The 135,850-nt window shown below is 46.2% G+C and overlaps 2 protein-coding genes across 2 annotated transcripts; both read right to left on the bottom strand.

Moving 5' to 3' along the window:
• Positions 1–30,343: 30,343 nt before the first annotated feature.
• Positions 30,344–35,171, bottom strand: PIM1 (Pim-1 proto-oncogene, serine/threonine kinase). The gene is made up of 6 exons (XM_030870864.2): positions 34,688–35,171; positions 34,474–34,580; positions 34,333–34,383; positions 33,873–34,239; positions 32,150–32,326; positions 30,344–31,386 (listed from the first exon to the last, which is right to left on the bottom strand). Exons 1-6 carry the CDS (start codon positions 34,767–34,769, stop codon positions 31,229–31,231), a joined length of 942 nt encoding a protein of 313 aa, XP_030726724.1. The 5' UTR covers positions 34,770–35,171; the 3' UTR covers positions 30,344–31,228.
• Positions 34,849–121,007, bottom strand: LOC115860865 (lupus La protein homolog). The gene is given in 5 exon segments (XM_060308662.2): positions 34,849–35,263; positions 101,432–101,774; positions 118,623–118,736; positions 119,746–119,885; positions 119,887–121,007. Coding segments are annotated over 5 exon segments (1,923 nt in total). The 5' UTR covers positions 120,798–121,007.
• Positions 121,008–135,850: the final 14,843 nt, after the last annotated feature.

Here is a 135,850-nt window from a genome sequence, read left to right as displayed (position 1 = left end):
ATAAATAAATAAATGTATAAATAAATAATAAAATTTTTAAAAAGTTCCAAGATTTCTCAACTCAAGCACTATTGACATTTTGGACTGGATAATTCTGTCTCATAGGGGGCTGTCCTGTGCATTGTAGGATGTCTAGCAGCATCCCTGGCCTCTACCCACTAGATGTCAGTAGCATCCCCAGCATTTTTTTTTTTTTTTTTTTTTTTAGCATCCCCCAGCCTTGTGACAAACAAAAATATCACCATGCATTGCCAGTTGTTCTCTGGGGGGCAAAATTACCCCCGGTTGAGAACCACTATTTTAAAGCAACACACCCCCAGTGCTTAGAGCTGGTATGCCACTACTATTAACTAATGGAGTGTACCTTTAATAAGAGCTCTTTACATTTACCACCTTGTATAGTTTTTGTTTTGTTTTGTTTGTTCGTTCGTTTTATTTTGCTTTTGGCTGCTCACGGGTTTTCTCTAGTTGCAGTGAGCAGGGGCTACTCTTCATTGCGGTGCATGGGCTTCTCATTGCGATGACTTCTCTCGTTGTGGAGCACGGGCTCTAGGCGCACGGGCTTCAATAGTTGCAGCACGCAGCCTCAGTAGTTTTGGCGCGCGGGCTTAGTTGCTCTGCAGCATGTGAGATCTTCCTGGACCAGTGATCAAACCCGTGACCCCTGCATTGGCAGGTGGATTCTTAACCACTGAGCCACCAGGGAAGTCCCACCTTGTATAGTTTTTAATTCTAATGTTCCCATTTTATGGTTTGATGAAACTTGAGACTCAGGCCGCTTAAGTGATACGATCAAGGTCCCATAGTATCAAAATCAGGATTTGGATCTACATCATCTAACTTCTTTTTTAATTAATTTATTTTTGGCTGCACTGGTTCTTCGTTGCTGAGCGCAGGCTTTCTCTAGTTGAAGTGAGCGGGGCTACTCTTCGTTGCAGTGCACGGGCTTCTCATTGCGGTGGTTTCTCTTGCTGCAGAGCAGGGGCTCTAGGCGTGCGGGCTTCAGTAGTTGTGGCACTCAGGCTCAGCAGTTGTGGCTTGTGGGCTCTAGAGCACAGGCTCAGTAGTTGTGGTACATGGGCTTAGTTGCTCCGCGGCATGTGGGATCTTCCTGGACCAGGGCTCGAACCCGTGTCCCCTGCGTTGGCAGGTGGATTCTTAACCACTGCACCACCAGGGAAGTCCCTAGATCATCTAACTTCTTATATGACTGTCCTACTTGGTTCCCTGAAGCACTCTTACTTTTACCAAGTTAAGAAGAGGGACCTCCTTTTAGAATAATTCCTTTTCCTTCAAAAAATGTTGGGAGTGAAGTCAGGGACACTGTTTTGACCATGCTCCTCCAAACCATGCGTACAATGACAGCAGCCCAGTTTTACTGAACACAATTTGTGCCAGGTGGCATTCTAACCATTCCCTCAATTCTTCCCACCACCCTGTGAGGGACAGATTTAGATCCAGGCCAGGTCCCAAAATGACCACCAGATGGCAGTCAGCAATCAGCTTTTGCTTAGTGCTGTTTGCCTTCTAACCCAGGTCCTCTAGGGGTGGCTGACTTTAGGATTTAGGGAACCTCAAGCTGATGACTGAGGATTAATAGCATGTGTCTCCACCCTAGTCTCATAATGTGTAACTTGGTACCAGAAACAAAAAACAAAACAGGCCAACTTCAGGGTTCTAATCCCCTGTCCCAGCTGGGGTAGCAGTGGGAAGGTCGTGTGTGGGGGTGGGGGTGGGTGTGTGGGTGTGGGGTGTGTGTGTGCAGAAGGGGTGGAGAGAGAAACAGAGTTCCAAGAATCAGCTCAGCTAAGAGTTACCTGCTGCCCTCAGATACAAGGCTGTGCGCACCTCGACACCAAGAGTCCTTGGAAAGTGCTGTGTCCACCTCCACTTCCCAGCCTCCCATTCTCTCTGGAACTCCTTCCACTCCACTGAGACAGCTCTTGTTAAGCTGATCTCCACGCTGCCCAATCCTGAGCTCAGCCTTCCCTTGCCAGACCTCTCCATGGCTTTTGATCAGCTGATCCCTCCCTGTCCTGCAAACAGGTTTCTCTTTTGGCCTACGGGACACCAGGGCCACCACTCTCCATTCACCACCTACATCACTGGTCCTCCTCCATCTCCTTTGCTGGTCCCTCTGCATGTCCCTGACCTCCAAACATTGACTAGCTCCCAGGCTCAGTCCTTGGTCCCCTTCTCTTCTCCGTCTGGGTCACTCCCAGCTGTCTTGGCTCAGGCCCGTCATGGGTAACCCCCATATGGACAGCTCCTGTCTGGACCTCTCCCTGAAATCTGTACTTGTTGGTCCAATTGCCTCCTTGCTGTGGCAGGTGCCTCTACATGGTTCCCAGAGGTCCCTGCCAATTGATATTCACACTCGTCACCTCCCCTTGAGTGCAGGCTGGGCTAGCAACCCTCTTCTAATAAATAAAACACAGCAGAAGTGATAGGATGTCATCTCTAAGATTAGGTTACAAAACCACGATGACCTCAGGGTTGCTCGCTCTCTCCACGGGAGGCCAGCTGCCACACTGGGAGCATCTCGATGGAGAGGTTGGCATGGTCAGGAAGGACGTTGCTAACCAACAGCCCCCAAGGACCTAAGTCCTACCAACAGCCTCCTAAGTGAGCTTGGAAGCAGATCCTCCCCAAGTCGAGTCTTGAGAGGGGCCACAGCCTCAGCTGGACACCTCCACTGCAGGTGAGAGCCCCTGAGTCAGAGGACCTGTGCCAGCTGCGCCAGGTTCCTGACCCACAGAAACTGACATAGATGCGTGTTCTCTTAAGCCGCTATGTTTGGGGGTAATGTGTTACAAAGCAATTGATAAGTAATACATGTGCCCAACAGCTATCTCAAAACCTGTTGCAATGCATACTTGTGGTGGTTTTCTCCCATAAAGCTGCCCTAACGCCCAGTCTTTCCCTCCTTCATCCTTCCAGTTGCTCAGGTCAAGGACCCAGGAATCATCCTTGGGTTCTCTTTCTCTCTCTCAGCCTTTACCCAACTCCTCAGAAAACTCTATCAGCCCCACCTTCAATGTGCATTTAGATCTCACCACTTCTCATCTCCCCCCCGCCCCCATCACTGCCCTGGCCCTGGCTGTCACTGCCTTTTGCCCCGGCTGTTGCAGTAGCAGCATCCTAACTGGTCTCCCTGACATCACCCTTGTGCCCTCTGCAGTCAGTCCTCCACCCAGCAGCTAGAGGGATCTTGTTGAAACCTAAGTCAGATCATGTTCCTCCCTCTACTCTGCTATTCACATCCTGCCAGGGCTCCCCACTACACTCAGAGGAAAAATCCCAAGTCCTCATCATAGAATGTTGGTGCTAAGTGATCCAGTTCCCTGTCATCCCTCCAATCTCCTCCCTAACCATTCTGTCCTTCCTCCCTCTGCTCCAGCTGCCCTGGCTGCCTTGCAGTTCCTCTTACACACCCAGCCTCAGGGCCTCCAGCCTCAGGGCCTTTGCACCTGTCTCTTCAGCCTGGGATGTTCTTACTCCAGGGGTCCACTGGCTTCCTCTCGTTTCCTTCAGGGGTCTGCTCAAAAGCCATCACAGAGCTCTTCCCGACCAACCTATGTGAAGCAGCTCCTCCCCCCACCCCTCTCTAACCCACTTACCCTGCTTTACTTTTTCCATAACACATATTATCACCTGACTTACTATATACAGTTATCTCCCCCCAAAATATAAGCACCATATTATCTTCATTGCTATTTTCCCAGCACCGAGAACAACACCCAACACGTAACAGGTGCTCGATAAATATTTGTGGAATGAACGGGCCTGTACCCTCAGCAGAACAGAATGGCCTGTTGTTGCTTGTTTTCGAAATGATGCTTACAGTAGCTGGGCTGGTGGCGGGCAAATTACTACTCTGCTCTTTTGGCCTCCTCTTTCTACTCCTTTTTTTCTCTCACTCACTTCTGGAGACTCTGGTGAAGACTGTAGGCAGTTACATGTGGGAAAATACCCACAAAGGATACAAGAATATCAGCTTCCTTGCCCCTTTCCTCCTTCCCTAATACTTTTCCCTGCACCAGCTGCTGACACTAGAAACACCACCTCATCTCCCAGCGCCACCTTACCAAGCCTAAAACAAGCCTTTCAAACAATGCAGGAGTCCCTGGGAAGGGCAATACTCTGAGAGCTGTCACCCACTCCTGTGAAGATCTCTGGCCTTCCATCCTCTGTTTCTTCACTAGGTTTGCTGAGTATCTACTGCATAGCGGGCTCTGAGCTAGGAACAGGGGGATACCCTGAAAAGTAAGACACAGCCCACATTTCAAGGGGCTCCCAACCTAGTGAGGGGTGGGGGTCATTCAGGGCCATTTGGACCCAGTATGATAGGTATTGAGGGAAGCACCGGGGGCCACAGAAGGAAGGAGGTTGGAGAGTCAGGGAAGTCTTCCTGGAGGAGGAGACCTTTAAGCTGAGTCCTAGAAGAAAGTTTCATTTAGCCCTGAGAAGGGAGGAAATGGAAAGGTGGGAGCCTGAGAAGGTGCAGATACCCCTGGGACAGTAGAGCTGTGCACTCGTATTCATCATTTCCACCTCAGGGTGAAGGAAGGGGCTCTGCACAGGGGAACGGTGGTGTCAAGAGGAAGCAAGCAGGTTCCAACTTCCCCAGAGAAAAGAGCGTCTCCCCTTTTCCCACGGCCTCTGCTGGCTGCTCCCGGAAGGTGCTTGCTCTTAAGCATATAACCCCCGAATATTTCTGAGCATCTTTCCCACCTCACTGCTGTCACCTATAAGTCCAATGTCCCACGAAGGACAGAGTTCGTTCCATGTTGACGTCTCCCCACTGGTTTCAAGGTGTGTAAACATTTCTGTAGGTCTTACTTCTTTTTTCCTCCTGGCCTTGGGTCTCCATTCCCCCTGCTTTCTTTCCCCCAGAAGTCCCCACATCGATTGCTACTATTCTCAGCCTTTGAAGCCCTCATTTTTCCTTTCTTCGGTCTCTTCTATCATCGATCTCTATGCACAGACTGATGCTATACTTTTCTTTTTCCAATCAAATTGCCCACCCAGCAAGTGGTTGATGAGGGTCCCTGAGAGTCGGCCCCTAGGTGAGGCTGCTGTGGTGTTGAAGGCTGAGCTCCTGACTTTTCAGGACAGCCTTTCACAGGGCGAGCTGCCTGGTGAAACCCTCCTAAGCTTCCTTCCTCTTCCCTCAGCCCCTCACCAGTTGTTAGTAAAATAGATTTTTTACCATTTTCAATGCTTAAAATTTTTTTTAAACGCAATAAATTATGATTTTCTTCCCTAGGAAACAGGTCTTACAAATATCTTTTGACTGTATTAATTTTGTTTTATAAACAAGGGCGTTGCTTTAGGTTTGTGTGTTCGTGCATGTGATTCTGTGTGTCTGTGTATCTGTGTTTGTAAATGTTTGTATGTATTTGTGTATGTTGTGTGTTTGCACGTTTGTGTATATGTAAAAGGCTGAGTTAAACAATTATTTGGTGATTGTCAGAAATAACTTACATATTAAAGATATAAAAAGATCAAAAACTTTTTAAGGCTTTATATCTTTCTAAAATTTTCTTTTGCCTCCTACGAAGGCTACCTTTTCCCTTCAGAAATCTATCCAATGAGGGGCAACACTGAAATGCAATTTGTTTTTTGGCCGCACCGCACAGCTTGCGGGATCTTAGTTCCCTGACCAGGGGTTGAACCTGGGCCGCAGCAGTGAAAGCACCGAGTCTTAACCACTGGACCGCCAGGAAATTCCCAGAATGCATCTTTTTTAAAAGGGGATGTTTGGTTTTTCTCTTGTCCCATAGCACAACCCTGACAAGATGTATTTTATGAATGATGTGGAGAATGGAACTCACGGCCCTCTCGCTTCTCAGAGTTTTAGGGGGACAAAAGGATCCCATCCAGAGGAATTGGGAAAAAGTAGTTGTAAAAAGTGTCCAAGAAATGAGAGATCCGTATCAAGTCTGCTAGTAGACACCTGGCAGCTTCTTTTCAAGGATTCTCAGCTCCTGGCATCTTCCTCTGCCCAGGCTGAGCCTCCTGTTAGCTACCTTGAACTCAACCTGACCCCATCTGCCTCTCACTCTGATCAGAGGATCTCTTGCATTTTCTGGCCTGATTGAGATGATTTTATTTAGCATTTAATCACTTTTCTGCAATAGCCACCCTCCTTCTCCACTTTATTACATCCTAAAACACACCCTTTCTTCCTTAACATGTGCATTCACGCCTTCTTTCTCATGTATCCATTCATCAAAATGCAGGGCTTGTCAACTATTTGCTGGGCATTACGCTAAGAAGTGAAGCAAAAATAAAAAAAACAAGATGCAGTCTTGGCTCTGAACCAAGAAGAGTGCCTGTGAGGGAGTAATTACAATATTATATGGTAAATCAGGTAACAGAGGTAAGTCCAAAGTGCTATGTTCTCTCTATTTTTCAGTGGTTTGTTCAACAAATGTTTATTGAGTGCATGCTATATATCAGGTATGTTAGACGTTGGTCACAGGGATGAAGAAAATAAAGTTCCTACTCTCATGAAACTTGCATTCTAAGGAGGGAAGACAAGTGATAAACAAGTGAACAGATAAGTATATATAATAATTTCTGTTAGTAATAGGTACTAGGAATAAAATAAAGCAAGGTGATATAATAGAGTTTTATCCCAGATAGTGAGACTTAGTCTAGTAATTCCATCCTCTTGCAATTCACTGTTTTAGAAACAGGCCCAAGCCAGTGGAGAGGGGCATCTAGGAGGTCTTTGTATGAGGAATGTCTCTCTGGGGAGGTGAGGCCATCTAGGAGGTCTTTGAATGAGGAATGACTCTGGGGAAGTGATGCTTAACAGGACTCGGAAGATCTCTGGGAAGGGCATTCCAAGCAGAGGGAACAGCAAATGCAAAGATCCAAGCATGGGGGAAAAGTTTGGTGTGTGCTGACAGCAGCCAGAAAGCCAGTGACTGGAGCACAGTGAATGAGGGCATGGGGGATATATTGATCAACTGGTCCAGCATCCCTCTCAATCCCTCTAGAGTACCTTCCTTAGTCTCAGAAGGGAAAGCTAAGACCAAATGCTCCAGCCTCCCTTGCAGCTGTGGTTCTACAGGCTAGACATGGATTGTGAACTTGAGAAGGCAGAAGTGAGGCAGAGGCCATCTTCCTGCCACCTTTGACTGCTTCTGACAAACAAGGTCGTAGAGTCAACCTTTTTCGCTGCAGCAATGTTCCAGTGATCGGTCACTAGCTTGTGGGCAGCTGTAGCCTCCTGATCCCTGGGTTGCTATTGTGGTGGTGTTTTCTGGAAATCAACAGTCCAAAGGTGGCCTCCTGATTCCTACCTCCCCAAGGGGGGTGATGGCAGCAGCTCTCCTAGCAGGCAGGTTCAGCAGTGTTATTCCAGGAGTCATCCCAGAGGCCTAGCACAAAGCCTCTTGTACTCTTCCAGAGATTTAGAAGGAAGCAATTCCTTATTCAATCCCTTTGTGCCTCAAATACCTGGAAAGGTCTCTGGTTTCCTGCAGCTACAAGGGGTGCTGAGTTATATGGGGGTTTGGGAAACCCGGCTCTCCACTTTGGGATACCCCACATTTAAACAGAGGAGTACCCATCTAACCCAACTTGCTGTTTCCCAGGGCAGAGCCAACTTCATATTCATAACAAAACATTTTTTCCTCACTCAGGGTAGTTCAAACTTGGTCAAACAATTGTTGACAATCTTAATAAACAAGTCCACAAGTTTCCTTTTGTCTGCCATGCTTGATGACTTGCTCAAAGAACTTGAATAGATGTGTCAGGCTTGGTTTCCTTTGGCTATGTCTTCCTGAGTAAGTTACACTTGGTTGGATGTTCACTGACCTGCCCTTTATTACTAGGCTAGCCAGATATGGAAATGATACTGGTATGGATATCCAGGTGACTTGCCAATTAAAGTCAGCATATTTATGGAGGGCTACTTTGAGCAAGTCTTGTACAAAAAGCACCAAGGGAAAGGTAAAGCTTCTCTTCAGGTGCTGACAATCTAGTAGAGAGAAATAGGTAGATAGACCATAATAACTTATGCTGATAGAGTGTTTAGGTACTGATTCAAATGAATGAACTCATTTAATTCTCACAACCAATGCTATGAAGTAAATTGTATTGTTTTCCCCATTTTACAGATGAGGAAACTGAGGCCCAGGAAGGTTATGTTATTTTTCTAGAGTCACACATAAAGTGGCACTGCTGGGACTTTAACCAGGCAGCCTGGCTCCAGATGCCCGCAGTTAATCACAACCACTGTGTGAGGCTCAAGGAAAGCATTACGGGAGCAAAGCAGAGGTAGAACTAATTCAGCCTAAGGGAATCAGAGCAGCCTTCCCCCTCCACCACCGAAAGAAATCTCCCATTTTTTGGTCAATTCAGCAAACATGCATTGGACCTGGACTTTGTGCTGGATATTGAGAAAGGTGCTGGTGGTATAAAGATGAATGAGACCTGTTTTCCTGCCCTTGAGGGGCTCACAAGGTAGGAGGAGAAGCTGACAGCTGAGAACATTAATTGTGAGAGACCTAGCCAAGATGGCAGAGTAGAAGACCCTGAGCTCACCTCCTCCCACAGGCACATCAAAATTACAACTATTTAACAGAGCAATTATCTATGAGAATAACCTGAAGACTAACAGAAAAGATCTTCTACAACTAAAGATATAAAGAAGAAACCACCATGAGATGGGTAGAAGAGGCAGAGATACTGTATAGCCAAGACCCACACCGTGGGTAGGTGACCCACAAATGGGAGGACAATCACGACAGCAGTGGTTCTCCCCGAGGAGCGAAGGGTTCAAGCCTCACATCAGGTTCCCCACTTTGGGGTTCCTGCACTGGGAAGATGAGCCTCCAGAACATCTGACTTTAAAGGTTAGCAGGGGGCTTCCCTGGTGGCGCAGTGGTTGAGAGTCCGCCTGCCGATGCAGGGGACACGGGTTCGTGCCCCGGTCTGGGAAGATCCCGCATGCCGCGGAGCGGCTGGGCCCGTGAGCCATGGCCGCTGAGCCTGCGCGTCCAGAGCCTGTGCTCCGCAACAGGAGAGGCCACAACAGTGAGAGGCCCGCGTACCACAAAAAAAATTAAAAGAATTTTAAAAAATTTAAAAAAAAAGGTTAGCAGGGCTTACTTTCAGGAGAGCTGGAGGGATGTAGGAAACAGAGACTCTGATCTTTTTTTTTTAATAATTTTATTTTTGATTGGCTGCACAGCTTATGGGATCTTAGTTCCCTGACCAGGGATCGAACCCTGGCCCCCAACAGTGGAAGCACGGAGTCCCAACCACTGGACCACCAGGGAATTCCCCAGAGACTGTGCTCTTCAAGGGCACATGTGAAATCTCACACACCCTGAGTTCCAGTTCACAGGCAGTAATATGAAAGGAGCTTGGGTCAGACCCACCTGCTGACCTTGAGAGCCTCTCAGAGAGGCAGGAGGCAACTGGGACTCCCCCTGGGGACATAGTCACTGGTGGAAGTCATTTTAGGGAGATTGTTCTACCACAAGGACACTGGTGCTTGGCAAGCACCATCTTGGAGTCCTCTCTGTAGTCTATTAGCACTGGGGATTGGGGGAGGGAAGCACCAACCCTGAGAACCCCCCCAGGCCATGCAGCCAGCTGCCCTGGGACCCACCCCTCCTCAACCAGGAGGCCAGCAGTCACAGCATGAGGCAGGGCCTGGCAGCCAACAAGGCCAGGGGCCAGCCCCACCTACCAGCATGCCCACAGTGCTCAGCCCCACCACAACAGAAGGACCCATGCAACCCACATAAGGGGCACCCCCAGAGCATATAGCTTTGGTGACCAGAGGGGAGTGTGCTGCTGGGGCCTATAGGACATCTCTAATATAAGGCAACTTATTCAAGATTAGGAAATGTAACTGACCTAACACATAGAAATAAACACAGATTTTTTTTAAAAAGAAAGAAAAATAAAATAAATAAATACAGAGAATTAGGCAAAATGAGGAGACAGAGGAATATGTTTAAACAGACAAAAACCTCAGAAAAAGAACTAAACAAAGTAGAGATAAGCAATCTACATGATCAAGGGTTCAAAGTAATGATCATAAAGATGCAGAGTGAACTCAGGAGAAGAATGGATGAACACAGTGAAAATTTTAACAAAGAATTAAAAATATAAAGAAGAACCAAAGAGAGCTGAAGAATACAATGAATGAAATTTAAAAAAACACTGGAAGGAATCAACAGTAGCTTAGATGATACAGAAGAATGGATCAGCAAACTGGAAGACAGAGAAATGGAAATCACCCAAGCTGAACAGAAAAAAAGAATTAAAAAAATAAAGGTAGCTTAAGAGACTTCTGAGACAACACCAAGCATACTAACATTTGAATTATAGGGATCCCAGAAGGAGAAGAGAGAAATGGGCTCAAAACTTATTTGAAGAGATAATAGATAAAAACTGTCCTAACCTGGGGAAAGAAACAGGCATCCAGGTCTAGGAAACATAGAGAGTCCTAAGCAAGATGAACCCAAAGAGGTCCATGCCAAAACACGTTGTAATTAATATGGCAAAAATTAAAGATAAGAGAGAATCTTAAAAGCAGCGAGAAAGAACAATTAGTTACATACAATGGAACTCCCATAAGACTATCAGCTGGCTTTTCAGAAGAAACTTTGCAGGCCAGAAAGGAGAGGTACAATATATTCAAAGTGATGAGAGGAAAAAACCTACAACAAGAATACTTCACCCAGCAAGGCGATCATTTGGATTTGAAGGACAGATAAAGTTTTACAGATAAGCTAAAAGAGTTCAGCACCACTAAACCGACTTCATAAAAAATGTTAAAGGGACTTCTCTAAGCAGAAAAGAAAAGACCCAACAAGAAATATGAAAATTATGATAGGAAAAGTTTCATTGGTAAAGGCAAACATAAAGGTAGTAGATCAACCACTGATGAAGATAGTAGAAAGGTTAAATGACAAAAGTAGTCAAATCCTCTTTATTCACAATAAGTAGTTAAGGGACACACAAAAAAATGATGTAAAATATGAGGTGAAAAAAAATTTAAAGTGAATAAGGAGGAATAAAAATGCAGCATTGTTAGAATGCATTTGAACTTAAGAGATCATCAACTTTAAATAATCATATATATATGTTGTTGTATACAAATCTCGTGGTAACCACAAACCAAAATAGATACACACACAAAAAAACAGAAAGGGAACCAAAAGTAACACTAAAGATAGTCATCAAATCACAACGGAAGACAGCAAAAGAAAAAGGAACCAAAAAGAGTTACAAAAACAACCAGAAAACACAAAACGACCATAAGTACATACCTATCAATAATTACTTTAAAGGTAAATGGACTAAATGCTCCAATCAAAAGACATAGAGTGGGGCTTCCCTGGTGGCGCAGTGGTTGAGAGTCCGCCTGCCAATGCAGGGGACGCGGGTTCGTGCCCCGGTCCGGGAAGATCCCACATGCCGCGGAGCGGCTGGGCCCGTGAGCCATGGCCGCTGAGCCTGTGTGTCCAGAGCCTGTGCTCCGCAATGGGAGAGGCCACAACAGTGAGAGGCCCGCGTACTGCAAAAAAAAAAAAAAAAAAAGACATAGAGTGGTTGAATGGACTAAAAGAAAAAGACCCATATATATGCTGCCTACAAGAGACTCACTTCAGATCTAATGACACACAAAGACTAAAAGTGAGAGTATGAAAAAAGGTATTCCATGCAAAAGGAAATGAAGAGAAAGCTGCAGTAGCGATACTTATATCAGACAAAATAGACTTTAGAACAAAGACCGTAGCAAGAGACAGAGAAAGACATTACATAATGATAAAGAGATCAATCCAACAAGAAGATATAACAATTATAAATATACATGAACCCAACATAGGAGCCCCTAAATACATAAAGCAAATATTAACAAAAATAAAGGGAGAGGGATTCCTTGGTGATGCAGTGGTTAAGGATCCACCTGCCAATGCAGGGGACAGGGGTTCAAGCCCTGGTCCAGGAAGATCCCACATGCTGCGGAGCAACTAAGCTCGTGCACCACAACTACTGAGCCTGTGCTCTTGAGCCTGTGTGCCACAACTACTGAAGCCTGTGCACCTAGAGCTCCGCAACAAGGGAAGCCACTGCAGTGAGAAGACTGCGCACCACAACGAAGAGTAGCCCCCGCTTGCTGCAACTAGAGAAAGACTGCACATAGCAATGAAGACCCAATGCAGCTAAAAATAAATAAATAAAAAGGGAGAAATTGACAGTAACACAATAATTGTAGGGGACTTTAGCAGCCCACTTATGTCAACAGATATATCATCTATACAAAAAATCAATAAGGAAACACAGGCCTTAACTGACACATTAGATTAGATGGACTTTATATATATATATATATATATATATATATATGTGTGTGTGTATATATATATATAGAGAGAGAGAGAGAAAGAGAGAGAGCATTCCATCCAAAAGCAGCAGAATACACATTCTTTTCCAGTGCACATGGAACATTCTCCAGGATAAAACACATACTGGGCCATGAAACAAGTCTCAATAAATGTATAAAGATTGAACTCATATCAAGCATCTTTTCCGACCACAGAGGTATGAGACTAGAAATCAACTACAAGAAAAGAATTGTGAAAAACACAAATGTGGAGGCTAACAATATGCTACTAAACAACCAATGGGTGACTGAAGAAATCAAAGAGGACATCAAAAAATACCTGAAGACAAATGAAAATGGAAACACAATGATCCAAAATCTATGGGATACAGCAAAAGCAGTTCTAAGAAGGAAGTTTATAGTGATACAAGCCCACCTCAGGAAACAAGAAAAATCTCAAAACAAACAAACAAAGCAATCTAACTTCACACCTAAAGGAACTAGAAAAAGAGGAGCAAACAAAACACAAAGTTAGTAGACGGAAAGGAATAATAATGATGAGAGCAGGCCAAAAGCCTGCCATAAGGCCCTGCCTCGGTGGATTTCTCTCTTCTAGAGGTCCTCAAAATATCAAGATTCCTGCACCTGCAAGAAGAGTCTTTCCCATTCACTTAATAAGCCTGCTCAGAACCCAAGAGTCTCCAATTTCTGGGGGGACCAGGCAGAGAGAAAACAAAAATATCTCCATTCTACCTACAGGTGTAGTTTACCAAATTGCTGTAAGTCATAACTAACTTGAGGAAAAGGCTTCCCTATATCTGGAAAACACAGATCAAAACCAGTAATATTCCAGACAAAAACCATAAAAATTATAACCCTATTCACCAGTTCACTCAGTAACCAATCCTTTTGTTAACTTTTTATGAAGCCATCAGGTCTTCCATTAGGATTCTTTAATTTCTTACCCAGTCCAGCCAAATGATCTAAAATTTATCAGAGACCTGTACTGGTCAAAAGGTCTTTCCTACGAATCTTCTTAAAGATGAAGCACTTTTCAAATGAAAACTACAATGAGGCACCAACTCACACCCGTCAGAATGGCCATCATTAAAAACACTACAAATAACAAATGCCGGAGAGGATGTGGAGAAAAGGGAATCATCCTATCCTGTTGGTGGGAATGTAAATTGATACAGCCACTATGGAAAACAGTATGGAGGTTCCTCAGAAAACTAAAAATATAGTTACCATATGAATCAGGCAATCCCATTCCTGTGCATATAGCCAGACAAAACTCTAATCCAAAAAGATACACGCACCCCTATGTTCACAGCAGCACTATCCACAGTAGCCAAAACACGGAAACAACCAAATGTCCATCGACAGATGAACAAGTAAAGAAGATGTGGTACATATATACAATGGAATACTACTCAGCCATAAAAAAAAAAACAAAATAATGCCATTTACAGCAACATGGATGCAACTAGAGATTATCATATTAAGTGAAGTGAGTCAGAAAGAGAAAGACAAATACCATATATCACTTATACATGGAATCTAAAATATGACACAAATGAACCTATCTACAAAGTGGAAACAGACTCACGGACATAGAGAACAGACTGGTGGTTGCCAAGGGGGAGGGGATTGGGGAAGGGATGGAATGGGAGGTTGGGGTTAGCAGATGTAAGCTTTTATATATAGAATGAATAAACAACAAGGTCCTACTGTAGAGCACAGAGAACTATATTCAATATCCTATGATAAACCATAATGGAAAAGAATATTTAAAAAAAAAAGAATGTAGGGACTTCCCTGGCGGTCCAGTGGTTAAGACTCCACACTTCCACTGCAGGGGGCACAGGTTCAATCCCTGGCTGGGGAGCTAAGATCCCACATGCCGCAGCATGGCCAAAAAAAAAAAGGTATATATATGTATAACTGAATCACTTTGCTGAACAGTAGAAATTAACACAACATTGTAAATCAACTATACTTCAAAGAAAAAAATTAAATTAAAAAAAGATGAAGCACTTTGCAATAGCATCATAGTACAATAACTGTCTATAAATGACAAAAGACTTAAAAAGGCACAGTTCAACAGCTGATTACCATGTAATCAATGAAAAAACTTGGTTACAATAACTAGAATTATGACTGATTATAATCTTAACCTTTAAAAACCTTAATCTCTAGCAAAAACCAAGAAGCAAATAATTGTGAACTCTGTCATATCAGCATTTCCTGACTGGAAAACTTATGCTTTAGTTTTCCTCTTGTAAGAAGGCAAAGACCCGACAGCAATTAACGTTCCAATATTTTATCCTATTTGAAATGACCCAGAGATTTCAGTTTTCCTGTTAGAGTTTAAAAAGGCCTTTTTTTTTTTTTTTCTTCACTCTTAGAGATCACAAATGATTAGATTAAAGTTCCTGAGAGCCCAGGTAGGTCATTTACATCTCAAAGGCACAGGAAGAGAAATATCCATTCCTTCTAGAAAGCTAACTTTCTCTAATGGCATATGCAAAAACCAGTTTTAGAACAGCAAAAGATTCCCATTTTGGCCATTTTCAGGGATTTTTTTTTTTCAGTTTCTAAATAGCCAATTCAGTTTAAACAAATAACAGTCATAGACAATAATACATATTCACTCACATTCACATGCCTCACTTTCAGAGGAACATGAATCAGCACTCAAGTCAACCTTCGCCTCAGCTGTTAGCTCAGCACCTGTGGCCTTTCTTAACACAAAAAGCAATGGCCAGCCCACAGCTGCGGCCACTGCCTTATTGTCTAACTTCTTTTTCCCCACTGTAATGGCAGCCAATGTCTCCACAACAGCCTTAGGGGTGTCTATGAGTTCTTTGTGCTCTCTTGGGGGCCCCCATTCATCAAGGACAGCCACCCCAGAAGTTCCCCTGCAACTTTGGGGATCACTCCTGCAACTTTCAGCCCCACATGTTAGTGGACAGCCCCCGCAAATTTCCATTCCCCATCCTTATGTCCCAACATCTCGTGCTCACAGGAGTTTCCTTGGTCTCCTGGCTGCTCCACCAATTGCTGGGCTGCACCCCACAGATCCGCAAAGCCTGTACTTGCCCAGATTCAAGACTGAAGAAAGAGCCCAGAGTCAGCGACAGAGCCATCAATGGTTTAATGCAGGGGTCCCTAGCCCCTGGGCTGCGGACCAGTACGGTCTGCGGCCTGTTAGGAACCGGGCTGCACAGCAGGACGTGAGCGTCAGGCGAGGGAGCGCAGCTTCATCTGCGGCTCCGCATCGCTCCCCGTGGCTGGCATTACCGCCTGAACCCTCCCCACACCCACCCAGAACGTGGAAAAATTGTCTTCCACGAAACCGGTCCCTGGTGCCAAAAAGGTTGGGGACCGCTGGTTTAGCGGATGGGGGAGCTTACACATCTGAAGCAAGGTCCTGGAGCAACTCCCCGCCATGTGCAGCAGACGGTGAGGGGGCAGGACATGGCGGCAGTCTTTGCTCCCCTGGAGAGGGGGAGGTTACCAGGTGTAGGGGAAATTGACATCACGTTGGCTCATCAGTTACCAGGGAAACTCTCAGAGGAGCACGCCCCTCACCGCCCCTTTGACAAGCTATCATGGTGGAGATGTTCTGATCTAAAGGTTAGAACAATCACTAGCTGGGGTAGGGGCAAGTATATAGGAAGGTCAGTCATGTGAGTAGGGTGTAATATATATATATATGTGTGTATATATATATATATGTATATATCTCAAATGGAATATTACTTAGCCATAAAAAGAGAATTATTGTCATTTGCAACAACATGGATGAATCTAGAGGGTATCATACTAAGTGAAATAAGTCAGAGTAAAACAAACACTATTGATACTTGATCTCACTTATATGTGGATTCTAAAAAAACAAAACAAACCCTTAGATGCAGAGAACAAACGGGTGGTTGTCAGAAAGTAGAGAGGTAGAGATGTGGGTGAAATAGGTGGAGATTAAGAGGTATAAATCTCCAGTTATATAATTACTAAGTCATGGGGATATAATATACAACATAGGGAATGTGGTCAGTAATATTGTAATAACTTTAGGGGCAGATGGTAACTAGACTAATTGTGGTGATCATTTCATAATGTATGTAAACGTCAAATCATTATGTAGTACACCTGAAACTATCATAATATTGTATGTCAACTATATTTCAATCAAAAAAAGAAAAAGAAAGCTATTAGAGCTAGTTACTCCTACCTCCTCCTACGAGTCCTAGTGCAGATAAGTAACGCAGATGTCCATTAGCACACCTGAAATCCCACACCAATGTGGCTTTCCACGGGCAGGGTGAGAAAACTAGAGGCCCACAATTAACTTCTTATAAGCGAATATCTATGTCCCTTTTTAAAGTGTAATTTTCCTAATATCATAATAAAATCCCCCCCCAAAAAAAGAACATTAATTACAATATGGGATAATAAGGAGTTCAGAGATATCACAGAGGGGTGGCTCAACTATGCAGGTGACTAATGGATAAGAAAAGACTTCTTGGGACTTCCCTGGTGAAGACTCTGTACTTCCACTTCAGAGGGCACAGGTTTGATCCCTGGTCAGGGAACTAAGATCCAGCATGACTCGCGGTGCTGCCAAAAAAAAAGGACTTCACACAAGTTAGGCTTTGAACAATAAAGATGATTTGCCATGCTGATAGTTTGGAGGGGGCGGTGAGGGAAGCAAGAGTGGGCAGAAGGCATCCCAAGACAAGGAGGTGGGGGACACAATGGTGTGTCCGAGGAGGTGGGAGCTCAGCTGGATTGCCACAGCCCTGGTGGGCAGCAGCCAGAAAGGAGGCTGCAGAGTGAGCGGCAGTCATGTCTTGAAGAGGCCACCATACTGTGCCCAGGAGTTTGCACTTTGCTCTGGGGATGTGTTTTTCAAAATGAGGGTTGTAATTCATTCAAGTACGGTGAAGTGAATGTAGTAGGACAAGACCAGTATTTTTAAAAATAAAAAGGAAATTAAATGTAGAATAAAATAGAGAAAAATGATACTCTCTGTATTAAGAGCAAGTACCAGGAATTTCCTGGCAACCCAGGGGTTATGTCTCTGCGCTCGCACTGCCGAGGGCCCTGGTTCAATCCCTGGTCAGGGAACTAAGATCTTGCAAGCCGTGCAGCGGGGCCAAAAAAAAAAAAAGTAAGCACCATTTTGTGAAGATGGTGTTTGAGTTTTATATATTATGGCAGATACTACAAGTTTTCCATCAATCCATGCTCTTCTTCATTTTAATATTCAGATCCCCAAGTGTTGGCACGTGGCCACCCAGCAGGAGTCTACATTGTCCAGCCTCTTTTGCCGTCAGATGTGGCCATGTGCCTAAGTGCTGGCCAGTGCAGTGTGAGCAGCCATGGTGTGTGCCACTTCTGGGTCCTGCTCCTGAAGGAATGGTATGCAGTCCTTTGTGTCTTTCCCTTTTCCACTGGCTGGGATACAGACTTGATGGTAGGAACTAGAACAGTCACTTTGGGCCCAGAGCTGAAAGCTGTGGTTTGAGTGTTAAAGCCTTGAAAAGCAGACTATAAAAGAGAAGTCAAGTTATGTAAAAGATAATTTCTGTCTTAGTTAAGGGACACTTAGGTTTCTGTTACAGTATCTCAAACCAATCCCTAATACACAGATGTATGTGTATGTGTGTATGTACATATGTGTTCATATATGGATATATGTTCACACACACACACATCAGGCCACATATAAATTATATAAGGATTGTGGTTTAAAAAAATAGAGAAACTGCCTGCCCTTAAAATATATTTGAAGCAAGTGAGCAATTTGATCAGATTTGTGTTCCCAAGCTGAAAGGAATCTTATGGATCACTTCGGCCAGTTAGTCCTTCTTCTTATGGATGGGAAACTGAGGTCCATACAGGTTAGGTAACTGACTCAGGGTCCTAAGCAGCAAGAGCTGGTCCTTGACCCCTGACCTCTGATTCAGGACTGGGCCCTTTCTGTGTCGCCAGGTGACAAAGATTTATCTTGCTCTCCCTTTCAATCCTCAAACGCTGTTCTGTGTCATATTGTTCCCCTAGATTTCTAATTAATTCGATTCAATTCAGCAAATATTTATTGTAAACCTAGTGCATACTAAGTTGCAAAGACATAGGAAGGACCTTCATAAAAAGTTCCTTAACTGGTATCATAAATAGATACATAAATAGATCTGCGTTTAGGCACGGATCAGTATCTGTACATACATTTCCTAACTCTGGGCCCTGAGATGGCATAGAAGCAGTGACACCCCAGGAGCAACTGAGCACATCTAGAACCCAGATTTGGTTTTTAAATACCATTCTTCCATAAAAGGAACCAAGGTTCCTTAGAGAAGTGGTTGATTCTGGGCTAGGGAGGCAAAACACAAGACGAGCATAGGGCATCTTGTTGTGACAGGAAGTAGGAGAGTGCTCAGAGAAAGTTGGGAGCTCTTCGAAAGGACACAGGAACCAACCTGAAAGCTCTTCCAATGGCCAAAGCTGGAATAGTTTGTGCAAGACAATAGGTAACCATAGTTTTGGATTTTCTAACCCATAGAATAAAATAAATAACCATGACTCCATACTGATATAAATAACTCATTGCATAAAAAAAAGACTTCTTTAGGGCTTCCCTGGTGGTGCAGTGGTTAAGTATCTTCCTGCCAATGTAGGGGACATGGGTTTGATCCCTGGTCTGGGAAGATCCCACATGCTGCGAAGCAACTAAGCTCATGCGCCACAACTACTGAGCCTGTGCTCTAGAGCCCGCGAACCACAACCACTGAGTCCCCAAGCCACAACTACTAAAGCCCACATGCCTAGAGCCCGTGCTCTGCAACAAGAGAAGCCACTGCAATGAGAAGACCGTGCACTGCAACAAAGAGTAGCCCCCGCTCACTGCAACTAGAGAAAAGCCCACACACAGCAACGAAGATCCAATGCAGCCAAAAATAAATAAATAAAATTAATTAATTAATTATTTTTAAAAAAGCCTTCCTTAACTGAGTATCTAGATGACTAGAAATTTGAAGATGTCAAAACTGAGTGGCAGTTGAGTAGGCTTGAATAATTACATTTTGTGGTAACTGAAACTAAAACCCACTTGGAGTGGACAGACAGAAGGTTAAAGACTTAGTTCTTGTCTTGTCTCTGCCACTCAACATCTATAAAATGAGGATAAGACCATCTACCTTGCTGACCTCATGATTCTCCAAAGAAATAAAGTATATGAAAGAAAGGTTAAATGCAAAAATAAATACATAAACAAATGAAAACAAAAACTCCTTAATCACCAAGGACTTCAACCATCCATATCATGATAAAATCAATCTTTATTATCTGTGGATCCTGTATTTGTCAATTTGCCTTCTCGCTAAAACTTATTTGTGATCCACAGATCAATATTCACAGTGCTTTCATGGTAATTTTAGATGTATGCAAATTGTCAAAACATTTGTCACCCACCATGCATGACTTGCCCAACACTGCCAGCTAAGGTGGGGTAAGGTGATACTGCCTTCATGTTTCAGCTATCATACTGTAAACAAGTGTCCTTTTGTGGTAAATTTAGTGCCATGCTTTTGGCATTTTTGTGCTTATTGTTGGTGACTCTGCTGTTTAAAACTGCCCCCATGTGCTAGATAAGCTTCCCTCAGGCATGAATTATAGGACTGTTGGCCATGAGTTTAATGTGAATGGATCAATAATATATATTAAATAACACGAAGCACACCTGAAATGTTTGTGCCCAAAGGCTCACAGGAACCTAACCCTGTATTTCCCCTAAGAGTAGTGATTCACTATTCACTAATTCAGTGTTTGCAGCAACTTTATAGAACACAGCTACTGTGAATGACAAAAACTGACAGTATTTAGTAGCACCTTCTATGTACCTGGCCCACCCTATACTTTCTTTTTTTTTTTAATTAATTAATTTATTTTTTGGCTGTGTTGGTTTGTCGTTGCTGCGTGCGGGCTTTCTCTAGTTGCGGCGAGCGGGGCTACTCTTCATTGCAGTGCGCAGTCTTCTCATTGTCGTGGCTTCTCTTGTTGTGGAGCATGGGCTCTAGGCACGCGGGCTTCAGTAGTTGTGGCACATGGGCTCAGTATTGTGGCTCGCGGGCTCTAGAGTGCAGGCTCAGTAGTTGTGGCACACGGGCTTAGTTGCTCCGTGGCATGTGGGATCTTCCCAGACCAGGGATCGAACCCATGTCCCCTGCATTGGCAGGCGGATTCTTAGCCACTGCGCCACCAGGGAAGTCCCGCCTCCCTATACTTTCTTTGACATAATCTCAAATATTCCTGACAGCATCCTAGAAAAAAGGTTTTTGTTTTAGGCTTCTGCCCGTCATCCAAGTGCTGAAGTTGGCTGGCTCTTCTGTTATTTTCTTACCCCTGACAGATGTCTAATTAGCTGGGTACTTTGTAGTCACATTTTTTTTTTCAAGTAGGCCAGTAATCTTTCTTGATTACTATATTCAGTCCTTGCCAATTGGAGAGAGAAAATATTTACTGAGGTGACAAACACTTGAATTTATTTTTTCAAAAATTTCCTGCAACTTCTTATTAAGAAAGACTTCAAACTGAAAGAAAGGTTGAAAAAAATAGTAAAACGAATACCCATAAACCTTTTGAAGACTTGTTAAATGGGAAAGTGATCAGTTTCATGTAGAGTTAGAGAGTGGAACTAGGACCAAGGAAGGAAAGGTAGCATAAGACAAACTTCAGCTTGAAACAAGGAAGAATTTTCTCTCTTGCAAGGAGGATGGACTCAGCTAAGGTAGAATGAATGCCTACAGACAGGGGTATGGTGGAGCTGATCGCTGTACTGGGTAGGAGGGAGGTCTAGACAACAGGTCAAGCTGTCTATGAGTCCACAATCCACTGCTTTTTCTGAGTTCTAGGATTGCCACAGTATTGTTTTCATAGTGGTTGTATAGTATTTCGGCTACCTCATGTGTTAACTCAGCATTTGAGGGCAGATCTGAGAGACCAACCTCCATTTGTAATGTGGTTTCTCTGAAAAGATGTGTTGAATTTCAAACAAGTGATAAACAAACTTTTGAAACATGACCCTATGGAAGCTGGAGAATTGTTGTTCTTCTTTTGACTTGTCCTTAAACTCCTTGAAGCATCCCAGCTGCCCTTCTAACGCTACTGTTCTGGGATTTGGGGACTCTTGTGTTTGCCTTATTAAATTATAATTTCCTAAACTTCAGATTCCAACATGGATTTGACCAGACAGGAAGGAAGAAGACCTGAGATCTGGCCCTGCTGAGTCAGATTCTCCTGGCTCAGCTCCATGATTTTGTCTGAAGTATATGCCTAGGGTGGCAGATAATCTTGCCCCACTAAGAACCTGCCATGACATCTTCAGCCAACATTCTCTTCTCTTCATTCTCTCCTTATGTGGCTATTTGTATCTGTACAACGTAGACAACATATTTTTGGTGTGTATTTTATTGTGTAACCACAATATATTTTGACATTTTATTATGTATCTTCTTGTCTGTTCTCCAGTTGTTCTGTGTGCCTTACTCTCACCTTTTCATAAGATTGTAAACTTTGACCTTACATCTGCCCCTAATATATTCATCTTTTAGGGTCTCTGTAAAACCAAGGGCAGCAGCAGTGTGGTGTGTAAGGTGGGACCATAAATTTGGAGTCAGATAAACTTAGGATTCTACTCTGCCATTTACAGTCAGCCCTCCGTCTCCACGGGTTTCACATCCGAGGATTCAACCAAATGCAGATAGAAAATATTCGGGAAGAAAATAAATTCCATAAAATTCCAAAAAGCAAAACTTGAATTTGCTGCACTGGTAACTATTTATATAGCATTTACATTGTATTTACAACTATTTACATAGCATTTGCATCATATTAAGTGTTAAAAGTAATCTAGAGATGATTTAAAGTATATGGGAGGATATGTGTAGGTTACATGCAAATACCATGCTGTTTTCTATAAGGGACTTGAGCATCTGACTATACTAGCCATGTGACCTTGGTAAATTATTTAACTTCCAAGTCTTGGTTTTCTTATCTCTAAAAGGGAAATGATTACGCACTTGTAAAGTGTCTGTCACATGCTAGGCACCCAATAAATGGTCATGCTCAAAAATGACATGCTGTATGACACCATTTAAATGAAATTCTAGAACAGGCAAAACTAATCTATAGTGACAGAAACTAGATCAGTGGTTGCCTAGGGCTGGTGGGGGTGGGTTGGGTAATCAAGGAAAAAGGCCAAGGGAACTTTTGTGGGGGTGGAAATATTCTATGTTGATTGTGGTAGTGTTTATATGGGCGTGTACGTTTGTCAAAACACATGGAACAGTGCACTTAAAATAGGTGCGAGTTAGTATATGTAAATGATCCCTGGATAAAGTTGGTTTCAAAAAGAATGTTCATTCCCTTCCTCTCTCCATCAATGAAAATGTGTTAGATTAAGGCATACATTCCAGGGCCAAATATACATTTTATCTTTTATTTTAGATTATTCATATTACCGTATAATTTCCCCCATGAATCGGTATAAGTAAATGAGACTCGGCTTGATAACAAATTTCACTTTTTAACTGACTTGTATTATAAAATTGGAGAGATGTGTCATGAGGGGCGTGAGAGGGCAGACACTGGTCTCCAAGATACAATGAAATATACTTAAAGACACCATACATTTACAAAAAATCACTCACTTAAGGGGAAAATATTTTTCTGGTGAAATAGTAAAAGCTTGTCATAAAATAAAATGATAGTGATGAGGGCTTGGATGAATGGAGTGGCATGAGGGAGCTCTTTACTTTTGCTTACTCTGCATGTATCCCCTCCCCACAACCACATGACCCTCTTCCCATAATAGCTCCTCCTTCCATCCAAAGGGGAAGGGTGCATACCAGATGTCTCTTAAGGAATTTCCTTGGAATCTGCTCCCAAAACTCTTTTGCTTCTTTTTCACTGGGCAGAACTTTGTCATGTGTCCACAGCTAGCTGCAAGGGAATCTGAGGGAGTTAGTCTTTATTCTTAAGAAAGGCCATATGACTAGCTAAAAAATCAGAGGTTCTATGACCAAGGAAAGAAAAGAGTAATAGATGTTGACATAGGCAACAATTCATCTTTGCCCAAAGCCATATCAGGTAACAGAATATTTCATATATAATGGCAGAAAATTACAAACTACCAAAATTAATAATGTACACCCATACTGTAGCCGTATCAAAATGGTTATGTTTGTCCATAGTTCTTGAAATGGAAGCACTTCGATAGTACATTGTTAAGTGGGGGAATAACAGGTTACCAAAAATATGAGCTCTGTTCTATAAAATTATATATAGATAATATGTGTGTACATATAAATATATACATATTTAAATATAAATATGGATGTATTTCTCTCTGGAGTGGTAGAATTACATCATATAGCTTTAATTCACTTCATACCATTATTTTTACTAAAAAGCTTGTATCATTTTTATAAGCAAAAAAAATTCTTTTCACTTACAAAATATGTGGGCATTTGTGTCTCCAAGGAACTTCATGAGCGGAGCTGAGAGGTGAGCAGTGGCAGGGTGGAATTCAGGGGTTGGGAAGGTCTCCATCATTTTCCTGCAGGCACTCAAGTGATATTCAGTTCCTGGGTTCCTGGGAGCCCCTGGGCAGTGGTATCTAGGAGGCTATTGATCCCCAGGCCTGAAATCAGGAGACAGGTCTATGCAGGAGTTGTGGCAATCACCATGAAGAAGACGGTCCGTGAAGCCAGGGGAGGAAGCACAATACAGCGGCGACCATGCTGGGCGTTTTCCCTTGGCCTCCAGAGCTATTCCCCACCCTTCTCCAGCTTGCTCTGTGCCTGGAAAGGCTGACCTATGTGGACTGCCTCACACCTGACTCCCTGCCTTCTGGCTTTCAGCTGGGTTCAGTCCATGGGAGGCCCTGGTAGGAGATCAGAGGATGGGAAGAGAGAAGCACGGGTATTTCTGTCTCACTCCCTCCATGCAGCGTTAGCACAGGGTGACTGCTTCTCTCGAATGAAGGTTACAGCTCACATCAGGCAGGGTTCCTCCTCCAGCCCTCAGGCCTGAGCGAGGAAGTGCTCCCACTGCTGCTAGCCCCAGGGTACAGCACTGCCCCATGTGGTTTCCCAGCACCTGCCCCACACCTTTGTAAATAGTTCTTTTTCACACTCTTCCCTGCATTACCCAATCTGAGTGTGCCATCTGTTTCCTGCCAGGATCCTGGCCAACACAGAGGGCTTGGGGGTGAGGAAGGGAAAGAACACCCAAGTTTAAAGGGCAAGGAGAGGGAGAGGAAATGGGGCCTAATCGACAGAGGAGTGAAAGGCAAATCAGGAGTTATGAAACCAGTGGGCGGCCAACAGTTTTATGAAGATTGCAAGGTTAAATAAGGATGAGATCTCAAAGGTATATTGGGATTGGCCATCTGGAGGAGGAGCTGGGAAGAGGAAGAAAGAGAATTGGGTGGGTGGTTCTGGGAAGAGGGATCTGAGTTGAAGATCGAGAAGAAGGTAAGAGGTGAAGAGAGGTGAGAGAAGGGAGTGGGGCAGAGGAGAGAACCAGGGCAAAGGTAGGAAAAGAGGCAGCAGGCCATGGGGTGAAGAAATGTGACTCTTTAGTCCAGGTGGGGAAGCAGGTAGTACCTCCAAGAATGAGTGTGGGGACTTCCCTGGTGGCGCAGTGGATAAGAATCCGCCTGCCAATGCAGGGGACACGGGTTCGAGCCCTGGTCCGGGAAGATCCCACATGCCGTGGAGCAACTAAGCCCGTGAGCCACAACTACTGAGCCTGCGCTCTAGAGCCCGTGAGCCACAACTACTGAAGCCCACGCGCCGCATCTGCTGAAGCCTGCGTGCCTAGAGCCTGTGCTCCGCAACAAGAGAAGCCACAGCAGTGAGAAGCCCATGCACTGCAATGAAGAGTAGGCCCCACTCGCTGTAACTAGAGAAAGCCCGCGTGCAGCAGGGAAGACCCAGCACAGCCAAAAATAAAAAAATAAGAAAATAAAAAAATTTTAATTAAAATAAAGAATGAGTGTGTATGTACCGAGGCACAACACATACTTACACATATACAACACCCACACCTGCACGTGCTATACTCTACATTCACATGAACACACACACACGCAAATACGTATACACCACCATGCTTCACCACGCACACCAAAGATACACATAGTTGCACACATACACACACCTCACCATATCATCATCCCTGCACCATTCACAACAGTCACAGCTGTAACTGCCAGATCCATAGATCCCACTGGACCCCAGGCAACGTCGGATCTTTGCTTTGCTGTGACATTTGTCTATTTGCTGGCATCACGTTAAACCCCGAGAAAAGCCTGATTCTGCCCACTCACGCATGAAAAAGGAGTTCTCAGCGTTTACAGCGTGGTGCCCGGTGTACCGTAGATGCTGCGTGGATAAATCTGGAATGGCTCCACAGTCCCTGGCTCTTACCCTGGGGTATGGGGCAAGGGCTATGCCTGGCTGTATGTGCTGACCTCCTAAGTAACTTACTCAGGGGGACCCTAAAGACTGGCCTCCAACGACCACAACCCAAATGCCTGTCCATACGATGGAATATTCTAGAGTGAAAATGAAACACGTGCTAAAACATGCATGAATCCTTATAACATAATGTTGAGTAAAAAGAGCAAGTTGCAGATCACTACATACCTGCCTGATAATCTTTTTATAAAGTTCAAGAACAACGGAAACGAAACACTACATAATTTAGGAACACATGGCTATGAAATAAAAACTTTTTTTAAGAAATGTAAAAGAATGCTAAGCACAACATTCAGGACAGCAGGTTATGTCTGGGAGAGGCAAGGAATGGACTAAGAAAGGATCATATAGGTAGATGGATGTTATTGCTGATGTCTGCTTCTTGAATGGGATTCACCACCCAGTATAATATAACAGCAGGCCAGGCTCGAACCAAGGATGAGACTATATCATGAACCAAGGATTATGATTAACCCAGTTCTGTACATCAGATGTCTTGTTACAGTAAATAAAAATAAAGACTGTCCTCTCAGCTTGACCCTAGTTCTGCTTATTTTTGCACTTCCTCCCACAGCGATGCTGAGGGGTCACTGCAACCTTGCTCTTGGCAATCGGAGTTACTAGTGCAAGGCTGGGCAGGAAATGAACTGGGGATGAGGCCATATCTGCTTTAACACTGTTCTCGATGGGTCCTTTGTGGTAAGGGTTTCCAAGAACCAGCAGAGCAGTTGAAGGAGCTGAGTAACATTTACAAGAAATGTGTGCCTGCCCCACCCCCTAACCACCCCGCCCCATCCCCTCTCTCCTCCCTTTACCGCCTCCAACTCTTCCTCCCCACCGAGGCCCAAGTGAAGGGTAGCTCACAAGAGCCAGTAATGAATATTTCCATGGAACAAAACTGTTTACCTGACTCTCTGGAGTCTGGGGAAGAACTGCCCTGACGTCCACCCAGATTCTGGGCCCTGAAGGAAACTTGAGATGACTAATCTACACAAACATTTATTAAATAGCAGTATAGCAGAGTGGTAGTGAGCATGGACCACCTGGGTCCAAATTCTAACCTGGCCACTTCTTAGGTATGTGACTTTTGACACAGTACTTACTGCTCTGCACCTCAGTTTTCCCCACCTGCAAAATGGGGATAAATAATAGTATCTCCCTCATGGAGAGTTGTTGTAAGACTAAGACATGCAAAGCATGCAGAACAGTGCTGGGCACATGGTAGGTACTGAATGAGTGTTAGCTATTATCGCCAAGTGTTATAAAAGGTGCAGATGAATCAATGAGACCATGCTCTAGTGCAGGAATTTGCAAACTTTTTTCTGTAAAGGGCCAGATAGTAAATATTTTTGGCTTTGCTGGCCATAAGGTCTTTGTCACAACTACTCAACTCTGCCATTGCAGTACGAAAGCAGTCATAAACAATTCGTAAACAGATGCGCTTTATTTATTAATGCTGACAATTAAATTTCACATAATCTTTACCTCTTATGAAATATTATTCCTCACTCAGTCTGTTTTCAACCATTTAAAATGTTAAACCAAGTCTTAGCTTACAGGCCGTGCAAAACCAGGAAGCGTGCCAGACTCGGTCAGCAGATTGTGGTTTGCCCCTCCCTGGTCTAATGGGGGGAAAAACATTAGCCCCTCTGGATTTCTTTGCTTTACCTGTATGTTCTGTGCCTCACTTCACAGGTGAACAAACTGACATTCCCTCTTCAAAGTCCAGTTGAAATGCTGCCTCCTCTTTGAAGCCTTCCCAGATCACCTCAGCCAAGGGCAGTCATAACTCCATCTGCTGCCTCCTTTGTGATAAGCACACATTTATTCATTACTTTTAAAATTTTATCATGAAATATTTAAGACAAACCAAAAGCTATAAAGTATAATGCAGACACTCCCCTGGCTGTCCAGTGGTTAAGACTCCACGCTTCCACTGCAGGGGGCACGAGTTCGATCCCTGGTGGGGGAACTAAGATCCCACATGCAGCGAGGCGTGGACCAAAATAAAAAAAAAGTATAATGCAAAAACCTTAGTCCTCACCATCTGGTTTATGAAATAAAGCATTGCCCAAACAGTTGAAGGCCCCTATGCAGATACCCCTCCCTAAATCACAACCTCCCTTCCTCTTCCCCAGAGGAAACAGTCACCATCCTGACTCTGGGAATTTATTGCCGTGTACTTCTTTCTTAGTACTTTTACTACATATAGAAGCATCCCTAAGCAGGAGGTAATATTTGTTTGCATGTATGTACAGCCATTATTTAACTGGATTTTCTTAATAATCCACTCAATGAATATCTCTATTTAGAGATTCGTCTCAGAGGGTGTTATAAGGCCCAAGGGATCCAGTTAAGTAATGGTGGTAAAATCCAAGGCTGATTCCCAAGTCACGCTCTTAACCATTGCTCCCCTCTATATTCCTGTGGCCACACAGTCATGTTTGTTATCTGACCCCCTTTCCACACTAGATTTTAAACTGCCCAATAGAAGAGACTGTGACCTTTCACCCCTCCTATACAACCCCTAATATCTGGCACCCAGTATCTTGGCACTTACTATCTTGCACTCTTCTTCAAAGAGACACCATCTTCTATCATCCCTAGCAGTCTCAATAGAGGATGGGGAAACTGCCAGAAACTCACTTCAAGGGAAAGAAGAGTGGGGCTTTGATAGATTTCAACACATTTAGAGCAACTTTTAAGCCAACTGTCAACTTTACTGTAAAGGATGAGGCATGCAATCCTCATACTCCAAGAGATTGGGAAGAGCAAGGAGGATAGAGAAAAGGGGAACTGAGAAAATCAGCCCCCCAGAACCGAGAAATTCTTCCTTCCTCTCCTACCGCCACATGGGAGCCGAGCTAGGGTTTGGGATCTAGTCCAAGCTTAAGGAGTGAGGAGTGACAATGAGTGAGCGGTATTGTGGCCTGGACCCTCAAACAACCTGACAAGACAGCATCTGGGCCAGTGTCCAAAGGGTGTGTGCATGCACTGAGGGGAGGGAGCAAGATGATGAGGAAGGAAGAATGTTGTAGGCTGCTATTGATGCTTCTAAAGAAACCAGAAACGAATATTTACGAATACTTGACATGCATTGACAGTGGTACTCACTCCACTGTTCTTTCAGGACGTAGTCAGGCCACGTGCACTAAGTGGATTCATGGGTTCTACCATCTAGTTTAAACTGAACTCTCACAAAATGAACAAGAGGCTTAAACAGATCCCTGCAAAGAAACCACGGACTAAAAATGCTAATTATCCCAGCACAAGCAGTAAGAAAATGGCCGGGCTAACATTTCACCTACTCCCAGTATAAGCTTTCTGTCAGGCACATTGGAGAGGAAAACTGCGTAAGTCAAAACAACGAATGCATTTCCACACGTCTGTTATCAATGACTAAACTCCACACTAAAGATGAAGGGAAATTTACACAGGTATATAGTTTCCCAGTAAACACTTATTAAGGGTACGTGCTCAAAATGTTTTACTAGTGGGAGAGACAATTGAAAAAATCCTCAACTGGTAGTTTAACAAAATTTTGGTATCTTCTACGTCAGCCTTGTCCAGTGGAACTTTCTGCAATGATGGAAATGCTCTATTGTTCCACAGCTATTAGTCACCAGTGGCCATTTCATGAATCTGACTAGCACTGGGAAATAGCCACATATGCCATATTAGCCCAGCTCTACTAGAATTTGCATTGGGAATAGAGGTTGGGATCGCATTGGGCCCCTCCAGCCAAATCTTGTCCACACAAGATTGGTTCATCTACCCTTTGGCCATACATTCATTTCAGAAAGGTGACTATCCCAGACGTCCTACTGAAGGAAACCAGATTCAGGCTGAAAATTCCCTTTTTCCTCCCAGGATAGATTTTGGCATTTACCAAGCGTTCAATTAACGCGCATTAGCATGCCTCTGCATGGACAACACTTAAGCCACAAATTAAGACAAAAGGTATTTTATTCAAAAAACGCCAAGTATAAAAAAAAAAAATAAGATCTCTTTTATTCCCCTGTACAGTATTTCACTCAGATAAAACCAGCAGGCTACATGCTGCTCAAAACACAGCCCCAGAGAGGATCCGGAAGGCACACCATCCAGAACTGCTTTTCATAAATCTATGCTATATACACAAGTCAGCAATGCCCCTCCCCCATCACCCACAGACCCCATGCCCACTCGGGTAAGCAGGCGAGGGGGCCCGCAGCAGTCAGGGAGCTGCAGCAGCTGTCCCGCCTGAGTCCCGTCACCCTATGAACAAACAGAGCAAGCGTTGCAGCCTTCCCCAAAAGGTCCCCAAGTCAGAGGAGGAAAGGAGAAAAGAAAACTATGGCGGCAGCTGTGGAAGCTTGGAGCAGGAAGGGAACCAAATAAATAAATAAATAAATAACATTGAACTCCAGGTTAGAATGCGCGTCTTTCCAAGAAAAAAAAAAACCCAAAACAAAACAAAAAAAAAACAGGTAAAATAATTTAAAGGCAAAATTAAAAAAGAATTAGATCAACTACAACCCTTTTGTACACTACCATGCCAACTGTACACACATTTACAGTTTTTCTGTTGATTTGCATTGTTTGTGCATTTGTGTGTGTGTGTGTGTGTGTGAGGTCTTGGCTTAGAAACAGTTAAGTAAAAACCAAAAAGGAAGACCAGTTCACTTGGGAGTTTTACTAAAGGAGGTGGAAAAAGGGCAGGTGGCTCAGCATTTGGCCCTGTAGCCTCTTCCATGGCACCTTTCATATGAAGGATGGGGGGAAGGGGTGGGGGAGAAAGAGAGGGAACCAAACCCAGGCAGATTTTTGGAGAAGCAGCAGGTAAAAGAGGCAAGTTCAAGTATTTCTCCCAGCACAGCCGGAGTCCCCACAGAAGGCACTCAGAAGAGTCGGAAGAGGTGACAGGGACTTAAAATGGTGCTAGTCCTATCCCACCCCAACCCGATTTCCCCCTACCCGACCCATCACGGCATTCAGCAGAACTCTTGATGAAGGGAACAGTTCCATGGCTGGATTCTGATCCACTCCCACCCCACCCGCCACCCCTGGGATTTTGCAAAGTCCAGCAATGCTGGACACCGATGAGAAGGAGAGCTTCTATGGGAGGAGTTGAAGCCTAGGACGGCTGGAGTGGAGTCTCTTCCTCCCTTTGGGAGGCAGCCTCCAGGGCCTGGGGTCTGGAATGAGTTGTAAATGTTGTTCCTGTATCAAGCACTGTCCTGCTCGGAGAGAAGTGTCACTGGTACTTGGGAAGCTGGAAACAGACACTTCCCCTCCCTTGAGCATCTGACAGAGAGGGGAGAACCTGCCCGAGAAGCTATTTGCTGGGCCCTGGCAACAGGCTGTGGAGATGGATCTCAGCAGTTTCCTGGGGCAGGAGGACATCTTGCATCCATGGATGGTTCTGGATTTCTTCAAAGGATGGCCGATCTGATGGTCTCAGGGCCAAGCACCATCTAATGAGATGTTGACACTCTAGAGAAAGCAAGATAGAGGTTATGAATGACTCAACTTGTTTTTGCAGTTCAAAGGTCTTCCCACTTTGCTTCCCAGGGGCCCACAAGTCAGGGATCCAACAGAGAGCCTGCCCTTTCTAGAATGCCTATTCTTCAATGAGAAGGTATTAACTAACACCTAGATGCTCCAGTATGCTTTCAGCTAAAAAACAGCTCCTCTCTTAAACCTGTAGTTTTCAAACTTCAATAGCTAGGGCCTTTCCCACGACGCCCACTCAACAGAAATAGGAAAGACGATGACAAAAGATTTTGATGAGACATCACTAAGTACGATGAGGTGATTCAATTCACCTACCGACTTACAAATATGAACACCACCCACGATGAGGTCACTGGAACCACAGTATTTAAGAGAGCCTGCCTGCCTTAAGGGAGAAGGTTCAAAGAGCCCTCAATTTTTCACTCCCTGGCAAAACAGCCAGGAGTTGAGGGATCAGGATCCTTTGGTACTTAAAAAAAAAACCTTTCAGTGAAACTAAATGGTCTTTTCTTAATATTCTCACACACGCTCTTCCTCTGACCCCCCACCAAGGCACCCTCAAATGCAAACCATTTGATTCCTGCAGACCAGCTCTCAAGTGTGAATCATCTGCCTAGAATTCTAAGGCGAGGGCCATGGTATCTCCTGGAGACTGAAGCTCTCCAAACTCAAAGACCATCCCTGAGGACTAACAGCCTCGTGATTCCTGCCTCTCCTCAATAAAGGGCTTCGCAGAAGTTACCTGAAGAGACCCTCTGCCTGAAGAAAACTTGGCCCCTGATGATCTCCTCATCGTGCTCAAAGGGAATATCTCCACAGACCATATCGTACAGCAGGATCCCCAGAGACCAGACGGCTGCCGACCTGCCATGGTAGCGATGGTAGCGGATCCACTCTGGAGGACTATACACTCGGGTCCCTGCAAGCCAGGAGAATAGGAAGGAAAACATACTTTTAGCAAAGATAAAACACAAAGCAACTGAGAGGTATGCTGAGTAACTCTTAAAAAAAAAAAAAAGCACCACCCTACTTCTCTCGGCAGCTGGGTGAACTCCATTCCCCCCGCCAGGACTAAAAGGAGTGGATGAGAAGCTTATGGCAGCTCTCCAACCCAAAGCATTACCCACTTCTCTACCAGCTCAGACCATGAACAGCTCCAAGAAACAAACAGGGCTGGCCGCAGACCCAAAGCCTGAGGCCTGTATGTGGTAGGACCACCCTCAATGAGAGGAGGGGATGAACATCTGCAAAATCAAGGGAGGTATCCCACAGACTATCCTTAAACTGCATTAAATGTCCTTGCCCAGGAGCTGGGTGAGAGTCTCATTTCAGATATGACCCAGGCAAGGACACTTGTACAGTATCCTAAGTCAGAGTGCCCTTTGAAAGGCCTTCCTCCCCACCCTCTGGATGTATGGGTAGACACCCACACCCCTTCCTCCCCACACTGGAAAGGTAGAGAGGCAGGGCTGGCTTCAGACCACGTGATTCCTGTTTACAAACTTTGAGTTGTAAAAAAAAAAAAAAAAAAAAGTGGGGCCATCCCGCTGGTGCTCACCAGGGGGCAGCAAAGACTGGAAGGAAAAAACATGGGAGGACCCGGCCAGCCATTAACTGTTAAATACAAAAAAATGCAGCCCAACCCAGCGTCCTCCAAGGGCAAATAAACACAAACCACAAGCCCCAGTCACAAGTTTTGAAAGGCTGTCGTTTGTTAGGTTAAGCCGCTCAGATGATGACCCACCCTCCCGTGCTTTGATCTCAAGCTCTCCCTTCTTTTCTGAAAGAACCCTCTCCAAGCCCCTCCCTAGGATAGGTTTTCATCCTCTCTGCGGAGACACCCAACTAATTTTCAAACCAGCAAGAGATCTTATTTCACAACATTCATTCCCGACTCCCTCACCCCACAACACCAAAAAAAAAAAAAAAACCCCAACAACAACAATGAATTATTTAGCGAAACTACTGTTTCTATTCCTTATTCGTCCCTAAATCAAAGGGGAGAAGAAAACCTGCAGCTCTAAAAACTACCTTACCGAAAACTAACTCCCTTATAAAAACAAAACAAAAATGACAAAACCGGCGTCAATTTTCATCTCTCCCGCTCTCTCCTCCCCCTTCCCCCCTCCCATCCTTTTACTGGCGGGGAAACTGGGTCAGACTTCAGAAATCTGGGCTACGGCCGGTTGCCCGCAACCTCTTATTCATCGGGAAAGCTTGGAACCCACTGAATTCCACTTAAAAAATAAAATCATGCCAGAAACATTACAGGTTCAGCTGGCTTGAAATCCCCGGCTTTCCTACGCTGGGAAGCTCTCCTTCGCCCCACCCCTGCTAGCATAGAGCCAAGCGGCCCGATGACCTTTACAAAGGGCCGGAGAGGAAAGCCTACCCAGGCCTCCAGGCCAGGCCGAGTCACCTGGGCAGTTCCCTCCCGGGCAACTCCGCCCCCAGGCCTGGCTCACCATCGAAGTCCGTGTAGACGGTGTCCTTGAGCAGCGCCCCCGACCCGAAGTCGATGAGCTTGAGCTCGCCGCGACTGAGGTCGATAAGGATGTTCTCGTCCTTGATGTCGCGGTGAAGCACCCCGCAGTTGTGGCAGTGCCGCACGGCCTCCAGCACCTGCCAGAAGAAGCTGCGGGCCAGCTCCTCCTGCAGGGCCCCCCTTTCCGTGATAAAGTCGAAGAGGTCTTGCACCGGCTCGGGCCTCTCCAGGATCAGGACGAAACTGTCGGGCCTCTCGAACCAGTCCAGGAGCCTAATGACGCCGGAGAAGCCCGAGCTCACCTTCTTCAGCAGAACCACTTCCATGGGCACTCGGGTGCCATTAGGCTGCAGAGGGGTGAGGGGGCTGCGTTAGGGCGGGAGTCGGAGGGTGCCCCTCACCCCACCCATCCTGGGGGTCGCCCCCTCCAGGGTACTCACCAGCTCTCCCCAGTCTGAAATGCGGTCCTTCTCCACGTGCTTGATGGCCACCTGGAAAGCCCCCCAGAGAGCGTTAGGTTCCCTCGCCCGGGCCAAACACACCCGTGCGCCCCCCGTCCGGACGGCGGGCCGCCCACTCACCGGCAAGTTGTCGGCGACACGGATGCCTGAGTAGACCGAGCCGAAGCCGCCGCTGCCCAGGAGCGGGCCCACCTGGTACTGTGACTCCAGGGGCTCCTTCTCCTTGCCTAGAAAAGAGGGAGTCACAGGGGACTCAGTGCCGGCCCGCGAGCCCCCAGCTCCTACCCTGGAGGTCCAGCCGCCACTCCATCCTCGGGTTGGGGGGGGCGCTCACCGGGCGCCAGCTTGGTGGCGTGCAGGTCGTTGCAGGGCGCGGCGCGCAGGTGGGCAAGAGAGTTGATTTTGGACAAGAGCATCCCAACCTCCAGGATGTCGGCGTAGGGACGGTGTCTGGAGGAGCTGCAGCAGGAGCTGGGGTTGTGCCGGTGGCTGTGCCTACGGCTGGGGCTGAGGCTGCGGGTGGCGTTGCGGCTGCGGCTGACGCGGAAGGCCGAGGGCGAGTCGGAGGACGACTGGGGGCGCTGCCGGGGGCTGGCGGCTGACGGACACGCCGGCGGGGTCAGGCAGCACTGAGGGCGGAGGGGTGGGCGGCTCGTGGGGCTTGTGCCGCAGCGCCGCGGCACAGGGAGCTTGTAGCTGCTGCTGCTGCTGCCGGTCCCGCCGCCGCCGCCACCGCCGCTGCCGCCAAGTCCTCTCGGGCCTCCTCCGCCACCGCGGCCGCTGCAGCAGACACCCGGCTCGCCCTGCCGCCAGGAGTAAAGGGGCGGAGCGCGCCGGCGGGTGGGGGGCGCGCGGGCGGGCGGGGATGGGGCGGGGCCTCTCCGGGAGGCCTAGGCGGGGAGCTGGGCTGCTGGACCGGAGGAGGGAGGAGAGGGGGTGGGGAAGCGGCGGGACAGGGCGACTCCCCTCCACCCCCGCCCCTCGCGCTCAGTCGCCGCGCCCCGGCCCCGCCCCCGCCGCCGCATCTCCAGCCAACCAGAAGCCGATTGATCTGCATAGCACGGCGCGCGACGCCCACGCCCCCGCCCAGCTCTTGCGGTCAGAATGGTCTCTACGCCGCCACGACGTGGCGGGAAGGAAAAGGCGCCAAAATGGAGGGGGAGGGGCGCGGGGCGTGCGGGTAGGCGGGAGCTGGGTGTCGAGCCGCTAGGGAGGAAGGATGGGGAGGGGCGTATCGATTCAAACCCAAACAATAACAAAGCCATCAAAGGCCGCCCGAGGCCGGCTCTGTAGCTCTCCATTTCTCGGGGTTTTTGGGTCAAGGGCTCGAGCTGGAGCATAACAAGTTGCGCAGAGACGACGGGCGTTGGTGTCTCAGGCCGGGCGGCCGGCGCGCCGGGGTGTGAGGGACTGTGTGTGTGGGGGGATGCCGACGAGGGTGGTCTTTATGTGTGACTCAGACGCAAGACCTCCAAGTCGGCTTGGGCGGGTTGACCACGCGCTGTGGGCTCGGGTTGGATCTCCCGGGGGTTGTGTGTTGGGAGCGCGTAGGGGGCGAAAGATCTGCAAGATATGAGTCACGGCGGCTTCACGGAGGGAGTGGAGGTGTCACAGGCCTGGAATAAAACGGGGAGAGCTCCGCTCACTCGGGGGAGGGGTCCAGATCGCGGTTGTCACAGCCGGTGAAAAGATCAGCCCCCAGATTCCCTAGCAGATTTTTATTTTTAAAATGCTGAAAGGTTCCAGTGAATCCTGATGCCTAAGAAGTGATGTGTGTCAGAGTGCCCTGTAAAGAGGAAATCACGAAGCAAATGTTAGTATTGTGATGCCAGATGCTGTCTCAGCCCCTTCTGTGAGGGCGGGAGAGAGAAGAAAATTCCTCATCTAAAGCGAGGGTGGGAGGGCGCGCTTGATTTAATCAGAGTTTTCACGTTGTATTCACCTTTTCATCAGCCTGTTATTACCAGTCAGGCAATACTAGCAATTATTGGCTGCCCCCGAGTCTTGACTCAAAGGAAATCCGCCCCCCTACCCCGCTTGGAAATAACATGGAAACTGACCAATTCGACTTTCATCCTTTGTCCTTTTAAACTTCTTGTAGAGTTGATAACGACGTGTGAAATGAGTAAATTAAAATTCTATGTAATCCATAAATTGAATTGTCAGGGCCTAAGTAATTGAAAGCTAACTACATCCTATTTTAATTTTTTTCAAGTTCCTGCCACTTAAAGGAAAAATGAGGAGATCCAAGGATCTGAATAGCTGCAGTCATTAATGAATTTAAATGTTTCATTAAAAGTTTTCTACAGCACTTGTTATATAAAAATGCCCAGATATTTCACAACTTAATTTATCTCATGAAATATTACATATTTTCTTTTTGTTTGTGTACTGTGGCCTAATTCATTCATTTTTGATGACTAGGAGAAAACCCAAGGGAACAAAAATTATTCCTTCTTTTACAGATAGGAAAATGAAACATAAATAGGATGATACAGGGTCATACGACAGCTAAGAGAGGAAGAGATGAAATGACCCAAATTCAACTCCTGAGTATTCAAAGTTTTCCTCTTATTGGGGTCTAAAACTGTCCTTAGCACTGAGTAAGACATCAAGTATCAATGTACGTGACCCCCACCTCTGTCCCCTCTACCACTCCTTTCCTTTCATAAGCCCTACTGGACTGTTCTCACTTGTTCCCACTCACCTAGCACTTTCCACACTTTCTGCCTTTGTAGAGGCAGTCAACCTGTTCTGAGAATATCGTCTCCTCTTCACTTTTATTTAGTCTTTCCAGACTTCAGGACACAATTGTAGTTCCACCCCAGATTGCTAAAGAAACACCAAGCATTCTTTCACTGTCTATTCCACTTATCTGACAATCATGTGTTTCTTTTTTTTGGTTTTTAAAAAAAACTATTAACTTTTCAGTTATTTATATCTTGTCTTCCCATTCCTTGAATGAATACTTTATCCAACATTTGTTAATGAAGGGGAAGATCAAAATGGGTCTCAATGAAAAGGTCATGATTAAAGTCAATTTATACCAAATTTAAGTGAATTAAGTGGGCTTAGGCAAAATAAAATAAAGGTTAAGAACAACATTTAACCTGAGTTAGCCTGCTTTCAGACCTGGGATCTGGCACCTACTAGTTATGTGACATTCGTCAAGTTACTTAACCTTTCTAAGCTTTAGACTTTGAATGGAGATAATAATAGCGCCTACAACATAGGGCTGTTGTAAGGTGCAAATAAAATTCTGCACATAGGGCTTCCCTGGTGGCGCAGTGGTTGAGAATCCGCCTGCCAGTGCAGGGGACACGAGTTCAAGCCCTGGTCCAGGAAGATCCCACATTTCGCGGAGCAACTAAGCCCGTGTGCCACAACTACTGAACCCCACGCCTAGAGCCCATGCTCCACAACAAGAGAAGCCACCTCAATGAGAAGCCCGCACACTGCAACGAAGAGCAGCCGCCGCTCGCCGCCAAGTAGAGAAAGCCTGCGCGCACAGCAACGAACACCCAACGCAGCCAAAAATAAATAAATAAATTTATATTAAAAAAAAATTCTGCACATAAAGCATGTAGACTAACAGAGTAAACTAATAAATATTAGCTATGACGGCAATGATGCTGATTGTGATTATGACAATCATGATGAAAAGGAAGAATTTTGGAATGGTCCTGCACCTTGGAGGTTTCAAAGATAAAATGCTAGCTAGTTTGATTTTAATCATCTTGGGAGAGAATGTGATTCAAAATAGTTCTATAGGGACTTCCCTGGTGGCACAGTGGTTAAGAATCCACCTGCCAATGCAGGGGACACGCGCGTTCGATCCCTAGCTCTGGAAGTTCCCACATGCTGCGGAGCAACTAAGCTCATGCACCACAACTATTGAGCCTGTGCTCTAGAGCCCTCGATCCACAACTTCTGAGCTCGCGTGGTGCAGCTACTGAAATCCACGCACCTGAGCCCGTGCTCCGCAACAAGAGAAGCCACCCCAATCAATGAGAAGCCCACGTACCGCAACGAAGAGTAGCCCCTGCTCACTGCAACTAGAGAAAGCCCGCATGCAGCAACGAAGACCCAACGCAGCCAAAAAAAAAAAAGTTGTCTACATTAAATCAAGTTCAATCCTTTTCACTTTCTCTAGATCTTTGTAGGGCTAAATACTTAATTAGTTTTAGCTGAAGTGATTAACATTTAATATGGTGGGTTCTTCACAGCTGGAAGTTACAAAACATGGACCTTGCTTGGCAAAGAGCTTTTATTTACTTAAAACTGCTTTTAAAGATAATTATTAAACATTCAAGTATGTTTTGAGTTAAAAGTTACTCTTTGAAGGTAGGGAACTTGATGTTTTGATTCATTAAACTATAGTTGTAATAATAAAAACAAGCACAACTGGTGCTGTCTCAAAGATTCTAACAAAGAATCAGAAAAATCACACTAATAATTAAATGACAAGTGCTTTTGGAAATATAAAGGCCATAATTATGCTAACAGTTCTCTGGAAAGGGGAGAATTTGTTCATGTTAATTTGAACAATAGCCAAATTAATCCTTAGGTGGTTTCCATATTCTACCTGATATGGATTTAATCAAGTCATTGTCAAAGGAATGACTTCAGCAATTTCTGTAATTACAGTTTGAAGAGGTTTGAAAGGGGGATGCCTGTTCGCTGTCTTTTAAAGTACCTCTGAGTCTAGTTGATGCACTTATATAACTAGGTCTGTATGGCTCTTACTCTATAAGCTATTTGCAATTAATTGGATAGAAATAATTTGGGTCTGCATCTCATTTCTCTCCTAAAATAAGAATTACTGCATTTTAAAATTTTATGTTTAATTTTGAAAAATTTACCATTATTTTTTATTTTACTCTCTACTTGTTTGATGAAATAAATAGAAAGAGGAAAATTTGGAGAAGGTCAACTGCAGTACACTTCTTTTTGTATCTTAAAATATGTCCAATTACCTCAACATTTATAGAATTATTTAGAAAAATTTCAATTTCACATGTATTTCGTATGTGTGGAATATATGTGAAAATCCGCTACAAACTGACATGAAACAGTCTAAATTTAAAAAGACTGAAGCCTCTGGGAATTCCCTGGTGGTCTAGTGGTTAGAACACTGCGCTTCCACTGCCAGGGACCCAGGTTCGATTGCTCATCAGGGAACTAAGATCCTGCAAGCCGCATGGCCAAAAACAAACAAACAAAAGACTGAAGCCTCGATGGCCAATAGGCACATGAAATGATGCTCATCATCTCTAATTATTAGAGAAATGCAAGTCAAAATTGCAATGAGGTACCACCTCACACTGGTCAGAATGGCCATCATTAAAAAGTCTGCAAATAAAAAATGCTAGAGAGGGTGTGGAGAGAAGGGAACCCTCCTACACTGTTGGTGGAAATGTAAATTGGTGCAGCCACTATGGAGAACAGTATGGATGTTCCTCAAAAAGCTAAAAATAGAGTTGCCATATGATCCAGCAATCCCACTCCTGGGCATATATAGGTACAAAACTATAATTCAAAAAGATACATGCACCCCTATATTCATAGCAGCACTATTTACAATAGCGAAGACATGGAAATAACCTAAATATGGCCATCGACAGATGAATGGATAAAGATGTGCCATATATATATATATATATATATGACTGAGCCATAAAAGAGAATGAAATAATGCCATTTGCAGCAACATGGATGGACCTAGAGATTATCATACTAAGTGAAGTAAGTCAGAAAGAGAAAGACAAATACCATATGATATCACTTACATGTGGAATCTAAAATATGACACAAATGAACTTATCTACGAAACAGAAACAGACTCACAGACTAGAGAACAGACTTGTGGTTGCTAAGGGGGAGGGGGGTGGGGGAGGGATGGAATGGGAGTTTGGGATTAACATATGCAAACTATTATGTATAGAATGGATAAACAACAAGGTCCTACTGTATAGCACAGGGAACTATATTCAATATCCTGTGGTAAACCATAATGGAAAAGAATATGAAAAAGAATGTATATATATATATGTATAACTGAATTACTTTGCTGTACAGCAGAAATTAACACAACACTGTAAATCAACTACACTTCAATAAAATAAATTTTAAGATAAATAAATAAATAAAAATAAAAAGACTAAAGCTTCCTTTTTAAGTTGTAATAATTGTGGTAGTGGTGGACAGCTAAGAAATCCAGAATGTTCCAGCTTCAGAATAGTCAGGAAATCTATGTAGTCAAGTTTGAACTGGTTCTTGTCCTTGATAAGATGTGACATTTGCTTCAAGTTTATAAATCTCCTTTAGTCAGCTTCCAATTTTCTCAGCAAGGTTGGAGAAAGGGTTTTTATTATTCAGTAAAGTATATTTAAATTCATTACCAATTCATTTGGTGTTTTTTGGCTGCGTTGGGTCTTCGTTGCTGCACGTGAGCTTTCTCTCTAGTTGCGGCGAGAGGGGGCTACTCTTCGTTGTGGTGCACAGGATTGCGGTGGCTTCTCTTGTTGCGGAGCACGGGCTCTAGGCGTGTGGGCTTCAGTAGTTGCGGCGCCTGGGCTCAGTAGTTGTGGCTCGTGGGCTTAGTTGCTCCATGGCATGTGGGATCTTCCTGGACCAGGGATCAAACCCAGTCCCCTGCATTGGCAGGCAGATTCTTAGCCACTGCACCACCAGGGAAGTCCCTTTTTTTTTTTAAAGAATAAAAATAACCTAGATTTATTTTTGGATTTTTACACATTTAGTACTGACAATTTCAGTAAAAATAATCAATATTTATCAAAAGCACTGTACCCAAAGATTTTATAGTTCCTGAGTATTACTGGATAGATTTTAAAAAAAAATGGAGTAGCTTAGAATGTATAAAGGCTACAGGAAGCCTGGAGACTGCTATAAAATACCTTATTAGAAGACGAGGAAAATGTATGCCGTAGATCAAAAAGACAGGCACATGCACAAAAACCCTGCATGCTTAACTGATAAAGAATAGGGGCTGTATATGTGCATGACAGAGACAGAGACAGAGAAAGAGACAGAAAGAGAGAATTCATATGTTTGAAAGCTGATGAGGGGACTGTCTGCCATCTTCTAAAAAGTAGAATAAAATTGTTGATGCAAGACTTGGAAAAGTCACAAAGCGCACCTAAAGAAAAGGAAAAAAAAAAAAATTGCTCAAAAAGATTTCATGGAATATCTTGCTAGACACTAAAAAGATGGTAATGAAAACATTTGTTTATTGTATATCTCATTTGTCTTTTAATAGTATACAGCTTTACTTTCCTGTATTTGTTTAGTCTCTATAACTAGATCATAAACGTACTGAGGGCAGAAACCATCCTTTCATTGAATGTTAAGGCTAAGTGTCGACAGTGGGTCAAGTGAAAGCAGCAAAAGTGACACTGTGATAGCAGCCAAAATTAAGCATCAGAGATGTACTGGCCATTTTTCTAAGCACTTTACATGGATCCTCATATGAATCCTGTGACATGGGCAGTTTTACTATCTTCACTGGTTTACAGATAAGTAAACAGAAACAGAGAGAAGTAATTTGCCCAAAGTAACATAGCTGAGTGGCGCAGACATCTCCCCCACCATGCCAGTCTGCTTTCCCAAGGAACACAAGATGAGTTTAAGGGATTTAACAAGGTAAGCTATGATTAAGTTCTAACTGAGGGTATCATCCACAAAAGCAGCATTCAGAGGAGGCTGAAGAAGTCAGGGAAGGCTCCATGGAGGATGTAGAACTTACTGTGGATCTTAAAGGATGAGTAAGATATGAATAGGTGGTAAGGACAGACAGAATGCGGGGAGCAACCTCAGGAGTTTTGCAAAAGATGCTTTGTGTGATGTTCTTTGTATTCCCCAATGCATGGAAAATGAATGAATAATAGTTTCTTTAAATAAATTGAAAGCAGAAAGCCAGAGAGAAAAATCAGTAGGACCTCCTGATGTCATGAGGCAAAATGTGAAAGAGATGAAAAAGATGATAGATTTTATTTCAGTCTTTATTGAAGAAGAAACTAGGAAGATTCTCTATTCAAATCATCTCTTGAAACTTACGGTTTGGGAATAGTAGCTTACACTGTAGTTAACACACAGGGTGCTCAAGATTCAAATGACAAAGAAGACATTCATTAACATGATTGGATGAAATCCACTCAATAATTTAGAGAAACTTACATTTTCAACATATACTTCCTCTTTTCCAATTCTGTTTTAGCTCTTTTTTTAGGTTGGGTGCTGCTAAAACAAACATGGACAGCTCACCACAGCTAGAACTAGAACAACTGTACTACAGATATGGAACCATTTTTTATGGCCTTCAATGTATAATTTTATTTATTTATTTTTTGCGGTATGCGGGCCTCTCACTGTTGTGGCCTCTCCCGCTCCGGACGCGCAGGCTCAGCGGCCATGGCCCACGGGCCCAGCCACTCCACGGCATGTGGGATCTTCCCGGACCGGGGCACGAACCCGTGTCCCCTGCATCGGCAGGCAGATGCTCAACCACTGCACCACCAGGGAAGCCCTCAATGTATAATTTTGTCAACCTTTCTTTGAATACCTAAGTATGATCTTGCTCACTCTGGAGAACTAGTGAACTGTTCTATCCTCTTTATAGAAATAGTGCTACTTTTCCCTGGATAGATTAAGCTTGTTTCTGTGTTCAGTAATGCTGCATTATTAGAGAGACACCCACTCACTAGATGAGAAACAAACTTATCATTGGCAGTCATCAGAATTACCTCTGAAGTCACTCTTATGAATGGGAGGTATGTTGGCAAAGAGCCAGTCATCTTGTGCAGGGCTGTAAAGACAACACAGATTCCATACTTTAGCCCAAATTACATATATATCCCTGAGTTCAGTCTATCTTTACAGACCAACACAAGGCCATTTGGACTTCTTGCAGCTTTCTCTGATCATTTCAGCCAATAGCTTTTATTTTTTATTTATTTATTTTTTTCTCCCTCCCTCCCACCCTCCCTATCCCACCCCTCCAGGCGGTCACAAAGCACCGAGCTGATCTCCCCGTGCTATGCGTCAGCCAATAGCTTTTAAACTCACAGCAATTATTGTACTAGTAATCTGACACAATCATATTCTTCTGTTATCTGTTCACTGTCTTCATAGCATCATCTTTAAGAGCAGCAAGCATTAACTGAGTGTCCACCATGAAAGGATCCATGTTTCTCCAATGAGACCATAAGCTCTTCAAGCGTAGAGACTATATTGTAAACTTTTTAAAACCACATAATTTGTTTATTTATTTATTTATTTTTTACTGTGTTGGGTCTTTGTTGCTACATATGGGGCTTTCTCTAGTTGTGGTGAGTGGGGGCTACTTTTCGTTGCGGTGCACGGGCTTCTCATTGCGGTGGCTTCTCTTGTTGTGTAGCACAGGCTCTAGGCGTGCAGGCTTCAGTAGTTGTGGCTCGTGGGTTCAGTAGTTGTGGCTCATGGGCTCAGTAGTTGTGGCACGTGGGCTCAGTAGTTGTGGCACACAGACTCAGTTGTTGTGGCTTGCGGGCTTAGTTGCTCTGCAGAATGTGGGATCTTCCTGGACCAGGGATTGAACATGTGTCCCCTGCATTGGCAGGCGGATTCTTAACCACTGTGCCACCAGGGAAGTCCCAGACAATTTTTTAAAAAACTGAATTGAATTAAACCCAGAAGAGAACACATTTAAGATTCTGTGAATTTCCCTGACTCAGTCTTTGCCCCTGCTATTCTTATTATATATATATCATAATGAAAAGACAAGTGGTTGTTGCGCTTTCAAAAATAAAGAGTTCAGAGCAAATTTTTGCCTTTCTCAGAAAAGCGCTTTAATAAATTAAGATTGTCAGGTTCCTAAGCCAAAAGCTTAGAGAATTAGGTACAGTCTAATTTATAGGGATAATATCTAATATTAATTGAGCATTTACTGTGTGCTAAGCACTAGTCTAATTAATCGCTTTATGTGCCATATATACTGCACATACATATTAATATATATGATATTCATATGGCACATGTACATATATTTTTTCTTTAATCCTCTTGATTATTATTATACCCAGGAAGGTAAAAAAACTTGCCCAAGGTCCACAGGGGAGAGAGGCACAAGCCCTAGTACATGGATATATGCTGATTAAAACATAGACAATGTATGGGGTAGCTCTTTGTGTGTTAAAGGTCACACTCAGAGCACAGAGGGCCACGAGCCAGGTTAAATAAAATCAGGAAGCAAGGTAATGAATGGAAAGACAATAGAGTCAATGGATAATTTCCTTCAATATTGTGCCCAAGAGAAATGAATGGGGACTGGAACAATGTTAAAAGTTAACGGTGTGAGTGAGTGGTGACAAAGAGGAATGGCTGCTGAAAATGAGATCTTCTGGCAGCTAAGCATGTGGGATTAAGTGTTAGCCTTAGGGTGAGGGGAAGCTATAATCTATGGCTGTGAGACAAGAATCTTTTGTGTTTTGCAGTGGTATTGACTAATTCAGTCAGTTAATCAATAAACATTTGCTGAACAGCTACTATGTCCAAGGTACTGTGCCACAGTTCTAGTTCCTGCTTATGAGTCTTTCTGTCCTGATAAGGCAAGATATATAGAATCATGAAGATTGAGCTGGAAGGAAACATAAAGATCTTCTCATCTAATCTTTTTAGTTTTATAGATGACCAAAACCAAATCTCAGAGGTAGGAAGTGACTTGCCAAAGTTCCCATAGCCTTTTTAGAGCAAGGATAGAATCCAGACTTGATTACCACCCCAGGCTCTTTCTGTTTTCTTATATAGATGTAATTAGTAATGAAAGGTAATATTTGCCAAGTAGCAAATTAATGGTATAAGCAATGCATCGCTTCTTACCATAATATGTTTACAATTAAATGCTAAAATTTTTTCTGGGGAATTTTCAGGTGCAGAGGGACTTTCCCAGTTGTCTCCTCAGCTGCTTTAGCATGAAAACAGAAAATGGCCCCTCCTGTGTGCTCTCCAAGCACCTGTGCCACCTCAGTGATACATATCACATGTGATCTTGGTACATCTAGCCCAGTAGTTCTGAAAGTGTGTGGTCTTCAGACCAGCACCACCTGGAAACTTGTTAGAAATGCAAATTCTTAGGCCCACTCCAGATCCACTGAATCAGAAACTCTGGGGGTTGGGCTCAGTGATTTATGGTTTAACAAGCCCTCCAGATGACACTGATGTGCTTTTGAGCTTGAGAACCTTTGGTCTCTCTAAATGGCTCTCCAGAGAGATTGCGAGCTCCTTGAAGGCAGGAACCATGTCTTCCATAGTTTTTATGTTCCTAGCTTAGTACCAAGCCTTGAACATAGCGGATGTTCATAAATATTTCTGGAAAATAAATAAATATTTCTGAAACAACTCTAGGAGTGAACACGGTAAGGCAAAGTATCCTGTTATCCAACTTACTTTGTGTACTGAACACCTTTAGATTCACTTTATGTTATGGGCTGATTAGTGTCTCCCCAGTCCCAAAATTTGTATGTTCAAGTCTTAATCACCCCCCTCTGTACCTCAGAATGTGTATTTGGAGATAAGACCTTTAAAGAGGTAATGAAGGTAAAATCAGGTCAAATGTGTGGGCTGTAATCCAATATGACTGGTGTACTTAAGGGAAGATGAGGACACAGAAGGGATGCACGGAGGAGGGAAGACCATGTGAAGACAAATAAGACAGTTATCTATAAGCCAAGAAGAGAGGCTTCAGAAGAAACCAACCCTGTCAACACCTTGATCTCAGACTTCTAGTCTCCAGAATTGTGAGAAAAATTGACTTCCAGGAATTCCCTGGCGGTCCAGTGTTTAGGACTCAGCGCTTCCGCTGCCAGGGGCCTGGGTTCAATCTCTGGTCGGGAAACTAAGATGCCGCAAACCACAAGCCTCGGCCAAAAAAAAAAAAAAAAAATTGATTTCCGTTGCTTAGTCCACCAGACTGTGATATTTTGTTATGACCACCCTAGCAAAGTGAATACACTTTGTAAAAACTTCTACAAAAACACTGGCTTTGAAATCCAAGAACTCCCATCCAAGCCTATGACAAGACAATCTTATTTTTAGATGACTCTATAACCATCTTTAGACGTTAACCATTAAAGTGTTTGTTTAAGAAATTACTCTTTTATGCTCAATATGAACACAGATTTTGGAGTCAGACAGAGGTGGTTGGGTTTGAATCCTGACTCAGCCACTTGGAAGTTGTGTAATCTTAACCTCTAAAGACTCAGTTTCCTTGTCTATAATTTGGGGCTAATAATAGCTCCCTCCTAGACATAACTCAATAATTGGCAAGTATATCGTAGGCACTTAGTACATGGTGACTTAAAAATGATAACTAACCGAATTATTCATACTGGTCTTCTCCGGGAGATGGAATTACAGCAAAATTTTACTGTAATGTTTGAATCAGTTCAACAAACATAGTACTATGGTGATTTTTAAAAGCCTCTATGAAATGACAGATTAAGTATTTTTCAGGAGAAATGAAGAGTCAAGGAGAATAAAAGAATGAGAATGTCAGGGACGCAGTAGAAAGATGTAACACCCAAGAATAGTTGAATTGTCTCAAACTGATGAGTAATTAGACTGGAAGAAGGTAGGAATTGCTGATTTTGTCTTGTGTCCCCAGAGCTTAACATGATACCTGGCACTTACTATAAGCTCGACAACTTTCAGTTAAATGAAAGAACGGCTTTCTGCAAGGACAGCTGTACAAATTTTACAAAGATATTTCGACCCAAGTATATTTACACTGAACTGGTGGCTCTACAGCATTTTGGTGTCATAGAATCAAAACTTTAATTTTAACCTGGGAATTCCACTTTGGGTTAAATAACCTAAGAAAATAACCCCAGGACTTCCCTGGTGGTGCAGTGGCTAAGAATCCGCCTGCCAATGCAGGGGACACGGGTTTGATCCCTGGTCTGGGAAGATTCCACATGCCGTGGAGCAACTAAACCCGTGCACCACAACTACTGAGCCCACAAGCCACAACTACTGAAGCCCGCACGCCTAGAGCCCATGCTCTGCAACAAAAGAAGCCACTGAAATGAGAAGCCCACGCACCACAACAAAGTGTAGCCCCTGCTGGCCACGACGAGAGAAAGCCTGCACACAGCAACAAAGACCCTACGCAGCCAAAAAGAAAAAAGAAAAAGAAAAGAAAAAGAAAGAAGATAACTCCAAAGGGGAGAAAAGTGTTATTATTTTAAAATGTCTACAATTGTGGTAATATTAGTAATATTGTAGTAATATTCAAAATCCCTGCTTCCCCCAAACTGTTCTGACCATCTTCACCTGAGTGGCCCAGTGCCCCATACTTCTGGCCCTTTGGGATCAGTTTCCCTCTTTAAACCGTATTTGTCTTGTGCCTGCTTATCTTTGGGACTCTACTCAACCAACTAATCTGATAAATTGATTTAAACTGAGGTGCTAATGAATGATAATGGCTGAATGTGAGTCCACTCCTGGATAACAATTGCATTTCAGCAGCACCTTACGCTGAAGAATAAGTAATACATTTCAGGCATGTGTCCCGGCCATTCGGGGAAGATATTTTAAGCAGGGGGATTTCCTCAACTCCCTCAAATTACACCATGTAGACAGCTGCCTATCCCACATGATCTGGCCAACTCCTTGGCATCCAGTTATCAGCACTCAGGGGACACTAGAGGAAACACGTCTGTTCCTCTTCTTAACAGCGCTTGGAAACAGTGACTGGACTATTTATGTCACTTAAAGGAAAAGGGCATTTACTCTGGAAACTATCCAGAAGGTACACATTCCCTGGGTTTAGAGGTAGACTCTTCTCTACCTAATCTCTGGGGATGGCTGAGAGACTGGTGCCTAGATTAACCAAAATGAGTGAGCTCCGACATGGAAACACTGAGAAGGGACGGTAACATAGCGTTAAGCTTCACAGGTGAAAAGATCCTAGACATCGATAAGAATTTACATGAGCACACACGTGAGAAAACATTGAACCTGATAACAAAAAGAGCTGCCTTTTATCAGGTGTTAACTATATTAACTGTGCGAAAGTATTTATATATTTTGAAAGATTTAACCCTCTGATGTTGAGGAAAATTGGGTTGCTATCCCCATTTCAGATAAAGAAACTGAGGCAAAGATAGGTTAAGTGGCTATCCCACAATCAAATGGCAAATCTGGGATCTGAAGCCAAGTCTTTGAATGCCCAAGTTCATGGCTGCAGTAGAAGCTTAACAGCCTTTCATATTTCAAAATCAAGAATCTTAAAGCTGGGCTTCCCTGGTGGCGCAGTGGTTGAGAGTCTGCCTGCCGATGCAGGGGACACGGATTCGTGCCCCGGTCCGGGAAGATCCCACAAGCTGCAGAGCGGCTGGGCCCGTGAGCCATGGCCGCTGAGCCTGTGCGTCCGGAGCCTGTGCTCCGCAGCAGGAGAGGCCACAACAGTGAGAGACCCGCGTACCGCAAAAAAAAAAAAAAAAAAAAAAGCATCTTAAAGCTGAGGTTCCTAGAACATCATTCTTGATTATCTAGACCCTGATTACTGCTACTAAAAAGCAGTTTGCTGCCTCAAGAGTCAGCCTGTTCAATACAACTGTACTTGTTTGGAAGCTTTTAAATGTTAAAATTAAATTCTGTTTCTCTGTAACTTCCCTTCTTTTGATCTAAATCTGTGCACTGTTGGAGAACTCAAGACAAAGCTACTTCTCTCCAAGAAGCCCTTTTGATACGGAGACAGATCATGCACTCCCCCCACCCCCATCTTTGAGGTAGACTCAGACCCAGGAGATCTCACTCAGAACTGCTCAGCTGTTCAGCTGTTAGACTCATCAGTAACACAGAAAAGCTCCAAAGTGCCACCTTTATCTCTCAGAGATCTTAGGTCTAAATTTGGGTAATAAGTTTGATGCCAGTTACTTACTCAGGTGCCTGTGAAACATTACCTTGGTCAGCCATGTGACTCCTCCATAAAAGCATGGAATTAATCTAATAGAGCAAATAATAGCTAACATTTATGGAGCCCTTTCTATGTGCCAAGAACAGGGCTAAGTGCCTTATATAACACTTTCCCTGGGACCACTCCATGAGGCAGGTACTGACATTATCCCAGTTTTACAGATGAGGAAACTAAGGCTTAGCTATTCTGAGGTCTTCTGCTCATAACTGCATGTCCTTCTTTCCATTTAAGTGAGAGGGAAGGATCAGGGCAGGATAGAACTTGCTGTCCCTGGAGTGAGACTTGTATTTTCCCATCTCTCTCTGCTTATACATTGCTGGCCCCTTTCTTCACAAGCGTTTAATGAGCACCTCACACGGTTCAACACTTGTCCTATAGTGATTACAGTCAGGACAACGTATGCAAAGAAAGTCATGATACCTTCTAAATCTGACCTTCACGGTCAAGGAAAGCTTTAGAGAGGAGGTAGCAACTGAGTGTCTCGAAACATAAATAGGAAGAGAGGAATCAACCAGTCAAAGGACAGGATGCGGAAATTCAAATTTCAGCAAGAAGGAACAGCATGTGTCAACACTCAGAGGCACGCATTTGCATGGACAGGAAAAACACATCATATCGTAGTAAGCAGGGTCCAAAAATGTTGTAAGTGTAAAATCGAGGGAAAGTTTGCATTATTGTGAGGTTAAAGAAAATTGGTTGTTTTTCAGTTTGATCTGTGCTGCCACAAAAAGCACACACAGTAAGGACAGTGAAACTCGTTATGTACACAACTGACTGCTCAGTGAAGTAAAGTTCAACAGATCATGAGGCAGTCACTTCCCAGCCGCCACCACACAACACACCCCTTGAAAGAGATGTGCAGCCTGCCCCTCTATGAGAAAAGGGAAGGGTGCTCTTGGTAGAGGATTGATCGGCAATTGCAGTTGCATCTGAAATTCACATTATCACAGATTTTACCTTGTTGCTGAGTATGGCCCCTGGGGTGAAAAAGGAATGGAGAGAAATCCCACTGGACAGGTAACAATCGGTGATCATAAAGAGCTGTGTATGCCATTCTGTGGGATATAAATTTTGTCAGAAGGGTGTTAGGAAGCCATGGAAGGATTTTGAATGGATCCAGCTCAAGTGCCACCTTCTGTAAAAGCATTGCCTGACCACCACATTTGGTGGGGAATTCCTTTAACTCAGGTCGTTTGTATTTTTCGGTCTCATCTCCCCTTAGATTCAATACCCTGTCTTATATTTGTGTGTTTGTGTGTGTGTGCTATCCATATATACAATGTGTGCTCCAAATATATTTCTCCTTTGAAGGAAAGAAGCAAAGGGAAAGGAGTTGGGGCTTCCCTGGTGGCGCAGTGATTAGGAGTCCACCTGCCAATGCAGGGAACACAGGTTCGAGCCCTGGTCCGGGAAGATCCCACATGCTGCGTAGCGGCTAGACCCTGTGTGCCACAGCTACTGAAACCCACGCACCTAGAGCCCATGCTCCGCAACAAGCCACCGCAATGAGAAGCCCGTGTGCTGCAATGAAGACCCAACGCAGCCAAAAATAAACAAATAAACAAATAATTAATTAATTTAAAAAAAGGGAAAGGAGTCATTTGGGTTTCTCATAATTCACGATTCTGTTAGAATTGAATTCACAATGTGGATGAACTAATGAGGTTGTATAGAGCTGAAACAAACTTTTTAATGTGTTTATAAATATGAATGTGAGTTATACAAACATATTTATTCAAATGAAACCTTAACTTTTTTTTTTTGGCCTTGCCACCCGCGACTTGCGGAATCTTAGTTCCTTCCCGACCAGGGATTGAACCTTTGGCAGTGAAAGCGCAAACGTGGAGTCCTAACCACTGGACTGCCAGGGAATTCCCAGAAACCTTTACTTTTTTATTTGCTTAATTCTATTGAACTCAGAAGTACATGGGACTGTGGGGGACGCAAAGCAAGTGCATGCGCTCTAAGCGTAAAGTTAACCTTGGATGGAACTGATTTATCAAGTTAAGATGTTTTGTAAAATAGGTGAAAGTGCTGAGATTCATTTCTAGGGCTAATTCCACTTAAAAAAATACATTTATTTATTTACTTTTGGCTGCATTGGTGCGTGCAGGCTTTCTCTAGTTGCGGCGCTCAGGCTTCTCAGTGCGGTGGCTTCTCTTGTTGCGGAGCACAGGCTCCAGGTGCGCGGGCTTCAGTAGTTGTGGCCCGCGGGCTCAGTAGTTGTGGCTCCCGGGCTCTAGAGCACAGCCTCAGTAGTTGTGGCTTAGTTGCTCCGCGGCATGTGGGATCTTCCTGGATCAGGGCTTGAACCCGTGTCCTTTGCATTGGCAGGCAGATTCTTAATCGCTGTGCCACCAGGGAAGTCCTAATTCCATTTTCAAAATCCCAGTCATAGCACTTAAACCTCTCAATCTCCATACCTCATCCCAAGGGAGGATGCTTAAATTCTACAGAAACCAAACCAAATTGTAAAAAGACCCCACCCTCCAGGCCAATGTTTCTTACAGTGTGGTCCCTGAACCAGCAACAAGCAGCATCTGGGATCTTGTTCAAAATGCAGAAATGCACATTATCAGGCCCCACCCCCTCAATCCTACACAATCAGAAATTCTGGGGGTGAGGCCCAGCAATCTGAGTTTTAACAAGCCCTCCGAGTGATTCTGATGCGGAAAGCTAGGGTTTCAGAAAGGCTGCTTCCGGTTACTCTGGCTGGCTGCCCTTTGCCAAGGAACAGTGGAGATGGGGAGTGCGGGAACCTATTCCCAACTCTTCAGGGATTTTATTATCTATTGGTTTCCTTTGCCATTACCCTAATACAGATGGAACGTAAGACCCATTAGACAAAACACGAACCAGACCTGTACCACAGAACTGTGAAGTCAGTTTTCCTTGGCTTTGCCCGCGGTCATTTTAAAAAAAAATTATTGCTTCATGAGCCACTCTGGTCTCTGAACTTTTCCCTTTTCTAGTAAAAGTACAAATTCCAGCTGGAGTTCTTGACCAACAACATCTTTCTACAGAAGTTGCTGCCTTCGATGCTTTGCTGAGTTCCAGAGATAAGATAAATAATTTACTAAATGTAGGTTTCTGATTACTCACTCTATTAGCATTTAGAGCAGAGAGCTGTGGCCCCTGGGGAGTTTGATTCGTTCAGATGCAGCCCATCTGCTTTTGTTTTTTTGTGGGGAGTTTTGGGGGGTGGGGTTGCCTGGAAAAGCCAGGGAGCTCCCAGCATCCCACACATACTTTAGGGATGAACTGCCTCAATCTTACGGGTTTTACTGGAAATTCTGGGGAATGCAATTTTCTTATTATTTTAAAAAATACACAGCTGCTAAGACTCTTTTTTTCTCTCCCTCTCTCCTCGTTTTATTTTTTTTATGCTGAGTAAAAACTAAACTCCACAATTCATTTTCAAATATTATACAAAATACGATAGCTGAAAGGGTATTTTCAATCTTGTGCAATTTATTTATCCTAAATTCATACCGTACACTGCAAGAGTAATTTCAGGAAATTTTATAGACGGGATTAAGTAGAGTTTCTCCTAAATCAAGTGAAACTGTTTGGGGGGAAAAAAAGGAACGGCCTATTATATCAAGGCATCATTCTTTACTCATACCATTTCTGAAGTATAGTAGCAATATCAGTAGGGATAGACGCAAGAGAAGGTTTGCATCTGTAGTTATTCCATGGGCTCTTTCCTTTATGGTAAATACATTTCATTATCATTTCATACAGGTCTTAAGAGTCAACTAGAGAAACAGAAGAAATCACAGCAAAAATAGCCGAGTCTGTGGATGGTCCATTACAGATGTAGAGGAAAAGCTTGAGATAAACTCAAGAAGTGATGTGTTGGATATATAATAAAATGCTCTTTTAATTCCTTCAACATAACTTGATCAACAACTTACTTTATCCCTTTTGAAAAGAAATACTGAACCATGTGTCTGGATGGTACTGGGTCTTATTTTGGTAATCTCTATGAAATAGAGATTGCATTTCATATCCCAGGTAAGATGTTCGCATTTTCATGGACGGTCTTAATACAAAATCAAGATTGCACATCCTACTTCCTATGGTGAGCACCCTGTGAATAAGTAAAACGATGACATGATGACATCTGACTACAAACCTACTGTTTGCCTGCCAGCGATTTAGTAAGAAGTTGATCGGCTCCCAATACCAAGCTGTACCGAAAGTCCCTTGTGTAAAATGAAAGTTGTTGGTTGGTTTGGGCAGGGCACCTAGCTGAGCAATTAGCTTGGATACAAAAACAATGTATTAGAACAGGGGATACCCCTAAGAGGTTGCGAGAGGTAAGGTAAGGACACAAAAGGAATTCCTTGTGTTTCACAGCTCTGGGTTTGAAGCAATTAAAGAGTGAAAGGTGTAAAAATGCAACTTGCTACCTCTTTTGTGTTTCTCTGGGAGATTAACCTACTTTCTTAGCTCATTTTCTTTTTCTTCCTACATCAGTGGTATAAAAGCTGTGGTAGCTGGCAGCCTCAGATGACTCCATCTGCATCTGTTATCGTAGTTCTGGGCCTCTCAGGGACCCATAGAGTAATTTACCTCTATTTCCTTTGCTTTCTCCCCACAGCAGGTAAAAAGGCTATCCTCAGCTTGGATACATTCTCCCTTGTCATAAGAATCTGCTTAGCCAAGGATGGTGAGGTAATAGTCGGAGCGTGTGCTGCTTCTCTCTTTTCCTGTCTTCTGACAAATCCAAGAGGCTGAAGCGGTAAATGTGAGAAAAGTGGCATGTATGTACACACACACACACAAACTACACAAGGAGAACTCTCACCCAGCCACTCCCTCTCCTCTTCAGCTTGCCGTATGCTGCATTTTAGAAGGTTTCATGTTGCTCCTGCAACATTTTTTTGGTTGGTTGGATGGCTGAATGAAACACAACCTTCCCTGCAGACATCAAAGCCTGTCTCCAGCATAGCAAACTCTCCATCCAGTCTTTCGTCTCTCCGGCTACATTCCAGTTTAACCGGGGCTGCCTTGCATGATAATCAGGCCTAATTACCGCTTCATCCCCTGATTGTTGTGCTGAGTTTTGGAACTGCGGAGTTCTTGTCTCAGTTTGGTCCTACCTTCCCTTACTCTTCCTCCCTGTCTTTAGCACACCCCTTCAAGTTCTCAGCTTTAGCCTTTACAATTAGCAAATAGGTGAAAAGAAGGACTGTGCCTTTGGGATTCAGCGCTCCATCCACTTAGTAAACTTGAATTCCTTTCACAACTGTGGGAAGACCTTGCCGTGTCCAGGATATTCTGAATACCACAGGAGCTTTAAGAGATTTATTACTAGGTTAAAGAGTAAAACAAAGGCCGTGAGACAATATCCTGGTTCCCTAGAGGTATTTACCTACCTTCTCTCTTACCATGCACACACACACAGACACAAAATGTTTTTTAAAGTATTGAGACCAGAAGGAAAGTGATATGAACCAGGACTTCTGGAAACTTTTTCCTGATTCTTTCACTTGGTAGGATGCATTTTGATGCCGTCATTTCTCTAAATGAAAAAGGAATCACAGGCGAAGAACTGAAAAAATGAGAGATCAGATAATCCCGTTTATCTCCAGTTTAAACCGTCCAGCTTATGTTTTACTTTAAAGTTCTTTTTAATATATGACTGCATCCATTTACTGAGTGTCTGCATGTACCAGGCACAGTGTTAGGTCCTGAAGATTCACAGACAATCTGGCACAACACTTGCCCTTAAGGAAAACAAACTGAGACTTAAAAGACTGGAAGTAGCTAGGTGAAGGGAATGGAGAAGACTGGGAAAGTCTAGACGCCAAACTTTTTCAAATATAATCTAAGTGAAACAAAGATCTTTGTTGAAGTTGGGTATTGAAACACGACTGTCCTTATTACCATTTTGTCTATTTATATGGTTTAAATTTGCCATAAGAAAATTTTTAAATATTTAAATATCTGGGGACCATAAGCTGTAGAACTACTGCGGGGAAGCTGGCTGGAATGCACAGCCTCTGGCCCCACTGCAGTCGTACTCAGTGCATTTTTTGATGGGTTCAGGAATCTGCATTTTAAACAAGCACGTCAAGCAAATCTGATGCCTACTGAAACTTGATTTCCTTGGCAGGGGAGGCAGTAAGTGCCAAGAGTGGAGGCGTAAGAAAGGGGGAAAACCATTTATCAGGGAAGAAAAACTTCCCTGGAAACCACTTAATGAGATCAGATAATTTCAGGCTAGAAAGAGGACCTTAGAGATCCTGAGTCTAGGCCAGAGCATCTCAAATTGTAATGTGCACCGGGATCACCTGGGGATCCTGTTCAAATGCAGCCGGTTTCAGGATGGGGCCTGAAATCCTGCATTTCTAGCTAGCTCCCAGGTTAGACTGTGCTGCCAGTCTCAGGACCACACTTTGATTAGCAAGGATTAGTATTTTATAGACAAGGAAACTGAGGCTCAGGTGTCGAGTGCATCACTTTGTGCTGCTGTTGTCTTGGGAGGCTGAGCCCGTGTAGGAGCCTGTTACCGGTTGGATATCGGGATTGCAAACATGGGCCAGTCCTGGAGCTGAGCTACAGTACAGATTTCTCCTCAGCACCATAGGGATGATCTGAGGAGCTGCCATGTGGCTGTTCTGCCACAGTTTGTTATTTCTTATCATCCTCACTGCATCTTCCAGGTCTAGCTGCTCGAATGAATTCTTCTGGGAATTCCAGGAGACTTCCTGGGCAAGCAAGCATTAGACCTGTTGAATGCATGACCCAATGCACTCACATGGGCCCAGCCATTACCATAGTTTTGGTCCAATGCTAGTGCATTGAGTAAGTTAGATAACTATCCTGTGAATTGCAAAGATAGGGATTAATAAGCTATTTAATATACTCCCTACTATCAGGACTGGGGAGCACTCCTTGATATAGGAAATCCTGTTTCACACAAGTGATTAGTAAATTCAGGGAACTGATTATCCCAGAGCTGGTACAGATTCAAAACAGCTTTTGCACCCTCCCTAAAGGATGGATAAGAGAGTTTATCATCCTTAATGAAAGGGGATGCTCGGCGGGGGTGGGGTATGGGGGGTACTTCCTAACCTTTGAGGTTGAGGTCAGAGAAGCTGTCCCTGCCTTCCTTTCCCTGTCAGTGACAGAACTTTGGACACAACAACTAAAGAACTGAGTCGGGGGTGGGGGCATGGTTTGTAATCGCTAATTTCAAGGTAGTGAGAAACTATAATAGGATATTGCAACTCAAGAAATTTATTGACAAAAATGTTACCAGAACCTCCCTCCACAGACAGATACACCCACCTACCCACCCACCCATTCTTTGCCTATCCCCTCAAATAAAGCATCTTTTTTTTTCTTTTCTGGCCGCACCGCGAGGCATGCGGGATCCTATTTCTCCGACCAGGGATCGGGATCGAACCCAGGCCCTTGGCAGTGAGAGCGGCGTGGAGTCCTAATCACTGGACTGCCAGGGAATTCCCCAAATAAAGCATCCTTTCCTCTGGCCTTGAAACAGTTTCTGTCGAAAGGAATGTCTCTGGGTTAGAACACTCTGTGATCTTTCCCAAAGACATGAACAATGTATCCTTGAAACATCACATGTTAACATTTATATCTTTTTCCCCTGATCCAATGATACATTTTCCCTGAGCCCTCTTATCTAGAAATGCCTAAGAGGGCACGGAATAATGGTAGACAGAATCTCCTAGCGCTTGCAGTCCCAATCAGAGTGAAGTCTGAAAGCTTTCCTTAGGATCAGAGTCCAGGGAAAAGTTGATTTTTGGTTCTAGGCCTGTGGACTTAGGCTTTTGGGCCCATGAGGAGTAAGGATGTGGACTGAGTAAACTCTTTGGAGGCCGGGGGTGGGGAGGGGAGTAGGGCCTCCCTGGAGCCTCAGGCCATTAGTAATCTGCTTTGTGAATGGAGTTAAAGGGGGAGGGGGATGCACATACTTGGAATTCCTTTATCTGGGTGGGCTCCTTCTCCACAGACTTTCAGGATGTGGGAAATGGAAGATGAAAGAAGCTGAATTTCCAGCCTATCAGGTTACAGTGTGTAAAATGGAGAGGGAAGAGGGGGTAGGGGGGAGAGGGGGATGGAGAAGGCTGCTTCGAGAGGGACCAGGGAAACCCAGTTTGGGAACTGGCTTGGGAGAGTGAGAAAGAAAGAGTGCTGGGCGTGCAGATCATGTTTCACATCACATCAGAGCTATGGAATTTCCTCTTTTCTGGGGGGAGGCCTGTGAAGAGAAGTTGGTTTAAGGTTAGCCTGTGATGAATAATAGCCCAAAGGCGACTGATTGAGGGTGTTACTAAGTGACTGGTGTTTACAAGCAAAGATTTTGTGGTGGGGAAGGGAGGTGGGAGCCAGGGCCATCTTCAGTTTGAGTTGTTAACCAAATTCTGTGACCCGAGAATGGAGTCCATGTACGGATTTTTTATTTGTGTCTGACCCCTGTGGTATGCAGAGCCCTGAGCTGCGGGCTCAGAAGGGGAGAGAAAGGAATGGGACGGTAATTAGAAAAGGCCGGAGAACCTCCCAAGTGGGTAAGGGATCTGGGGACCTGCAGGCACCCTCTGAGTTCTGCTCTGTGTCTCAGGGAGTTCCCGGGGCGGTCCTGGCAGGATCTGTTTCTGTTCAAATTAAGTCACGTGCTCCACACCACTCAGCTGTCGTGGTCCCACTCTCTGAGGACCCTACCTCCCAAGACATGTGTCTATTTTTAACAGTTAACACCCAGGCACTGTCCTTTCTTGTTGTCTGTTATGAGAAAGAGAGCACCCACCTCAGAACATCCATCCAGAGTGTGAAACTTATTCGAGTGAGGGTAAGTGGTTCCTAAGGCCAGGGACACCCTCTTTTTTAGGGAAGAATAAAAATAGTAGAAGACCATCGGGTCAAGTCTGGACCTAAACCAAAATCCTGTTGTGGCAGAAACAAGGCATAAAGGGTAGGGGGTGGGAACAGGGAAGGAAAGTATGTTTAGGGAAAGGAATACATATTAAACCCTGATACCCACCATCCTCAGGCGATGTGTCATTCTAACAGCATGATGTGTAGAAAGTTACTAGATGGCGCATAAATCACCACATACTTCAGATGACAAAAATATTGCTTGTTTTGGAAAAATTAGAATACGATAAAGTACACTCGTCACAAACCATACCACGCTTCATTTAATCTTTTTTCTCTTGTTTCAGAAAACTGTTTAGGGTTTTTCAGTCTATCAGGGTCATCATTTTCAAACATCTATTAGTGCCATACTGTAGTCACCGCAGAGGTTCAGTTAATAATGATTTCTGGTTGATAGAGAGCTGGAGCAGACTTTTGCACTCTCTTCTTTGAATGCTACTCAACTATAACTGCACTACTCAACTATAACTACACTGCATTTTAAAAAATAAATAAATAAACTTATTTATTTATTTTTGGCTGCGTTGGGTCTTCGTTGCTGCACGCGGGCTTTCTCTAGTTGCGGCGAGCAGGGGCTACTCTTCGTTGCGTGCCCGGGCTTCTCGTTGCGGTGGCTCCTCTTGTTGAGGAGCACGGGCTCTAGGTGTGCGTGCTTCAGTGGTTGCGGCACGCAGGCTCTGTAGTTGTGGTGCACGGGCTTAGTTGCTCTGCATTATGTGGGATCCTCCTGGAGCAGGGATCGTGTCCCCTGCGTTGGCAGGCAGATTCTTAACCACTGCGCCACCAGGGACGTCCCTTCCGTTTTTTTTCTTTAAATCATTTTACAAACCATACAGTCACATTTTCCGTCTCCTTTCCAAACACCCTCCCCCCAACTGTTTTAATAAAAAGAAATATAATACTATTTCCTCCTCTTTGCATTATCTGCTCTCAGCTACATTTCCAACAGGAGCTGCAGCCTTAACCTCGCCACACTGAGCTTCCCTAATTCATGCTGTTCCTTTTTGATGTCCACAGTCATTTTCTAAGTCTATCTTTTTTTTTCCGCAAGGTCTATTAAATTTGGGATAGGCACTATTATTTGAACTGGTCCTTCTGAATTTCTTAGTGGTTTCCTAAGAACAGGTAAGGGTAGTCACTCAAGTGATATTTCCTGTGTGCCCAAGTAAAATAAGCCAAGAGCATGTTCTTCTATTTTCAGGTGAAATGAAAATTAATTTTCGAAAGTCCTGTAGTCAGCTTAGTCCATCATAACCTGCTGTTGACCTTAGGTCGTGGAGGATCTAAGCGCTCGAATGTTAAAATTAGAACTGACTTTGAATACTGGCCTTATTTACCATCTGGGCACCTTATTTTTATTTAACTAACACTTATACAGCATTTATTATGTGCCAAGCACTGTTGTAAGCGTTTTACAAATATTTGCTCGGCTAATCCTCATAGTAGTGTTATTATTACATAACACTATTATGAAGTAGTGTTATTATTATCCTTAGTTTATAGATGAGGACTCTGAGACACAGAGATGTGAAGCAATCTGCCAAACTATGAGCATGAGTGTAAGCTCACCCCCGGAGCACGTCCCCTATTAGGCGGAAGATGTAGCTCTTTTTCTACATCCACCACCTTGCAACCTAGGACAAGTCACTCAGCAGTGCTGGGGGCATGTGAAGGGTGTGAAACTGTGGGCAGCAGAGAAGACAGGGCATCACACACACATGAAAAACCAAACAGCAAAGACAGAGGGAAGGGAGAGTTGGAGGGCTGCTCCTCCCATCCCATCCCCGTGTAGAACAGTGGAGCAGGTCTCCAATACCTTCTTATAATTCACTTCACAGCCTCAGTCCTGTACCATTTCCGTTTCCTTGAACTGCATCTAGACATGATTCTGGTCCCCACCAGCTTCTGACCTCATTACTCATTCTGTTTACAGCTTGGCCTCACCCTTCAGACTGCCCTGATTTCCCAGATAGGAATTTGGCTGCCCTCACTGACTACGATTCAGATTTTTCACCCCAGTCACATTGCACCGGCCCTCCTGTGTACACAGCCCCTCTGGTCAGACTGGTACCCTGACATCCCCCTCCTGCTTCCCTCCCTAAAACCCCCGTCATGGGTAAGGCAGGGCTCTACGAATATATCCACTCCAGAGAGTTAGGGCAGGGTTATGAGGACCTCGAATGAAATTTGGGGGGAACCATTGAAGGATTGGAGTTGGGGGGTTAATGTGATGAAGGGGGCTTCTGAGGAAGACGAAGCAGCTGTGCAGGACAGAAGACGTTAAGGCTAAAGGCAGGGGCATCCGTGAATAGACAGGGTGACAGACAAGGAAGGGCTGAGGTGACGTGCCCAGTGGATATGGGAGACACACGATCTCACAACACTTGGTTATTGCCTGGATTTGAAGGGCAGGAGGGCGGGGAGAGTCATGCACTGTGATTCTCCCAGGTTTCTCATCAGAATCATCTGGGAAGCTGATGCCTCAACCCGCAGTAGAAGGGTAGCTGTGAGAAAGTGGAAGAGCCGAGAATATTTCCTGGTAATTTTTTTTTGGCCTCGCCACACAACACGCGGGATCTCTGTTCCCTGACCAGGGATCGAACACTTGCAGTGGAAGTGCAGAGCCCTAACCACTGGGCCACCAGGGAACTCCCAGTGCCTGGTTATTGACTATAGGCTCAAGAAATGTTTATAGAATATATTTGTGTCTAATCTCTAGATACTGTCATTAAAATATTAATGTCCCATGGAGATAAAACCGAGAGCCTTGAACATCTTTGTCATAAGGGAAAGAGGAAAAACTGGTGTGAAGAGGCTAAGGAGGGATAAAGGCAGGGAGTGAGGTGTTTACTGCCCGAGTGCACCTGTTTGGGCCACTGTGAGAGGAGCCTAGAAGAAAGGCTCACATTTACCTTTATCACAGTTCATCGAGGACTTCCCTGTGCCAGGCGAGGCGAGGATGGGGGATGACAGGGAGGAGGGAGAGGCAGGATTGACAGCCGACTGCATCTAGGGGACAGCCTTCAGTCAATCACTGATGCAGGAGTCTGTTTCGGGGGCGCTGAGGGGGCCCCAGAGGGAGACCCACAGGCAGCATGGCTGGGCACAGTGAGCCAGGCTGAGCAGGTCGTGGCTGTGGTTGCCATTGTCTTTGCAGGTCTGTCCCTTACATTTGAAGTAGAGAGCTAGCCTGTCGTCCCTCCCAACTCTAGAGAAATCCACTGCTATCTTATTACTCAGTTATTTCAGCCTCCTCCTACTGCGTCATTTCATTTTCCATCGACTGTCTCCTTGCCATCCCCCAGTTAATCCTATCTCTCTTATCGATGTAACTTTTCCTTTTCATCTCTCTCTTCTCCTAGAAACTTTGGCTGGAATTGAAAACGGTCCTCCAAAGAGGGAAAAACTCAAACTCATTTTTAAAAAATTGGCTTTTGTCCATGTTTGATCACATACGTGGTTTTCATATGTCTCGTCTTTTAACACTGGAGTATGAACTGTTGGGAGATGAGGACTGTGTCAGGCTCCTAGAAAGTGTTTTATAATGAATACTTTGAGCCTTCCCTACAGATCACAGTTTGATTGATGGAGATAATAGTCCCAAGCGGTCACCATTTATTTGTTCCATGCTAGGTGCTGTGTTAATTGTTTTCTATTCGTTCTCACTGAATCCTCACAGCGACCCTGTCAGTCACAGACCAGCCTGTCTCCGTTGGACAAATGAGGAAACTAAGACTTGGAGATTAAGTGACGTGTCCAGTTAGAGCTGTGAGTGTTGGTTCCAAGCTGACATTTATTGAGAACTCACTACACGCCAGGCTGTGTACCAGTGCTTCGCACTGAATCCTCAAACTATACCATGAGGTTAAGTATTCTTACGATCCTCATCTTCCAGGTCAGGAAGCTGGCTCAGACAGGTTAAATAACTTACAAATATCACACTGCTAGGAAGCAGTGGAACCAAGGTGTCACTGTAGGCCGTGGGACTCCTAGTCTTTGCTCTTTGACCACTGCATTTAGTTATTAAAATACCAAAAGAACCTCCATGCAGTTTGGTTTTACCCCTGAAGTGATCCAAGGGAAGTACCCTCAGGACAGCATTGTATCAAGGTTCCAAGGTGCACCGTCTACAGAAAAGAGCGGTGGCAGGAGAGGGGCGGGAGGATGAAGTGGTTAATGTCTGAGAAGGGAAGTAGAGAAGCAGCTAGTGGAGTTAGAACTGCCTCTGTGCGTGCCCTGGAAATGCAAACAGCCCTGGGCTTGGCTTCCCTGGGGCTGGCCCGGGTGACCTGGCGGGAAGCCTGCTGGAAGGGAAGCCCCATCTGAGGGAGCAGCCGCGGGACCCTGGAGCAGTGGCTTCCCCCTCTCTGACCTTTAGCTTGCGCTGATGAATTGGCAGCAACTGTGTGACATCAGGGAGACATTTTCTTCTTTGTGAGCTCAGAGCTTCCATTTAAAAATTCTTCAGTCACAAGACGGAGGCTGCAGAAGCCCAGGCACACTTGTGGGGGGCAGCAGGTGATGTGCACTTGCTCCAAATCTTCCAGAAGTCTGCGTAATCCCAGGGATTCCGGGCGGCCTTGGGGATGGCCATGTAAGGTGCGATCGCTGGCCTTATTTATCCCGTCATGCTGCCAGCTCTTAGGAGCCCTGCAGGGATGAGATTACAGGGGCTGGCCACCCCAGGCAGGCGTCCGGGAGCCACTGGCCTCCTCTGGCAGTTTCTTCTGTGTGACCAATCTCTTCTTGTTCTTACCCCTACTGAAAACTAGCACTGGGTTAAAATTAAGTGAGCTCAAGTGCTATCCAAACATGTTTTTTCTTGACTCTTGTGTGTGAGACAGGGTGTGCGTGTTGAGGGGGAGGGGAGTAATCTAATGTCTAAACTTAGAGTGATAGAGGGAACCATTATTTTAATATAGCGAAGATTGGAGTTGAAGGGAACTTAGAAATTGAAATACTGCAAGCCCCCATTTTACAGAGGAGGAAACTGCAGGCTCAGAGAGAGAAAGTGACTTGCCCAAGGCTTCACAGCACATTAGTGGCAGAGGTAGGACTAGAACAGTGTCCTTGGGCAAGTTAGTCTTTCTCTCTGGGCCTCAGTTCCCTCACTGATAAAACGACACTGTGACACTGTGAGTTTTTTTTTTTTTTGCGGTACGCGGGCCTCTCACTGTTGTGGCCTCTCCCGTTGTGGAGCACAGGCTCCGGACGCGCAGGCCATGGCTTACGGGCCCACCCGCTCCACCGCATGTGGGATCTTCCCGGACCGGGGCACGAACCCGTGTCCCCTGCATCGGCAGGCAGACCCTCAACCACTGCGCCACCAGGGAAGCCCGACACTGTGGGATTTAACGACGTTCAAGATTTCCCTCCAGATCTTAAAATAAAACCGTAATTGGGTGACTCTCCCCGGCTCCCTGTGGGCTCCTAGTGGATCTAGTGGAGCAGGGCCCTGAACAAGGCAGGATCATGGCTAGGAAGGTGTGGGTGGTCAAATGCACAGATAACTCCTGGACTTTGGGATAGATGATTGCAACACCTCCAACAGCCACCTCTCACTTCAGTCCCTCCCCTTGCCCTTGCCTTTGGAGACCAACATTCATCCTAGAGCAGCCATCCTCCCTTTCCCTCTCCCTTCCCAACTCACAGACATACATATTCCCTAATTTCTGCTTATTTACTGGACCACTGTTATTCCAGCTTATGTATCTGTAGCTTTCCACTACTTTTTATTGAGGAATCACTCACTGCACAGAGGACTCCCTATTTTATGTTATCACATTTAATCCTCCTTCTTCCATCCTCTGATTTAGGTTATCTCATTATGTTGATGATGAAACCAAGGCTCAGAGATTTACATACTTGCATATTCCAACAGCTAGTAAGTGGTGAATTCCTACAGTGACTCAACCTGACCGGAGACCAAGCTTCATTTCTTACATTACCTCTTGCGCGTTGTCCCCCTGCACTACCCCCTTCAGCAGCCCTGAAGCTCTGGCTGTGGCCCATAAATTGACTTGGATGTAACGGGTGCTAACAAGACTAAGGTCAATTGGCTTTATTCCTGTGAGGACCCAATATCTTTGTCCTATTTCAAGACCACAGACTGTATGTACCCTTGAATTTGACCCCTTATCTCACAATGAATACTTGGGATTGGGACTCAGCGTAGGCAGAAGAACCAGGATTCTTTGTGTCTTTCATGACTACTGGACAAAAAATTCCAAGTAATCAGTTATCATTTTGTTCCTCAAAATAGAACAAAATGGAGCTAAAGAGCCTGTAAGCCCACCAAGTCGTTCTTACTGATAACCTATGTTAATATGGATTGATTTGCAGACATTTCCTAGAGTGGCGGCTTGGGCACTAGTCTATAACTGAATTCTGTAGTTTGGGTACTAAACTATCTTCTGGCCTCGCTGAGTCATGTTCCTTGTGGCATCTCCAGCTGGCCAGTAGGTCACACAAGGTGGGGTGGAGGCAGCAGCTGAAAATGCAATAATACCCTGTTAGGCTCCAGGGATCCTCCAGGAGTGGTGATTCTTCTCAAACAGGTGTTGGCAAGAGTCTGAGGGCTGAGAGGCTAGGTGGGTGGGATTGGGTGTGAAGCCATGCAGGTACCCTCAGGGACAAGCCATTCCTTTGTACATTCTTTGTTCATTCCTTCCATAAACACTTACTGAGCACCCGTATGGGTGGGTTAGATCGCATTGGACCCTGAGAATTCCAAAGCTGATAATCAAGAAGTTAACATTCTAACTGGAGGCCAACATATACACAAGCATTATTATACAATGTGAGAAATGTCATCATAGAGCTGTGGTCCCTTAATGGAGGGAGGAATTAGTTCTGCTGGGCTGGGGGGTGGGGGTCGGGCCTGAGGTGGGGAGGCCACACCGGGAAGGTGTCCTCTAAGGAGTCTTGAGATATGAGGAGAGGAGAGTACATTCCAGACCCAGAGAGGAGCTGGAGCAAAGGTACAATGGCATGAGTGAGCACAGCGAGATCAGGGGGCTTGGAGCATGTTCCACAGAGAGCAAGGTCATCTGTTTATGCAAAGAACAGCTTTTGCAGGTGTCAGCCTATCTCATCACCATCATCAAAGCTAACATGTATAGAACTATGTGCCAGGCAGTCTGCTAAGTGCTTTCCTCACATCTCCTTTTTAAATACAAGAACCCTAAGAGATAGGTGTTATTAAATTAACACAATTTTCCTGGTGAGGAAACTGAGGTTTAGAGAGAAGTTAGGATACTAGCCCAGGTTAGGAAGCATCTGTGTTCTTAATCACGGCACTCCATTCCCAGCTTGTTCTTTTCCCTTTTTTTTTTTTTTGTAAATTTTTTTTTTGCAGTAGTGCGCTTTTTTCTCAAGTGTATGTCCGTATGTGCACGTCCAGACCCCCTCCTGTCCAAGGGGGGCACTCTTGGTGTTAGCGCAAGTTTGTGTGCCCAGAGCACAGTGAGGCCAAACAAACCAAGACGTTAGCGTTTGGAGCAGAGAAAGGTTTATCACAGGGCCATGCAAAGAGACAGGTGGCCCATGCCCTAAAAAGCCCCGGAGCTCCCTGAAAAAATGCTTTTGGCAAAGCATCTTCAAAACCCAGGTGAGAGGGAGGGGTGTCACAGGGTGTGTGATCAGCTCGTGCACAGTTCTCTGATTGGCTGATGGTGAGGTAACTGGGTGGTGTCACAGGGGTTAACATTATCAGTCCTTAGGCTCCAGGAGGCCTGGGGCTATGTGCTCATGGTCATCAAGTAGTTAACATGTTCCATTTGGTGGGGGGTTTTCACATCTGTAAAACAACTCAGGAAATGTGCATCAAATACTCTTATCTAGGTACTTCAGAGAGGAGCTAAAGCAGAAGATATGAGGGAAGGCCTGTCCCTGGGAAGGCCCCATAGGGTCCTGCTCGGTTACATTGGGAGGTCACCCATTTGGCCTTGACCTTCTCTCTGTCCCCATAGTGTTCCAGCAAGTCATTTCTGCATAAACTGAAACAAGCCTGAAATTTCGTTTGCTTTTTTTCCATGAGAAATTGAAACCCAAAGAAGAACCAAAACATACCCAGAAGAGTCTATTGTGCTCCTGCTACTGCTCAAGGCATTTGTTTTGAGACCATGTTAGCAAAGTTGGGGTTATTATTGGAAAGTGGTCTTTTAAATACGTGTTGGGGGGAGGCGCAATAAGGGGGGTGTTACAGATTGAATGTTAATTAGGTTCAGATTTTGGAGAGCTTTAATGCCATCTAGAGAGTTTGGATTTCATTTTGTGGTGATATAAAGGAAAAGGGGAGGGAGAGGGTGCCTACCCTAACCAGGCTCTGTGCTAGCACACACCTCTCCACACCCCACCGCACTGAGCAGTGAAAGGTTTTGAGTAGAGCTTGGATACATTCTGTTTAAGAAGATGAACCTGTATTGGATGCAGGAAGAATTGGGAGGGAAAGGGTTTAGCAGTGGAGATTCCATTGCAAAGCAATGATAAAATCTGGGGATGAGGAGTGGGGAGTTAGTACCTGAATTATGGTGACGGTGATGCTAACGGAAAGGGGACATTTTATAAAGACGCTAACACATGAGAAACATTTCTAGAAATAAATTCTGGTTCATCAGTTTTCCATATTTGATTTTTAGGTATTAGGGTTTTTATTTATTTATGGTTGTATTGGGTCTTCGTTGCTGCGCACCGGCTTTTCTCTAGTTGTGGCCAGTGGGGGCTGGGCTACTCTTTGTTGAGGAGCACGGGCTCTAGGCACACGGGCTTCAGTAGTTGTGGCTCACGGGCTTTAGAGCACAGGCTCAGTAGGTGTGGCACACAGGCCTAGTTGCTCCGCAGCTTGTGGGATCTTCCCGGACCAGGGCTCGAACCTGTGTCCCTTGCATTGGCAGGCGGATTCTCGACCTCTGCATCACCTGGGAAATCCCTAGGGGTTTTTTGTTTTTTTATTTTACTGTGGACCCCACTTGTATCACTATAATACATTCTCTTGCAAATCTTTTTTTGAGTCCACTTGTAGCCTGTACCTGAAATTCAGACTGTATCTAAACTTAGCCCCTGCCGACTTGGAGAAGAATCTAAACTTGGCAAAATGCCTCCATCTCTCTTGGAGCAGCAGTCTTAAAAAGTAGTTCTCTACCTCCCTCCCCAACCCCCCAACTAATGAACTATATCTAATAGCCTCTCTTTAGAGAGTCCTTTGAGAAAGAAATGGCGTTTGTTTTTGACCTCATTATCCATTTCAGCCTGTCCTTGATGAAAATAATCGCCCCTTAGGCAGGTACATTCCTCACATGCCACTCTCCGCTGTCGGCTGAGACGTTGTTAACCCCGGTGACCATGGGAAAATGCTGCTGTCGGCTTCAGAGAGTCTAAAGGGAGTTGGCGCAAGATAACAAGGGGTGAAGAGGTCAGAGTGGAAGCCCCTTTCATCTTTTCAGGCTGTTTCCAACCCAGACAAAGGATCCTGTCCAGGGGTGCAAGGCCCACGCGGCTTTATTTTATGGTCTGGCCCTGAAAGGGGGTTGGGAGGGCTGTGTCGTATCTGGATATTGTTTTGTAGGCGAACGCCTGGCTCCCGGGAAGTCCTCGACTCCTGGGGAACGCTAAGTGGAAGGAAGGGCAGGCAGCCCCCGCTTCAGCGGAAGAGACCACCCAGCTCCTCAAAGGAGAGTGTGAAGGGCTTGAATGGAATGAGCTGTCCTGCAGGATTTATCATTCAGACAGTGAGATTAAGGGTGCGAGGCTGCTTAGCCGCTTCAAATCGCGGAGGCTCTAGGATTTGCAGAAGAGAAGGGAAGCGGGGGCAGGGTGGTGTGGGGTTGGATGGAGAGGTGAGGGCAGGTTGGAAACCTGTGTGCGGAGGCGGGGATCCAGATTTCCTCCCAGCTTGCCCACTCACTTGCTTTGTGAGTTTGAACAAGTCACTTCTCCCTTTTGTAAAATGAGGCAATTGGAAGGATACCTGACTTTGGAGTAAGGGGAGCCTACGCTGTTCCACCTCCTCCCCCATACGCTTTCTCAGCTTGCTTCATTGACTGTGTTTTGTTAAGAAAAGCAACGTAGCCACATTATCAATAACTGAAAGTCAACTACTCTCTGTCTACCAAAATCCCTGGCCCAAAACCTTGATACAAGAATGATTGCCTTTTGGGTGGATTTCCCTGTGATCTTATTTCTAATATATACATATATATACACACACACATACATCTCTGTAGTACCCCTATAATTTTGCATCATGTTTTTTTTCCCCCAGTAAATTCGTGGTGCTGGATAACTTCTGTTTGCCCCTGCAGATTTTCTCACCAACTGCCTTCACCTTGCTCTGTGCCCCAGGAGGCTGCTGTGTGCTCCTTTGCCCTCGTTTGGCTTCTGGTTGGGTTTGAGGGATGTTTGCTCCCTGCCTCTCTCCCTTCCAGATCCCTGCAGACTAGCTGTGTCCCTCCATCAAAGGCAGAGCTCTTGTCTGGGGACCCTCTTTATGTTCCATTGGGCCCCAATTACCCCTTCACGTCTAGCCTGGAAGTAGAAACAGCTCCCCTCTGCTTTTCCAGTGCTGCCCACAACTTTGTAAATACCCCTTTATTCAACTCTCTTCAAATTTCCCAATATTGGGTGTGTCATGTTTGCTGCTGGGGCTGACTGTCAGAGAATATATATCATTAGTATCTTCCAGATTCCTACACATAATCTATGCAGACTATAGCTGCATAGCATTGTGTTGAGTATATATATACATATACCAGAATTCACTTAACCATTCCCTTACTTAATTTGCTTCCCGTTTCTTCAGTATCAAAACCTCAGTGAAATACTCCCCAGACGAGAAACCGTGGTTTCTTTTATCTTTTAATTTTTAAAATAAATTTATTTATTTTTGACTGTGTTGGGTCTTCGTTGCGGTGCACGGGCTTCTCATTGCAGTGGCTTCTTTTGTTACGGAGCACAGGCTCTAGGCACGTGGGCTTCAGTAGTTGTGGCCCACGGGCTTAGCTGCTCCATGACATGTGGTATCTTCCTGGACCAGGGATCGAACCTGTGTCCCCTGCATTGTCAGGCGGATTCTTAACCACTGCACCCCCAGGGAAGCCTTGCCTCATAATTTTTTTTTTTTAATTTTTAGCCTCATAATTTTTAATGAAGAGTTGAATAGAATAGGATTGGGGAATTAATCTGAAGTATATTACTAACACTGCTTTACATTTTAAAAATACCTGACAGTTTCCAAATCATTTGAATATCCACAATCCGTTTGATCCTTTCAACCACCCTGGAAGGTAGAGCAGGCATTATTATCCCTTTTTTAATCTCCATTTTCTAGATAAAACAGCCTCAGAGAGGTCAAATGACATATCCAGGTTCACCCAGTTACTCAGTGGTAAAGCTTAGGCCCAAAGTTTTTTTTTGGCTGCACCTCTCAGCTTGCGGGATCTTAGTTCCCTGACCAATCCCTGGCCCAGTCAGTGAAAGCACTAAGTCCTAATCATTGGACTTCCAGGGAATTCCCCAAAGCTTTAATTTTATTTTTTAATTGAAGTATAATTGACTTACATTAGTTTCAGGTGTACAACATAGTGATTCAATATTTTTATACATTACAAAATGATCATGATAAGTCTAGTTACCATCTGCCACCGTTCAAAGTTATTACAGTACTATTGACTATATTTCCCATGCTGTACATTATATTCCTGTGACTTATTTATTTTATAACTGGAAGTTTGTACCTCTTAATCTCTCTCACCTATTTAACTCATCCCTCTGTCCACCTCCCCTCTGGCAACCATCAGTTGGTTTTCTGTATCTGAGTCTGGATTCAAAGCTTTTAAATGCTCAGCAGGCATTCACAACTGTTACCTGGTATACTATCTGCCCCCATCCCTGAAATGCATACCACGTTTGCCACAAAATGATTAAAAATTACCCAAGGACCTGGAGCTGGGAGCAGACTTGGGACTCAGACCTGTATTTTCCTTCTTAGCCTAGGTCATTGTCTTCTTGACTTTTACCTAAAAAGAATTCCAACAGTTGCTGCTTCTCCCTCCAGGTTGCCTATGATTTGACTCTGCCCATCCTCACTGCCGCTATCCCCGCCTGGGCTTTCCTCACCATACACTTGAATTAGTGCCACAGCATCACTCTAGGTTATTCAGACTAGAACAAACACTGATGGAGCCCTACTATGTGCCAGGCCTTGTGTCAAGTTCTGAGGGTAGGAATGACTACATCCTGGTCCCTGCCCTCAAAGATCTTCCGGGAGATGGGAGACCTGAAACAGGTCACTGCAACAGTGCAAGGAAAGCGCAGTGATGGGGAGATGTACGGGGACCTGAGGAGGGGCTGGGGGATGGCAGGCTGTTCCTTCCCGTTGGTCTTCTGGCCGTAGGGTTCTCTTGCCTCACAGGCACTCAGTGTTCTGTGTGTTCCCGGTCAAGATCCTTTACTAACGTCACAGTGCCAAGTGTAGATGAGAAAACCAAGGTTCAGAGAGGCTAAGTAACTTGCCCAAGTCGCACAGCTAGAGCATGGCTGAATGGAACTCACCCTACCACCCAGATCAAACCCAAAGTCATCCTACTCTTGCCATCTACTCTACTGAGATGAGGAACTGAACATGGTGTATATAAGGGGTTAGTAATTCTGTCTCCTCACTCTTGCTGCTCCCACACCTGAAATGCTGTCTCCTTCAGGGATCTCAGGGTTGCACTTCCCTCAGTATAGCCCAGAGACCTTCCCTCACCTTGAATTCCCGCAGTTGTTGCTTGCTTCCTTTATACCATGTGATCATAAATTACCTAATCTTCCATTGCCTTGGAACTGTACTCTAGTGATTTCACAGAGGTGCAGCTGAGCCTGACTACAAACTACTATTCCGACTTGATAGACGGCCAACATTCATAGTAACAACTAACAATTAATGTTGCTGAGAATGGAGAGAGTCATTCAGAACACCACCAGAGGCATCAAGAAGGCCTCACAGGGCTTCCTTGGTGGCGCAGTGGTTAAGAGTCCGCCTGCCGATGCAGGGGACGTGGGTTCGTGCCCCGGTCCAGGAAGATCCCCCATGCTGTGGAGCGGCTGGGCCCGTGAGCCATGTCCGCTGAGCCTGCGCGTCCGGAGCCTGTGCTCTGCAACGGGAGAGACCACAACAGTGAGAGGCCCGTGTACCACACAAAAAAAGAAGGCCTCACGGTGTAATTAATTAGTACAGCCATAACTCTGGGCTACAGTTTCCTCATCTGAAAAGTGCCGGGGCTCGATCTTGATGCTCTTCAGTCAAGAAATATTCACTGTACTCCCCCCATGCACCAGGCATGCCTCTAGGCACCGGGGATAAAACAGACAAAAATTCTTGCTTTCAGTCTAGTAGAAGGAGACAGCAGACAATGTAAATAACGTGAAGTGTATATTATGTCAGATGGTGATAAGTATGGTGGAGAAATAAAAAGCAGGGAAGGGGGAAAGGAAATGCCAAGGAGTGACATTATCTGACTTAACATTTTAAAAGCCTCACTAGCTGCTGGTGGAGAATAGACTGTAATAGGATAAGTGAGTGAGCAGGAGACCAATGAGGAGCTAATTGCAGGAATCCAGATGAGGGCATTGGATGTGGCTTCGACAGGGAGTTGTGGTTAGAATTGTCACATTTTGGATATATTTTGAAGGTAAAACCAGCATAATTTACTGAAGGATTATATGTGTTGCCGATTCAAGGATGTCTCTAAGGTCTTTGTCTTGGGAGGAAGGAACACCTGAAGGATGGAGTGGCCATTAGCGATGAGGGGAAGACTATGAGAGAAGCGGGTTTTGAGGAGACCGCCAAGAGGAAATAAGGAAATATGGAGTAAGGAGTGGCTACGTGAGTCTGGAGCTTAAGGGGGAGGCCCAGGCTGGAGATATGAATGTGAGAGAGTCATCAGGGATAGATGATGTATCAGACACCACTTAGGCATGCCTTTATTATTATTTTTTATTATTTAAAAATTTTTTTTTTGCGGTACGCGGGCCTCTCACTGTTGTGGCCTCTCCCGTTGCGGAGCACAGGCTCCGGACGCGCAGGCTCAGCAGCCATGGCTCACGGGCCCAGCCGCTCCGCGGCATGTGGGATCTTCCCGGACTGGGACATGAATCCGCGTCCCCTGCATCGGCAGGCGGACTCTCAAACACTGCGCCACCAGGGAAGCCCTATTATTATTTTTTAAAGTGAGGTTTTTTTAAAATATATATATTATTTATTTTTGGCTGCGTCAGGTCTTAGTTGCAGCACACGGGCTCTTCACTGCGGTGCGCAGGCTTCTCTCTAGTTGCAGACTGCGGGCCTTGTTGCAGCATGTGGGATCTTAGTTCCCCTATCAGGGCTCGAACCCGTGTCCCCTGCATTGGAAGGCAGATTCTCAACCACTGGGCCACCGGGGAAGTCCCAGGCATGCCTGTAAATCCTCTCGGCCTCACCTCTTTCTCCAGCTGATGTCAAGCAGCTGATGTTGGCCAGATTTGCAATGTGTAGGAACTGACAGTGCCTCACCCCTGCCTGCTTTGTGTACCTCTTGCTTCCTGCCCAAGGGTAGCTGTAGAACAGTGTGGGAACTCACTAAGCACTGCCACATGTACAACGCAGAATTATGGGAAAGGTGATGCTCCTGGGGCCACCCTTAACCAATGGTGCACGGGAGCTGGGGGATAAATGAAGAGCCCTCTTCATCCTTGATAGACAGTTCTGAATCTCCTTATATGGTTCTATGGAGTCAAACATTAGTCTCCCACAGTGCTGCTCAGCTCAGTAATGCAACCTTGAATTGGTTTCCCTTTCTTCTCTGTTTCTCTTACCCTGTCCCTCATTTCTGCTCTCTGGAATTTAATTCCCATATAAACTACCTGCACACAAACCTTTTATTAAGGTTCTGCTTCTAGGACAATCTGGGCTAAGACAAGTGGCATTTAGCACCATGAGACTGAATGAGATCACCAATGGATTAATGAAGATCAGGAACAGATTTAGGGACTGAGCCCTAGGACCCTCCAACATTTCGAGATGAAGGAGGTAAGAGGTCCTAGCAAAGGGGACCCTGAGGAATAATCAAGAGAATGTAGTGTCATGGAAGCCAAGGGAAAAAAGTGTTTCAAGGAAGAACGAAAGATCAGCTGATTCTTGCTAAGTGGTCAAGTAAGATGAAGACGGAGTGATGACCACTGGGTTTAACCACAATGGAGGGATCTGGTGACTTTAACAAGGTACAGTTTGGGTGGAGTTGTGATCAAAACGGGTTTAAGACAGAAGCTGGAAGGGAAGTAAAGTCAAGAGAGACTTCCTTTTTCGATGGGAGAAATTATAGCATATTTATATATATTTATATACTGATGGCAAATGATTCAGCAAAGAGGGAAAAACAGATGATGCAGGAGAGAGGAGGGAGCATTGCTCGAGGGAGGAGGGGATGGGATCAGTGGCCAGTGCAGGTGTTTGCCTTAGATAGGAGCAAACGACAGCTTATCCCCAAACTGCAGGAGGGAAAGCGGGGGCTGTGGGCAAATGCTCACACCCATGACTCACCAAATGCTTGAATTGCAAGAGGTCATTAAGACTTTGGGTCTGTGCCTTCCACCATCCCCTTGTACAGAGGAGACCTAGAGAGTAGAGCCCAGACACACCATTGATTAGAGGCCAAGGCTCCTCTGCCCCACCTAGCACCGTAGGGTTCTCCCCTTGGATAGAATCCTGGCCATACTCAGTCACTCACCCCACCTGTGCTCTGGGGGGTGGACATTAGTCCAGTGGACTCCAGGAAGGACATTAGTTAGGGAAATGGAGAAATGGCAAGCTTCAGAATAGGACCAACAAGCCACAGGGTGAATTAATCTGAAGGTCTATTGATGAGTTCACGGGATTTCTCTAGATGTATTTTGGAGTCAATGCAATCATTGCAAGGAAAGCTCTAAACTGGCAAACTGGGTTGAGAAAAATCTGCCAAAATGCAGGCGGATATTACCAATCCCAGTGCAAACAGAAGGACATACGTCCTTCTGGAATAGAGATGACTAGTTTCAAATATTCTGTCCAGCCTTGTTTCCTAATTTGGGGTTTGGAAATATGGTCCCTCTCAACTTAGAGTTAAGTGCAGCCTGAGGAGGGGGCAGTGAGGTTACAGGAGGGGGAAGCACGATAAAGAGGCACAAACATGCTGGTCCCCTGGAAGAGCCACACCAGCCTTTGCCTTGACTTCCGGGAAACCTGCAAAACCACTGCACTCTCTTTCCCCTAATTCCATTCATTTCACCAACATTCTCTGCACTTTTGTGCTAAGTGCTACAGGTATGTGCGGTAAGGGGGGAGGGGGGATATACAGAGCGGATGCATTGAAAGAAGTCCTACCTTCAAATGTTTACAGTCTTATAAGAATAAACTCTTCACACTTTTGGCTGTGATTTGAGTCTGGTCAGTCTCCTGTTTCCCAGTTATCTCAGTCCTGGGCAGAAGGGGTATACAGTATGGGGAGACTGTGTCTTTAGTCACTGAAAGATAGCTCCCTGACTGTGGACTCAAAAATATAAATTATGAACTACTCTTGGGTACAAATTACTCCCATGTAAGCTTGCTGAATGTGATCCACTTATCTCTAGGGCTGATCGCTAGTTAAATCCTGCCCAAGTAGCTGAAAGCCTGTTTGTTTAACAACCAACAGGAGAAAGGGGCCCTGCTGAAATTGGGGCCTAGGATAGAACCTTAAGCCAATGCTCGAATGTGTTTGTTCAGGGAATCCTTAAGCTGGCACAGTCTGATGCTTCTCTTCCCCCTTCCCACCAAAGCAATATCTGAGGACACCCACAGGCCCCGGTTCGGACTTCCATCACGCGGGTGTGGAGGGCAAGCCGAGGGGACGAGGAGCTGGAGGTCACCACGTAATAACCCGGGACTGCCTCTCCACAGAAACGATCAGGAGCTCTTCATTTCTGTCCCCCTTTGCAGCTGTTTCAAAGCACCTGCAGTATCGGTGATTTCATGGAATCCTCACGGGCTCCCCGTGAGGGAGGTGGGGCAGGTTTTTTTTTTATCACCGTGGTGCAGCCGAAGAGACTGAGGCTCCAAGAGGCGACAGGACTCAACCCAGGTCACACGGTTAATAAGCAGCTGAGCTGGGACTCGAGTCCAGGTCTTCTGATGGTGACTCGGACACCCTGGTGACAGGGAGCCTCCTCAGCTCCTCCTCCTGCCTTGGCGGGAGGGGTGGCCTTCCCTCCCAGGACAGGATGACCTCTTTGAGCACCAGCTCTGCCCTCAGCAGCTGTATGACCTTGGGCAAGTTGTTCAAGGGTCTCTGTGCCTCCTTCCCCATGTGTCAGATGAGCAGAACAATAATACCGGAGTCCCCATATGGTGTTTCGAAGGGGGAAATGAGATGGTACAGCGAGAGCAAAACACACCGCCTGGCCTAGTGCAAGCATCGAGGAGTGTTATAGCCCCATCCCCAAAAGTCTTTTTCTCTAAGGCACAATCTAAAGACCATATTTCAGAATCCTGCAGAAGGCTTCCTGCTTTCCTTCCCTCTCTCTCTCTCTCTCTGATAATGTTTCCTCCCATTTGTTCAGCTCTTTTTAACTTTTCAAAGTGCTTTTCCCTACCAGCACCTCTTAAGATCCTCCTGACAACCCCGTAAGATTATAGAACCCGAAATCTTCACTCGCTTCTTACAGATAAGGGGGAACCAAGGTAAGAGAGGCGAATCGGCTGCCCTGAGGCAACGCCTCTGTTAGCTCCAGAGCTGGGACTTCCCCGCTGTAGTTATCACTCTGGGTTACTGGAAATCTTTAATTGTGTGGGTTTCCTTTTCTGCTTTTGGAAGTGGCAGGAGGGAACCTAACTGAATCTCTGTGAGCTCAGGATTACCTTTCAGAAGGAAAACAGTGGAGGGGAAAGTGGTTTGCAGCCTGGAACTCCCCACCCCCAAGCCACTCATCCTCTCTGAACTTCAACACCTGGGCCTGGGGGTTGGAAGGGCAACCCAGGCTAAAGAGCAAATTCCAGCTGACTCCCCACAAATGGGTGAGAGTTGAAAAGGTCAAAGGGCGCTGCTTCCGCCTGAGATTCCAGGGTCAGCTCTGCCATGGGGTTTCTGAGAACACCCTGCATGAGTCAAGGTGCGGCTCCATTTCCTCATCTATAACAGGAACACTGGGTTTAGATAATGTCTCAGCTGCCTTTCTAAGAACCTGAAAGGGACTTGCTTGAGGACGGCAGTGAGCAATTTTTTTTTTTGAATTGTATTTTTTTTTATACAGCAGATTCTTAATTAGTTATCTATTTTATGCGTATTAATGTATATATGTCAATCCCAATCTCCCAATTCATCCCACCACCACCACCCTCACCACCACTTTCCCCCCTTGGTGTCCATATGTTTGTTCTCTACATCTGTGTCTCTATTTCTGCCCTGCAAACAGGTTCATCTGTACCATTTTTCTAGGTTCCACATATATGCGTTAATATACGGTATTTGTTTTTCTCTTTCTGACTTACTTCACTCTGTATGACAGTCTCTAGATCCGTCCACGTCTCTACAAATGACCCAATTTCGTTCCTTTTTATGGCTGAGTAATATTCCATTGTATATATGTACCCCATCTTCCTTATCCATTCGTCTGTCAGTGGGCATTTAGGTTGCTTCCATGACCTGGCTATTGTAAATAGTCTGCAATAAACGTTGGGGTACATGTGTCTTTTTGAATTATGGGTATATGCCCAGTAGTGGGATTGCTGGATCATATGGTAATTCTATTTTTAGTTTTGTAAGGAACCTCCACCGTGGCTGTATCAATTTACATTCCCACCAACAGTGCAAGAGGGTTCCCTTCTCTCTACACCGTATCCAGCATTTGTTGTTTGTAGATTTTCTGATGATGCCCATTCTGACTGGTGTGAGGTGATACCTCATTGTAGTTTTGATTTGCATTTCTCTAATAATTAGTGATGTTGAGCAGCTTTTCATGTGCTTCTTGGCCATCTGTATGTCTTCTTTGGAGAAATGTCTATTTAGGTCTTCTGCCCATTTTTGGATTGGGTTGTTTGTTTTTTTAATATTGAGCTGCATGAGCTGTTTATATATTTTGGAGATGAATCCTTTGTCCGTTGATTCATTTGCAAATATTTTCTCGCATTCTGAGGGTTGTCTTTTCGTCTTGTTTGTAGTTTCCTTTGCTCTGCAAAAGCTTTTAAGTTTCATTAGGTTCCATTAGTGAGCAATTTTTTTTAAACTTTTTTTATATATAAAAAAAATTTTTAAAAAAACTTTTTTATTAGGAAAGTTTTAAAACAAATTCAACATCATCAAAACCTTATTGTGAACCCCCAGGGATCCTCTGCCAAGCTTCCACAATCATCAGTGTTCTGTCTTTCTTGTTGCCTCTCTACCTTCCACTCTTGCCCATTTGATGGTTACTTTGTAGAGTTTTTTCAGGTGAAACTTACAAACATGGAAATGCAGAAATCTTAACTGTGTAACATTGACAAATAGATCTGCCCACGTAAGCTATACCTAGAAAGTTCTCTCATGTCCATGCTGGGCAAACATCACATAAACGTGAGTTTAGCACACAGCAAACGCTCTCTTTTCGGGGCTGGCTAGGTCAGAACCAGACCTGCTGTCTTAAACTGTTATTCTGCTTTCTGCTTCTGTCCACTCCTGTCAGCTTTGTGTCCCTGGAGGTCACGGGTTTCTTCTGCGCGCACTCTGTATCCAGTTTTCCTGTTACGAGGACTTTACCACCCTGGCTACAAATTCTTAGAAGCTCTCTTTTCTTTTTCCTACGTACTTATTCTTCTCTGGGTTTTTTTCTTTTGTTCTCTTCCATTTTTCATTCCTATAACTGCTTTCTCATACCAGCTGCTGTTTCTCTCCTTTAAGACATTCTCACTTTTTTGTGTTCAGTCCATCTTCTCTGAGCTCACTGTCCTTTGTCCTTTTGGTCTGTTTGTACCCTGGACACTTGATACTCAGCCATAATTTCAGGGTCCAGCCCAAGGCACTTAGTCAACAGTGAGTGAGTCAGTGACTATGCAAAGGGCCACGTGCTCCAGAAACACCTGAGTCTGGTAACTGTAACGTGGTCCACTAAGCAACCCAACCTGTCAGCCTTACCATCTCTGGATCACATCTCTCTCTCTGCATTGAGCACAACGCTATTTATCTGCCCTTTATCTGCCCCTTGGGAAGCCCCAGCATTTGAAAGGAAGGAGGCTGATTTCCTGGCAAAATGTGACCCAAAGGACCATCCTCCTCCCACCCCCCATCATTTAAAAAAAACCAACAACAACAACAAAAAAAAACAGAGCAAGCTGGGCTATCAGGGATACTTCCTGTTTTCCTCTGTTGAAAGCATCCTGGATAGATGAAACTGAGGGATCAAAGGGACTGTCTGCCTCTGGGGTTTGGGGACTGGCAGAATGGCTTTTAACCCTCTGCTGTCTCCTACTGTGAGTGGCATAGGCAGTTTATGTCTTCTATTTCCTGGGAAGATTCAATTTCTTGAGGGCAAGGACCTTGTTAGTCATTCATTCATCAAACATTACTCTACCCTACCAAATGTCAAGTTTTGTTTGAGGATCTGGAAATACAGGGATGAATATGACACAATCCCTGGCCTCTTTCATCGAACAGCAAGGACCACAAGTGCTAACATGATTAAGCACTTTCTCCATGTCAGGCACTCACTACATGCTTTCCATACATTAGTCCTCACAAGCTTATGGGCTATTAGTATGACCATTTTACAGATAAGGAAAACAAGGCTTTCGGAGGTTAAATAACCTGTCATGGGCACACGACTAGCAGACGTCAGGGCTGGGGTGAGAGTCCAGTGGTCTGACAGTTGAACCTACTTTCTTAGCCGCTACACTATGTCTCCCCGTGGAGAACCTACCTCCCTCTCTGAAACATGGTACTCATCGCTAGTAATTTCTGCTAATGCAGTTTATCTCTGGGCTTGGTCAGGTGGCTTCTGATGACCAGGTTTCTTTGCATCCCACTTACTGTACTGTACTAGAGCGAAGGTGAGTCGGCCTGCAGCCCCTGAAGCCTGGGAACAAGGCTGAGAAACCAGAGGCCACGTTTGACCCTGTTTGGGGGACAAAGAGCATGTCAGGCTCTTGTTTGCTCCCCCTCTCCCATTTCTGGAACAGATCAATTCCCCCAGGTCTTTTTTGGCAGGGGGCGGGGGGAGGGTGCATTTTCTCCAAAGCCTTGAAAGAAACCCGAGATGATTTTGACAGGTAGTAATAGTGACCAAGTGAACGTTTACAGAGCAATTATTCTAGGTCTTTGCTTATATCATCTGTTGCATCCTTGCAACAATAGATAGTACTATTTTATTTATTTATTTTTTCTATTTCTGGGGAGGATCAGAGGCTCAGAGTGATTAGTTAACACATCCCAAACCACGCAGCTAGATAGAGCCAAGATTTGATCCTAGGTTTGACTAACTCCAAAACCTACACTTTAATCATTCTGTTTCCCTGATGCTGAAACTTGGCAGAGGGAGGAAGGAACTGCCTTCCTGCTGAGATCCCTGACAAACCATAAGAGGCAGGTGAGGATACCAAGTAACCTTGAGATCTATTGGTTTGGGATGCCTGGCACAAAAGGATCTTAAAGTGCTTCCGACTCTGCAATTCTATCTCTTTAAGACCCAGAGCTCCCCTGCCAAGCCTACACCATGATCCTCAGAGATTTCAGGGGTGGGGAAACTGGATTGAACGTGCTGACATACAACAAGCAAAGAAAGACCTCAGCATTTTTGCCTCGGCTGGGTGGCTCCGGCCTTTTTTTCCCTCTTGCTCTCATTTATTTATTACTGTGCTATTCCCTGGCCCTGCTGCTGTGTCAATACTGATAAAAGCAAATCGCCCCACAAACAGGTGCAGCCGGAGCTGCCCCTTGGACAGCTGCCAGGGAATGTGATCGCTCAGCTGGGGTGACCTACCCCTGCCCAACCCCCTTCTCGGGTTCCAGCCCAGGGCATGTGTCCTTGGGCAGTTAATGCCGGTTCAGAGCCTGGTATCTCAGCTGGCATCATGGACTCACGCTGGCAGGTGTGGTGGGGTGGGCGTGTGCGGGACAGAGGGAGTCTCCAAGAGTTATCAATCTATTTCCTCTTTCGGTTTCTTCTAACAAATTCATCCTATGTCACCAAGTCCCTCCTGCAACTATTTGAAAATATTTTCCTGAGAATATAACTGCCTGGTTTTTCTAGGTAAGATATTTTTTTCCCCAGACCTACCCGTTTCCAAATTCACACATCAACTTGCAAAAAGACATTTTCTCAGTACCTCCTAGGGCTGAGCTGAGAGTTCACCTAAATAAACATTTTGTGAGCCAACCGTGTTATCCAGAATACATTTTGATGCTACCCAGCCATGTGACTTTGACTCGTTTGAAAAAGATTATATTTCATTCCCCCCTCCCCCATTCCCGTGTTTTGTCCTTAAGCATCCTTTCCCCACTTCCCTAGGGCACCCGCCTTTTCCGGAAATGCCCTAGCCCGGCGGGCAGCCTCCACATCCCGGGGAGGTAGCACTGGGACAATAAGGCAGTGGCAGCGCAGGCGGGCCTGGGGCGGGGGTTGGCGCTGCTGGAGGGCAGGAGCTGGAGCCGCCAGGCCGCCGGGCCGCCGCAGAGCAGCGCAGCTCTGGGAGGGGAGGAGGTTGCCATGCAAATGAGGCGGCGGCGTGCGGGCACCGCCCCCTTACCCAGGGGCCCTCTGGTTGCCAAAACAGACCATTCCCCAGAACAGTCGCCTAGAAACGGGCGCTGTCCTAGCAGCCTCTCTAGCGGCGAGACGGCCTCGCTGCCAGGAGGAGCTGGGTCAGGGTGTTCAGATCTCCTCAGCACCCCCTCCCCACCGAATCTCTACCTCAGGGAAGGGAGCTGTGGCTTGGGCCTCTCCTTGGAGCAGGGGAGGGCGCTAATTGGATTGGAACCCTCCAGAAACACATCAGCTGCTCCTCCCTGGAGGAAGGGGGTGGGGTTGGGGGGGAGGCTGCAGACTGTCTTTGTGATGACGGGTCTCAGCCTCAGCCTCCCTGTAGCCATGCCCTGACCTGGTCCTCACCAGCCTCTGCTCACCCAGAGCCTTCCTAGGGCACAATGGCAAGCTCTTTGTGGAGTGGAGGAGGTAGATATGGATCAGATAATTGCCAAAATGAAATTCAGCCATGATAAGGAGGGGTACATGATGCTATAGGAATTCAAGATACGGGATCTGACCTGCTTTGGAGAAGTCAGCGAGAATGCAGGTTTGCTGCTGCTCCCAAGCTGGTACCTTAGCTACTTTTTTCCTCGACACACCCTTTCTCAGTGGGCTTCCCTCATCCGGCCCAGCCTATGCTGACCGGGCTGTTCTGAACCCTGGGAGCAGTGACTTTTTCCTACCTCATTTGGCACCAAGAGACCTACCTCCTTGTCATTTAAGTGTTTCTTGCCTCTTATCGATTAAACTACAGTATAAGCTTCTAAAACGCAGAACCCATGTAATTCTGTGATGCCACACCTTGACGGTGAAGAACAAGACAGATTTCAACAGATCTCTTTGAATTTAAGTGCCAGTGATCTTTATCACCCTGAGAGGCCTCTAAGGTTGCCTTTGCAGTAACTGTTTTAGATTGCTTTCAGACAATACTAAACCCTCACAAAACTCTGAGATTACAGAGGGGAGTAGATCCAGTGACAGCCTGAGTAACAGTAAGCCAACAGGTGGGCTGTACAGAAAGTGAGTGACTGCTTAGGACACAGCATTCCACATGGTCCAGATGCTTGCAAGCCATGGAGAGAGGTGTTATGTGAGCACATGTCTCTGATGGGGGTGGGAGGAAGTCCCCTCCCTTCATAATCCACAAGAGGCCTTGGGAGTCTTACGGACTAAACATCAAGTCTTCATTCAGCCTGGCTTAGGAAGGCAGCATGTAATTGTGTAATCTCTCCCTCCTTCTTTTTTCTCCCTTTCCTTCCTCATGTATTGAGTGCCTACTGTGTGCCAGGCACCAGAGATTCAGAGAATGATTAAATTGGTATCATTCTATATTTGTAAGGAGAAAAAAAATGCAGTGTCTGAGACATTTGCATGTCTTATGGTCACTAGTATCTTTTGATCCTCTTTCCTATGTTTGTGGGTTTTCCCCACATCATAAATCCCACTTCTCAACATAAAGGGCAGAAATGTGCTTTCTTAGACTTCTTTGCAGCTAAGATATAGGTGTGTGACCTAGGTTCCACCAATCAGATGCAACAACATGAGACTGATTTGGAAGAGAGGCAACTGAGAAAGCGGGCATCCCAGAAAAGGGGGCTGGCGAGGTACCTGGCCTTTAGAGCAACAGAGGAGATGTTTGGGGATCCAGTTTTCACTACTGTTGAAGGAGATGAGGTGAGGCAAGTTGTAGAATTTGTGCTGATTGATAGCTGCCATGGTGGCTTTGCTGGAAAAGTATCAATACCTCTGGATGGTTTGGGTGTCGTCCCTGAATACTGGACCTTTGTAACGATCATCCCTTCTGGATTCTGTGAGCCTCTTAATATTTTTAAATAAGTTCTTTTTCTGTTAAAGTGGATTCTGTTGTTTGCAGCTAAGAACTCTGATACAGATGGATGGACGGATGGATGAGTAGGTGGGTAGGAGTGTGGGTGAAGGGTGGGTGGATGCGTGGGTAGGCACCAAAATATTGAGTGATTTTTTTGGGAGATGGGATTATAGGCTATTTTTTCTCTCTGGTTCTCTTATTTTCTTCTTTTTCTTTCTTTTTTCTTCTTATGCTTTTTTTTTTTAATGAAAGAATGTTACTTGTACAATAATAAAAAAGCTATCAGAAACCCAGATCTAGAATCACAGTCCAGAGGCAGATCAGCACAGGGAAGGGAGAAGCCAACTCTGAACACTGGGGGTTCCAAGCCAGTATCAGCTCTGGAGAGGCCATGACTCCAGACTCAGATCCCGCTGTCTCAGACAACCTGCCCTGGCCACCAGCAAAAAGCCTGTCTTCTCTTTCTCTCCTTCCTCTGAACCTACACCCAAGGCTGTGCCCACCACTCCGAGGCATGCACTTGGCTCATCCTGCCTTGTGACATCGTTCCTATTGTTACCCAACGATACTATTTTACCATGAGCGAGGATGACACGCACATTTGTGACTCATCCCATGTTGTTCTGCCCTCTCCCAGCTTTGAAATTCCAGTGGCACTATATGTCCTTTGGCTGGCAAGTACCACAACCTTGCTCTGCAGCTCTTTTTCACCTGGGCATGTCCCATCACCCAGCGTAGACTCAGCTCCCTGGAGGCTGAGATTGCAATTTATGTGATTTTTGCAATCCCCATCCCCCATGGGTTTGCAGGATGTAGGATTTTATGATATGTCTATAGACGATGAGGATCATATGGTTTCTTTTCACTCTGATGACTTCACCATAGCAAAATTATAAGCTTTTGCAGACAGAGCCCTTTTCCTTCCTTCCTTCCTTCCTTCCTTTGTTCATTCATTCAGCACATAATGAATAACTATAATGTGCCAGGCACTGTGCTGAGTGCTGGAAATAAATAAGGCATAAAACCTCTTCTTAAGGTCTCACAGTTTAATAGCAAGAAACATATATTGGCAAATAAACGGGAAAAAAGTGGTAGAAGAGCTCGGGCAGGCAAGTGTACAAAGTAGAGAAGAGAGTGGCTGCTTGGGGGCAGAAAGGGCTTTTCCATAGGAATAATATCAAGTGCTCATTCTAGGACAGCTCCATCCTCAGTACTTGACATATGCTCATTCACTTAATCCTTGCAACAGCAACAAGGCAAGTGCTATTATTACCCCCATTTTACAGGTGAGGAAACTAAAACTCTGAGAGGTTTAACGTCATAGAAGTTTGCATGCTGGTAAGCTGTAGGGCTGGGACATGCACCCAGGCCTTTCTAACATCAGTAAATGTAACTGTTGTGTCGTACTGCCCTGAGTGGATTCTGGAAAGGTGAGTAAGTGATTGCCAAGCATGGAGGCCTTCTACACAGGCCAGGGCACGGAGTGGCTCATGCCTCTTCTGCTCAGCTGGGACATACGTGCATAGGAGAACGGTGTGATGCGGGGGTGACCACTCAATGACAGGTGAGAAATCACTACCACAGCCTTGGACTTCAGTTGTTCCCTTTGTCCCTTGATGCGTAATTGCAGTGCTGAAGAGTGGTGACCTAAACAAAATGGTGAGATTGGCAGAATGGGCTTCTCCTCCCTGGAAGGGGGTCGGGGGGACCCCTGGCTTTGGAGTCACAGGGACTTGGGATCCAGTCCCAGCCCTGCTGCAGACCGGCTGAGTGACCTTGGGCAAGTCACTCAACATCTCTGAACCTCACTATTCTTAACTGTTAATTGAGGATAATAACTTCAGTGTTGACATAAGGTTAAATGAGATAACGCATGTAGATCAGTTTAGAACTACTGCCTGGCATGTAGCAAGCTGGCCAAAAATGGCATCTATTCAAGTTCCAGTCCCTAATCTACAGCTCCAAAACCTAAAAGCTCTGAAAAGAAAACACATTTGGCAGAAAAACCTGTTCTGAACGAATGCAAAGTCATTTAAGTCTTTCTTTAGTCGCACCTGGTATGACGATCCATGATCCATACACTTCATTGCAGAAATATCAACATATCTGAATATAGTATGCTGCCCACATCCTGCTAGAGGCATTACAAAATATACAGTACAGGGGACTTCCCTGGCGGTCCGGTGATTAAGACTCCATGCTTCCACTGCAGGGGGTGCGGGTTTGATCTCTGGTTGGGGAACTAAGATCCCGTGTGTCTTGTAGCGTGGCAAAAAAAAAAAAAGTACAAAATGTATTGTATAGGCACTGCGTTGCTTTTCTAAAATTAAAAAACAAACAAAAAAAACCAAACCCTGAATTACAAAGCACATCTGATGCCAAAGGCATCAGATAAGGCGTTTTGACTTGCATTAGTTCCCCTCTAGACCACTCTCTCTACTTCTGATCTACTTCTTAATCCCAACTGCTCAAATGGCCCTCAGCATCTAGAATCAACCTTTCCCTCCAACAGAAATACATACCCATCCACACACCCTTTGGGCTTCCCACAGACTTGCCTCCTGTGACCAAGTTCCTTTGCTCCCAACGATTCCTCCCTTCTACTTTCCGCCAATCCAATAGAATTTAGGTGCTCTTTTCTCCTGTAAGGGTACAGGAGAGAAGAGAAGATGGACTTTGGAAATGTGTCCTTCTCTGAACTGCTCTGGCAGTATGGTCTCAGCAGGTTGTTATCTGCCCATGAGCTGCAGTTATTGCAAGAAGTCCCTATTTGTACTCCAAATATCGTCTGCCGACTGTATAAGTGACGTCTGGGATATAACTGTGCTGATCCTTTTGAACTGTGCTGAAGCTTTGGTTGTTTTTCCACTATGAATTTCCCCAGTTGACTAAAGCCCAAAATAACAAGTCCCTTCATTTGCAGGATTGCAACAATTTCTGAAGGGAAAAAGGAGTCCTCGTGTTGGAGCAGGTTGGAAACCACTGAGCTGGGTTGTCAGGGCAGCGTGTCATTTCCCCTTTAGCAGAGTGGGAGTCATGAGACCTGAGGTCAGGTTCCAGCCCTTCCCTTGGGTGGCTGGATGATCTTGGGGGCAGCCCCGTGTGACTCGGAGAGCTTCAGTTTCCTCATCCTAAGCAGAGATCATGGAAATTATTTGGCAGGAGTGTCAAGAAGATTAAATGAGATAATGAAGGGGCTCTGAAAGCTGATGTGCTGCACAAATGTAAGGACTGTTGTTGTCATCTCACACATACTGTCAGCTTCTTAAGAGCAGGGACAGTGTCTTCTGTTTTTTATCTTCGGTTCCCTCAGTGACAACCCGCCCCCCCACCTCCTGCACTCAATGCAGGACTGTGGAGATGACCTCGTAAAAGCACTGTGAAGTGACTAACACGGTGGATTAACACCCAGAAGTTGCTTAACACACACGGTAGCTGATCCCTATGCATGTGCTGTTGTACAGACAGGCGGTATAGTGCAGAGGTTCAGAGCATGGACCCTGGTTTGAATCCTCTCTCTGACGTGTGCTAAGTTTGGGCAAGATTAGCACTAACCTGCCCTAGTGTCCTTGTCTATCACACAGGGCTGATGAGAATAGTAGCTAGCTCGTGAGGTGGTCGTGAGAGCTGAAGGAGTTTAGTCTAGGTAGAGCCAGGCACAAATCAAGCCCTCGGTAGGCATCAGCTGGTGTTACTGTCTTACTAATTATATCCTGAGGTGGTGTGAGAAGATCATGAGACAGGAAAGTAAGAAACTTAGCTCCTGGATTTTGTTCAGAGTCGAAAAGGCCTTCGAAGATGGTCAGGTGCTCAGGCCAGGCTCTCAGGGTCAGCACACATAACGGAGCCGTGAATATGGCTGAGCGTCATTTCCCCCAGGTGTGGGCTAGACCCCTAGACCAGACATCGTCGGGTAAAAAGTGTGTGTATTTAACATGTGGGCAAATATCACAACTGTCCAACATGCAGATGTTTTTGTTTGTGTTCTGTCCCGTCAGAACAAGTGAGCCTGCTTCCTCGTACCCCCAACCCACCCACAATTTTTTAATAAATTTATTTTATTTATTTATTTATTTTTGGCTGTGTTGGGTCTTCGTTACTGTGCGCGGGCTTTCTCTAGTGGCGGCGAGCGGGGGCTACTCTTCGTTTTGGTGTGTGGCCTTCTCATTGCGGTGGCTTCTCTTGTTGTGGAGCTCAGGCTCTAGGCGCATGGGCTTCAGTAGTTGCAGCATGCAGGCTCAGTAGTTGTGGTTTGCGGGCTCAGTAGTTGTGGCTTGCAGGCTCTAGAGCGCAGGCTCAGTAGTTGTGGTGCACAGGTTTACTTGCTCCACGGCACATGGGATCCTCCCAGACCAGGGCTCGAACCCGTGTCCCCTGCATTGGCAGGTTGATTCTTAACCACTGTGCCACCAGGGAAGCCCCCACCCACATTTTTACGTGTAAATTTTATTAATTTTTGGCTAGATAATATTGCAGATGGCACAAAATTCAAAGAGGTACAAAGGAGCATACAGGGGAATTCCCTGGCAGTCCAGTGGTTAGGACTTGGTGCGTTCACTGCCGAAGGCATGGGTTTGATCCCTGGTCGGAGAACTAAGATCCCGCAAGCCATGGGGCAAGGCCAAAAAAAAGGCAGGGAGGGGCATACAGTGCAAAGCCTCTTTACCTCTGTCCCAACCACCTGAGTCCCCTCCCCAGAAACACAAACTTTGATCACAGCCTATCTGGTAAGTGGAAAATGGTGTCTCACTAAATAAATCTCACTATTGTTTTTATGTGAAAACAAACCAGAATATATTTTGGAGTAGAATGTAGCATTTGAATGAACTTTAAAACAGGAGACTTCGGGCTTCCCTGGTGAGGCAGTGGTTAAGAATCTGCCTGCCAATGCAGGGGACATGGGCTCGAGCCCTGATCCAGGAAGATCCCACATGCCTCAGAGCAACTAAGCCCGCAAGCCACAACTACTGAGCCCGCGTGCCACAACTTGAGCCCGCGTGTCGCAACTACTGAAGCCCACGTGCCTAGAGCCCGTGCTCCGCAGCAAGACAAGCCACCACAATGAGAAGCCTGTGCACCGCAAAGAAGAGTAGCCCCTGCTCACCGCAACTAGAGAAAGCCTGCGCGCAGCAACGAAGATCCAACGCAGCCAAAAATAAAATAAATAAATAAATTTAAAAATAAAACCAACCAAACAAACAATAAAACCAGGAGACTTAAAAGACATTTTATGCTCAAGGGTGGGGCGGGGTGGGGAGCTGCTTCTAGCTGTGCCTCCCACCTGTTCTTGAGGGAAAAACGGTACAACTCTGAGTTAGTCTATAAACTGCAAGCTTGAGGATGCCCCCTGCTCCCCTTGACTGTATTGGGGTTTTCTGCATCGCCCCAGTCACCTGTTTACAATCCATCCCTTATGCCTCTTCCTGCCACTTGGCCACCACCTTGTTGCCTGACCTTGAGCCAGTTGCCTCTGCTCTGGGCTTCCATTTTCCTCACTTGTAAAAAGAAGGGTTGGACTAGGCCCATTCCAGGTGTAACATTCCAGGGCTCTTCAACTAATTCACATTAAAGTGTAGATGACTGATAACAGCTTAATGTATTGCCTCTCCTGTGGGTGGGAGCATTTTAAGAGATGCAATTTCTCAGGGCTTCCCTGGTGGCCCAGTGGTTGAGAGTCTCCCTGCCGATGCAGGGGACATGGGTTCGTGCCCTGGTCCGGGAAGATCCCACATGCCGTGGAGCGGCTGGGCCCATGAGCCATGGCCGCTGAGCCTGTGCATCCGGAGCCTGTGCTCCGCAACGGGAGAGGTCACAACAGTGAGAGGCCTGCGTACCGCAAAAAAAAAAAAAAAGAGATGCAATTTCTCATCCCCGAAGAATGAAGGTGCCTGGTGCAGTTTCAGGCATGGTCACAGGTGAGCGGGGATACTGTGGGGGAGGGCGCCTTTCCTGGCACTCCTCCAGTGGTCACTGGTGGTGTTGGCCAGGGGGGCAGCTGCTCCAGCCAGGGCCGGTGTCAGCCTTGAGGGGATGTGCCCGTTGATCTCCTTCCAGAACTCACACCACACTTGTTTCTTTCTGACACTGGCCAAGAGCAGGGTTTTGTCAGGACAGAAAATGCTTCATCAGGGAAACCCACGTGTGTGGCCTGGAAAACTACTCTGTCCCCCGGGGCAAGGGGTGCGGTAAGGGCATTTAGCAGCTTGACTTCCAGGTTCACAGGTCAGTTCCCATCCCGGGTGAGTGAGGAGACCTCCACTGGGTGGCCGTCAGCATTCTGCCAGAGCAGGTGGTCCCACCACACCTGGATCCAAGACATCTGCTTTTCACCCAGGGAGGAAGATGGTGCCAAACGCTGTCTGGTTTCATTTTCTGTAGGAGGTTTGGTTTGGCTTCTGAATTTTCAGGGAGAGCGTGAGAGAGGGGGTGGCCCGTAGCCACCATAAGCCCATCAGAAATAAGAGAAGCGTTTCTCTGGCTGGTGGAGTCTAGGCCAGCTGGCCTCGTACAGTGCACAGTGCTGTAATCCAGCCTGTCTGCCTTCCAGCTCCCTCTGGGGTACCACTTTGTCCCACCCGCTGTCTGGGTCTCCATTCAGTGGAGGCAGCTGGGGTAGTCAGTCTGTGCTCCAGCCAAAGCTGTGGGAGGTGGGAATGGAAACCAGGGACACTGGTCAGTGGCCCCGCTCTGCTGGTGTTAGGGAACTGTTGACCACAACTGCACGCCTTAACCAGGCCCACTTGCCTGAGCTGTTTCACCACAGGAGATCCTGATAAGAAACATGGTACTGCCACCAAAACTAACCTGGAGAATTCGGGAGGGGCCGAAAGAGGGAGGGGACAACCAGACTCCCAGAGTCCTTCTAACTGGAATCCATCTTGGCTGAGGGATGCGTGCATCACCAAGCAAGATGATTGGCCAGAGACAACCCGGAAACTAACCCTATATCCATAAAACCTGAGACTGTGAGCTACGTGGCAGAGCAGTCCTCCTGGGTTCCTTTACCCTGCTGTTCTCCGCCCGGGCGCCCAGTCCCAATAAAGTCTTTTGCTTTGTCAGTACGTTTGTTTCCTTGGACAATTCATTTCCGAGTGTTAGACAAGAGCTCACTCTCGGGCCCTGAAAGGGGTCCCCCTTCCTGCAACATTGGCAGTGCTGAGAGGCTCAGACCAGGACCGGGTTGGACGTGTCTTGCTCTCTGTCAGAATCTCCACCATAGCATCCCCTCCTCTTCTCTGGAGCAGGGCAGTTTCTTAAGACCTGTAGATGCTTAACCCATGAGCCGCATCGTGGAAACAGGTCCAGACCCTCCCTACTCAACATGGGGTCTGTGACTAGCAGCACTGGCCTCATTCGGGAGCTGGTTGGAAATGCAGCATCTCAGGACTCACCCTAGGCTACTGAATCAGAATCTCAATTTTTACAAGATACCAAGTTGGCCAGTATGCATGTACATGTTTGGGAAGCATTGGTCTAGATGCTGCGTGCCTTGAGGAGGTAGGAAGGAAAGAAGGAAGTAGAAGCTCCCTCGGGAGGCCTCCTCTGAGGTGAAGACACCCCATAGACCTGTTCAATGGAGGCAGGTGGACACAGAAGAAAAGGCTAAGGAAGGCATTCTTGGAAATTATGCTGAAATAGGTAGGTGCCTTTAATGATTCTGGTTTTATGTTAACTTCATTTTTAATAGGCAGTTCACTTACACAGTTAAAATTCTAAGGTACAGAAGGGTATGTCAGACACAGTTTCTTTCCCACACCTATGTCCCAGCCACTTCCCCTCAAATGCAACCTCTGTTACGAGGCTAGAGATATGACATAACATGCGATAAAAGCGCATGAGCGCGTTTGTGCACTTGTGTGTGTTCTTAATAACCAGATCCTTTTTTTAAAAGTTCAAACAGTAGACCACCATACACAGTGCCTAGACCTTGCTTTTTCTTTTAATTTAATATATATTTTTAAATTAAAAACTTTTTTTTATTTTGGCCACGCCACGCAGCTTGCGCGATCTCAGATCCCTGACCAGGGATTGAATCCAAGCCACGGCAGTGAAAGAACTAAATCCTAACAACTAGACCACCAGGGAATTCCCATACTTAATATATCTTGGAGATCCTTCTATATCAATGTTTAAGAACATCCTAGATTATATTTCAGCTGAATATTTTTCTACTCTAAGGATGGACCTTGGACTTCCCTGGTGGTGCAGTGGTTGAGAATCTGCCTGCCAGTGCAGGGGACACGGGTTCAAGCGCTGGCCCCGGAAGATCCCACATGCCTCGGAGCAACTAAGCCCGGGCACCATAACTACTGAGCCTGCGCTCTAGAGCCCACGAGCCACAACTACTGAGCCTGCGTGCCACAACTACTGAAGCCCACGCACCTAGAGCCCATGCTCCTCAACAAGAAGCCAACACAATGAGAAGCCCGTGCACCGCAACAAAGAGTAGCCCCCACTCACCACAACTAGAGAAAGCCTGTGCGCAGCAATGAAGACCCAATGCAGCCAAAAATAAATAAATAAAATTTAACAACAACAACAAAAAAAGGATGGACTTTAATTTATATTGCCAGGCTCCACTGATGGACTTTGAGCGTTGTTTTTTTTTTTTAATGTAGCTTAATCTTAGAATCTTAGAACCTGGAAGGTCATTTAGTCCTAGCTTAGAAATTCTTTCAGAGAATCCTACTGCACTTCTGAGACCCAGGTCAATGTCACCTCCTCTGGGAACCCTAATCACATGTTATTATTAAGGGAAAGGCATGATAACATTTGCTTTTGTATCCTCTCGCCTGGTGTTCCATCACAGTACAGAGTAAGTGATGTGAGTGAAATTGAACTGACCATCCCTGATAGGGAAATCCTCCATGTTCTGCTCCTTGGACACCTCTAATAACAGTGATCTCACTGCCTCGAAAGCCCATTCTACCTTTGAGAGACTGTATCAGAAGCAAAGTCTGTTTCTCACTGGCTTTTCCCTCTGGCTCTAGTGCATTTTCTAATACAACACAGAAATTGAATTCCTCTCCGAGATATATTTAAGATCTTTCTCCAAACCAAATACCTCCCAGTTCTCTGTGGGTCCTGGTTCCACACACTTCCCCTACCAGCGATTTCTTCCATACGGTTTTTAGCTTATGACCCTTTAAAAAAGTAATGTGGGGGGACTTCCCTGGTGGTACAATGGTTAAGAATCCACCTGCCAATGCAGGGGACACGGGTTCGATCCCTGGTCCGGGAAGATCCCACATGCTGCAGAGCAACTAAGCCTGTGCGCCACAACTACTGAGCCTGCGCTCTAGAGCCCGTGAGCCACAACTACTGAGCCCACGTGCTACAGTTACTGAAGCCCGCACGCCTAGAGCCCATGGTCTGCAACAAGAGAAGCCACCACAATGAGAGAAGCCTGCACACCTCAACGAAGAGTAGCCCCGCTCACCACAACTAGAGAAAGCCTGCGTGCAGCAACAAAGACTCAACGCAGCCAAAAATAAATTTTATAAATAAATAAATTAGTAAAAAAAAAAAAAAAAAGCCTAGGGAATTCCCTGGTGGTCCAGTGGTTGGGACTCCAAGCTTTCATTGCCATGGCCCGGGGTTCAATCCCTGGTCGGGAAACTAAGATCCCACAAGCCTCTTGGTGTGGCTAAAAAAAAAAAAAAAAAAAAAAAAAAGCCTAATGTCTGGAATTGGCCACATCCTCTCGTTGACATTGACTGGTGTGGTGCACAGTAGGAAGGCTAGCCCCTTTGATTTTGTCACTATATCCTACTGATGAAGCCTAAGTTTATGTGAGCTATTTTCGGAGCGATATCACTGTCCTTTAAGTTCAGCAAAACTTACAAGATGTTGATGTCATCAATGCTGACAAGCCAGCTCTCCTCCGATTTTAATGTGAATTATGTCATTTACCCCTTTGGTGTTCATTTCATTTTTTATAACAGAGCAAGTGATGGTGTGGCATGGTGGAAAGTATGAAATTTGGGGTCAGATTCCTTCAGCTAGAAGCTCAGGCTGGATAAGTTACTGAGCTTCTCTGAGACTCAGTGTCCTTATCTGTAAAGTGAAGTGATCTCATAGAGGTGTGACAATCAAATGATATCTAAAGGAAATGAATTTAGTGCTTGGTGCATCAAGGTACTCAGTGAAGAGAAGCTAGTTTTATAGCTTTGAGATAGGAGGGAAGGGGGCAGGGTACAACTTTTAAAAGAATGACATGGCCATTGAGGATAGGACAAAAACTGGTTAGAACCAACTAGGTCCAAGATGGTGGAAGATTTGACTTCCTTGAGCCTCATTATACGCTCATTGTAATACATTAGCTAAATGACACACCCACAGGTGCCATGACAGTTCCAAAGCCAATTATAAAAGGCCCCAAAGGGCTTCCCTGGTGGCGCAGTGGTTGAGATTCCGCCTGCCGATGCAGGGGACGGGGGTTCATGCCCCGGTCCGGGAAGATCCCACGTGCCGCGGAGCAGCTGGGCCCGTGAGCCATGGCCGCTGATCCTGCGCGTCCGGAGCCTGTGCTCCGCAGCAGGAGAGGCCGCAACAGTGACAGGCCCGCGTACCGCAAAAAAAACCCAAAAAACTGAAAGGCTCCAAAGTGGGCAGTGGTGCAATTCCTGGAAATCCCTGCCCCTTCCCCGAAATATTTGGAATAATCCTCCCACTCATTAGCCTATGAAATTACCCAGCCCATAAAAACTAACCATCCCATATTTTGGGGCCTCTCACCTTCTGAGATGGCCCACACTCTGTCTGTGGACTGTGTATCTCCTAGGGCCACTCTCGCCTTTCGAGACAGACTGCGTTCTGCCTATGTAATGTGTATCTCTCTAAACAAATCTACTGAATTCCTTCTGCACTGAATTTTTTTTTTTTTTTTTTGCCCACACCTCATGGCATGTGGGATCCTAATTCCCTGATTGGGAACTGGACCCGCGCCCCCTGCATTGGAAGCGTGGAGTCTTAACCACTGGACCTCTTTCTGCACTGAGACATAAAGAACCTGAGCTTCATTAAGCCCTGAGACCACGTGTGCAGTTTCAGCTGGGTTTGAGTCTCAAATGAGGTGTGAGGTTTCAGCTCCATCACGCTGCCTGTCACAATATTTTAAAATCTTCATTCTAGGGACTTCCCTGGTGGTCCAGTGGGTAAGACTCTGCACTCCCAATGCAGGGGGCCTGGGTTCGATCCCTGGTCGGGGAACTAGATCCCGCATGCATGCTGCAACTAGGAGTCTGCATGCCGCAACTAAAAAAAAGATCCCACAGGCCACAACAAAGACCTGGCGCAGCCTAAATAAATTTTTTTTTAAAAGAACAAACTTCGTTCTATGTATGTCAGACTTCTCATCTTTTAACATCTGTATGTCAGTCAGACTTACACACCTTTACTGGAATTTCTAACATGAACCTTGAAATGGGTCAGATCAAAACCAGCTTCATGACATACCACCAATGAGTTTCTCCAGACTGATCTGCACTCTTTGGGTTGGAAGTGATGAGTGTAGCCCTACATTTTTAAACATGATGGATAATATGCTGGCTAATGTAGAAGATGTCAGAGGAGTATGGCATGAGAGTAAAAGTAGAGCAGTAGCTGTGGAAAATAGAATGGCAGCTCCTCAAAGATTAGAGGTAGAATTATCATAAGGTCTAATAATCCCACTTCTGCACATATACCTAAAAGAATTCAAAGTAGGGAATCAAACAGATGTGTGTACATACAAGTTCATAGCAATATTATTCACAGTAGCCAAAAGGTGGGAGCAACCCAAGTATCTATTGACAGATGAATGGATAAGGAAAATATTATATATATATATATATATATACACACACACACACATATATATATATACTGGAATATTATTCAGTCATGAAAAGAATGAAGTTCTGACACATGCTGCAACATGGATGAACCTTGAAGACATGCTAAGCCAGACACAAAAGGACAGATATGGTATGATTCTACTTATATGGAATAATAGAGCAGTCAAATTCATGGAGATAGAAAGTAAAATGGTTGGTTTTTAGGGGCTGGGAAGAGAGGAATAAGGAGTTAATTGTTTAATGGGTACAGTTTCAGTTGAGAAGATGAGAGAGTTCTGGAGATGGATGGTGGTAATAGTCGCACAACAATGTGAATGTACTTAATGCCGCAGAACTGTACACCTGGAAGTGGTTAAAATGGTAAATTTTATATTATGTATATTTTACCACAATTTTTTAAAAAAGTGGAGCAGCAGGCTGTTCAGCAGTGGGGAAGGACTGGCCCGTGGGCTGGATGGACAGCGGAGTCATGATGAGCTGGAGGGCAGGTTGGCCTTGTCAGAACTAGGACGAGCCTGGAGAGGAGGTCAGCATGCCCTAGCCAGCCCCGAAGTCCAGCTGAGAAACTGAGACTTGAGATCCTGAGTCACTCCTTGGAGTCAAGCCTGTGTCTCCTGGTTAAAATGAGCAATTTCCTGGGGGTGGGATAACCTAGGGACCCTACAGCTAGCATATTAAGTTAATGCAGATGGGTTTGCTAGTCAGCCACTAGTGGTGGGTTTATGGTCAGAGGAGGGACAGATGGTGCAGCCCTCTGGATGTGTAAGTCTTGAGCAGAAAGACCTCCTCATCATCTAGGACTCTCACAACTCTGGGTTGGTATTGCAATTCCTCCATTCAGGGTCAGTGTGCCCTTAACTGTTCTGTGCCTCACTTTCCACATCTGTAAACTCTGTAAACTGGGGACAATGTAACCTTGTGTATCAGGGATAAAAGAAAAAATGTCCATGGAATTCCCTGGCAGTCCAGTGGTTAGGACTCTGTGCTTCCACTGCAGGGGGCACGGGTTTGATCCCTGGTCAGGGAACTAAGATCCTGCATGCCACACACACACACAAAAAAAGTCCATGCGAAGTGTTTGCCACTTTTGTCTTCTCCTGCCAAGGAAGAAGCCTGGCCTGTTGGGATGCTGTTTCAGAGGAGTGAGACAGGGCAAAGCCCAGAGTGGGTCAAATTTCTTTAAGTAAGAACGAAGGTGGAGGGAGGAAGAAGAGACCCGCAGAACCATTCCTTGTTTGGGGTTGTGGAGGAGACAGGCAGAGCTGCTGGGCAAAGGAGTGGGACTTGGGGAGATAAGAAGTCCCTGTGTTTTGTTGACATACATTCCCCCTGGTGCTTCCTCAGGAGGTTTTCAGAAAAGACCTATTGTGTTACTTTTCAAGCTGTCTTAGAATTCTGAGCTTCTTTTGAATGTTGTCCTAGGACTTGAGGTGACCCAGTATATCTGGTTTACATTTGTGAAACATCCAGCACAGTGTAGGGGTTCAACAAATGCTCCCAGTGATTCTGGAAGAAGACAGATCTGGGAGCTGGGGAGACAAGGGCTGGGTATCTTCAAAGAGCAGGCAGAGATTCCAGGCCAGATTCCAGGCCACTGGGCGAGGTTAAAGGAATGTTAGGCCCCCAACCCTCCCTCTCTCTAGAGATGCACTGACCAATATGGTAGCTACCAGCCACATAGAGTATTTAAATTTAAACTTTAAAAAAGTTAAAAACTTAGTTCCTAAGTCAAACTTACCACACATGAGGCATTCAATAGCCACATGCAGCTAGTGGCTACCACATTGGACAACACAGCAGAGAATACTTCCATCAGCATGGACTCTTCTATCGGACAGTGTGCTCTAGAAAGATGAGGAAAAGCCCAAGTAGGTTGGTTGGTTTGTTTATACCCTGACTGGTTCCTAAAAGGATTTGAAGCAGCTGAGGACAGCCGAGGCCATGAGTTCAGTGCCCTCTGGCTGAAGATGGGAAGGTTGGCATGTGGGCTGAACTGGGTCACAGAGTAGAGTGGCAGAGAAGCAGCAGCCCCAGTGGGCTGAGCTCCCGGAGCCCAGATAGGAAGTGGGAGGGAAGGCGGAGGTGGGGATGCTGGGGGAGTGAGTGTCAAAGGACAAGGCCGTGAGCAGTCAGATGCTGAGCAGTGAGAGAGATATGGGAAAGAAGATCTCTGTTCCTCTTAGCAATATATGGTTATCTGACTTGTTTAATCAAGGAGTCCCCTATGCCCTTCTGTTCACAAATACAAGTTCCAGCTAATCAGATGCAATTAAAGGATACTGTTGGCTGTGTGCAAGTTCTGACTCGCAGCCCCATGGGTAGGGACGCCTGGATCTGTGCTCACCGCCCAGGCTGGTGTGTTTTGAGCAGCAGTCCCAGGGGCAGCATCCTTCTCAGAGGTTGATGTGAGTGGAAGGCTTTTGCTGAAGGGAGCCAGGCCCCGAGGGCTTTCCTGCAGTACTTTCAAAGCGAAGATAGCCTTTAAGGGGATGGATTTTTTTTTTTTAATTTATTTTTGGCTGCATTGGGTCTTCGTTGCTGCGAGCAGGCTTTCTCTAGTTGCGGCGAGCGGGGGCTACTCTTCGTTGCAGTGCGAGGGCTTCTCATTGTGCGGGCTTCTCTTGTTGTGGAGCATGGGCTCTAGGCGTGTGGGCTTCAGTTGTAGCACGCAGGCTCAGTAGTTGTGGCTCGCGGGCTCTAGAGCGCAGGCTCAGTAGTTGTGGCACACGGGCTCAGCTGCTCCGCGGCACGTGGGATCTTCCCGGACAAGGCTCGAACCCACGTCCCCTGCATTGGCAGACGGATTCTTAACCACTGCATCACCAGGGAAGCCCGGGGATGGATTTTTTTTGAGGGCAAATCAGAGTTTAAAAAAAATGTTCACTCAATTTGACTTTTGTGTTAAACTCATTTCTTGGGATTAAGACAAGCCAAACATATATTAAGATGATTTTAATTTAAGCTTTGTTGGAAAGTTCAAAGACATCACAGGGTGGGATGGGGTGCCAAGGCAAGCAGCTTCTTATGGCTTAATTTGAGAGAATATATTCCGTACATTTTATTTTTACTTTTATTTTGAGGTTTAACAGGCTTACAGCAAACTGCACTAATCTTTAATGTATAGCTTGGTGAATTTCTTTCTTTCTTTCTTTTTTTTTTGGCCACGCTGCGCAGCAGGATCTTAGCTCCCCGACCAGGGATCGAACCCACGCTCCCTGCAGTGGAAGTGCGGAGTCTTAACCACTGGACCACCAGGGAAGTCCCAGCTTGGTGAATTTCTATGTATGTATGTACCCGTGTAACCTCCACCCAGATCAGGATTCAGAACATTTCCAGTGCCCTAGAAGGTTCCCTCATGCTCCCTCTTGGTCAATTCCCCTCCCCAGAGGTAACTGCTATTCTGATTTCTACGGCTGTCAGTTAGTTTAGCCTGTTCTTGAACTTCATATAAATGGGATCATACAGTACATGTGCTCTGTGTCTGGCTCCTTTCACTCATAAGTCCATGAACTTCTTTAGGAAAATTTTATAAATACAGGTCCACAATCCTTTGCCTAAGACCATTGGGGCCAGAGAGGTTTCAGAACCCAGGATTTTTCCTAGTTTAGAAAAAGGTGACATGATGAGTTCACTTACACTGTATATATTATAAAATACCCCCAGCAGGGTCCGGGACAGCACCTGGTAAACATATAAACATTTCTGAGCAAAGTCTATGAATATTCACACACTAAGTGGTGTAAATAAAGGCTGTAAATAGCCCCACTTAGTTGAGGTTGGTTTTGCAGCCAAATAGTTCACATCAGGTCAGGCTTTGCAGTCAAATGCCTAATGACAAAAAGTTTTCAGAAGTTTGGGGTTTTTGAAACAGAAAAAGGGATAGTGGACCTGTTAGTTGCCGACAAGCCATCGGCTCTGTGGGAGGCAAGCATACTGGGTAGCATCTGGTCCCAGGGCTGATAGAAGGTTACAGAAAGCAGCCCCCCCACCCCCCGCCCAGCCCATGGAAGTGTGCGCCAAGCTGGGTTCACCAGGAACAGGCTTTCTTGGCTAGGGCTGTCCGAGGGTCCATGCATGAGCTCCTGACACTGAAGGTGTATGTGCATTGGGCATTTTTCTGGGATCCCTGTCTTTGCTTAGATTTTCAAAAGAAGTCTACACAAATAAGGCTAAGAGCTCAGTTAGAAGGTGCCCTTGAGGATCAAAGCAGTGCTTAGTTAGAGCTCCTCAGGTGTGGACCTGGGTGTCTAAGGGACTGAGTCTCTGATGACAAACTCAGTGAGTATCAGGGGAGGGGGCGAGAGGGGGCAAACACACAGAGAGGTTAAGGCGCGGAGAAGGAGGGGGAAGGAGGAGAAGTTAAGGTTGGAATTAGGCTAAGTGTGAGGGGAACCAAGAAGACAATACACACAGGACCCCCTGACCCCCGTGTGTATTGTGTGGGGCTAAGCCCAGGAGAGTTTCTCCCCAGGGCTGGGGGCTGTCTTGAATTTAGGAACCTGTGTGCAACACTCACTTTGTGTCCAGCACTGAGGATGCAAAGATGAGTAAGACCTTCTCCCTGCTTGGGGGCCTGTGGGAGCCATACTGCACCTCTCTGAGCGGTTCCCCCCTCCCTCCCCACCATCAAAGGAAACACACACACACACCTGCCCCCAGGAGTGGCCTTGTAGCGCAGTCCTTAGGCTCTAGAAATTCTGGGCGTTTTCCCCCACCCTCCCATCAGAACGCCCAGGTCCTTGGCCCCATGTTGATAAAGCCCAGTGTAAAGGAAGGAAGGCTTCCTTTGCTGACAACGGCATGCAACTACTAAGGTGATGCGTTGCTCAGAGGCGTGGAGTGGTATTGCTGGGGTTTAGCTCCTCTCCACCACTTAGCTGTGCAACCTTGGGCCAGTGCCCTGCCCCGAGTCTCAGTTTCCTCATTTGTAGAATGACTTAATAAGTCCACTACTCTCTATTTCACAGGGTGTTGTGAGGATCAAAGGAAATAATATGGAGGAAGACGTCAGTGGCAAGGCTTACACAGGTCTGGACTATGCTTACGATGTGCCTATTGTGTTCCCAATCTCACAGGCAGCCATCCCTCGGCACCTTAAGTAGCAGCACGTTAGGGGTTATACAGTGTCATTCTACCTGGTAGGCACCCAGGGGTGCTATGGGGCTGTATGGCTTCATAGGTGACCCTTCATAGTAAAGGGTTCTCTGCACCCCAGGTGTGGTTTTACTCTCTGGTTGCAACAGTTCTTTGGAAAATAGTTGTTAACAGATGTTTGTTACAGTGCTGCTGATAATAGCCCAAGAAAAGTTATTTTTCACTACAGTCCCCAAGGCTCAATGCCTAGGAGTGCTGGAGAAATGGTTAAGCTAAAGACTTGCAGACCCCACCTGCATCCTCAGGTGCCCGCTGTTGTGGGAGTGGGGTAAACCCCTTTTCCGCCGTATAAGGTCTGGATGAGGAGTTGGGGCAAGAGTCACCAGGTCCCCCGAACCTGAGAGTTAAAAGTGGTCTTTCACACGGACAACAGTCCTACTTCTGGGAACGTTTCTATACAACAAAGGGGGAAGTACGAGGATGGTCATCGCAGAGTTATTTGTAATAGCAATAAGTTGACAGCAACCATAATGTCCACCCAGTGATGGATACTGGAATAAATGATGGTGTCCACATGCAGTTGGTTTCTATGCAGCCATGACGAAGAATGTCACAGAACAGCATTTCGTACCCGATGCTCCACAGACCCAAGCCCCAAGAGGATCCCTCAAGGGATTTCATAGTGAAATATGTTTAGGAAATGCCAGTCTCCTCCTGATGATTCAGAACACACACTAGTAAATTGAAGACTCTGAGACGTTCTCTAGGACAGAAGCCCATTTAAGTTGGCGTGAGCCAGTGCTCACAGTGCTCAGTCCCAAACAGCTGGGGAAAGAGACCCCTATGAACAGCAAGCAAAATGGCCCTGGTGCTCTCTGGGATCATTTTGGGAAACACTGGTTATAGTAGACTCATAGGGGAAGAGCTGAGTGGAAAATGCAGGTTCTGGACTTCCCTGGTGGCACAGTGGTTAAGAATCCGTCTGCTAATGCAGGGGACACGGGTTCAAGCCCTGGTCCGGGACGATCCCACATGCCACGGAACAACTAAGCCCGTGCGCCACAACTACTGAGCCTGCACTCTAGAGCCTGCGAGCCACAACTACCGATCCCACGAGCCACAACTACTGAGCCCGCGCGCCTAGAGCCTGTGCTCCACAAGAGAAGCCACCGCAATGAGAAGCCCGTGCACCGCAATGAAGAGTATCCCTTGCTTGTCGCAACTAGAGAAAGCCCGCATGTAGCAACGAAGATCCAACGCAGACAAAAAAATAAATTAATTTTTTAAAAAATGCAGGTTCTGAGAGTCTCTGTGGGACGATTCAAACTCACAAACCAACCTATGCGTATACCTGTATTTGGAAAAATTCTAGCAAGATGCATCCCAGAACTTTAGCAGTGGCTGGGTGGTGAGATTATAGGTGATTTTTATTTTCTTTTCTTTGTTTTCATCTGTTAGCTTATTTGGGTTTTCTAAACTGCCTTTCATTGCTATGTATAGTTTTTATAACTGTAAAAAAGAAAAAATTGTTAAGACGACGGAGGGTGGCTGAAGGCGCATGCAGGCGCTGCTGCACCTGGAGGAGCTGGGTCTCTGGCTCGGCTCGCAGAGAGGCCAGGCCCTTATTTAGGCAGAGTCACCCCAGCTCGCATTCCTGCAGGAATCCTTCCTAGTGCATTCCTCCTCCAGCACCGGGCGTCCAGCTGCAGCCGGGCTCCTCCCTCCCAGGGCCTCCCTCTCCTTTGGTAGCCGCCGCCACCGGCCCAGGCCAGGCTGCACATCTGGACCTCGTTAGGGCCCGACAGCACCAAAGCCGGCACATCTGGCCGCCGCGCGGCGGAGTGCGCGGCAGGGCAGCGGAGGGGAAGGGGCACGTCAGGACAGGGGCGCCCGGCGCACAGCTGGACGTGGGAAGGTGGCGGGCGGCTGGCCGCAGACAGTGCACTGCCGGCTGGGCTGGCCCTGTCCGCTCCGGAGCGCAGCAGAGTAGCACCCTCGCTGGTAGGAGAGCCAGGGCCCCCTGTGGCCTCCCAGACTGAGGGGGGCAGGCCCGAAGGAGAAGCAGGAGCTCTGGACTCTAGGCATGGTGCTCTTTCCCTCGAGAGGCCTGAGGCTGGGTCTGGGGGGGCCTGCCAGGATGTGGAGCAGAGGGCAGCTTCAGGCCCCCTTGCAAGGCAGAAAGGACAGGAAAGGGGATTGCCTAGGCTCGCGGTGGCTGAGCCTTGGGCCTGCAGGTCAGGAGGCGGGGTCTTCTACATCAGAACAAGCATACTTCCGTTTGAGATGAGAAAGGAGGGAGGTGCAAAGAGACAAGATGGAAACAGCATCCCCACTGCATTTTCCTTACACCAGGACACGCCCAGGTACCCGGCTCTACCCCCATGTGCCATGATTTGTCCCCTTTGGGGCCTGTTCATCCAAGTCATTAGCAGCCTTGCCAGTTTTCCTTGAGACAGCAGCAGATGCTCCTGACATCCTTTCCAAAGCAAGGCAGAGATCAAAGAAAACAGCCCGTCAGTAAAACGGAAAGCCTAGCAGCGCAGCCGTCGCTCCGCCCCTTTGTCCTAGGGTTTCAAGACCTTGCCTGGCTCTCACCTGGACAGTCCTCTCATCCCAGGAACCCCCACACTCCCCTACTTCTGCTCTTAATCTCCCCACCTCTTCCCACCCACCAGCCCCTGCCCACCACAGCAAGTGGCTTATCCGTGGGCCCACATGCCCACACTAGTACCCTCGGAGGAATTCTCACAAGGCTCCAGTGGGCGCCAGTTGTTGGAGGAGAAGCCAAGGAGTACAGCAGAAAGTTCAAGGGTTTCGAACCCAACACACAGCGTCCCAAATCCTGCTGATTAGCCCCTCTGAGCACCGTTTGTTTTCACCCATGAGATGACGATAATACCTCTTAGAGAACTGTTTTAAGCTCTGTGCTAGGAATATAATTCTATTATATGTTTCTCCAATAGAAATATAGTGTGATCACACATGTAATAGGAGGGGGTATTTTTACACTTTTCATTTTGGAAACATTTTAGATTTTTTTTAAAAATAAATTTATTTATATTTATTTTTGGCTCCATTGGGTCTTCATTGCTGTACACGGGCTTTCTCTAGCTGTGGCTCGCGGGGGCTACTCTTCCTTGTGGTGCGCAGGCTTCTCATTGCGGTGGCTTCTCTTGTTGCGGAGCACAGGCTCCAGGCGCGCAGGCTTCAGTAGTTGCAGCATGCAGGCTCAGTAGTTGTGGCTCGGGGGCTCTAGAGCGCAGGCTCAGTAGTTGTGGCGCACAGGCTTAGCTGCTCCGCGGCATGTGGGATCTTCCCAGACCAGGGCTCAAACCCGTGTCCCCTGCATTGGCAGGCAGATTCTTAACCACTGTGCCACCAGCGAAGTCCGGAAACATTTTAGATTTATAGGAGAGTTGCAAAGATTGTACAGAGAGTTCCAGTAAACTCTTCACCCAGCTTCCCCTAAGGTTAACATCTTGCATAACTATGGTATATTTGCCCCCAAATAAGAAATTAACAATGGCACAACACTATCAACTTTATTCAGATTTCAGCAGTTTTCCCAAAACAAATGTAACTTTAAACTTCCTACTAGCTACATTAAAAAAGAACAGGTAAGGGAATTCCCTGGTGGTCCAGTGGTTAGGGCTCGGCACCTCCACTGCTGAGGCAGGGCACATTTGGCCTACCCTTACTTCTCAAAATTCACCCAATGCTAATTTGTAAATAAGTAAATAGATAAGAGAGAGAAAGAGGACTTATTTTTTGATTCACAGTGGGGGTGGGGACCGACCATGTAGTTTGTAATATTTGTGTCCACAGGTTGGGACACCCTCTCCCAGTCTTAAGGTGCTTAGGAAACCTAATTAATTATGGAATTATGGAGCACCACTTGTGCTAATATAGAATCAGGGCCGAGGGAGTTAAGTGTCTCAAGATATTTATAACAAGCCGTGGTAGTCTGGTGAGTCACTGCTCTCCTCTACAAGAGGACACACCTGCCTCCCAGGAGGAGAAGCTGCTGCTTACCGGTCAGCCCCCCTTCTTCGCCCAGATTAGAGACACACACACTGTTGGGGAGCCCTCCTCCCTTCCCTGATTAGCCCCTCTGGGACACTGATCAATGCTACCCACCTCCCTCCCCCATTTTAGCAGAATTTCCCAACAGCCTCCCACTTCCCAGACTAAGGCTGTGCTGTCCACTGATGATGCTGCAGACTGGCTGCACCCTGGGAACATCTTATTCCAAAGGGATTCCTTCTGGGAAGGTTTTCTACGGTAAAGCCCTGCTATGCAACCAGGCTCTTGAGCAGCCTCCATCTGGGGCCAATTCTTCCAGGATGCAGAGAGGCAAAGACCAGAGAGGAGAGAGAAACATTGAGCCCTTTCTCTGTGCCAAGCCCTGGGCAGGGCACTCGGCACCCCTCAGCTCACTAAAGTAACCCAATAAGCTGGGTGATGAGTTCCATCAACCCGTCTTTTACAAACTGAGACTTAGAGGAAAGCAGCTGGAAAGGAGCACACAGCTAAAAAGTTCTAAAGCCAGGGTTCCAAGCCAGGCCTGTCGAACTCCAAAGCTCTTGTTTGTGTAAGATCATCTCAAGCTATTGGACTAGTGGTACAAAACATACATATATCACATAACCCTTGAAATATTGAGAGCAGGGCCAAACAGAGAAAGAGGAATAACCTCCAAATTAATAGAGGGAAGCATTCAATGGAAAAAAAAAAAAAAAAGATTAAATCCAAAAGAGGAGAGAAAAAAGAATACAGGACAGATAGAACCAATAGAAAGCAGAGAGTAGATTTAATCCTAAATATATTCACAATTACATTAAATATAAATGGATGAAATGTTCCTGTTAAAAGATAAAGGTTGTCAGAGTGGATAGAGGACAAATCCTAACTCTGGGGTTTGTAAGAGATACATCCAAGACATAAGTAAGGATTCAGAAAGGTGGAGGGCAGAACCCAAGTCTGAATCAAAATTCTCCGAGGCTGCAGGACTTGCTCTCTCTCCCAATCTCAGCCCCCCAGCTTGTCCCTTTCTTGCCTTGGCCTCAGTCATCCCCTGAGCATGTGGTTTATTGGAAGGCACTCAGGCACTGGCATTAGATGAACCAGTGTGACCCTGGACTTTCTTAGGCCACCTGGGCCTCAGTGTCCTCCTCTGTAAAAGGAAAAATAATTAATACCTCAGAGCGGTGCTGGAAGAGCTGGAGACAACAGGTTCATGGCAAGCGGCACACGGTGGAACTCGTATTATGTTTATTTTTTGTTCATGTTGTGATCATTTTACTCGTGCCTATGTAATCGATAAGACCCCGTGGGCTGCCCTGACAGTGTGATAGAATATGAAAACCTTTCCTCTGCGTGTCTTTGGGTAGTTGGGGGAGCGGGGTGGGTGGGGAGTAGGGGTGAGCCTACTCTTGATTCTGTGCTGGGAAATTCGAGTGGGTCCAGGATGCCCTGTTCCTGTTTGTTTGCAAGACTGACCAACCTGTCATTCTGTCTTTGATTAGGTCACACTCCTGCTCAGGCCCTAACCGTGGCAACTTCCTACAGTCCATGTGTCAGGGTCCCTCCTGTCTACAAGGCCTCCAAGTCTTGCTTTCTGCCCTCTCCTTCTGCCTGTGGACTCACCCCTGCAGGCAAGCTATCAGCCCTTCCCCAGCACACCCCTCCAAGCCTGGTCGGCTCTCCCCCCAGGGCTGCCCCTCCTCCTCTGTCATTCAGGCTCACACTCCCTTGTCTACAATTCTGAAAGCCAAAAGCTCTAAAGATCAGACTTTTTAAAAAAATAGGTTTGATATAAACTGATTTGGCCACAAATCTGGTCTGCCGTGATGTGAGACTATTTAAAGTCTTTAATATGTCTCTTACTGTTCATACATTTCACTGCGAAAGCTTTGCTGTGTTTAATGAAGGGTGCTGCCCAGACCCTGCTGGGTGTTCTGTAGTGTCAGCACCGCATCATGTGAGCTTTCTGAAATCTGAAAGCCCTGAAAACCCACAGGCGTCTGACCCCAGGGCTTCGGGTGAGGGGTTGTGAGCCTGCAGTAATGACAGCCTGAGGGCCCGCCCCTTGCAGGCACGTTATGTATTTATCTCTCATCCTGGTTACAGCCCTGTAAGGTGGGCATTCCTCCATCTCACACATGAGGGTACTGAGGCCCAAGGTCATACAGCTGGGAAAGTGGCTGAACCAAGTCCCTCTGAGTTTCCAGCTGCCCACACTTTCTCCTTTGCACCCACTTCCTTAGTTTCCTCAGGAGCTAGCCCCCCTGCTCCCTGTTTCTGTCTTTCTGATGCTCCTGGGACTTCCATATACAATAATGCCTAATTTCATTCATCTGACAGTATTCATTGAGGGCTTCTACATTCTGATGTGCACACAAAATCTTAAGATGCTGAATCTGATTTAATAGGTTTGGATGTATTATTCTGCATTCTTAACCAGCTCTCAGTTGCTGGTGGATCCCACTTTGAGGAGTAAGGGGCTAAGGGAGAGGTGGGGACAGAGTTGAATAAGATTCAATCCCTGCTGTTATCACTCTCATGTGTAAGAGCTCTCTATGTACCTGATCCGGATGTGGGTGCTATTATTATCCTCATTTGATAGATGAGGAAACAAGCACAGAGAGATTAGGTAACTTGCCTAAGGTCACACAGCTCAGAAGTGGCAGAGCCAGGATTTGAACCTGGTGAGCCTGTCTCCAGAGTTCACGCAGTTAGCTACTACACAACACACAAGTTGGAGAGCTGGACACTGTCAGTGCAGTGTGATGAGACAATCATTGCAGGCAGGACTGGCAATGCCAGAGAGGAGGCCTGGGCTCCTTTTTAGCACATGGTCAGTTTTCAGGGTAACTGAAACCCTGCCCTTTAAACACCTAAACCAATTTTCTTTAGAAGATCTTTCTAAAATGGATTGTACATCTTCCTGCTGTATTTGACCTTTTCTTTTTTTTTTTTTTCTTTTTTTTTTTTTTGCAGTATGCGGGCCTCTCACTGTTGTGGCCTCTCCCATTGCGGAGCACAGGCTCCGGACGCGCAGGCTCAGTGGCCATGGCTCATGGGCCCAGCCGCTCCGCGGCATGTGGGATCTTCCCAGACCGGAGCACGAACCTGTGTCCCCTGCATCGGCAGGCGGACTCTCAACCACTGCGCCACCAGGGAAGCCCTTGACCTTTTCTTGATAACTCAAGACCACTGTTACGATTACCAATGTTTGTAACAGCTTTCAGTTTCTCATAGCTATTTCTATGCATGCTTCCAATAAACCGTGGGCTGAGAAACCAAGTGACCAACCTCATTAGAATAATGTGTAAAGTAAGGGTATGGAGGTGCAGAGTGAGGCTAGAGCAGTTTGTTGTATTTTTAATTTATTTTTTTATTATTTATTTATTTATTTTTGGCTGCGTTGGGTCTTTGTTGCTGTGCGTGGGCTTTCTCTAGTTGTGGTGAACTGGGGGCTACTCCTTGTTGTGGTGCGCGGGCTCATTAGTTGTGGCTTGCGGGCTCTAGAGCGCAGGCTCAGTAGTTGTGGCACATGGGCTTAGTTGCTCCGCCGCATGTGGGATCTTCCCGGACCAGGGCTCGAACCTGTGTCCCCTGCACTGGCAGGCGGATTCTTAACCATTGTGCCACGAGGGAAGTCCGAGCAGTTTGTTTTAAGACAAGCATGTTTCATCTTTTGTGCATAAAATTTATGAGATTCAGTTTGGTTGCTCATTTACATATTTTTGTTTATTTCCTGGGTCATGGCTGTTTTTTCTGAGAGTTGAAGGGGCTGATTAAGCATTCTCTATATCTGATTTTCAACCTGGAATGTGATCAGACTCCTAGGGAAATTTTCAGAACCGCCTAGAGTCCTGTTTTGTACTCCGAGGTGGGATGTGGGCCTCTGCATTTTGAAAAACTGCATTTGGAACCATCAGAACTTATTGAACCCCAACTGCATCCTCACAAGTACTGAGCACTATGAACAAGAAAACCTGCAAACCCAGTCCTCAGGCATTACGCAAGTTGAGTAGACAAGTTGAAACACACAAAATCAACTAAGGCTAGTTCACCTTCAGAGAGGTCTAGTGACAGCAGTACTGCAGCGTAGTGATAACATCTGTGGGGACGGGACAGGAGGCCACTTGGTGTGGTGAGACCAGCTTGGATGTGGGGTCAGCAAACGTGGCTCTGAGTTTCTGCTCCCTGACCTGCCAGCAGACTCAGATCCTCTCTGAACATCAGTTTCCTCACCTGTAAAATGGGGATAAACTACTCTCCCTCCCACAGTTGTTATGACGAGAGAAGTCCTAGGAATGCATCACATAAGCTGTAGAGTACTGTCCACATGTGTGGGGTAAGACTCCTACAGGCTGCAGGGGACACAGACCAACTCTGGTTACTTCCAGGGCTAAGCCTTTATTGTAAGGCTGTTTAGGAAGCCCAGGAGGGATCTCACCAGACAAAGAGCAGCCCTCTGGAACAACTGGGTCCTCATTCTAGAGTCACTGGATGCTTGCAACAAACCCAATTATGGACTCTCTTCACCTAATGTCTTCTGCTGCCTCCTGGTTTCTACATCCTGACTCCTGCCCACTACCTTCTCCCCATATAAACCTCACTTTTTTTTTTTTAATAAATTACTTCAGTGACTGTAAAAAGAACAATTAGAAAGTGGTTGTAGTGGCACCTGTGGTTGTATCTATATATATTTTTTAAATTAATTAATTAATTAATTTGGTTGCACTGGGTCTTAGTTGTGGCAGGCAGGCTCCTTAGTTGTGGCATGCAAACTCTTAGTTGCGGCATGAATATGGGATCTAGTTCCCTGACCAGGGATTGAACCTGGGCCCCCTGCATTGGGAACTCAGAGTCTTGTCCACTGTGTCACCAGGGAAGTCCCCAACCCTCACTTTCTGACCACTTAATGGTCCTCTGGTTTTCAAGCATCCTGGTGAGAGACAGCTGGCTTGGTGAGCCACTGTCCAATAGAGAAGGTCCCCACTGGGCAGAGTTTTAATGCTGGGCTGCCCCTCCTGCACATCTAGCCTATAAATGGCTGCCTTTGTGTCAGGCTGAACCTTGGCCCGGGCAGTTGTGGCCAGGGTGTGGGCTCCTATGCCCCAGCAGTGCCAGATTGTGCCTGTGGGTGCGGCCTGCCCTAAGACAGAGTAGCGCGGACTGTCCATTGTAGAATGTGAGCTATTTTTATAGAGGGAGGACAGCACTAAGGCTGCTAATCTGGCCAGCAAGCAGCACCTTCCTGCCATGTCTCACGGGCCACTCAGGGTGGGCTAGCCGCAGGCCACGCCATGAGTCCGTGAAGGCTGTGGTGCCCTCAGTCTCCACGTTCCACAGGTTTTTGGTAGACAACACTCTTTTCAATGGCCTCCTGCCCCCAGACACTGGCATGTAAGTGTGTGCTCCCTAATCCCGTGATTAAAACTTGCTTGCAGCATTTCTACACAAGAATGTTCATTGCAGCATTGGATATCGTGGAGAAAAATTAGCACCAGCTTATTGTCCAGCAGTGGGGGGACTAGTTCCCTATTTGGGTATATTTATATGACAGTGTACATGTATGTGTTAAGAGTTATAATATCAAAGAATATTTAGTGACATGGTATAATAATAAAAGAAAGTGCCAATTTGGCATTATTTATACGTGTGTATGCGAATGCGTTTGTGTACGTTTATCTACACATATATAATTCACATAGAAAAAAGACCAGAAGGGAATTCCCTGGCGGTCCAGTGGTTGGGGCTCTATGCTTCCACTGCAGAGGGAACAGGTTCAATCCTTGGGTTGGGGAACTAAGATCCCACAAGCCGTGTGGTGCAGCCAAAAATAAAATAAAATTTAAAAGACCAGAAGATTTTTACATAAAAACGTTAGTTTTGTTATCTCTGGGCAATATTCTGTGAGCAAATTTGGTTTTATTTTCTCATTTATGCTTTTCTCTTTTTCTACATTTTTCACAACAAATGTGTTACTTTTATAATGAGGAGAAAAAAAAAGGAACATTAATATCTTTAAAAATAAAAAAAACAAACCTTGTCCTCAGGAAAGAAATTTAAAACTCATTTTGTATTCCATACTCTTAAAGGATTCACAGTTCCCTTGAGGGAGTTGTATTTTCAGGGAAAATGAAGTTTTCTGTTAAAGGTATGACATCTCAACAGTGGAATTTCAGGCATCAGTGACATAATAGAGAAGTGTTTGGACTTCCCTGGTGGCACAGTGGTTAAGAATCCGCCTGCCAATGCAGGGGACACGATCCCTGGTCCAGGAAGATCCCACATGCTGCAGAGCAACTAAGCCCGTGTGCCACAACTACTGAGCCTGTGTGCCACAACTACCGAAGCCCGTGCACTCTAGGGCCTGCGTGCCGCAACTAGTGAGACCGCATGCTGCAACTACTGAAGCCTGTGGGCCTAGAGCCCATGTTCCGCAACAAGAGAAGCCACCGCAATGAGAAGCCTGCGTGTTGCAACGAAGAGTAGCCTCCACTCGCCACAACTAGAGGAAGCCTGTGCGCAGCAACGAAGACCCAACGCAGCCAAAAATAAATAAATAAATAAAGTGTGTCTTGAAAAAAAGAGAAGTGTTTGGAAGCAGAAAGCCTCCTAATTGCCTTGAAATCAACCCCCAGAGGCCTCCTTCCCTGGTCTTCCTCACAGGGAGGTGATAAGGGCAGCCAGAGGTGGGGGAGGTACAAGTGTCCAAAGTAGATGGAGCCAGGACACTTCTCAAACAGAGCACTTTGTCACCAACTTAGTTAAAAGGAATTAAAACCAAATGTTTACATTGTCAGTCAAAACAGTGACTGAGTTTTTGTTTCACTTCTTGGGAAATCACTGCCCTCTTCCCTCCAACAGGAAGAGAGAAGAAGAGAGGAGCCGTAACAAACATTATCAAACTGCCATCGGTGATGACCCCTGGGTGTGTGGGGGAGGGGAGAGTGAGGAGTGGGGAGATGAGGGTGTTTACTTTTTACCTTTTGTCCTTTATACAGTTAAAAAAGAGAGAGCATTATGGGTGCTTTTTATCTTGTGCTTTTGTGGGTTTTTTGGTAGCCCTCAATTTTTTTTATTGTGAACACAAGATACTTTTGTAATCAGAGGAAAAAATGTCATAATGAAAGGACCAAACAGATGTGGTTGGCCACTGGGTGGCCATCCTGCTGCCCCCACCTGCAGGCCACGACCACCCTCACTCTAGGGCCAGCATCCTCGGGCTTGCAGCTGTCTGCACTTGGCAGGGGGTGGTGGGATGGGGGTGCGGGAGATAGGGCAGAGAGCAAGAAACCTCGGTCCTCTCCTCTGCCCCCTCTGGTCCCTCTGGGCAAAGCTCCAACCCCTGGGCAGCAGACCAGGTTGGCTCATATTGACACCACGGCCTTAGCTATGTCCCCAAGCTTGACCCCATCTGTGCCTCCCTGCCCTGTGCCAGTTGCCAGGCCTCCCTGCTTAGCTGGACTCCAGCCTGACCCCTTTTGACCAACCCTTTCCTGGGCCTGGGAATGCCCCAGCATTTCACTCACTGGCACATGGTAGTTGGCTGGGTATTCGATGCTAAAACTGCAATCTCAAGAAAAGCGTCTCCAGCCTTCATGCGGACTGTCCAGAATTTATTTGGCCTTGGAGATCGAGGCTCACCCTCTTGGTCAGCAGGTGAGCATAGCACAAGATCAACAGAGAAGGCTGAGTGAGAGAGAGAGCCTGGCCATAATTTATGAGGCCACCTGTGAAAGCATCACAGACTTCGGGGTCCTGAGACACCTGTCCAGTCATGCCTCCAGTGATTGTAATCCCAGCTGGGGGACCTTGAACATGTCCCTCTGGGCTGTGCTTCCCTCATCTGTAAAATGCAGATGATGATGATCTCTTTTATCCAAGGATACCATCAGGAGCAAACAGGTTAACGTATGTGAAAATGCTTTGTGAGCCGAAAGTACTTAAATGGTACTTTCCATGAAGATGTTACCTCACCACACTCCCTGCTGCAAGGACCACTGTGAGGTTGGCTGTTGATGGAGTGGGACTTCTAACCACCTTGCTGATGGTCGAGAACTATGGGTCTTGCACTAACGGTCCAATGTTAACAGCTGCACACCCACCCTGCCCCTATTTCAATTCCCCCCTTTTCTTTGATATTCCTCAATCTTGCGGAGAACACATGAGTATAATGGTTTGGATAGGGAGGTTAATCATAAACTCAGCAGAGGAACTCAGTTTTAGGGGGACTCAGTTTCAGCCTCCAACCCTGTTTTATCCTTCCCCAAGTCTTTCAAGGAATGGGGCAATGACCACTCTGGCTACTTCCTGCTAAAATGGGCTGTAGTCCTACCTTTATTTGGAGAATGGATACCAAGTTGGAAATAGTCCTGAGTTCCAAGTCCTGGATCCAAGTCTTGTATAATAGTTTTATTTAAGTAGGTTTTAACCTCTAATGTGGTATTAACATATATGAAGCTGGAGTTATTGGCCACTACATGTCTCCTTTTTCTGCTAATAGTTACCAGAGGAGACCTTGAGGTTATAAGGTTGAAGCTGCCATCTGCCAGCAGACACTGCTTTGAGAATGGCTGGGGGAATCCCGAGTATGACACAGCTCAGAAAATTCAAGTCCTCAACAATACAGGAATGTGTCTGAAATCACATCCACAATGGCCACCTAGTTTTACCTTGAATATCTGAAGCACAGCTATTCCATTTTTGACTTTCAAAGGTATCCCCCTCCTGAATGCCCAAGACTGATGTACAATGCATGTTCAAAAGACCACAAAACAGACTGCTCTGGTCAGTAAAGTTTAAGTTAAATCATGTATCAGCCAGAACTTCCCCATACCTCAAAATATGTGCATCATCTCCTTTTTTATTTATTTATTTTTTCTTTGGTGGCACCACACGGCTTGTGGGATCTTAGTTTCCCAACCAGGGACTGAACCTTTCCTGCAGTGAAAGCACCAAGTCCTAACCACTGGACCACCAGGGAATCCCTTGTCATCTCCCTTTTCAATTGCAAATCCTTCAACGAACCAAAACATGTCCCTTGATGCTGGAGTTATTTAGCTGCTTGCCCTGGGTCTAGATCGTGCCCCTCAGTGCTAGGCCTTCTTTATATTTGCCTAGATATTCACATTGGGGAAAAGTGATCAGATATTGTGAACAGGCTCTGAAGTATGTTAATGCAGAAACACTTTATAGGCCATAATTTTGTCACTTATACCCAGTTGTCACACAAGCATTGTACATGTGCTTTCAGCAACAGACTCAAAGCAAGCAGTGTTTTTCACAAACATGCCAAATCAAGACTAATTTGTTTGTAAAATAAATCCAGTCAATTGACTACTAGGCTCCTCCGAACTGGCTTTGGTGGAACTCCTCAGGAGTCTTAGAATGAATTCCCAAAAGGCCTCTCAAGGCCAGGAAATGCTAAAAGCCTGCCATCAGATTTTGCCTTAGTGGAATTCTCGGTCCCCAAAATATCAAGATTCCTGTACATGCTAGGAGATAGTCTTTCCCTTTCACCTGATAAGGCTGCCCAGAACCCAAGAATCTCCAGTTTCTGGAGGGACCAGCCAGAGAGAAAAGAAAAATATTTCAATTTTACTCAAAGAGGTAAAATTTACCAAATTGTTGTTAAGTCAGGAGTAACGTGAGGGGAAGGGCTTCCCTGTATCTGGAGAACACAGATCAAAATCAGTAATACTCCAGACAAAACCCATAAACATTGTAACCATATTCACCAGTTTACATGGTACCCAATCCTTTTGTTAACTTTTTATGAAGCCATCACGTTTTCCATTAGGATTTTAAATTTCTTACCCAGTTCAGCAGTATAATCTGAGATTTATTAGAGACCTGTACTTGTCAGAAAGCCCCTCCTATGAATCTTCTTGAAGATGAAGCACTTTTGCAAAGTATCAGATTAACTGTCTATTAAAGACTTAAAAAGGCAAGGTTAAAGATCTGATCACAATGTGTTGACAAAAAAGCTTAATCAAGTTGTTCTGATATAACCAGAATTATGGCTGATAGATTATTCCAGGACATATCTATATTTCAGAAACTTTATATAATTTCTAGAATATCTACAGCAGTACCATTTATCCATACCGTATAATCTGAGAAGATTTATCACTCATTTGACAATGCTTCCCATGTAATTCAATATACCAAATAATACTAGTTAAATATTCCTCTCTGAGATGCCTCAGGGGCCCTCTTAAGCATCCCGAAGTTAGCTGGAGGTCAAAAGAACTTTAATTAAAATTTGATATTTGGGAAGTTTTTCAAAAAGTTTCAAAACATTTCATTAAATAAGATCATAGGTCACTATAAGACATTACTTATTTCTTATCCAAAGTGAGAAGAGATCTCAAAAGCCAATACAGATCACTTAAAGGCAAGGAAGTTCATATAATCTGTTATCAAAATCAGCATTCTAAGTAAACTTGTTCTCTTAGCAGAGAGGAACCAAATCTAGTCTTGGGTAGTCTTGCACTACCCTACTTTTAATAACAAATTCCATTTACCTAACTAAGTTTAATCTAATCTTAGCCTGACCATGCATAAAACTCCTTTTTTGCTCAAAACATATAATAACTGTTTGTCATACCAGCATTTTTTTTAACATCTTTATTGGAGTATACTTGCTTTACCATGGTGTGTTAGTTTCTGCTTTATAACAAAGTGAATCAGCTATACATATACATATATTCCCACATCTCCTCCCTCTTGCATCTCCCCCCACCTCATCCCACCCCTCTAGGTGGACACAAAGCACCGAGCTGATCTCCCTGTGCTATGCGGCTGCTTCCCACTAGCTATCTATTTTACATTTGGTAGTATATATAAGTCCATGCCACTCTCTCACTTTGTCCCAGCTTACCCTTCCCCCTCTCCGTGTCCTCAAGTCCATTCTCTACGTCTGTGTCTTTATTCCTGTCCTGCCCCTAGGTTCTTCATAACCTTTTTTTTTTTTTTTAGATTCTATATATATGTGTTAGCATACGGTATTTGTTTTTCTCTTTCTGACTTACTTCACTCTGTATGACAGACTCTAGGTCCATCTACCTCACTACAAATAACTCGATTTCGTTTCTTTTTATGGCTGAGCAATATTCCATTGTATATATGCACCATATTTTCCTATCCATTCATTTGTCGATGGACACCCAGGTTGCTTCCATGTCCTGGCTATCGCAAATAGAGCTGCAATGAGCATTGTGGTACATGACTCTTTTTGAATTACGGTTTTCTCAGGGTATATGCACAGTAGTGGGATTGCTGGGTCATATGGTAGCTCTATTTTTAGTTTTTTAAGGAACCTCCATACTGTTCTCCATAGTGGCTGTATCAATTTACATTCTCACCAACAGAGCAAGAGGACTCCCCTTTCTCCACACCCTCTCCAGCATTTATTGTTTGTAGTTTTTTTTTTTTTTTTTTGCAGTACGCGGGCCTCTCACTGTTGTGGCCTCTCCCGTTGTGCAGCACAGGCTCCGGACGCGCAGGCTCAGCGGCCATGGCTCACGGGCCCAGCCGCTCTGCGGCATGTGGGATCCTCCCGGACCGGGGCACGAACCCATGTCCCCTGCATCGGCAGGCGGACTCTCAACCACTGCGCGACCAGGGAAGCCCGTTTGTAGATTTTTTGATGATGGCCATTCTGACTGGTGTGAGGTGATACCTCACTGTAGTTTTGATCTGCATTTCTCTAATGATTAGTGATGTTGAGCATTCTTTCATGTGTTTGTTGGCAATCTCATACCAGCATTTTCTGATTGGAAACTTATGCTTTAGTTTTCCTCTCCTCAGAATGCAAAGGCAGGTAAACTTAGATTTGCCCAGCAACCAATGTTCCAATATTTTATCCTATTTGATTTTTGTTTTTTGGGTGTTTTTTTTTTGGCCGCACTGCGCACCATGCGGGATCTTATTTCCCCGACCAAGGATTGACCCCGTGCTCCCTGCAGTGGAAGCTCGGAGTCCTAACCACTGGACTGCCAGGGAATTCCCTTATTCTATTTGAAATGACCCAGATAGTCAATAAATTCTTGCCATTTAACTTAGATCAGTTTCAAGTTACCAAAATCTGGAAAGGTTATTTTATTTTATTTAATTAATTTATTTATTTATTTGGAAAGGCTATTTTAGATAGACTTAAAGTTTTGTCATATCAAAGTTATTTTCCTTGCTGACAAATTTGCAACAGATATAAGGTCTTATTTGATCTCTAGTATACCTAGATACAACAGAAATATTACACTTAACAAACCAATAAGCTTAAGCTCGCTTCAGTACCGGATATCAATTCAGTACTGCATATTTCCAAAATCATGAGGACCTGAAATTCATTTTGGCCAATTTTCTTTCTTTCTTTTAAAATTAATTTTTATTGGCGTGTAGTTGCTTTACAATGTTGTGTTAGTTTCTGCTGTACAGCAAAGTAAATCAGCTACATGTATACATATACTCCCTCTTTCTTGGATTTCCTTCCCATTTAGGTCACCACAGAGCATTGAGTAGAGTTCCCTGTGCTATACAGTACGTTCTCATTAGTTACCTATTTTATACATAGATATAATCTGTGAATCTCAATCTCCCTTCACCCCACCCTTGGACAATTTTCTAAATATTAGGAAGTATTTAATTTGTAAGTGCTTACTTTTAAGTCTATGAAATATAGCTCATTTACAAGTTAATTCAGCAATATTATAACTGAAAGCGGTCCAATTCTGGAGAATGCACCTCAAGGGGCTGCATTTGGGAAACAAATTTGAGTTTCCCATAGCCGGCACACTTAACGCACAAGACAAATGCAAACATACACACAAAGAACAAAATCTAATTCCTGCAGGACAGAAACAAAAGAGTGAAGCCCAACAATATCCTTAACTTTTTCAAACAAGGATCCCTCTTTTTAACAACAAACAACATGCAAATGGAAAGACAGGGAATCATGACTGTGTGTGTCATGGCAATTCACCTGGCAAATGCAAAACCAAAAATAACAGTTGAAATAAGTTAAATTTACTTAGTTAACTTCAAGATTTCTCCTAAAAATATTTTTATTTTCTCAGGGTCAGGATTCTGAAAAAAGTATTCCATCAAGCCAGCTTTCTCTAACTGCATATGCAAAAAGAACCAGTTTTGGAATTTCATAGGAGTTTCATCATAACCAATTTTCCTCTTAAGTCTAAAGAATATAGTGGCCACGCAGTGTTAAAACAAACAAACGAACTACTTTCTCTCTCTTTCTAGGAGCATACTAAAAATCTCCCAGTTTTGCAAAATACACTCTAGGGGGCCTATAAAATGGAAAGAGCTCTGATTATCACAGCAGGCATTATCAAATATCAACCAAACAAATGCAATGCCAAACGGTCTTGCAGGATCACAGTTCCCTAGCACCAAAAAGGGAGCTTCCCAATCACTGCAAAGGGAAAATCCCAAACAACGCTTCACCACAGGCGAATCCCAACACAATAGGGAAGGATACCTGGTGTCATCACACTCAGCTCCATTATTCACCAAAGACGTCTCAACTAGCCAGTGCAAGTACTGATTCACACACATACAACATAACGAACACGGTCCCACAAACAAAAGCCCCACAAAAAAAAGCAAACCAGAGTGGCTCACCCCAAAATGATACACACAAAAACATAACAGATAAATTACCATCACACAGACAGAAAATCAGAGGAGTTGTAGTCTAAATTCCACTTCCATAAGTCAGAAAGAGAAAGACAAATACTGTATGATATCATTTATACGTGGAATTTAAAATATGGCACAAATGAATCTACATAACAGAAACTGACTCATAGACATGGAGAACAGACTTGTGGTTGCCAAGGGGGAGGAGGGAAGGAGAGGGATGGACTGGGAGTTTGGGGTTGGTAGATGCAAACTATTACATTTAGAATGGATAGGGACTTCCCTGGTGGCACAGTGGCTAAGAATCTGCCTGCCAATGCAGGGGACACGCATTTTATCCTTGGTCCAACTAGAGAAAGCCCGTGCACAGCAATGAAGACCCAACGCAGCCAAAAATAAATAAATAATTAAATAAATAAAATAAAAAATTACAAAAAAAAATAACGGATAAACAACAAGGTCCTAATGTATAGCACAGGGAACTATATTCAATACCTTGTGACAAACCATAATGGATGGAACAGAATATTGAAAAAGAATGTCTATATGTGTGTAACTCAGTCACTTTTCTGTACCACAGAGATTGACGCAACATTGTAAATCAACTTTACTTCAATTAAAAAAAAAAAAAAATTCCACTTCCACTCCCAGACAGAGGCCTCCAAACAGAGTTGACCAAGGGACTTCCCTCGTGGTCCAAGAGTCCGCCTTCCAATGCAGGGGACGCGGGTTCGATCCCTGGTCCAGGAACTAAGATCTCACATGCAGCAGAGCAACTAAGCCCACACGCCCTGGAGCCTGCGCACCACAACTAGAGAGAAGCCCACACAACGAAGAGCCCGCGGGCCGCAGCTAAGACCCGATGCAACCAAATAAATACCTGAATATTGAAAACAAAACAAAAAAACCAGAGTGGCCCAGCTCTCAAAAGCGAATGGGCCCCAAGTGGCTCACTTCCCGCAAGGGAAGCAGCGCAAATGGGGTGGAGAGAATTCCCAGCCTGTGCAAGCTGGAGCGACTTACCCCCAAGTGACACTGAATGTGGACCACAGCTCTCCGGAACTGTTCCAAACAGCCTCGAGCGGGGAATGGGGGAAAGGTTCACTGCTGCCTCAAGGCCTGGGCCCCGGCCAGTGGGCGGCTGTGGCGAGGGCCCTGGAGCTCTGGAGAACACATCCCCCAGCCTGTCCCCGGCCTCGCAGCTCACCCATCAGCCAGGGGCCTCGAAGGCCCCGCGTAGAACGCCGCCATTCACCTCTCACCGCGCTCTCCGCCTCGAGGACCACCTTGAGGCTGACAGTCAGCGAAGCCGGACCTCTAACTGCCGCGATAACGGTCACGTGATAACGGTCTTGCGCTAATGGATCGCATGCGCGCACGCCCCAAGGACTGCGCATGCACCCTGCCCCTAGTACAAAAACGCTTCCTGGAGTTTTTGAGAACTTTAACAATATCAGCTTGGAGAAGTTTAACAATGTCAACTGCTTCTCAAGTGTTTTTTACCCAGTAACTACGTGTGCCCAGTACTCGGCTTAATTCCCCTGGCAAGTCGAGGAATAGAAGATGTATTGGGCCTCACCCAGGACCTTGGGCTCCATTTGGGGAAATGGAGCACTCATATTAAAAGTTTGTTTTCTTTCCGTCAGTGATAGGGAGCTTGAATCAGGAGACACTCAGCCAGCAGGGGGATGAGGGCAGGGACAAGACTCCTAATTTGGAGGAAGACAAATCTGAGTACAAATTGGGGCTCTTCCCCTCACTGAGTTCCATGAAACTGTGGGTGAGTCAGTTTCTGTCACTGGGGCTCAGTTTCCCAGGCTGTAAACAAGGAATAGCAACGTCTACCACAGTAAGTCATGGTGGGAATGAAAGAAGATAACATGTATAAAGTGCCTAGCTTGGTCAGTATTATAAATCCCTCCAAAGTGAGGAAATCAACAGGTTCCCCCTCCCTTTTATTCATTTATTTATTTGACTGCACCACGTGGCTTGCAGGATCTCAGTTCCCCGACCAGGGAATGAATCCAGCCCCAAAGCGATAAGTCCTAACCCCTGGACTGCCGGGGAATTCCTCCCTCCCTTTTAAAATGTTATTTTTTTATTTTTTTAATTTAAATTTTTATAACTAAGAACACAAGCTGAATTATACATAAAAAAATACTGATTTTGATAACAATAACAAAAAAAGACAAGTTAAACAACAAAAAGGTTTTCCTTTCTTACAGGTGGACATTGAAGTGGACCTAATTCGTTTTTCTTTTTAAAAGCCTCCAAAGACAAAAGCAGCTTAAAATCTAATTAAAATGAATAAAAAATGTTTACTAAATTACTGGTCTCCGGCACCATTTTCTGTTGTTTCGATGCAGGATCTTCTTTGTCTGTTTCTTCTCTTGCTCTTTTTACTGGTCTAGATGCACCATTTTCATCGTGTTCATCATCACTGTCAAATTTAGTTTTCTTGCCCTGAAACTACTTTTCCTTTAGCAGACGCAATCTGGGCAGCTTTATTTCCCTTTCCTTTTCCTTTAAATCTGAGACCTTTTGACTTCCATTTGTTTAGGGATTCTTGTTGATCTTCTTTTTTTTTTTTCAATGCTTCTTTTTCCACATCTCCTTCTAGTACTTCTCAGGTGACCCCTTTGTTCCTTAATTGTAGGTTACCATTATTTGCGTCTTTTGCTTTATCCCGTGCTTCCTTAGCTTTTCCTTTAAACAGAATTATTCCCTCTTTGGCTCCTCTGACAAAGTCTATCCATTTTATTTCACCATGATTTGAGAAAAGGATATGCAAATCTTCTCTACACGTCTGATCATCTAAGTCCCCCAAGAATTGCAGTAAGCAGCCAATCTTTTCTTCTAGAGATTTCATTTCAGCATTTTCTGCTAACTTTTGTTTTTCTTCTTGCTCTTGTTTAGCTCGTAATTTAGCTTCGATTTTATTTTGCTTTCTTTCTTCATTTTTTTTTGCAAAGTAATCTTCCTTGAAAAGTATTAGCAGGTCTGTGTCTTCGTACTTCTGGCCAGGGGTCTCGACAAACTTCTTAGCAGATTCAATGGTATCAAATACAGCAAATATTGATCCCTTAAATGCTTTGTGCAATGTTCTTCTCATCTGAATATTTAGTACCTGACCTTTATCTTCCAACCATTATTTTATGTCATCAAGGGTTGCATCAATTGGGAAGCCTTTAAAATAAACAGACCTGTTTTTTACATCATTTTTATACTCATCAGTCACTTCAGGGAGGGGTTTGCTTGGAGATCTTCTAATTTTAGTTTTATCTTCACTTTTTTCCATAAGTTCCGCCTTTGATTTGCTCAATGCTTCTACTATTACATTAAAGTCTGTTGTTAGACGGTTTAACCTATTAAATTTTATCATTATCTCCAAAGATACCCAGACTTCATCCAGTTCGATCTATTCCTTTAAAAATTTGTCACGTGACAAATTGAAGTCACCAAAATAATACTCAATTTGATGACAGATTTTGGCCCCCAGAGCAGCCATTTTTTCATTATCACCATTTTCTGCCATCCTGGCTATCTTTAAGTTCCCGGTCCCATTGAGATACGCCACAGGGTCACTAACAGCGACAGCAAGGTCTCCAATCCCTAGCCTAAAATGTTATTTTAATTATGGTAACAAAACACATAAAATTTACCATCTTAATCATTTTAAATCATATAGTTCAGTAGTGATAAGTATATCCACATGTTGTGCAATCTCTAGAACATTTTAATCTTGCAAAATTGAAACTATACCCATTAAACAAAAATTCCCCATTTTCTTCTCCCCCTTGTGCCTGGTAACCACCATTCTACTTTCTGTTTCTATGAACTTGACCACTTTAAATACCTCCCATAAGTAGAATTATGCACTTTTTGTCCTTTCGTGTCTGGCTTATTTTTACTTTGCAAAATGTACTCAAGGGTCATCCATGTTGTAGCGTGTGACAGGAGTTCCTTCTTTTTTAAAGTTGAGTAATATTCCATGGTATGAATATACCACATTTTGTTTATCCATTTTTCCTCAGTGGACATTGGATTGCTTCCACCTCTTTGTGGAATTGTGGATAACACTGCAATGAACAAAGGTGCGCAGATATCTCTTTGAGACCCTGCATTCAATTCTTTTGGATGTGTCTACATCCAGAAGTAGGACTGCTGGATCACATGGCTAGTTCTATTTTATTTTTTGAGGAAGCTCCATACTGTTTTGCATAGCAGATGCATCATTTCAAAATCCCACTGATGGTGCACACTGCTTCCAATTTCTCCACATCCTTGTCAACACCTGTTATCTTCTTTTTTTGTTTTTTTAAGTAGCCATCTTAATGTGTGAAGTAAACAGGATCTCTTTTTGCAGAACTATTATCATTTCTTCTCACCACTCCAGAAATGCTGCAAATGAGTCCGATTGCAGGATTGACCCAGCATTTGGTCAAAGGAGTGTGTTTTGTCAGTGATCCTTGGAGAATCAAGCCAAGTTGGACAGGGATGCCAGGGCTTTCAACCTGCTGAGAGCTGTCCACTGTGGCCTGCAAATGGGGAGGCGCACACACGAGCTGCTAAGGTTGGCCAAGTCTGTTACTATATTTGCTTTGGCTCCAAAGATCCCACAAAGGAAACAAGGGACCTGCTGTGGGGGGGCGGGGGCGGCGGGGGGGGCATATTCCCCCCCGCCCCCCACCCCATGCAGCCCTTCTCATCGTTCTCAGTGACCTCTCCCCACTGTTATCTTGCTCCTGACATGTCTCCTGAGATTACCTTTGGTGAAGAAATTCTTGTTGAGAAGTTCAAAGCCAGGGCTTTGGGGCTCTGTTGAAGGACTCTGGGGGTGGGGCCTCGAGGCACTACGGAGACCAAGTAAAGAGGTGGCTTGCATGGGGTGCAGCACAGCTGGTAGAGGTCCCTGCATTTGGGAAGCTGCTTCAAAAACTCATGTGCTGCCCAGGAGAGAGAGATGAGCAAGAGAAAATTCCAGATATGGGGCCCTGCAGAGAGAGAATCTCAATCTATGAGGGGTGCAGCTGAGCAGGGCCAGTGGTGCTTCCCCAAAGAGACAGTGAGTGCAGTGGTTAGACCATGGCTTGTGAAGTCAGAAGAGACTGGGGTTCAAATCTGACCCGGCTCCACCATTTACTAACTGTGTGGTCTTGGGCAAGTTATGAAGCCTCTCTGAGCCTCAGCTGCATCTTTTTTTTGTGGTACGTGGGCCTCTCACCGTTGTGGCCTCTCCCGTTGCGGAGCACAGGCTCCGGACGCGCAGGCTCAGCGGCCATGACTCACGGGCCCAGGCGCTCCACGGCATGTGGGACCTTCCCGGACCGGGGCACGAACCCACGTCCCCTGCATCGGCAGGCGGACTCTCAGCCACTGCGCCACCAGGGAAGCCCTGCATCTTTAAAATGCGAACAAAAATGCAACCTCTGTGAGTTATTATGAGATCAGTATCAGTATTGTTTATCACAGTAGCTACAGTTTTTTGTTTGTTTGTTTTCTGTTTTTTTGGCTGCACCATGAGGCATGCGGGATCTTAGTTTTCCGATCAGGGATCGAACCCGTGCCCCCTGCATTGGGAGCACAGAGTCTTAACCACTGGACCTCCAGGGAAGTCCTAGCTACTGTTTATTAAGCACTGCTTCCCCCCCCCCCACCCGGTGTGCCCGGGGCTTTGTCAAGCACCTGCTAAGCATGCAGTGTGATAACAGAGGTCAAGTGTGAAGGCTCTTGGTGACTGACCTTGGTGAAAAGCCCAAACCTGCTACTTGTTAACTGTAGGACCCCAGACAAGGCTGTTAACCTCCCAGCGCCTCAGCCTGCTCGTCTTTAAAATGGGGATGATAAATGGGAATGATAATACCTGTCTCCCCAGGTATCACGCAGTGCTTTCCTTCAAGGGTTCATAACACGCCTTTGTCACTTCCATCTTCCCCGTGCAAATGGGAGGGGTGGGATGGGGTGTCCCGAGGCTTTGAAACCGTCCTGGTGTTTACCGCAGCCCAGAGAAGAGACTCAGTGGAACTCGTGATTGGAAAGATCTGCAGGAGATTGCATGTTCTGGAATGAAGATGCCCTCAGACTGGGGCACTGGAAGAACGCTGGCCTGATGTCTGGGAGCCAGGAGAGAGGGCAGTTGTCCTGTTCAAAGGGTGGGTCTCCCAAGAGACCCAGTGCTGACTGCTCAGTCCCTCATTCTCCCCGGGAGAGTGTCCAGGGCACACTTGTTCTGCCTCCGTCCTTGCTGAGAGCTGGCCCCGGCTGCCGGCTACAGAGCTCCCTCCATCCACCCCCTTGCCATCCAGCATGTGCATGCTGCCTGTGCGTGGTTGGATTCCTGAGTTTTCAGCCTCACTGCCCTCCAATCCCAGGCGCAAACCGGTCCCTGTCACCAGAGACTTTTCTGTGAGGCTGACACAGCAAAGGGAGCCGAGATGGTCTCTTGTCAACACAGACAGAGCAGGAGAGAATAAGAGCTGGGGTGGGTGGGGGCCCTGGCTGAGCCTGAAGGGACTCAGGACCAGCCCCTGGGAGCGGCGCTGACCCGAGCAGCTGGGCCTAAGAGCGCCTGCCTGGGCCAGCTCTTCTCCCCCTCATCCCGGGGAAGGCTCCGAGAACCAGCCGACTAGTTCCTCCTCCTCCAGGCCTGTTACCATTTCCACACACAGCAGGGTCTGGGGGTGGAGGCTTTTTCCAGACATGTATTTAAGTAAGGAGAGAAAACAAGGCGAGTCGCCCAGGATTTGCCAAGTCAGTAGGCAGGAACACAACCCGAGAGGCCAAAAATAAGACAGCGGCGAGGGTCACCCTGCTCTCCTGAGCTGGAGACAGTTTACAACCCGTGCTGAACACTCCATAATCACACTTTTGTTTGAGGATGCCCCTTGATCCCAGGGCATCGGTCTCCTGGTTGGAAGGTAGCTGAGCCCTGATTGTGGGCAGTGAGTAATGGTGACTCAGGGAAATTCGAAAGGACACAGGGAACACCATCGAAGTCATCTGGGGACATGCCCTGGTTCCCCCTGCCGGTCAGGGAGCCAGGAGTTCTGGTCTCCATTGTAAAGGAGGAATGTCTGAAGTTTTCTCGGGAACTTCGGCAGAATTCTATGGGCTCTTTCACAGGAAGCATTACGCTATGGGTGTTTTTTTTTTTTGGGGGGGGGGGAAATTACTAAGATTTCTTTCACCTTTATAACTATTTATGAATTAGCTCCTTTTCTCTTTTAGCTCCAGATTATACTCGTCTCTTTATTCTGATGGGGCATCTGTTACCTTGTATGACAAACAGCACTCCAGAAAGCAAATAATGACAGTAATAATGGCTAACATTTATTCAGCCCTTATGGCATGCCAGGTACTGGTCTCTCCATATATCTTTGTGTTTTGTCAAATCTGAGACTCCATCAGTCTTCAGATATTCCACATACGATGTATCACTAAAGAATGCTGCCAATTAACCCATGACATGCCATTAATTTTAAGACTCACTCAGATTTCAGAAATGTTAAAACAGCAATGTTAGAATCAATGAAATCCAGTAACCGATTCTCAGTTGTCATCCTTGCCTTACAGATGGGTAAACTGAAGAACAGAGAGGCTGAGTAAAGCTGCCTGAAGTCACACAGCGAATATGAGGTGGAAATGGAACTCGAACCTAGAGTCAGGTTTCAAAGCCTGGGCTTGTAACCACTGTGCTGTATTATGTCTGAGAAGTGGTTTCTGTCTATCCATGGGGAGGACAGAGGGAAGGATGCAAAACACAAGAGGGAAAGTTGGACCCCACCCTCTGCTCCCTCTTCCTCATCGTCCCCAGGGCCAGTGTGGATGTCCCTTCTAAAAACTGCTCCCAGATCTTGCTGCTCCTCTCACTCCCAGCAGCTGGCACCCTGGTTCTGTTCTTCCTTGACACTCTCTTGCCCCTGCTGGGATTATTGCAGTAGCCTCTTAGCTGTCACCCTCCTCCAATTCCCCCCCCCCCCCATCTCCATGCATACTGACCCAGAGTCATCTTCTTAAAATGTGAATCTGGTCTTGTTACTGTTCTGAAACCTCTGAGGGATCCAAATCCTAGCAAGCGACTCCTCATTCATTCAGCTGTTTCAGCACCTACTCTGCGTCAGGCCCAGAGAATGGAAAGGTGAGCAAACCCCCATGTGGTCCACAGCCACCATCCCACGGAGAAGCGAGACCCCTCAGGGAGCAGATATGACCCAGTGTGAAAATGCTTCAAAGGTGGGGTGCGGTAGAGTGCTGAGCTGGTGGGAGAAGCACCTGCTCTGGGGACTCAGGGACCCCTTTGTGGAGGTTGAATGGAGTTCACCAGGCAAAGAACAGCAAGGATTCCCAGGCAGAGGGAACAGCATGTGCAAAGGCCCAGAGTTGAGAGAAAGGCTGGAGCAGAGTGTGGGTGTGTCCCCGCTGAGTCTAGAAGGACAGGCTTGGGGTAGCTGGGCTCTTTCCTTTTCAGCCTCTGCTCCCTTCTCTTCCTCTCCCCACAACATCCCTCTGCAGTAGGTACTTGTTTCTCAAACTGGCATCTTCCTCTGCACCCATCCTCCACAGGTAGCAACGCCTCTGCTCATCAAACTCATCCTTCCAGACCCTCCTCTGTGAAACCATCCCTGACCCTTGACTTCGCTCTCTGGCTCCTGAGCCAGGCAGAAGCCTGGGAAACTTGTCTTGGGTTCAGTGTGGGGGATTTTGGAGAATTTTGACAGAATTCAGCTGAGTAAAAGCCAAAGTTCTTACAAAGGCTTATAAGACCCTGCACAGTCTGGACAACCCGCCCCCAGCCTTGGACCACTGCTCTCCTCTTCGCCTGCTCTGCTTCAGCTACACTGGTCTCCTTGACGGTCCTTAAATATGGCCCCCACCCTGCATTCTTACCCCAGGTCCTTTGCACCTGCTGTTTCTAATACACCTTTTCCCTCTCTTATTTTACACCTTCATCTTCATTAGATTTTCCTCAAATATCACCTCTCAGAGAGGTACACCCTAATACTCTACTTAAAACTGCAACCCCTATCTCACGCCCTTCCCTGCTTTTTCCCCACAGCACTCACCATCTTCAAGAGCTCGTATGATTCACATACTTATTTGGTTACTGTCTGTCTTTCCCCGTGAAAAGTGAGTTCCAGGAGGGCAGGTATTTGGGTCTGCCTGGTTCACTCTGTATCCTTAGCACCTAGCCACACTGCCTGGCGTACAGTAGGTGTGCAATAAATATTTGTTTGTTGAATGAATGAATTCTGAGTTCTGACTGTGTGCCACGCAGGCTCTGCCCTGGATGCCACGGAAGCTGGAAAGCAGGAGGAACAGGGTCTCTGCCTCTCCAAGGGTGCCAGCCAAGCTGGTTCCGGCGGGCAGTGGGACAGGTCCCTGACAGCCAGGTGAGTCCTGGGTGAATCACCGCTAATGAGATGGTGAGGGCCACGCCAAGCTGCTTGCCACAAGAGCGGCCGACAGGTAACTGCCTGTCGCCAGGAAACTCCTCAGTAAGGATTGAGCAGGACCCTGGGCGGGGGCAGGAGGAAGTGCCCACCTCCCCCTCGAGACCCCACCCATTCCTGAGGACTGAGTCGGCTCACCTGGGCTCCCCCACCCCCAGGCCTTGGCGAGACACTTGTTTCTCAACCTTGGCTTTGAGATGATTTCCTTCCTAAAAGGAGTTTCGCTCACTGCATCCCACAACCCTCCTGGGCAGGACCTGTTTGTCAGCTAGCCCTGTCTGGGTCACCGAGTCTGCAGAGGGAAGGCAGCTGGGCCTGGAAAACCCCAGGACCCCTCTGGGAAGCCCTAGGGAGAGTCAGTCGACCAGTTGACCAGAGTTTATTAAGTGGGAGTATAGGATCAATGGGGGTTTCTAAAGCCCGACTGAACAGTGTGAAGGGGTCTCCCTGACCACATTCCACCTGCCCATTGGAGCCTTGGACCCACCAGGGTGCCTGCCCAAGCCCAGGCAAGATGACCACCCAAGTCGGGGCATTGATTTCTGTGAGCCTCCATTTCCTCATCTGCAGAGTGGGGCAAAGCCTCCTGTCCCGTGGGCGGCCGCAGGGCCAGCATGAGATCATGGGTACACAGAGCGAGGAATGCAGGTGGGGAGCCAGGCCTCCGCCCCACAGCCCAGAAGATGTGGCCAATGTGGCAGATGTCTGGGGAGGAAGCTGGCCAGACCCTGTCCCAGAGTCAACGAGACTGGTCCATCAGTACCTCTCTCCCTTCCTCTCAGTCGGGGCACTTGGAGTCCCAGCTACCCAGAACCCAAAAAGCCCCCAGCTGGGTTGCCTCACTGCAGCCCTCTGTCTGGGTCTGAAATCCCCATCCTTATTTATTTGTATCACAGTAACACGTCTATCGCTTTCAGTGAATGTATTTGTTGGCCAGTTATCAGATGTCCAAGGGGCACTGCCCAGCTGCCAGGCACAGTGCCTGGTGATGGATGCAGAGATGGTGAGGCCTGGCCCCATCTCAAGGGTGCACAGTCTTGTAAATACACCGCATGTGAAAACACCAGCAGGGCTCCTTGGGTACTCAGAGCAGGAGTGGTCGGTGGGGTGAGGCGGGTGTCGGGCAGAGCCTCATAGAGGAGCTGCAGCTTGGACAGGGCTGTCCTTGTGCTTTGCTGACCTACCTTTGCCGTTTAATCCTCACCACAGCCTTGTGATGCTGCCAGCACAGGTATCATCATACCCATTTTATGGATGACAAAACCAAGGTTCAAAGAGGTGAGGGGACTTGCCCAAGGCTTCTGTGATAGTGAGTGGCAGGGGCTCATCTGGAATCCCAGTTTCCCAATCTCCATGCAGCAGTCTCCCATGCCCTGCCTCAAGTTCCTTCTTCCCCTCACGTGTTTGTTTTTACGGCAAACACTACACGGGTGCTTGGCATGTACTGGGCGCTGGCCGTAAGCTGGTGACTTAGAGGTGGCAAGGTAGGGTCTAGAGGAGAAACCACACATATACCCAGATGCTGAAATCTTTCATTCAGTTTTCCATTCAACAGGTTCACTGAACACCTACTGTGCATCAGGTGCTGGGGATACAGCAGTGAACAAAATAGGCAAAGAGGACAGCCCTCGTGGAGGTTTTCTTCCAGTAGGAAAACAGACAATCAAGTAAGTGGGCAGTGCCCTGAAGGAGCATCACACAGGGTAAAGGAAAGAACACAGTGGTCAGCGAGGGCCTTTCCAGAATAAGTTATATTAGCTTGTGGTTGTTTCTGAGAAGACATTTGAGTGGAGGACGCCTGTGGACAGCTGAGGAAGTGTGCCAGGCAGAGGAAACAGCAGTGCAAAGGCCTTGAGGCAGGAGTGTGCTTGGGTGTTTTGAGGAGCATCAGGGAGCTGAGTAGGTAAGTGGGGGAGTGGTAGGAAGTGAGGTCAGGGAGGTAATGGGAGTGGGGGAGGTACAGATCCTAAAGGCTTGTAGGTCATACTGAGGTCTTTGCTTTTAACCCTGAGTGAGGTGGGAGCCATTGGAAGGTTTTGAGCTGAAGAGTGACCTGGTTAGACTTAGGTTTCAAAAGGATCTTTCTGGATGCTGTGGAGACAGACTCTAATGGGGCAAGGCATGGAAGAGGACAGGGAGATAATGGGGGGCTGCTGAGACCATCCAGGTAGAGATGGGCTAGGTTGGTGATGGTGGAGTGGGAAGAAGTGGTCACCTCGGGATGTTCTGAAACTAGTCCCAACAGCATTTGCAGACTGGACAGGAGGTAGGCAAGAAAGTGACAAGGTCAAGAGCGACCCTGGCTCCAGGAGCAAGAGGGCAGCTCTGCCCAGGCCAGGTCCACCCAAAGATGGCGCATCGTTCGCCTGGAGCATGGCATGGGGCATGGCACTGCCCAGGAGGATGTTGAGTCTGGACAGTGCTGGGCCCTTCTTCCCTCCCACCTTGCGGCTGCATGGCCTCCTCATTTCATTTCAAACGCTGTGAACTGGGCCCAGCAGCTGCCACTCCCCTCCTACCCTGGATGGGAACATCAACCTGCACAATGTTTCTGGAAAGCATTTTGTCCATATGTATCAAGAGTCTTAAAACTTGTCATGGGGCTTCCCTGGTGGCACAGGGGTTGGGAGTACGCCTGCTGATGCAGGGGACCCAGGTTCGTGCCCCGGTCCGGGAGGATCCCACATGCCGCGGAGCGGCTGGGCCCATGAGCCATGGCCGCTGAGCCTGTGCGTCCGGAGCCTGTGCTCCACAACGGGAGAGGCCACAACAGTGAGAGGCCCGTGTACCGCATAAAAAAAAACCCAAAAAAACCAACTTGTTATGCCCTTGGACCCAGTGAGTCCCTTTCTAGGAGGTTCCCCTGGAGAAGTCACCTGAAACACGGGCAGCGGTGAATGCATCAAGAGCTTCACTTAGGCTCTCGTGCTGCCCTTAAATTCATGTTTCCTAAGGGTTTTAATGTCAAAGGATAACATTTATGCTACAATGTCAAGTGGATACAATATTGTGCATGAGACACCTATACAAGGAAGGAAATAGACAGTGATTACCACTGAGCGGAACTTCGATCGCTATTTTCATTTTCTTCTTTACACTTTTCTGCTTTGTACTGATGTTCTAAAATGGACATGCTTTGCCTTCATGATAATTTGATTAAAAAGCACTATTCAAAATAGAAAGAGAAAGGAAATGTGAGTTCCCAGAAGCTGAGGAAGCACAGCAGAGGCCAAGCCAGGAGCAGAAAACCAACTGACCCATCCCTTTCAGGGAAAGGCAGCAGCCACGTGGAGAAAGGCAGGCCTGGTGCCCCGCCAGCCGGACAGCCGGCCCCTGGGCTCACTTCCTCCAGCATAACTGCCCAGAGGCTGAGCTGAGAATAGTGGCGGGAGAGAGCAGAGCCAGGTCCAGAGGCCACTCTTCCTCCCCTTCCTACTGCTCAGGCCACAGGGTTACGTCCCTTTTCCTTGGGCCCCTATAGCCCTTGGAGTTTGCCCCTCCATCTCCTCTGCTTCCATTATATCTCACCAGAAACCTGCTGCTTTTGTGCTGTGTTTATAACCTTGTGTCTCGACTGACTATGAGTATCCTGTATCCAGGGGTTCTCAAAATGTGGTCCTCAGACTAGCAGCGTCAGCACCACCCAGGAACTCGTTAGACGTGCAAATTCACAGGTCCCACCCCAGACCCACTGAATCTGAAACTCTGGTGGTAGAGCCCAGCAATCTGTGTTTTAACAAGCCCTTTAAGGTTACAGTTTGAGAGCCACTGCCTTATGATACAGCCCCACTGTGGTCCTTGCTTTACATCGATTATTTGATTTTACATATTGCCATGATTTCCACTTAACAAAAAAAACAAGCTCAGAGAGGTTGAGGGACTTGGCCAAGGTCACACAGCCAGTCAGAGGCAGAGCTGGGACTCTGAGCCCATACTTTTATTTTAACCTTTGTGCTCTGCGGCTGCCTGGACTTCAGGCTCCCTTGTGGGGCTTGGCTCTGGGCATACACAGTGCCACGGACATGGGTTGAACGGGAGTTTGCACACTGCGGCATCAGAGCCCTGGCTGCTCAGTCGGAAGACCAAAGTGATTCCGCATGAGACCCAGTCAGCCCAGCCTCCTGTGCGCTGAGGGAGGCAGGCTCTGTGTGCCTGCTGAGGCCCCTCCAGTGAGGACAGCCAGTGGCAGTCAGGATGGACAAACACCTCAGTAGAGGGGCGCAGTGCCACCTGCTGGCCCGCAGCACATCATCAGCGATGCTGGCTGATAAACACAGGGACCCACACACACTCAGGGACACGGTGACAAGCAAGCACGTGTCTCCTCCCATTGCACTTGGATGGACACATCCACACATGGATGTCTGGACCTGTGGGCACGTGGGGCTCTCAGCCACACGGCCTGGCAGATAGCATTAAATCCACTCATTTATTCATTTCTTCCCTCACCAAATGTTTGTTGAGATATGCCAAGCCCACAGCTCTGGCTGGTTGATGATCAAGAGACTGGGCAATCACTAGGCGATGTGGATAAAAGTCTTGGGAGGAATGTGCCCGGTGAGGTCACAGAGGCAGCCCCTAACCCATCTAGACTGGAGTTAGGGGCAGGGACAACTTCCCCAGGAAATCCATGCCCTGCTAGGTCTGAGCACGTGAGCAGGAGATGGCTGGGTGGGGGAAGAAAACAGAGGCTAAACAGAGCAAAGCCCAGGGGAGGAGCTGGAGAGGAGAGTTGGGAGCTCCAGCAAAGGGCCTTACACACGGGCCACAGAGTCTGGACTCTGTCCCCACAGGCAGTGGGGAGCCATGGAAAGTTTTCAGCAGGGGAATGGCATGGCCAGATTCTGGTGCCAAACCTACTGACACATTTGGACTAACACTTAGGCCCTGAGGGTCTCTTAGCCCCTTTTGTGGCTGGGCCTTGCATGTGATTTGTCCCTGTGTACTGTCTCCTCCTGCTGCAGCAGCTGCCCTTGGATGAGTCTGGGAAGGGGAGAGGCACCCCCCAGCCCCCAGAGGGAAGCTTGTGTCCAGTCTAGAAATGAACGAAGCAAACAGCAGCCACCGTTAAGGCAGGCATCCCTGTGTGCCCAGTATATGCCCTTTTTTCAACTCACCAGGCCATCCGAGACAGCTCAGAGGGTGTGACCTATTCCAAAACGTAGCTCCCTGTGCCCACTAGGTCCCCCAGTTCCCCCTACTAGAGGGTCGGTGCCTGTCTGCGGGATGGATGAGTCATGATGGGTGGTGAATACAGTAGGGGAGGCTGGAGCACTGACACGAGCACAGTCTGGGTTAGAGCCCTGCAGGACGGCAGGGAGGGGACCCTGGGTGGCTGAGAGACAGGGGAGCAGCATGAGGACCCCCCAAAGAGGAGGTGGCAGGTGGAGCTGAAGAGAAAACCTTGGCAGCTTCCCAATTCAACTTGGCCGTGACTTTGTCAATGGCCAGCTCTCCACCAGCCTGGCCCCTGGCCTGGCCCGCGGCCTGCGGTTTTCCTCAGTAGAGCAGCGGTGGCAGCTTCCGAGAAGCCCCACCAAGACTTTCCTGTCAGAGCAACTCCAAGTTCCTCTTAAGGAAGGGGAAGTGGTGGAGTTTCTCCTAAGGGCTTTCAGTTTCTTTCTAAGAAGCCGGAGTGTCCCAACCCCAGGGCCCTGTGCAGAGCCAGGTGTTAAAAGGAGAGAGGTTCCACGTCGGGGGCTTTCCCACCTCAGTTCCACACGAAGCTCATTTGTTGGGGCCCTGGGGTGGACATTGCAGAGGAGGAAGCAAGACCTGTGTTTTGCAGGTCCTTTCCCATGCCCCCTCCTCTCTTCCTCCTCCAGGGACACACCCCCTGCACTCCCTCCCAGCCCCCACCAACAGGGCACGTGCACAAAATGCTGCCTGCCCTCCCTCAGGGACATCCCGGGTGGAAACTTATTTCCTCAACCCTCAAAGCCAACTTCTTCTGAGTCCTGCTTCCTCCGGGCTCTGCTGGGCAACTGAACATCTAACCTAAACCAAGAGCCAACAGGTGATATCAGCTTCTCGCTGACTCTGGGCCAGGAAATGTGCCCATTTTGGAGACCCAAAGCTTCTTGAGGACACAGTGTGGGAACCCCAAGAACCAAGAACCCACCTTTTTAAGAAGACCTGGCTTGGCGGTAAAGCAAAAGTCCTGATGTGATTATAACAATAGCCGTCATTGAGGTTAGGCACTTACCGTGTGCCAGCATTTTACATTAATTTCCTCCTATAACCCAATCCCCCCGGCGATCGCATGACGAGGACACAATCATTATCCCTGAAGTCAAGCAACCTGTCCAACTCACACAGCCCACAAGCCCATTCTTCCCAGTAGACCTCTTCTCAGAAAGGCGGGGAAGAACGACTATCAGGCCTTCAAAGTAGCTGGCTGGGAAGGTGTGATCTCCAGTATCACCAAGAGTCTCAAAGTAAGCTCTGAGAGGTGAAGAGCAAGCGATCTAGTTAAAGCCTGCTTGCAGCACTGCCACGGCTGGGGTTCTCCCCAGTGCCTTACACACTCCTGTTGACTCTTCTGTTTTCCTCCCACGGGCACTGTTTTAGGGTTTCTGCATTATGTCCACATGCGTTATGGGACGATGGGGGGATTCCCCCCCAAACCATGATGCTGTTCCGTTCAAAAACATTTGCCTAGAGGTCCACAGCTGTGTGACTCATGCTGCTGAGGTGGCAAGAAAACTCACAGCTGCAGGGTGGAGGGTGGGCAGTTTAGTAAATAAAAATACAGGACACCCAGTTAAATCTGAATTTCAGATCAACAGCAACATTTGGGATGCCCTGATACTAAAAAAAAAAAAACCCAAAAAACAGTGTTGTTTATCTGAAATTCAAATTTAACTGGGCATCCTGTTTTGTACTTGGCAACCCAAGACACTCAGCACCTGGGGCAAAGCTCCAGCCTTCCCCAAGTTTCGGCGGGGAGCTGTCAAGAGTAAGAGGCAAGCGAAACTGGGAGAAGACCACTCACCTGGGATGAAAACAAACCTAGGAGTTTGGTCAGAGAAAGATGGAAACAGCGCTTCAAGGGTTCCTCCTGAGCACTCTCAAAATCTCATTCTCAACCCAGGGCAGAGTTCCGAGTGCAAATTCTGAAAAAACGCATGGTGTTCCTGAAGAAGACCTTCCTGCTCCTGGGTCTCAGTTTTCTCATCTCTGTCATGGGTAGGAGGTTTGGACTCTATGATGGCTAAGGACCTCCTAGCCCTTGGCTTTTCTGGGCTCATTGAAAATCTGCTAGAAGTAAGAGAAGGTGGGAGGTAGCCAAGGAGGAGAGAAGGAAGAGACAGCTCTGCTTGAAAAAGTGCCACCCCTCCTACCCTACAGCACCCAAAGGGGACTGGGGCATTGCGACTGGACCCTGGTTACTTGGAGGGCTCCTCTGGGGTCAGGCCATCCAGCTTTTCAAACACCCATGGAAACACCTGAGCCACAGCTGGGATCATTGCTAGCTCCAAAATTAGAAAAGTATATTGTAAGGATGAAATGGCTAAATGGCTTTAAAATGTTAACTGGACGATTGTAACTCAGCTCCCATAGTTTATGTAACTTATATGTGCTGTGGCATGTGGGTCCATTTGAGTACATTTGAGGGATGTGGCCTCTGAGAGTAAGATGCCCAGGGCTTTGAAGCCCCACAAAGAGCGGTCCCGTAGATGTGCAGACAGTGAATTCCTCCAGACCACCAACCATATTCCGCGGTCTGATGGCGGTGTGGAGGTGACTCTCTGGAGATAGAGATGAGGGAAGGGCGGGTCTGGGAGTCAGGGAAGGCCCCTCTAAGAGGATCCCAGGTGGTCCCTTGAGGGGGACTGGTGAGACCCGGCAGGGGCCTCAGGGCCAGTCTCCACGTAGGGCTGCAGTCTTGACAGGGAACTAGAGCCCACATCACAAGGCAAGCCCTGGGTGCTTCTCAGGCTGATGGGTGCTGGGATTACTTCCCAACCTTCGCCTGCTATAAAGGCCAGGGATGTTCACATGTAGGCTGCAGTGGTGGCACCTAAAGCACTGGGGGTGCCCAGGGTCCCCATGGTCACCATCAGCTCCATACCTCAGAGTCACCACCAGAAGGTAACAGTCTTTGCTGTGGACAATGCACATTTTCTCAATCTTGCATAAAAGTGTATCTTTAGGAAACTTGGTGAATTAGTTTGCTCAGGGGTGTTGGCAGAGTTAATTTCTTCTGAGGCCCCTCTTCTCCTCTTTGTCTTCATGTGGCCTTCCCCTGTGCCTAGGTCCTAATCTCCTCTTTTTTTTTTTTTTTTTTGCTGTACTTGGGCCTCTCACTGTTGTGGCCTCTCCTGTCGTGGGGCACAGCCTCCGGACGCACAGGCTCAGCGGCCATGGCTCACGGGTCCAGCCGCTCCGCCGCATGTGGGATCTTCCCGGACCGGGGCACGAATCCGTGTCCCCTGCATCGGCAGGCGGACGCTCAACCACTGTGCCACCAGGGAAGCCCCCTAATCTCCTCTTTTTATAAGGACACCAGTCATATCAGATTAGGGCTCACCTGTCGACCTCATTTTACCTTAATTACCTCTTTAAAGACCCTATCTCCAAATACAGTCATATTCTGAGGTACTGGGGGATTAGAACTTCAACATATAAAATTAGGGGAGGACACAATTCAGCCAATAACACTTGGTGATTTTTAACCTAAAATTGGAGATGAAAACAGCATGCTGGTTTTGGAAATGCAGGTTGAAGACTGGTCTCAAGACCACTCCTCAGAGATGACCACCTTTCTCTAGACATTCTGGAACCTCCCCTGCCTACCAGTTTTCATCAGGGGTAGTTTGGGGATGCAGCCTCTGTACGTGGCCCCCACTGGCCAGTGGGCTGGGAGGGGGTCAATATTGTGACCAAAATGCTGGGACGTAGAATAGGGTGGGCAGCTCTCTCTACCCAGTGATAAAGGTCTGGTAATCTTTGTGCTTGAAAAAATGTGGTCTTTAAAAACAAA

Source organism: Globicephala melas, chromosome 11 (genome assembly GCF_963455315.2).
Source record: "Globicephala melas chromosome 11, mGloMel1.2, whole genome shotgun sequence".
Classification (NCBI taxonomy): Eukaryota; Metazoa; Chordata; class Mammalia; order Artiodactyla; family Delphinidae; genus Globicephala; species Globicephala melas.
This window is presented reverse-complemented; position numbering and strand designations above follow the sequence as displayed.

Bases quoted from the DNA above. Each gene is read 5' to 3' on its own strand.
- PIM1 (XM_030870864.2), bottom strand. From the start codon at position 34,769: ATGCTCTTGTCCAAAATCAACTCTCTTGCCCACCTGCGCGCCGCGCCC. The intron at 34,581-34,687 runs GTGAGCGCCCCC...CCTCTTTTCTAG, and splicing joins CGCCACCAAGCTGGCGCCCG to GCAAGGAGAAGGAGCCCCTG. The intron at 34,384-34,473 runs GTGAGTGGGCGG...GGGGCTTTCCAG, and splicing joins GTGTCGCCGACAACTTGCCG to GTGGCCATCAAGCACGTGGA.